General features: G+C 39.1%; 2 long non-coding RNA genes across 4 annotated transcripts; both read right to left on the bottom strand.

Annotated features, from left to right (window-relative positions):
* Window positions 1-18,396: 18,396 nt before the first annotated feature.
* On the bottom strand, window positions 18,397-59,783 carry LOC138067652 (uncharacterized). Of its 2 annotated transcripts, none has more exons than XR_011141933.1 (9): window positions 59,298-59,783; window positions 46,349-46,569; window positions 39,156-39,317; window positions 35,329-35,523; window positions 34,276-34,324; window positions 33,673-33,876; window positions 30,123-30,199; window positions 25,915-26,022; window positions 18,397-21,404 (listed from the first exon to the last, which is right to left on the bottom strand). It is a non-coding gene; the product is annotated as an uncharacterized lncRNA (long non-coding RNA). The 2 variants fall into 2 exon arrangements; XR_011141934.1 differs by lacking the exon at window positions 59,298-59,783 and adding an exon at window positions 57,411-57,550.
* Window positions 59,784-62,434: 2,651 nt separating this feature from the next.
* LOC104144928 (uncharacterized) lies at window positions 62,435-69,940 on the bottom strand. 2 transcript variants are annotated; one of them, XR_694210.2, is made up of 6 exons: window positions 69,729-69,940; window positions 68,265-68,420; window positions 68,037-68,133; window positions 65,970-66,234; window positions 65,735-65,874; window positions 62,435-62,668 (listed from the first exon to the last, which is right to left on the bottom strand). It is a non-coding gene; the product is annotated as an uncharacterized lncRNA (long non-coding RNA). The 2 variants fall into 2 exon arrangements; XR_011141935.1 differs by lacking the exons at window positions 68,037-68,133; window positions 68,265-68,420; window positions 69,729-69,940 and adding an exon at window positions 67,448-67,889 and having other exon boundaries at window positions 62,457-62,668; window positions 65,735-66,735.
* Window positions 69,941-139,670: the final 69,730 nt, after the last annotated feature.

The following is a 139,670-nucleotide window of genomic DNA, read 5'->3' as shown; positions in this document are numbered from 1 at the left end:
ACTCCTACCAAGATGCAAGAGAGGCAGGAGTGGGTTTATCAGTGTGAGGAAGCTGTCTAGGAGGTGTTCTGATACCCGTCTGCAAATGTGTTTTGCACCCGATAAAGACAATAGATCATGCAAACCCACAAGCCTGCATTTCACTTCACAAACTGTTTTGCTTTTCAGCATTGTACACTGATTGGAAACACATCGTACAATTGGTGAAATATGAGATGCTGAAGGATGTTTTCATAGATCTTTTTACATTCTCTTACAGATGATACTTTTTATTGCACATAAAGTTAGCAGTTATCAGATATGCATATGACTGGCTACACCAGATTTCTACATATAGATCAGTTCCAGATTTTCCCTGAACAATTTTGGGTTTTCTTGATTGTTTTTAAAGCTTTTTCTTATTGCGGTTATTCAAAACAACCATCCTATTCAGAAGGGCCTATAAAAGTAGCCTAAATTCACCACAATCATACGCTTAACAGAACATTCTCAAACATTGATATCTTGCATAAAACTGAACATATCTTCCAACATGATGCTACATCACTGAGAATTTGTTTCATAAATGGAATTGACTATTAGCACTGTGAAGCATCAGAAGACCAAGGCAGTAAGAGAAAAGGCAGTGAGAAATTCACCTGGGAATTCAGTCCAGGTACAGTTACAGTGTTAAAACAGTAGTGGAGAAGATGGAGGTGATGGAAAGGTGGCAGAGAAGCAAAAGTAAATTTAGCAGAAAAACATCACAAAACACAAAACCAAGCAGCTTGAAATTCTAATTTCTATTAGTCTTGGCATCAAATAAAGATGTTTAAAATGTTTTTGTTTTGCTATGGAATCAGGTAAATTGATTGATTTCTCTCGGTGTATTTTTTTGGCAGTGCTTGAGGGACAGCATGTGATTGATTGTATTTCATCTATGTGCTCTAAAAGGCATTGCCTTACTTTTGCGTGTTCATCAATATAGCACAAATAATGCAAGGACCTCATCTTCTCCATGTGAGGTGAGTGTAGTTGGAAAACAAGACAATATACTAGAACAAATAGCCAAATCTACATTACCAAGTTCATGTAAGAGTGATTTACTTGTAGTCTTTCTCCAAATAATTCTTTAAAATACTTAAGTACTTAAACTTTTGACCTTAGGTATTTTATTCACTGTATAGAACTCTGCATCAGCCTAGAAGATTATTTTTTGTTCAACAGCTTCTCTGGAAGTTGCTCGATTTTGCTTCTGTGTCAGGCATCTCTGGGTAAAATCACTGCACTTCATTGTGCAAATTAAGCTGTGACTTACATAGACAGAGTTTCAGACACGATCGGGCTGTGCCCAGGCCTAGGAATTCATACAGAGGGTTAAAAAAACAGAATCAAATGCTGGCTGTGAGTTAAAGAGAACAAGGGATAAGAGCTTAGGCTTAACCTATAGGGGGACCTAAGGAATAAAGCAAATCAGAGTCCAGTGTGGGGAAGAAAGGAGAAAAAGTAAAAAGGCTAAAAGAGATCAGGTCTAATGAGCCTTTCGAGGAAAATGGGAGACTGGAGCCTCAGAACGAAAGAGTGGCCCAGCAAAGCAAGGATAAAATGGATCAGCCACAATGTCACCAAATTGATCCAGAGTTCAAAAACCATCAAATCACTGTATACAATAAAATAAATTAAAAAAAAAGTTCAAATAGTGTCAGGCTCCTTAAAGCTCGCTTGCTGACATCAAACACAATAAGAAAAAGACCTGTTTGTAACATAATGTGACTCTTTTCTAAACAGAGCCTTTGAAATGTATGTGCTGGTCTGTCATTTTCTGTTGTACAGTTCTCACATCATATACCTATAGGTCCAGCAGAATTTGTATACTATATGAAAAAGAGAGAAATAATCACTGAAGATTGAGAGAGATGTATTTAGACTAGAGGATTTTTATCGTGCTGTGTTAAGGAGCCATGTTACCATCTAGAACGCTGGCTTGAGAAATGAGCCAGAGAAGTCAACAGAGGAAAATTCTGGAGTATAAATTAAACCAGACAAATACTACACATAAAACCTGGTAAAGAGCTGTAACAAATGCATTGTAAAGGAGCAGAAGATACTAATTCCTATTGATGGTATTTCTGATGTACCTATTACTTTAATGTGTAAGTGACAAACAAGACAAAGAAAAAACCCTGTGTGTCAAAGCCCATATATCTCTTCATGACGCAAAGAGGTGGTGCTACCCATATTTAGCAGGTTTTATTTAGACACCTACGCACCTCTGACTTGGTAGACTTATTTTTGATAAGTGGTGCTTAAAAGTGTTGGTATGAAGCATAAGTAGCTAATGCAAATATGTTACCGACCCCTACCAGAGCTAGCAATTATGTAAATTTTCAAAGCCTTCATCTTTTATAATTAGATGTGGCTGGCTTAGAGTGAAGGACTTCCACTGCTGGTCAGCTCAGTCCTTATTCTACTATTCTTACAGAAATTATATATTTGAAATCAGAGGAATGTTATATTCTTTAAAGTGATTTAAGGTATAGCTTGGACTATTTGAGAAACTCAACACAGACCTTTAGTAATTAATTTCTGGTTTGCCATGCATGAAAGATGAAAAAAAGCATGGAACCACTTGCTGAAAAACATCTTATAACTGATTATAATTAAGCGTACTTTCAGTTTCTCCTAAGTGTATGAAATGCTAATTATTATTCACTAAATCCAAAATGCAAGTTTTCTTAGCTTGGATAAAGGAGAAGGGCACAAGTTTATATACCAGGCAATGGATCTGCCTATATGTAAAGCCTCACAGTCTTCCCTATTAAAAAGATGATTCCCCTACAGGTTAATTATTGCTTGACAGCTTCAGGGACAGATCCAAAATCAACAGAAGAAAATGGAGAGATTACAATGATTTCAGTTTGCCTTGGATCAGGCCCTAAAAGGCTCCTCAGTCACAGGAATGAAAGCGCTGTGTGTTTACGTCCCTGTAATACACAGTCCCTTATCATCCAAGCGATAGATTTTCCTGAAAACTTTGTAGCTACCAGTTGTGTTGAGGCACGTGTGTCTCCTTGTATACATGTTGTCTGTATGTTTTACTACATGGAACAGAAGGTCCAGTCCGCCTGGTGTTTCTTCCTGGTGGCAGTCCAAAATGTTTAAAGTACCTTGAAATTAGTACTGGTGTAAGGCCCATTGCAGGGGTTGTAAGTACCTGAAGGCCACCTCCGATATGTCAGGCTACCGCTGGAAAAGTCAATGCCCTCTAGAGATATCCAAATTTCCTCTCAGTAAGGTGGCTTAGGGACCAGTAAATCTGCATGGAGTCAATGATTAGCCTGGACTGATTAACACTGCTCAGTGGCTGGGACGAAGCACCATCCCAGCACAGCTGCACACCCCAGATGGGAGCTGGCTCCACTGCCTCCATGCGTGCTGCAGAGCACCGTGCAGGCATGCACACTGCTCAGATGTATTTCAGAAGACCAGAACAATTCCCCTGAATTGGATACTTGAATGAGAGGAACAGAGAGGGGGGGGAAAAACCCTCTCTGATATTTCCACTACTTTGCCCTTTTATCTAGTCATTATTGCCTCTACAGAGTGTGAAATTCTGCCATTCAGGCTCAGTAGTGATTTACACCCATTTTGTAGTGGTATAAATATCTCCAGCAGGTGCAAGATGGTAAAGAATCAGGCCACTGGGATGCACTAGCCACAAGGGTGTACTTACTGCCTCATATAGCAATGGGATTTTGAAGAAGGCTGTAATGACTCTTTACATTCAATCCAAGCTGCACTTAAGTGTGTATGTGTATGAAACAGCTTTAGAAAAAGTGTAGAGCAAAGAGCCTGGAAAGCTAAGGAATAATTTAGGAAAATTCTCTAGCTTAATATGCTGAAACTTGCTAGATATATACTCACAAAAAGAAAATCCTTATTAGAAAAATTAAGTGAAATACAGGGTAGATGTGGTACAAAGTTGTTCACCTCAGACACTACAGTTAGGCGAACTAGTGTATGCTTATAGTCAAAGCAAAGGATACAGGTGCTGGCTGTACACAGGGGGTCTAGGTAACATTCTCTCCCTGAAAGTTGGTGATGGAAATAAAGTGGGGGGAAAAAAAAGCTGAATAACCATCTTTTTTCCCCCAGTTTTAGGGAAGGATGGGATACATTAAATCCTGAGGTTGATGCATGGATAGTTATGACTTGAAAATTTTTCATTACGTTCTTAAGCAATCACCAGTGCTGTTTCCATTGTTTTATTTGACTTTGGGTTTATATACCAAAGGCACCTATTTCTAACAGGTACCTTCTCTGGTCTATGCTGATCTAACTATAGGTGAGGTACTTTATGGAGTAGTTTGTTCTATTGATGCGTGTGTTGCACTCATGCTCTGGGTGAAGGGAGGGCTACAGTTTCCTGTACTATCAATCTAACACCTCACATGAACAGCATATGTGATTAAAAACAAAGCAATATAACAAAATTAGAGGTGAGCCACAGTTTCATGCTTAAAAAGGGAAAAAATTGGATTAATAGTTATGTAGTGAGACATAACTATCTCACTGATGTAGTGAGAGAGGTGAAGCATGCTTGCAGGGAGTAAAAGTAACAAATATTATAGATGGTACTATACAGTACGAATGAACATCAAAAGGCTTGGAGGCTGGGTTCAGAAGCTTATCAGAAGTTACCTCAGCCTATTTGATTGAGAATTCATGCTGGTAATTTCCGAAGACTGGATTTCTTGTGAGATCTTTAGTAGTTTCTGGTCTGGGTCAGATTAAAGGACAAGAAGAATAGCTCTGCTGGCACTACAATATTTCTACTTTCTAGCCTAGTTAAAACAAGGAAGTATACGCATACTAGAAACATATAGACATAAAATAATCAAATAAATCCAGAGTTTTTTCACTATTTGGAACAGTACTATGTATTGCACAGTGTATAATCACTTCAACCAGATAAAGAGCATCCGGACACACTCTTTTCACTTGTTTCTAAATGGGTCAGGCAGAAGCTCCTTTTCATGGAAAACTCCATGCCTTTAAAAGCATGTGGCCAAAGTCAGTTACCTATATTCAAAATAGCCAAATAAGGCCCTTGGGATTCTTATTACTATCCAGGTACTCAGTACTCTTCACAGCTGAATGCCCAATACCTTTGAAACTCAAGCAAATTAGATGAGTAACTCCTAAATCCATCAAGTTTTAAGTGATTGGCAGATGTGTGCCATTGATCTTCTTTCTGCTGTGCATGTTTTGATATATATTTCTCAGCTGTCATCTGTATTAGTTAAACAGTGGTGAGCTCTCAAATCTTGCTGTCTACGCAGCCTCAACGGACAATGAAAAGAATTCAACCAGGCAGTGACACACTGAAAGGAGTTCTACACATTCAGGTGTGTGATGTCTCCAGAGTAATTCAGTAAAAAAGAATGTTCATGTTACAGGTCATTTCATTTAAAATAAAAAAAAAAATCTTTTTGGAACCTCTAAACTTAATGATGAAGCTTCTAGGGCCATGGCAGCAGAGATGCACTTTAAATAAATTAGTCATTCTTGGACACTGAAAAGACAGAGCATGACTTTCTTTTTTCTAAAGCAGAGAAATGCAGATGCAGAACAGAAAACACCCTGCAACTGGCCTCTTTAAGCAGCAGAGAAGAATACACTCTCAACACAAGATGGCACCAGGGACCAGCCTCTCAGGGAAAACCAGGTAGGCTGCTAAACCTTTAGCCTCATGCCCCATAGTAATCACAGGTGTTACAAATCTGTTATTTTCTTTGAGTTACCAAAAATAGTTAATGAGACATATTTTCTGATAAACAAAATTTCTGTGTCAACAATATTTCCACTGCTTATTGGACTTTCAAGCACACGTTGCAGAAAAGGGTTCTTTATGTCATAATGCAGCATTATTTCTCTTCATAAAGAAACATTTTTGAGAGAAGGTCTGCATATTATAACCTCTTTGAGCTCCAATGTAAACATATTTCTTTCAGCTCTAAAATGCAAATCATTGAGTTATTGTTCTTTTATACACATTCATGGAATGTTTTCTAGCAAAAGAAACATCACTTTAGCTGCTTAAAACTGAAGCTAGGCAGTCTAATTCCCAATACATAGTTTGCAGCTAAATATTTGGGGTGGAGATGTATTCTAGTTAAATGCATATTGTGATGATACAATTACAATGTTGACAAATTTGAGAATACTGAACAGCGTATAAGACCTTCCTATGAAAATAAGTTCCATAACTTCGTGTTCCCCCTTGCAGATCCTATTTTAGCCTCCCTTCCTGTCACTGGCCTTTCAGAAATGGAATGAACTTAAAAACTGAAATTCAGACATTCTGGTATGAAATGTAGGCATATTCTTTACAAGCTCTTTTTATAATCATCCCCCCCTCTGTGGAAAAAAAAGTGTATTTATAGGCATACTTCTGTCTGGGCATGATTGAACTTTTTCCCTTGTCTCCCAAATATATGAAACCCGAAGCAACTAAGATCCTCTGTCTACATAGCAGAAGATCCAGAGCTTCAACAGAGAAGTTCTTGAGCTTGCCTAGATCAGTTGCTCCCAAACTGTGGTCAGTAGAGTCGTTACTGATGACAGATGGCTGGTCACAGGGGGCAGTTTCTCCTTTTTGCCTGTTAAAATTTGTTTGAGAAACGATATTAAAAATCCATACTATTTCCCTTATTCAGTTCCTCAGTGTGAATAATTGTTTTAGTTGCCATATTGACAAACGAATGTAAATCAGAAGGAAAGTAGTTTTAAAATGATTGCTGTGTTAATACTTGGCGTTCTGAGGGTATTTGGGGATCCCTGTTTAACTTACTTGTATTATAACCTGTTTAAGTCAGGTTGCAGATACAGAGGTGTGTGCCCAGAGCGCAGAGTGCTGTTGGGGCTCTGCACCCTATAGCTATGACACAATTAAGTAGCCTTGACTGGCAACGCTATTACTCAATTAGTCTCATATAGTGTATCAAGTTGGAAGACATTTCTCAAATAGATCTTCCAGAGAGACTTGCCTTGATGAATTCACTTTAGGCCAAGGCACCATAAAGATGTCCTTTTTTAATTGAAACACATTTTTTGTAGCATCCTGAGTATTTTTCTTGCAGCTAAAAGCAAAGGGTGAGATTCTGTGGGTTACACCAACAAACACTGGTGAAGTCAGATAAGACTGAGAGAAGCATTGAGCCCAGTCTCACAGTCAGTGTTTATAATAATCTACAGACGTGGACCATGCAAGGAGGACTATCACCCTACTAGCAGCTTGTCATGAGTTGTCATTTGAAATGATAACATAATTGTGCGCATGTACCATCAGGAGGTGGCCCACAGCCAGAGCCTGAAGCAGCCAGATGAGCTGTTAAAGGGAGGTGATGTGTTCCAAGTCTGAGCAGGTGGAAACAAGATACACATCTACTCTCTCTAGCCCATAAACATGCTACTGCTTCTCATTATGCTCTTTAGGGGTCAACACTTGGGATGAAAATGGCTTGTCTGCTCTGTCCTGAGTTTCAGACTGCTGAGAGATTGCAGGTTGCCACCATCTGAGCATGCACAAGACAAACAAATAAGCACTGGTGGGAATATAAGATACTCATGCCCTTCTGTCATTATTCTAAAGATATTCTGTGGCAGTTTCATTGAGACTAGGGTGCTCTGTGCTGTAGCGTGAGAGCAGGCATACAGACTATTGCTGCCAAGTAACAGGTATGTTTGTAGGTTGTAATCTTAGCTTACCCCAGGTATTTGGTCTGATACTTGCTTGATATCTTTTTGATTTATGTTTGAAATTTGGAGAGGTTGCAATAGCAGATTGGGAAACCAGAACTTTATTAGCTGAAACAAAGTCTGAGAGCTGACTCTCCCAATTTTCCAAGGTGTATGGGAAGTGCTTCTAGGACACTATTTTCTAGGAAAAAGTCAGTAACTGTTTCTCAATCCCCTCACTCACCTTCCAACTAGGGTGTTACAACTTTACCATGATACTTTACGACTGCAGGCGTGTTCCTCTATGGTAGACTCAAAATATATATCCTCCTGCATGCAGTCAGCCACCAGCTGACTCTTGCCTTTCACCCGCTCTGTCCTTGTTCCCCAGTATTTGCCCCATTTCCTAGGGCTGAAAGTGGATTCCTTTCTTGCACTCCCCATGTGACTAGGGCTGAGCTATTACTGCTGTAGGAGCTGCTGGAGAGAGTGGGACAGGCCCTGGCAGTAGCCTTAGGATGGTGCCTTAGCTGGCAGCCTCTCCAGTCCTTGACCTGTGGCGCTCTGTTCCGGGACCCTACAGTCTGTGGCTTGAGGATGAGCTGGGCAAGCTCTGAGCCGTATCAGTTTGTGGCTGTGTGTTTGCCTTTGCTGGTGAATAAGCCTGTCAGAGTCACTGATGTGCACTGAAACTAGCCATTCAGGTAGCACTTTGCAGGATTTGGGATGTTTCGGTTGTAGGAAACAGCGGGCCAGGCCTGGCTGCTCTTTTTTAAGAAAAATGTGCCACTTGGAAGAGTTGTCATGAGCACGTAGAGATGGCTAATGGGAAGACTGCAGCTGTGAGAAGAGCATGCTAGAATATCATGGAAGTGAAGAAAGGGAAGATTTATGTACAAAGAGGAAAAAGATGGTAGAAATTAACTGTTAAGAAGATACTTCCTAGAAGAAAGAATACAGTGTTTATTACAGATAGTGAAAGAGAAAATTTAATCAGGATGGATTATTTGATGAGAGAACTTCAGATAAATACAGCATTTGGGAAAATTAATGAGATATTAAATTAAGAGACTGTGTAACAGCAAATCAGGGCAAATATTCCCATTCTCAAGATTTCTGTTGGATAATTTCCTAATAGAAATTTTAAATCTTCCCTCAGCATATGCATCTTCTAACATGTCAATTGTACAATATACAGTCAAATGGCATCCATTTCTGTAACCTCTATAAATTATGCCTTCATATATTTGAAGACCCTTCTGTAATGTGACAGGACTCAGTTTAATCTGCAACAGGAGTCTGAACTCCAATTTGCTAACTTTGGTAAGACCGGCATTTCAATATGTTATTATGCAATATGTTATTAACCTGCTTTCATGCATATAATGCAAAAAAATATTTCATACTTAGGAAAAGAGAGGCAGAATAACTTGTTCATTGAACCTAGCAAAAATTCTCCTCGCTCATTCCTCACCCATTTTGCATGATCTGTGCTCTGTAAAGTAACAGGACAAATATAAAATCTGCATGTATATGAAAGAGAAGAATGCCTAAGTAGAATCATTTAAAGTAGGGAGTCAATTTAAGCATCTCTCTTTAAACTGCATTAAAATTGATCTTGTGCGTTAACCCAATGATAGCAGAGTACGGTCCAGCGTGCCTCATTTACCCATCTCCTTATTTTTACCAGCCTGGCCTCAAGCTGTTTTTCAAAACAAAGGAATTGAATTTGAACTCTGGCAAACAAACTCCACAAAGCTCGTGGAATGGCAGTTCATGTGCTAATTAATGTTTGCCCATTAGTCTTGATATCCTTTACCAAGGTTAACTCACCCCTTTGGGTGGGAGCTAAAAATAGCCCATGCCATATTAATAATATTCTATTTTCTAACATTACACTTCAGATCTACAGTAAATTCAATCTGTACTGGAGCCAGTGGAGTGATGGAAACATACTATAGCACTGGAAAATAAGAACGTTCACTTATGGTTTTGTCCTGAGCAGGTGTTTGTATCTATTCATAAACCCGAAACAGACTGTTTAACTGAGCCAAGTAGAGGCTATGCAGGGATCTACAGGATGGCTGAGCCAGTAGCCAAATAAGGGATGGTAGATTTGTGTCATGTGTGTTTTTCCACAATCGATTGAGCTCTGAGAACTTGATTTATCACTTTGACTTATAAACTGGACCCAAGAGAAAGTCACATGAGTTGGAGATAAATGCCACTCCTCCCCCAAGGTAGCATGCAGCAGCCCTGTCTAGCTGAGAAACTGTCCCAAAGGAGGTCAGAGTCACTTGAAAAGCCCTTAGGAATATCTGAAAATACAATGTCTAAGAATACTCTTTTTACGCTAAAAAGACAGAGAATGTCTTCTAGGTAGAAGTATGCTACTAGAAACCTGCAGCCCCATTATTGTAATGGGTGTATTTCCTTGATTGTGATAGTGAGGAGATACACCTGACCATAGTAGAACTTGAAATATTCCCATAGCTCATCCGATTAAGTGGTTTTTCCACCTTCAACTTTGCTCCACGCTTTCTTCTGACCACACTGTTTGATCCAAGATTTATAGATAAATTAACACTACCGACAGCCATTCCACTGACAGCCTTGCTGTCATTAAGTGGCAGCTACTTGTCAAGAGTTCAGGAGCAGGGACAACAGCACGATGAGACGGACAGAAAAATAAAGCCAATTCAGTGTTACAACACTAAAACTAAAGGTCTGAGGTTATAATGTGGCTGACGATAGGACGCTGGGAGTAAAAAAAGAGTGCTCAGCTGATGCCTTTGTGAGAGACATCTTTACTTGATAGGTTTGCCCAAAAAGACTCCTATAATTCATAAGAGTTTCTATTTGCCTTGCCTGTCATCTACCATGTAAAAAATCTCAGGTATGAAACAGAGGTAGCGCAGACCTGTGCTACACTACTGCGCAGGTCTGCAGTCTACAGAAATATAGGTGTTCCTTATAGTATCTTCTCAATACTTTGTCCTAACTGATTGTTGATCTTTCAGAAGTTAATTATCTTTAAATTATCTTTAGCCACCCAAAGCAGGGCTTCTCCTGCTTTCAGTGTTTACACAGTTTGTCTGATTGCAGTTGGTTACCTTAACCAGTCAGCCCACATTAGCCAACCAGCTTTTCACATACCAGTTATGCCCTTTAGCCCCCTAGGTTCAGACTGTAAGACCTAAGATGTTTTTAATCTTCACTTAACTCAGAAGAAAGCTGGAGCTCAGCTCTTAACATCTCCTCCTTTCACCGCACCAGAACAATGCCTGAAAAGTTTGAGTTATTTCATGTAACTTAGAAATGTGAATGTGTTACGAGTCAGCTTTGAATATGGCCTCGATTCCAAAAGGTGTTATCATCAAATCAAAATTATTCACACATGTCAAGTTAACATTTTATTTTTATTCCTTACTCAATTTTTGGCAAGCTTACAGGAGCTGTCAGTGTTTCAGTATTTTGAGAAGAATATTTTAATAAAACAGTGATGTGCTGAAAGGGGTTCACAAGAACTCACTAGAGGCCCTTGTTAAAATTCTGCCACCCTTCAAAAAATTATTCCCTTGCCTCTCAAGGAGTTCACCCCCTCTCTGGATACTGCTAAATCATTTCTGCCAGGGATGAGTTCCATCCCTTGGGGCTCATAAAGATACTTCTGAAGAGCAAATTGTTTGCCTTTGAAATAGACCAGATTGCATGAAATAGCAGACACTTTAAAAATAAATTCCTGGGGTAGCAACACTTCCCCGCTCCCCCCGCCCAAGCATCCGATCCGCTCTACACCACCCGTACCTCTCATTGTGTTACACTATCAAGTACTCAATCTATTTCTCGGGAACAAAGTATAAACAGTTTCAGCAAGTGCACTTAATATAACTTTTTTTGCCAAGTGGTATTGCCTCCCTGCTAGGCTGCGGTTCTAGGAAAGCATTTATGTTTGGAGGTAAAAAACCAACAGAGGCAGGTTTTCCCTGTGAGCATACAGGGCCTGAGTTTATTTCAGTTTAAAAGAGGGAATTTTCGTAGGACTCTGGTGTTAAAGTATTGCAACATATGACTGTAATAAAATAAAAGAGATATTAGGTGTAATAAAAAAATGTAGTACTTGAAATAAAAATGGGAATTCTGGTAATCTTGCCAAAACCGGTTAATTCTTTATTTCTATTACTTATTTTGATGTGTTTGAAGGTCTAAATGACCATGTGGACCTACGAGGTTAACCTGAAAGAGCTAATACCTTTGTACTGGTATATGCCAGAACTTCTTTCTAACCCTGAAGCGAAAGAAAATATCTAGGTTCAAATCTTCTTTCTCCTAAAATGGAATCTCATTGAGAACTCAGAAGCAGAGTCTTGTCTGTTCTTTAGTGCTGTATAGAATATGCATGGTCCACAGAATTAACAGAAAAATTTGTCCTAAGATGTCCTTTTTTGTTTAAAAACAGAAGTAAAACTTTGCATATGTGATCCAAGTGTAAATTAATACTGTTGTATTTCATTAGCCAAAAGACAACATAGACGCTCTGAATGGTACTTTTTCCTCATTGGCTTGTTAATCCTGGAACTCACAGATGACTGTTTAAATGTGAATATTATTAACTCCTTTCATAGCAAAACTGAAATGGCCCATCTGACACATCCTCTGGCTTCCCTTGGGCTGCTTCTGCCAATGTGACATCTGTGGCAATTGAAAGGAGAATATAGACCACCGTCTTAAATAGATTAATTTTAACATACAACTAACAAGTGTAGCAGTTATTCCACGGTTATATTGTTCGTTTTTATGCCGAAATGATTTATTGAAATCCTTCTTTCTCTCTCTCTCTCTCTCTCTCTCTGTCTCTCTCTCTCCCCTTTTTTTTGTTAATGAGCCATAAACACTAAAGCCTTTGCCAATGAACTAAACAGCTAAAATCCTGTTCAGTGGGATTTTGGTCCGGAGCAAAATTTATGTTCATCAGCTACTCATGTGTTCACTGGTTTGCTGATATTAGTCCCACTTCTAGGGCCAGTGTTGGAAAATAGCACTGATGTGCCTCATGTGATCTCTTGTGCAGTCACTTCAACAAAAATGAGCTAACCAGTCAACATGCTAATAGGACCTCTTACTTAAACATGCCTCAAGTAAGTGCTGGTTGTCTCTGAAACTATGTCTATATAGTTGTATTGGTTACTTTGCAGGGACTAAGGCATGCCTATGAACATGCAGTATTATTTGGATAGAGCATTTCAGGATGCCTAGGCCGTATTCATGCCGCTTACGCACTGAAAGATTTTAGAGAAGGTACTCAGGCTCTCTATGCTGTGATTTCTCTATCTCAAAAATAGAATAAGATGTTTACCTGCTCTATAGAGTGCTCTCACGTAATTCCTGATGAGAAGTGTTATAGGAAAGCCAGATACCAATAATATTTCAATGGACTTGCAAGATGAAAGGTAGCTGAATATCCAGGAAAATGTAGTTTACAGTCACTGTAACTTTTGCTGACTGGCAGAGGTCTAAAACCTGGAATTTCTATCTTATTCTAAAGATTTGAAATCTGTAATTACTCCCTTAGAAGAGTTAGAGTTGAAAGGAAATGTGTAATGTGTAAGCACAGATCAGAAGATGCAGCTTCATATGCAGTTTATCCTAAGAGGAAACTAACCTTTTCCTAAAGAAAGTTATTGCATGTGCTTATACCCATAAAGCCATAGGCCACATAATTCTCTGGACAAAAAATTAAAAGATAATCCTACTCTTTAAAAAGTATTTTTTCCTTGTTAAGATCATCTTCAAAGCTGCAGCTGAAAGCTTGTATCTACTACTTCTTGTATATCGAAGTCTGCATTTGTATCCAAAGCAGGATTCAGAGGGGTATGTACTGTCTTGCTGAAAAACAAAAATGACTTTTTTAAAATTTAACTAAATTAGAAAAATATTTATTAGGCAAAAAAAATTGTAAGCTTACTTTTCAGCTGAACTTTGCCTTTTCTGTTATCCATTATGATGGCTTATTGAGTGTGTGATTTTTGGAACCAAATTTATCAAGCACTGCTCAGGATCCTCAATTAATCAAGAGTTGTACTGACTTTGCAATGGCAGCGATATTACTTGAAGTGTGAAAATCCTTAACAATTCAAGTAAACACCAAAAATTCTAGAGCAGCCCTCTGAAGTGCTGAGTTCCTTGAGTTTACATAGCTGGAAATATTTGTAATGGTATAGTAGTCTGAAACAGAGCATATAGTAAAAAAAAAAAAGTGCTGCATGTCATCCTGGTGAACAAGGTATCCTTTTTGCATGGAGGGTAAAGGTAGCAGTCAAGAAGAGGAGAATATGTAGAGATGTTGAAGGCAATCCTAGTATGAAAATCAAGGCAAGTCCTGCCTGAGAATGTCTAACCATATCCATTTAAACAGAATACTTGGTTTTTCAAGGCAGAAGAAACTGATGAGAAAAAGAATTGCCCGTGAAGATGATCTCTACAGACCATTCAACTTGACGGCAGTTACAGACAAAGAGATGCTTTTTTTTTCTTCTTTTTTGACAATACAGCTATTGAATTAGCTTTATTCTTACTTTGCATGCTTCCTGTGACATAATAAACAGAATTGGAAAGCGTTAGACCTATCCTCTGCATCAACAGAGTTTTTAAGGATAATTCAAAAATTCACATGTACCATTATCTTGTATGGCTTGTATTGCGCAAAATCTCTAAAATACAAAAGAGAATATAAAAAAATTCAACGTAAAAATCATTAATTAAACTTTTCCACTGAGAATTTCATAGGCAAACTGGCCAGGGTACAGAATTTCTTTTGAAAGAACAGTTAGCTGTCAATACTAGCTAATCCAAAATATATATTTCTTCAAAATATAGGTGTGTGTGCATTGTATTCTGCCTGCACATGATTCAATTTTTTTTATTTGTGAGATGAATTTAAAATCCCTTGCAGAAATGTTAGGATGGGTTATAGTTGGTAAAAAATGCGTATGCTGTTGAACGCAGAGTGGCAGTGATTTATGTTGTGATGTAGTGTGCGTGCTATGGAGATATGTATCACGTTAGATGAAGATTATTATACTGATGATGCAGAGTATACAATCGCCAACTTTTCAGATGATAGAAAGAGAGAGTATATTACCAGGACTCTGCTGATGAGTTTATAGACAGGTTTGTTGCTTTGATATTAGAGATCACATAACAGGCTGTAGACAGCCAGAGTCTGAACACAGATATGAGAGTTCTTACATGAAGTTTGTTACTGTTTAGGTGATGTGTTGTTGAAGCATCATTTTGTACTAGCAAATTGAAGGACTGCATTGTGCTAAAAAAAGTAGAGATAGATTTATCTTGCTACTTTAATTATTGTTGTCCCACATAAGGCTTTGACCGTAGGATCCATTGGCATAGTTTCTCTACACTTCTGTGTGGCATTTATTGACTGGAGTTTGGTTCTGCAGTCACAGTGGTTTAGTAGCCTCAGGAAACTCAATCTTACACAACAATTTGTATTGCCAAAAAAAAAAAAGGGTCCTATAACCTTCAACAGATGCTGGTAAAATAGTCCTTTGTCTAATTCTAAGGAAAGTATCAAATCATAACTCATTACTGTTTGTAAAGTATGGTCATTCAAAGTGGCATAATGGAACAATTTAAATATAAGCAATCACTAACCCACAACTGAAAGGGGACATAGGAATCTCAGACTAACAAGACTTCAACTCCGGTGCAAGCAGAATATGGGACTTGTCACAGCGCAAAGAGAAAAGAGATTGATACCATATTAGGCTGAGAGTTGCATCTAAAATACCTGTCTTACTGTGCTGCATGGGGAAGGTCCTTAGGCAAAGATCATGTTTTCTTATCTGTAGTGTGATGCTTTACTCTCTTCTGCTTTCCTTTTATGCCTTGAAACTCTTTCCTTCACAGTTTTAAAGTAATTGATTTCGTGTAACTCCACTCTCTCTTTCAAAACCACTGCTTTTGAGAAATATGTTGTTTATTTTCCCCTTCCCCCTCCCCAAAAGAAGAAATCTTAGAGGGCTGTGGATTATGTTACTACCTACAGCCCAACGCTTCCAGTCATGCTTTGTTCCAAGAAGAAACAAAGTGCCTGGCGTATTTAGCTACGTTAAATGAAACAGGTGTCAGGTATGAGCTCGAGCCCAAGACTGCTGTTAGTACTGCATAAGCCTTAGCCCAGTTCCAGCACAGTTTTGGTCCATGTCAGTTTAAACTTTGCAGAGGACAGTGCCTGCACAAAGTTTGAGGGACTTCATGTGTCAGGAATCATTCCCAACAGGCAGTATAGGGAAGAATGCATCAGATCTGACTCCCTGCGCTGTATGCAGTCCTCCAGCATCTCACGGCTAGGCTTCAATGCCCTGCACCATTATGTCAGCAGTGCAACATGTATGCTCAGTTTCGTGCTGTGAAAACATCACTCCGAAAAAACACAATGTCACATTATTTGAGACACTTTAAATGGAAAAATATGCATTAAAAAGTCATGGCTTAGGCAGAAAGAAGCCCTATGTGGGTGCCCAGGACCATGTAGTGAACACAACTAGTCTGTGCCTGTGTCCACGGCACTATTTGTAGTTCAGGCATAGCCTGTGCTTGCCAGCAAAGCCAGACATGTTAGACAAAGGGAATCAAGTCTACAGCTACAAAGTTGCCTTTTCATTAGCAATAGTTTGGCTAAGGAAAATTAAACACTGATGATATGTGTAATTTTGGTAATAATTAAGTATAGCTGAAGAAAGAAATGACTAATAGTTAGCAGGCAGAGATATTACAAATGTAGCTGCAACTGACTGGGAGGAAGTGTTGGTGGGAGTAATTCGGAGTCAGGACCTGGAATCAGCATTATTCAATATATTCATTAGTGACCTTGAGGATAAAATTAATTCCATACTGATTAAAATATTCAGATAACAGACCTGAGAGGTAGAGTGAATAAAGAAGATAGATAGTAGATTAAAAACCCAAGGGGATCTGAATGCTTTGAAGCATTAGGTGGATCAAAAAGAGATTAAGTTTATATAAAGAAAAACACGGCAATATATCAGAAGAACTTGTAAGCTCTGCAAGTATGGGTAAATTTTGGGGTTTTTTTTGTTTTTGTATGGAGTAAAGTACACAAGACCATTGTTTGCCCTTCAGTTCTATCTAATAACACATATGGACCAACAGCACATGCAATGGCATCATTAAAAGGTCTGAATGCCCTAGCTGCCTTGATTATATAACATCCCGGAGTCATCCTGCCTACCTCCAAGCATCATTCCCATTTCCTAATAAGGAACAGAGGCAAGAGTGCCAATATCTCTAGTGATCCAAGAGTAGCAATCCAAATACGTAAAATCATCACAGGTTATATTGAATAAAAGCGTTAGGCAGAGCATGGTTTGAAAGAAATTAGTGTCTTGGTTTGAAAGAAATTAGTGTCTTCTTATAACTGTAAAGGGATAAAAGAACCTAAAATATCCAACTATATATAATACCTATGAAACTAAGTTGCATAATGTAATGACATGTTATGCTACCATTAACACATTATAACTATGCAATTTGGAAGGCTAATTTTTTTTGTAAAACCACTTAACTACATAAAATTGAAAATAATGACTATTGTAACTACTTCCATCTTTTGTCTTTAGAAGTTCAAAATTAAATATGCCATATACAGTTATTTTATGGCGATGTGTAATTTTATGAAATGGTCATATAACATGCACAGTAATTATTGACATAAAAATCCTAAATACATAAATCATGGTATATAAAATCTGTTATAACACATTAACTTTACCAGCAGCCAGAGTAAGTCACTCAGCATCTCATTGACATAACACCCAGAGTTGACCAAGGAATCCAGGTAGAATGACAGGAAATTGCAAATCTCAGCTAAGATATAAAATAATCATAGCAAGACAGCCTTGGATCTGAAACTTCTCCTTTCTAATGCCTTTTGACTTTCTAGCATCTATTTATTTGAAATCTTTGAAGACCGACATGGAAAACAGTAAAACCTGACAGGTCACCCAGATGGCCCTCTTAGTCTAAGTTGTAAATGTTCCTCATGGTTGGGTTCCCATCAGTTCTTTGGAGACTATTCAGCTCATTTTCAGGAATTTTTTTTTTTTTCTGATACTCAGTCTCATATTTTCTCTATCGCTCTTGCTAATATGCTTTAAAAATTTAGACTGTTATCATTCTCCCCATATGTCTTACTTATGACTGTGTGAAATTATATGTATACATGTCTTCCAGCCTCATAACCATTTCTATTAGTCTTCTCGGAACTCTCTGTAAATTGTTGCTATCAATTAAAGAGGTCTTCTGCTCTGAGTCATAAATCCATACATATTTCGGCTACTATGGGGAAACCAACCTTTCCTGTTAATGAATCAAAGTTATTAAAAGGAATATTTATTTCATGTCAGAATTACTTGAGAGGGAAAACTGAGTTGTCAAACCACCAGCAAATGTGTGAGCTCATGATAAATTAGAGCTGATCAGAAAAGTAAATGTTAATACGCACATTTTAAAATTTGCCTTTATTTCAAAGAAGTAACTAAGAAAAATTTTTTTTAATCTTTCATAAAGTTAAAAAAAAGAAAGAAGGAACTAAAGACACATTTTTGAAAGGTAATCTCTGCTAATAACATACTTGATTCTAACTTGGTAATTTTATTATGTTTTTATTTTGATATACATAAAGAAAGAATCACAATCATATCATTATAAAAATTGTACTTTTTCAACACACTTTGAAGATTTTCATTTTAAATTCTGACAAATCTGTGCATTCATAGGGAAAAATGTTCCACTGAAATTTTTTGACCAACTGTTTTTTGAGGAGATGGAGCTAGAAAAGCTACATTCTCTAGCATATCTATCTATCTCCTTCCTTGAACAGATTGAAAGAGATGATAAGCAGTTTCAAAGCTCTTCTAATTCTGTTAGATTGTTTCTTCAGAGAATAGGGCTGGTGCACTAACGGGCACAGGGAGTTTTACAGAAAAATACAGAAAGAGGGTTTATGTGAGCTCTCTCTTGTACTCTTATGAGCCAGGCTTTGCAATCTCACAAGAGGGTTAGGAATTTTTACATGTTCTTTGTAATGTAATATTCCTAGGACATGTAAAGAGTTTTGTTACATATGGGCAATTCTGGTCATCCAGGGAGTTTGGAAGAATAGAGTAGGACGTAGAGGAGTGGAAGAGTCTGAATGTCCCTCCTTCTGTGAAATTTCTTCTGAAAGCGTGTGTTTCCAAAAGCTGACTTCTACTGCCTCCTTACAATGCTAGAAACCTGCCAGAGGGGAGATGCTGCCAAACTGGTAAACTAGCAGGATGTTGGAGCATTATTCTTGTTGTATCTTCTCCACTTTCAGAGAGAGAAGAAAAGGAAATTGTCCGTGTCGAGCTGCCACTCACAACTTTGGCATCAAGACATCTCACAGAGTGGGGGAGAGGTAAAGTTGCTGTCAGTGCAGCCTATGCTCTGTGGTTGAGTAGATGATGATGAAATGATTATAGGTCTCCTGCAGGTGCCCTATAGTGGAAATTGCCTGAAAGGGTGTAGAGTGAAGCGATTTGAGCCTTTTCTTTGTGTACCCAGTTTATTTCCACTGACCCTTATTGTATTCTCTAAGCTGTATCCAACCGGAGAGCAGATCTCAGTCCCAGCCTCATCCATTTTGCATTGCTGAATGATACAACAGTGTTCAAGAGTTCACAAGCAAGCAAATAGAGCAATGGCAGAAAGCCAACATAACCAGCTCAACATAACAATGTCACCATTTCGCACTGATACAAGAGGAATTTGTGGTATGGTAAAAACATGAAGGATGACAGTGCCGTGCTGCAAGATTATTTCAGCATCCCAGAGAGTGTTTATGGGAGCACTGAGTGATCTGAGCGTTCCCTCCTTGCAGCCAATTATTTGCTACTCAGGAGTCTCCTTCAGTGAATTTTACCCTCTCCAGCCTATTCCATCCTTAGATTGCCTTACCAGGCACCATTTAGGTATTTACTGAGGCCAAGTGTCAAGAGAACAGTGAAGTATTTATAAGAGGGCTTTCACAAAATGCAGGTATTCTGAAAGGTCTGGCCCAAGCAGTTTTACCAGGATACTCACACTTTTATTTCCACTTGAATAATTTGTTTCAATACACACAAACTTTGCTCCCAACATCTATTTTCTCAAGATTGTATATCCAACATTTCCCTGTAAATTCAGCTGAAATTCTGGAAATCAGGCAAGTTTTTAAAAAGTTAAGTACTCTATTTAAACGCAGAAGAAAGAAATATTTGGAAGTATTTGAGAATCTTCTAAGACATGGAAAGCCAAGATGTTAGCTTAAAAAAATACATACATTGTTAAAATGCTAATAGAAACAGAAGTTATTGAATTGAAAATGAATGCTACTGCTTAGGTAAGACTAGCTTTCACCTGGGGCGGTGAGAGTGCGTTAATAATATTCAATGCTATTTTAATACTAGCTGTTTGTGAGTATTAGCCCTGGACATCAATGGTTTGTTTTCTTTTCCCTATGCAGTGTGCACACACAAGTCCCATTAATGTCAGTGATAATTAGTATCAAGAGGAGACTATAGATTCCTAAGATATTTTTTCATAATATTGAAGACCAGACTTTGGAAGATCAATGATGCACTGATGGCACATTTTCTTCCTAGCCGCAACTTACTACATGTTTTTTATGTCCAAACTCAGGCAGGAAACTGAGGCTACAAGAAGTGGAAATAGCAGCTCATTTGGCTGGCTCATTTGAATTGGATAGCTTTTCCAATGACAATGTGGAGGACAATACGAGTAATTATTACTGATTCCTGTTACTACATTGTTATGTTTCTTTCAGAGTAAATGGGGCATCCTACCGCTAACTGGCAATGTTATATTGTGTCTGTTCTGCAAGCCTGTCTACTTGGCTAACAAAATATTAACTGGCAGGGTAGCCTCAAGAAAAGCCCAAAGGGAGCTAGGTATCGTCATGACGCGTTATGTGAACAGCTTGGAGTTGAAAGGTATCCTGCAGGAACTATTCCATCTATACAGAATTTCTGCAAACAGAGTTAAGTAAATGTTTTATACCAGTATCCTGCTGGCTTTTGACTGTAGATAAAGATGTTAAGCAAGGCACCTTTGAAATATAGGCTCTAATTTATGCAATTTGCACTATTTTTAGTGTCAGACAGCTGTTATATTTGAATTTTTTCATTCAAATAAAGGACATTTGGTGTTATTTAAGAAGCTATAAATATTAGGTTACCTTTTTTTTGTAATACCAAGCTCAGGATGCATTATTACATTTAAAGGAGAAATAGCTCTAAATTCTGGAGAGCTATAATGTTGCATGTTTTCCTTAAATCAAATCAAATGATAATTACAAGGGGAAAGCCTCTTTTTGAAACATGCTACCCTTTTCCAAAGAGAGTCATAGTTGCTACTGAGAGTAAGGTCAATGCAAAAAAAAAAAAATAAAAGTGAAGGAAATCAATAAATATCTAAATTATTTAACGAAAAAATACAAACGGGTGTCTTACTGTCATGCACCATACCCTGCGTCTGAGAGCAGACAGGTGGATTGTCTCTAGCTGGCGTTGGGTTGGACACTCTCTCCAGCATGCTCATTAGTCGCTCCGCGCCTGGGCTCCCTGTTAGTAGAAAGGCAGGGATCACAGCAGGGAAGTTAGATCTCAGGCTTCTCACATTCCTGCTCTATCTTAGCAAAGCTTTGCAAAGCCTTTTCTGGCAGCTCATTAGTAGGTGCACTGATGCATAAGAGAAAGTCATTAGAAGTGTTTTTCAACATTGGCTTTTGATCAGGTGACTAGTAGCTTCGTAGAGACATTTACTTACATTGTTTTCTATAAGAGATTCTGTTGCTATATTGAGAATGACATACATATAAAATGTGGAAAACTAGCTTGACCTTTCTATGACAAAAGAAAAAAAAGCTCCATTAGTTCCCTGAATCTTGTCTTTATATCGGCAACTATGACGTAATAGAAGCGCAGAGTACTCACTCTTTTACCTTTAATAATCTATGCCAAGTTCAACTATATCGTTTGATTTAAGGTTATGACAAGAAGGACACTAGTGCACAAGAATATAGCTGGTATGCCTTAAGCTTTATGAGTTACCTTTAATGATAAGCATTAACTACTTTCTTTCTCCACGCAGACTGGCATTTTTAGCATTTTAAGACTAAATCTATCTATAGGGCAAAGTGAAACACACAGTAAAATTTTATTGGATCAGATAGGGTGAACTGATTAAGTGCCCTAAGCAGTATCTCCACTGGAAGGATTTCTTGTTTCATGGGAATATTTTTACTAAGCCCTGAGAAAACTATGCAAGTTTAATTGGAAATAGTATTAATACACAGACTAAACCTAATATCTGCTTTTTCTAAACCTGCATAATCAGGCTGTAGAAAATGAAATTGTACATTTGGGCACGCAAGCTGAAGAAGTGTTATGTATAAAGTTAGACACGGATAACAAACGTGATTCTTTGATTATCAGCTTTTCCTAGACACTTGATTTTTACAGAATATTCCACATTCAAGTGTGGCAACGCTGGTCAAATCCAAAACACCAGTGCTGATTGTTTACTGCTTTTGCTCACCAGAAAAAAAAGTCATGTTAAGCACATGCGATGACATGCAACCGAAACAAGAGGAGGCACAGCCGCTTTTGTAAAAGTTTACTGAAACAAAATACATCAGCTTAATCAGGCCTGCTTCTGGCTATGTAAGAACATGACATGCCAATTACATAAAGTTCCAGCTCAGCTAAGACTCCTGCTGACTAATTCAGTGTTGATTGTTTTCCGCTACATGGCTTTGAGTGCTTGTTAAGGCTAAAAAAAAAAAAAAAGAGAGAGAGAGAGAGAGGGGCAACAATTGCAGGAATTCTTTGCTTCCATCAAACTGTCTTATGATTGCCAGCAATTAGTTAAGCTCCTTGGCAGTAAAATGACAAGATGGGACTTGACCAAATACAATGTGTGGAGCACATAGGCATCTGCCCCAGCTGAAAGACATTACAATGTTTGTTAACCTTAAGGGTCATTCCTGATTCACTTCTGCAGACAGAAAACAAGATTTATATAACACAGATCAATACAGCCCTAAGACTTTCGCCATTGAGGATGCTAGATTGAGGCACTTCTCTTTATCAGTTTACCATGACACTAATGTATTTTGCCTGTTTTGCCTGGGCAGTGATGAATCTGTTGGCAAGAGAAAACAAATAAGTTCTGTTGTTGAGAGACATGTTGTCTATGATTTGTCTCAGCAGACATGCCAACTTGCTGGCCAATTCATTTCCTATTTAATTTAAGTGGCATATCTGTCTTCCCCTTTCTGGTATGTCTTTTGTCTGCTGCACACCCAGCCTGGCACAGCAAGGGGAGTCTGTAGCAGATCTTTCCAGGTAAGACTGATACAACCAAGACAAAAACAAAGCGTAGAATCGGTATCCCTAATTTTTAACGAGGGAGTTTTGGTAAATAGTTCCTTTCTCTGCACTTGCAATCTGAGGCAATCACTTCCATGATCTGTTTTAGACAGATCACAGTGATTTGTTTTATGTCCTCATAACCCAATGCCCTTTGAAAATATTTCCTGTAATGTGCTGTTCTGATGTGTGGTTTAAGATACACCAAAAGTTCACAATTATTTCTGTTTGAGAGAGCAACTTTTTAAAAATTTTGTTTACTTGGAAAATAAAATGCCTGCTTAGGGGCCAGTCTAGCCTTCCTTGGGCAGAGAGAGTTCCCCTGGGAAGCTAGGTGCTTAAGGACTTCAAAATGAGGCCTGTTAGTAGTTAGAACAAGTGTTATTTACACCATAAAGTCCTTTCTGCTACTTCAGAATGAAAAATGCAATTCTGAAGCTGTTATTTCCTGTCTGTCCCTGTCTGTTGCCATTCTTTTATTAAAGCAATTAGTTATACAGGCTGCTCATAGTTTCTGGAAATAAGATGATATATAAATTTTAAACAAAAAGAATGTATCTTCCTATAAAAAGTACTAAAGCAAATATATGTTAAATGAACATTTTCCCAAAGAGGCCCTACATCTGGAAGGTTGGAAGCTTGTGTCAGAGCCTTCCCAGTTGAACCCCCTTCAGCCCTGGAATTTTCTTACCCAGTTTGTTAACCTCTAGGGCAGGGTGCAGAGCCCATGTGCTCATTCAGGGCCAGATCCTGCCACTCTTATTTATTTTGAGTGGTAGCATACTCCAAAAGCAGTTAGATCAACTCCAATGGGACCATATGGTTCTACTCAGTGCAAGGAACGGAGGCAGAATCAGGGCCTTGGGCTTTTTCCAAAAATGCATTAGATGTAACAGATAGGCATTTTGTTTTGAGAACAATAATCTTCTTATAACTCTGTCCTTGTTATTGTTGTGATAATAGATTTTAGTATTCTGCATTCCACTGGCAACATGATCTTTTTTTGGTTCAGGCAACCATGGCTGAGGGTATCATAAATTGAATTATAAAATAAATAGAGGGAGAGAAGAGGTAGCATTCACATTGTTCAATCCTGCAAACTTTTACTCTCAGGTTTAATACATCCTACCAAGTACAGTCATATTTGCATCGCCAAGTCCATCTACCAATGCACTACCGCAAGTTTCCAGTTTTTACAGTGCCATACCCTGAATTAAGAAAAAGCTTATATAAGCCTGGAAAGCAGCATCATGTAAAATCATCAAACAGTACCACTGTTTAGTGAGGACAGAATTCAAGCAGTGGAATAGTTAACATGAACCACACTTTTCAAATGTGCCAGCTAAATCTCTGTGGCAGAACACATTAATTATAGCAGTCAGTTTACCTTTATCCTTCACAACATTTCTGATTAAAATTTCACACGTTACAATGATATGTGTCTTTTCTACAAGCTATGAAATTTACTCAGCGTCAATAAGTTCTTAGTTTGTTATTGAAAGAGTTGATGTATGTAAAAAAAAAAAAAAATCGACTTTTGATCTCTGACAGCGAAATCAAAAACTTAACTTCTTTTTTGGATGTAGTCAGGCTACCTGCATGTGTTATATGCCTGTGCAAAGCAGTCATTACCAGCACTGGATAAAAAGGAATAAAAAAAATCACTAACTTTGCTGCCAATAGAGGGTATGTGGTTTCAAATTTTATATTTGCTAAGCCTAATTAAGCCATAGATTATGTTTTGAAAGGTATGTTCAATTAACTGAATCCCTCATGAGGAATTATACACAGCAAAAGATAATCACAACATTTATCTGTTTTACAAATGTATATACTTAGGTTAAAAATGTTCTGGATTTTTATTCCATAGGGATATAAAGATTGATAGAAAAATAATGTAAACCAATAACTGCAAATACTTGCAACATTCATGTGTATAAAAAAATTTCCAATTATATTCATTATTAAGCATATAAAACTATTTTTATTGGTAGATAATTACTGATGAAAATCCTTTATTTAAAATTTTATTCATGTCTTATTCAGGAATTCGTATTTTAAATACATGTTTACAACAGGGAGATCCAGTGAGGCATGTAAAGTATCTAAATCACCCTGCAGAAGTTTACCACGGTGGAAAGGGAATGCACAGAGTATAGGCCCAGTGTAAACCTTTATAATTAAAGCATAAGCAGTGCTTAAATTTTTTCATGGATGTTCTCCAAGCCAGCTGGCTAACCCTAAAACTACATTAAGCCAATCTAATGGAAAATATGTGTTGTACATTTTGATAATCTCCTGCATCATCACGTACCAGATAAAAATGAGTGTGTAATTCCACGTACAATAAAGGAAGTAAAAATAGAAAGCTTTACAGGGGAGGAAAGTTGTGTATTATCAGAAGAAGTGTCTGGACTTTGCCTGCGCATATATTTTCTGTTAATATCCTTGATTCCAAAGTGACATTTATTTGGTGGGGCAGCACCATTCTTCCTGGACAATGGATTGACTATTTTGATTTCACTGAGAATAGTTTTGACTGTGAACATTTTCTTTTTCTTAGAACATTGTTCATTGACGTAAATGGGATCTGATAGCCAAGGCAAGTTTTCTTCTTGGCAACAGGCGATCGGGTTGATTGTTAGAAGGATAAAACAAAACGTTACAGCAGAAAGAATTCGGGAAAAAACTGTGCTCTTACCTCTGTAGGATCACTGGCAGTGAAATGCATGATTCAGGAGGAGTATGTTCCTGCATTGCACAGAATCCGTCCTTACAGGCACCCTTGCATGGGCAGCGTGTGCCCTTCCTTTCATATTTGGAGCCATGAGGAATATGAGAGAGAGAGAACAAGAAACTTGTTACTGAGCAGATGCTCTGAACCAGCCGTGCTGTGGTTCACTGTGTCCGTGAAAGCCACCTCAGACCAGGAGCCAGGGCCACGCCCAAGAGCATCCTCCTGCTGCTCAGGTGTCTCCAGGGAAGATTCTCCTCCCCTTTCTCTGACTTCCTGTGGGGCCGGGGGTGATTTCTGAATGGCATCTGAAATTGCACCTAAATCCTGTTTGCTCCTCACAGCAGACATCCTATTGACACATAGTGGCTTGCAAGTAGATTCCCTTTTGTAGCCCAATTCTTTTTCTGTCAAATGGTACCACCCAAAACATGATTCAGAGTGCCCAAGATGGGCACTTCCTTCCTGCGCAGGCTTTTTGGGGAGCACTGGGAAATGCAGCACTCAGCTTGTGTTCCTGTGTGGAGGACAGATCTAGATAAGTGACAGCGCTTCTCGCTCAGGGCTCAGTACCCAGCCTGGCCACTGGTGAAGGTGAAGATGGTGCCCATTACCAGAAGCTTGAAAGCAAAGTGATTGAAAATCACAGAAAATGGCAGTTTTAGGTTCTGGATCCTCACCACGGTGAGTGTGTTTAAGATAATGTGAATATATTTCAGGATTAATATCTAAATTACTGTATTACAGACAATTGCTGTACCTGGGCCACTGTATAATACAGAATTCAGGAGTTCTGAGACCAAAGAAATAAAGTAGAATGAGCTTGAGTTCAGGTAAAGGCAGCTTAGGGATGGGGAAGGATCATGTTCTGCTCAGGGACTGCTGATTACATTTTCCGTTCAGTTTTGTGGTCTGCAAAGTGAGGAAATAAAGGCTGAACCACTGCCAGAGCTGTTGGAGAACGCCCTGATCTAGTGATTACCAATTAACAACAGTGTCTCCATTTTAGTCTCATGGGCAACCAGAGTGTTATTCCAGCTGACAAAAATAAGCAAGGTAACTCCTGCTTTTGCAGAAAGGTAAATGTTACTGTCCTCTGTTCTAGTGTTGTCTGTACTCACTGATTGCTTTGAAACAGATGCATGGTTTTTTGAAAACGTTTTAAGATTTTTTCATTGATCATGAGCTGAAGGAGGCCAATGGGATGAACTTTCCTGCTCAAAAGATTCTTTCATAAAAATGGTTTAGATAGAGTTCTTCATTCAGATCTTCCGGGAATAATGTGTCCCAAGTAAATATCCCAAAGGCCTCCCTTCTACTAAGTTCACAGTCTGTATTATCTGCTCTCTATAAACCATTGATTTTCTAAATGCCTGAGTTTCAAATTAGAAATTTCATACTGCAAATTAATAAAGAATTTAGCTGTAGGGTAATCTCTGTCCCCCCATCTAATCAAGCTCAACCAACTGAATGGATTGCTTTAAAGTTCTAGTAGATTAACCAATGCATGTTAAACCCTATGCTTATACCCTATGCCTAAGTAACAGAATTAGAGAAAGACCTGGAAAAAGGTTGGCAGTGTCAGACCACCAAAACAAGATGAGCACTCCCTTTTTTTCTCCTCACAATAGCAGAGGATTTTCTGATGGGAAAATGTAGTTGTAGCATCACAACTTTGCCCAGGGAAAGCTGTCATAATGTGTAAGAGCATACTCCACAAAGAGATCAAAACTTCAGACAAAAAGATCAGTGTTTATTAAAATAGTACTTTTCCCACAGTAAGTGTCTCTGTACTTTCCTAAACTGACCCTTAAAGTCTTGCTTAAAGTCCCTTGCTGAAGTCCCTTCCCGAGCCCTCTGGGAAGCCCTCTGCAACAGCACCGTGCAGCCAGAGCTGAACTGCACTGTGTTCACATTTCAAATACCATTTTTATTTACTTCATCTCAGAATGTATGTATTTGTTTTTACAAGAAGAAAAGATGATCATGAAATAGAGGTGTGAAAATTTAGATAGCAGCTAATTAGTTTTAGTAAGACTGTTATAGAGTATAATGGATTTTCAGCTTTCTCTATTTTTTATCCTCTGACTTAAGGCAATTATTTAACAGTGGTGGTGGAACAAGTTATTGTTCATAATTTCACAACACAGACTGCGTGCTTAAGGCCCACATCAATTAATTGAATTTATATGAAAATGTTTATTCAATTTCAATTGGATTGAGCTATATTTTGGCTAGTATTGAATTAACTTAAGTAGTGGCTTCTCTATTTCATTGTTTTATTACAGAGTATTTGTTGCTGTATATATCCCTCACTTCTTACTGAGAGGAAAATATTCCTCTTGCTCTCAATAGCTCACACTCAATTCAAAAAAACAGATTGATTTGGTTTAATGCAAGTGATGCTGGAGGGGAATGTGGAAGTGATACTCAGGATCCTCCACACTGGGTTAAAGTTGGAGAGGGGAGAAGCAGCCTCGACATCTCTGACCCACTGCAAAATGGCTCTAACTCCAGCTCAGTTGCAGTCCTGCCCCTTTTCTTATGTTGTTCTATGTAAAGGCTTGTCCCTAGGGGACATCTCATGTCACTCTCGTCATTGCCGCCTGGCATGGGCTTGCTGTGGCAATGGTACCTAAAGCACACTTAAAGAAAGCAACTGCCTAAATGTTATAAGGAAAGCCTTATTCTAACATGGGAAAGCTCTGTGCAGGGAGGAAGTTTCAGCAGATCTAATATGTAGTTTATTTGGCACTCGGTGCCAGGGAGGATCATGGCGTAACAAGTAACAGGAGTCCAATTTGAAAATGATCTTTGCAAAAAAAATAAAATCCCCTAACCCAACTGTGTGTTCTGCCAACCCGTTTTATTCTTCTTTTGAATTTGCAGTATTGCAATATATGCTGTCCCTGTTCTTCAGCTAGTAAAAAATCAAGATCCACCTTTCTTAGCTCTTGCTTGAAGCTCTCACTTTTATGGGAAGGAGATCTACTGCAATCTGTTAAGCTCATTAGACTTAACTGTCAAGGCTACTAAAAGGCACAATTGTTTATTTGTTTGTTCATTTAGTGTAAACATAGCCTGGGTTGTCAGCTCTGTTTCTTATTAAGGTCTCCCAGCAAGTCCCTTTCTAAAACTCTGTTTCCCAAGTGTCTGCCAAATTTGAACCATCTGAGGTGCATTTTACTATGACAACATCTCAGAAGATTCAGATGTTTCCAAGAATATGGTTAGCTTCAAAAAAGAACAAAAATGTTGGTGAAATCTGGCAAATCCCTTCTTTAGCAGATCTGGTGCCCTTGGTTTTTAGAAGAGCAACTTGATATTTGGCAGGGAGGTAGCGTTTCCTAGCCCTGTGAACACCCAGCTAAACGTGGCCTTGCTAATAAACGTCTCAAAGTTGCAATTGCACACGATAAGAGACTTCTTCCATTGTAACAGCTAAAAATCCTGGAGGGTCTCTTCACGTCGAACGCGTCTGCTCTATCTGACCAGGTCCTGCATGTGCCAGCCGCGCAGCCCGGCTCAGGCCAGGGCTCCGGGAGGGAAGCGGGAGCTTCCCCGCGACGGCAGTTCCCAGCATGGGGAGCGCGGCTGCGGCTGGGGCACCGGAGCTGACAGCACCGAGCCTGTCAACGCTGTGTTCACACACCATGACATGCATTGCTTACTGGCACCCGGGCAGCAGGGAGGAGGCAGCTATCTCATTAAAATTCAAAGGTAACAAAGGCAAATCAGAGAAGGAAATAAAGTAAGAGCTTGGGACAAGGAATCTGGTGAAACTGGGAGTGACTGGGCAAGGAAATTATGTTCACTGCTGGTGATTTAGATTTAATTAGCTGATTCCCCCCCTCCAATTCCAATTCCCAGCACCTCCTGTCAGCTATAAAAACAGGTCCATTTGGTTCATTAAAAATGTGTGTTTCTGTACATTTGAGGCATTTGGGATTTCTTAGAATAAAAGAGCAGGGAGAATATTTTGAATTTTTAATAATGGGATCCCTTTCAACATGCACAGTGATGAACTGAAATTGTTTTGTAGTTGAAATTAAATGAGAAGGCAGGGGGCTATTATTTATATCTTAGTTATCATTACACTTCTGGCTGGATAGTACTTCAATTGAGAAATATCTTTCAGTGATTACAATGCTTCAGAAGCTTTGTTTTTTATTTACCTGTTTAGTGCAGGGCATGAATTGTTTTTATCTCTAAGTGCAGCTTCTGTTTCTTCTACCAATACGGAGTTTCCTGCCTTTGAATAACATGAAAAACATAGGTTTTAATTTTCTATGGGTAGCTCTGCAAAACGCGTGGGTTTTGCTCCTCAAACAGAAAGAAAGAAAGTAACTTAAAATGCCACATATTTTAGTCAGTTTAAAATCATACTACAGCATGTCACTCAGATTCACTAACTTCGGTCTGATTTAACAATGCTTGAATAACATGAATTTCACTTCAACTTAATTAAACAGAGGCAAAAGTATTTCAGGCATGATTTTGGTGCAGTCTGGACACTTGAAGCCTCATTGTAATCTTACACACAAGTGAGCATGCAAAATGTCACTTGAAAGACAGAGACTTAGATGCCTAAGTTGTAGAGGCAATTATCCATCTGTGTACGACAGTGTTGTGTTTAAGAATAGAAAATATTTGTGCCTATCCGCTAGAGACCCATTGGGAGAAAAGAGCTCTTCAAAGTAATCTTCAAGCCTTTATTTAAAATATAGAACAATGAATTTAAAACCCTGAAAGGTTGATAGCAAAAAGGAACACACTTTTTCTTTTTATTATTAATAGCTGAGAAGGAAAACAGTCTAAATAATCTGAAAACCAGAGGACAGCATTGTGTGTACGTGTGTATGACTTTTACAAGTTATTTATTCAGGCTGAAATTAAAAGGAAAAATGGCATTAGGTAAGAAACAGTACAGCATTTCATTGGAAAGAAACTTTCATCATATGATTTTCTCAGCTTGTGATGACTCTTCGGATTCATTTTGCACTTACCATTAGCGTGGCTAGCAGAGATAAAGATGGAAAAAGTTTCCATCATATGGCATGCGCCGGAGCTGTCTCTGTCAACGCAGCCCCTAACCGCACTTTCAGCCCCACCTTGGGCAGATTCACCATGATAAGGGCTGGGTCAGTGACAAACTCCACGATCTTAAAGACACTTGAAAATTACACTGGCTCTTCCCATGTATTGCCATGCAGTGCTGCCTCTATGTTATCTAGACCAGAAACGTTTCATTTCACTAGATCACAATCTTGTAAGACAGCCCTGTCATTTTAATTTGTCACTCTTTGTGTGCTATATCTCACTGAAGTCTCATCTCCCCAGCCAAGTGCCATAGGCTACTGTTCAGAAAAGAAATCTGTCACAGAGAATAGCAAAGGTAAACACCACAAAACAGAAAGTTTATGGCTGAAATCACCACTCCGGGCTCCATTCCCACAGGCTTAGCAGGTGGTATAATCACCCAAAGCTGAATTGGAAAGATCCGTAATTTCAACCATTTTACACGCACACACATCTCTCCTGCTGTTTCTTGCTACTACCTTGCCTCTGCTGTTGATCCTGTATAGCAGTGTCACTCGCAGAAGACAGCGGAAAGGGACAAGGGATGAAATGAAAGAATTGCTGGCTAAGAAGAGGAGTTGTGACTGACATGAGGCTGGGGTCTGAAAACAGCTCTGGGAAGTCTGTAGGAGAATTGATGGCAAAAGAAAAAAACCTGGAAAAAAAAATAAGACTGGAGGTTCAAACATCTCAGAATCCACCCAGTGATTCTAGATCACTGGCACCAGCTGTTTCAAGCCCTTTTTTTTTCCAAAGAAGGCAGTACCTAAACAAAGAAGACAGCATCCCAGGCCTGTCTGGCTTTTTTGCATCATTCTTAACAGTGTGACGAATCTTCCTTACCAAATGTGAGAATCACAGGGAGTGAAGACAGCAAAGGCTCATAGTTTGTTTACTTCTTAAACGCAGAGACGCATAGCACAGTTCTGCATTCCCTGACTTGGATTTTTGGCTTCCCCTTTGGTCCACCCCCACTGAAGCAATTAATCAAAATAAATGAGGCAGCAAACATATGATACTAGCTGACTTCAAATTGCAGTACATTAACTGTCTCCTGGAATTTCATTTACCATACTATGCAGAATGAACTGTAGGCTTTACTCCAATAGTTTTGCTCCTGAACATTACTTAAAGTATGCATTATTGGTAAAATACTGATTGGTATACGGGAACAGTTATCTGTTTTATAGGTTATGATATGTGGAATCTTTATATATTTATACAGCTGTGAAGAAACCAAGGGTGTTGTTATCAATTATACCAAGTATATTCCTTTACGTTGCTTTGATAGGAGAGGAGGCATTAAAGTAAGTGAGAATCAGCCTTTCATAAACAGATGTAAATCAAAGAATCGGAGAGAAAAAAATCTCCAACCTAAGCATTAGCAAATCCTTTATGGTAAAAGTTGGGAGTTTGCTGTGAAACATGAGAGACGGCAAACATCGTACATCAGGGATGCAAAAATAAGTATGTTCCAACAGATAGAACAAAGCAACTTATCAAAGGCAGTAGGTAATACAGTTCTGGAAAGACAAAACTCAGAGGAAAAAGGTTCTATTTAGTATGTGTACCAAACAACAGAGATGGGATTTTGCGTGTGAATAATGCAGAAGAGCTATCCTAGCTAGGCATGCCCATGGCATCCTAGGGTTACTGTTTTTTAATTTGATAAAATGTGCAGGTGGAGTTGCTACCTACCTCTTGTCCCACTGCCTTTTTTGTGTGTCAGGCAGTGTCCTCAGAGCAGTGCAAGCAGAGGATGGCTACCAAGTGCCTGCAACTACAGTCCCTTCAGTACTCACAGAGCCTATCCTGACCTTTGAGAAGGCCTAGGTAGTGAGTATGGGCTATTCGCTCTTGCCCTTTCCCAGGTGGTATGGCTTTGTTCAAAGTCCGTTCTAGCAAAGAATCATCAAATAAACTATAGCTTTTGTTTCTTCCCCAAAACTGATCCCTGGATTTTTGCTATAAGCTTTGTCATCCAGAAGAGCCTTCAAATCCCTAGTGCAGCTAATAAGACCTACCTGCTAATATGACTCAAAAATAATTAAAGAGCACTTCTATGCAAGGTTTAAGTGCCGGATATAAGAATGACTCACCAGTGTCCTTATGCAGATTCCTAGGATCATTGTCCTTTTACAGCAAATTATAATTGAAAAGTTTCAGAGATTGCCTGAGTGCTTAGGAGTTTTCAGTATCAATTTAGAGAGGTAATTTGGCAAGTAGTACTAGGAGGATATTCTAAGTGTAAGGAAAGGTATGAAAACTAAATAAAGCCAAGAATAGGCAAGAGGCAAGTTTGGAAAGGGAATAAGTAGGTAGGGAAGCAAGAATTGCAGTTCTAGTTTTACAAATGGGGGAACAGAAGCAAGTAATTTCAATGATTTCATCAAGGTGACAAAAGCAGTCACTGGCAGAAGAAAGCGTTGAGTTGAGGTGTTATGAGCTGGAGTGATCCAAGCATCCAAGGGGTATTTGGCACCAAATGTCATTTCATTTCTGCAGGATTTGGCTAATTAACTGCCCTTTACGCCTTTGAAAATATCCCCTTGTGCTTGAAGGAACCATGCCTCCCTCTGATTAGTTTACTTTTTGATTCCAGGAAAAGGATTTAAAAAAAAAAAAAAAAAAGAAAACTCAACTCACACTCTAACAAACTGTGGCGGACCTGTGCCCTTCTCTCAAGCTGTGGTGGTTGGAGGGGTCCAGTGCTGGAGGACTGCAGCTCCTCCACTGTGCTCTGCTTGGGAAAGTCTGCTTCTGGAGGGGTTTCCAGAGAAAGTGAGGTCCATTCAGGCTCTATCCCCTGTCCTGTTGCTTGAAATGTTGCTTCCAGAGGTAGAATAACGTCTATATTGGAAAGAAAGCAAAAGAAATGCTGCATTTTCAGTTTTGCTCCCCCTACCCAATGCCTGTTTGAAAAGCAGACCAAGATTTTGTCCTGAGCACTGAGGGCTATCGAGGCTTGAACATCTGTGTACTTCCTTCCTGGTTTGCTTCTCCCACACTTTATGCTCTATAATTATTCTGACAGGCATGCTGCCGTTTTGCAACTGAGAACTATATTGTATAAATATAATATGCTTGTTAAAATATTAAATGCTTAACTGTTTGTTTGTACACCTATGAAACATTCTGTAGCAGGATTAGGCTGGATCCCTAAAGAGTCATTAACTTGTATTATATTGAAGTATTTATTATTGTGGCATATGTAATGGATAATATTTGTTTACATTTTTAATTACTCACATTTTCAGCCAAGAAAATCTCCAAGGATAATGTCTCATTTACAAGTGTCCTGGCAAAAGACAACATAATGTAATCACACATTACCAACAATTCCATGACAACCATGCAATGCTTTAAATATGAATTTCAAATAAAGACATAATTATGGTAAACTATAAAGACATTATACACAAGATACTGCAACACTGCAAAACTGAAATGAAGGAAACTTTCCTCTAGCTGTTGTGGATATTGAGCTTGTTCCAATACCCAGTGAAGTCAAGAGAAAGATTCCCATCTCCCTCAGCAGTCTCTAAGCTGACACCAGCAATAATGTGGCAAGTAACTGGCAATGTGTACCTTCAGAATTTCCCAATATATTGAGTCCTATGATTAGGACTGGGGAACCTTTTTTCTCCCAGAACACGGATGAATAAATAAAAGCAATTTAAATTTAATTAATTGATAATCTTTTTATTTTCAAATGTGAGCAAAAAGCTTCACTTTTGCAAGCTTTTCTCCAACAGAACAGGTAGCAATGGACTGTGCTTGGATAATGATCTCTGCCCATCAGAACCAGCCAATGAGGGAGCTATACTAATGCACAGACTTAGCTCCACCATGATACGCTTTTGGCAAGATTCTCAGAAACATCCTTTGCTGAGCTTAATGTTTGCTAGGGAATGGATTCTGCAGTAATCCATAGCCCATTTTCACAGTCCATGTTCAGTATAATGCCACGTTGTGTAATTTGAGTAGGTCTGAAAACATTTTGTTGGTATTAATGTATAGAAAATAATCACTTTTGAGTATTATATTGAAGCTAATTACTTGTTGCTTTCATAGAGACCCACTAATAGTGTGACAAAGAGTTTCATCTTAAAAACGATAAACATTTATATATTTTAGTAGAAGAATCATCTTCTGATGCCAGTGAATACAGCTGCTACTTGTGAGATTAAATCAGGTTAGGAATAGGATTTTGGAAAATATCCAGAAAACTGCGCTGAGCAAGATGGAGGCTTTTGTGAACTGTTTCAAACCTCACAGTCCTTAATTTGCAAGAATGTGTACCTTGTTCTTTGCCAGGGGTACTTTTCCTTCTGCCTGTTTTTCCTCTCCTCTCTTCGTTGTGCTTCATGGGTTTTATCGGAGATTCCAGAGCACTGATACTATTCTGCCCGAGGGATGTTCCCAGCCAAAATGAGCATACGCGCCACGGTGTCGTGCAAGCAGCCAGCACGTTTGGGGTCCAGAGTCCACTGCAGCCTGGCACGGAGCAGATGCAGGGAGGAGGTAAAGCACGAGGGGTCTGGATGCCTGAGCTATGTGATATGACTAAGGCAAAAAAGTAAACTACCACACGAAAGAAATTATTCTCAAAACATTTCTATGAAGCCTGTAAAAGTCGATTCTATTCGCTGTGCTTTCATTTCACTCTATTGCTTATGTTAATTTAGAATGAAAACACAAATCCTCCATCCAGAGGGGCGGTTAAAATATTTGTTTTTCTTCTAGTTAGATAGCCATTTTTCCTTCCTGTGATATAACATATCTTCATATTAATCTGGACTACCAAGACCAGTTATTTAGCATGTTTATATTGTATTTTGATCTTTATGTTAAGAAGTGGACCTCTGCAACTAAAATATCTATGCAGGTAACACTTTCTTAGCTGACTGCAGTTACTGAAAGAAACAAGGCTAGAAGAACAAAATTCAAGACGTTCCTATCACAATTTAAACGACAAGATTTCTGTCTTAAGCTCAGATCATAGTTGCTGCAGTGGTAGGAATGTATGCCATGATACTTTCTTAACATCTTTGAAATCATACTCATCTCTTTAAGAGTGTGTAATTCTCTTATTAATTAATTCTAATAAAGTTCAGCTTGCCCACTGAGAGGAGCATAAACCTTTTAATTGTTATATTTTAGAAGTCTCTGAGTCCCCAGCCAACAGTAACATTTGATGTGTATCATCTCAAATGCAATGCTTCAAAATTAGTTTGATTAAAAATACATAAAGTTAACAAATTGTCCAAAAAACAATGTTCTTTTGAAAGCATTTTTTAAAAATGTCTATTTTAATCATTGTAATATAACTGTCTCTGGTATTTCTGTCATTTGGTAGCGCTTCCAGACGCATTCATGGTGGTCATCTTTGATCATATAAATTCAAGAGATTCCAGGGCTTTTTCTATTTGCATAAAAAACAAAGAAAGCATTGTCAGAAATTCCCAAATATGCATTTTGAATCAAGTTTCACCTAAATGCTATACAAAGACTCAGTGTCTTGATGCTAATTTATTGAAAATGCCTTGGCCTTTAGGAATTTCCCATTGGCACTTACTAGAGCTGAACTCAAAGTGGCAATGGCAAAAAGCAGCCATCGAAACTGCATTCATGCTGACATCTAAGCCCTAGTGCTCAAATTATGAGTGCCCTGAAACAAAATACTGTAGAAGGAAATGCAAAACATAAAAAATGCTTTAGGTGCCAAGATCTTGCTTGAAAGGAGTGGAGGAGAAAATAAGTTTGTTTGTTTTTTTTTCTAGTGAAATCTAGAGTGCCAAAGACTTAACACAAAGAAAGGATTTAATGAAAGAGATGTAAAAGGTTAGATGTTTAATGCACAGTACTGCAATCAGTGTTTTATATCTATAATGTGTGCATATCTTTAACCATATTTAGATTTCAACATATGGTCTGTAAATAACATATGTAAGCAGGATCGTTGAGTGAGATGATTTTTTTTCCTGCTGAATGTACGTGTTTATTTTATGAGCAGAGACGTGAAAAGTTCATTCATGTCAAAATGTGTTGCTAAGTATAAACATGCTGCTTCACTTTAGGCAGGATCAGGAAAGACCCTGGGTGTGTAATCTGTGAATTGACTCTATGCTGATGTTGCCCAGGTTTTGTATTACTAAACTATGGCTCACAACAACAACAAAAATTTAACCTTTAAATAGAGGCACCAAAATAATTTAAAACAGATTGGAGGGTTTAAAGGGCTCCAAGAGTAAGCAGCTCATATTTCAGTTCCTCCCCTCTAGGGCCTACCTATTTGGTGTTCAGAGTTCATCTCATATTGCAGCTGCTTATGTTCACATTTTCTGCGGTGTGTGGATGAAATGTCCAAGGAAAAAAAGCAACAAAAAAAGTAAAATAAATAACATTAAAAATATCTACCCTAAAACAATGGCTTGGCTGTTATTGGGCAGGGAATAGGACAAATTACCTAGAGGCTTTTAAGTAAGAGCAGGGGGAAAAAAAAAAGAATGACATGAAAGTGTGAAGATTTTAAAGGGACTTTCCGTTTCAGGGGACATTTTTTATTTAAAGTTCTTTCAGGTTATGGAGTCTATTATTTTGTTGTTCTTTTATTAAAAATTTCTTTGTAATTCATTTGGACTTCCTTGCCACCAGGCACAGACAGATAGCAACAACAAACAATTATACTCTGTATTTATCACTTTATTCTATTTTACAGTGTATCTCTGATTATGGAAACAATACATTTTTTGCACCTTGCTTTGGTTACTATTTGTCAGGAGTAGCCTTTATAAACACTATATTTTCCCATTTTAATAAAAGGCTAGAGCTGCACTAAGTGCGTACGATGTGATTTGAAACAAAAAAAATCAGACTGCCAGACTAAGGTTACAAGTCCTTCATTTACACAGCACCATCTTACAATACGAGTTAGGAAACCTTCCATCTATTATATTTTCTAGCCCTGTTATTCCAATGTAATATCTCTCTCTATATATTTAATTAATGTACTAATTTCACTCATCTTCATTTCACCAGCGTAACTCACATGCGGCCTTGTAGCCAATATGAATGCTGTTGCACACAACCTGCTCATATCAAAGGTTGTGTACTAAGTATCCATGCTCTGAGGAAATTTTCTTCCTTATAGCTATTCCATTTTTACTTAGGCTGTACTTAACGCACACGCTACGTTATTTTTTTGAAGGGCCCAGCATCCTTTGTTGGCTGGATGAAAACCTGTCTCTACTGAAGCCTATGTGAATTTTGCTTTCAGCTGTAGCAGGGACAGAATTTCACCACCCAGGGTGCTGAACACTGTCTCCGGTGAGGTAATTCGTGGGACCTTGGTCCAAAAACTTAGCGGTACCATGACCACCAGTGAACGGTACCCTCCCTTGTTACTGGAACTATATGCAAATGTCAAACTGGGAAGGTGATGGGTGCAGCTAGGGCAGATTCCCCTCTTCTGTGGTCCTTCCTCCAGTTGCCCACATGTAGCCAGCACATCCTGCTGCCTCAGAGGAGGCAGGAGAGGCGACTACAGGCTCTGGATGATCTGGAGATCATGAGCAGAAGGAGAAGCCAACCAGAGGCATCGCAGCTCACCCCTCACTCATCTCAGCGGATTGGCCCCTGCACAGCCCTGCCGCCACGTCTGCCTCCTGTCCCACCTCCCCACACTCTTCTTCTCACAATAAAGGAGAATCGTATTATTTGGGGCAGCGGTCTGTTTGCCTCCTTCCAGCGCCAGCCCTGCCGGCCGTGGCGCGCCACTCCTGCCATGCGCAGAACCAGCTGCAGAGACTGGCAGGGCTGATACCAGGCCCCCACTGCTTTCCTCTGTGGCTCTCCTACTTGTTTCTTCAGAAATCGCTTCCTTCTGACTTGCATTAATAGAGTGGAAAATATAGGCCAGGACGACTAATCTACTGTAGTAATGTTTTAATTAATAATTAGATATAGCTTGTTCTCTCAGGATGAAAATATTTCCTTTATGATTAAATCTTTATAGTAGAAAAAAGGCCAAAATATCATGAATCATGCTCTAAGCCATCACTCAAGGGAGTAACAAAAATCAGGTGTTTAACAGAGTAAATCTTCCAACAAAGCAAAAGTATACTTACAAAGCGTGTCAGTGGAAAGTGAGTGCAAATTCCCATGAATCACAATAAAGCCAATATTTCATCTTAGCTGTTCCAGCTCATCCTCTAAGGCCAGGTATCTCCAGATGAAAACAGCTTGCTTACATATTCCCCTGAAACTGGAGGATGGAGGATTACCCTCTTCTGTGTGAATAAGGAAGAAAAGGACCTTGTTTGTGTTTATTAAAAAAAAAAGAGAAAATGCCACCCAAACACAGGCAGTTTCTGTCCTTTACAGATTGATTTCTTATAAACTGGGTAGTCATGTGATTGTATGTAATCTGTTCTATTCTTTCTTTCCCAAGCCATGTGTACGCTGAAGGTTTCACCTATTAATGGCCGGCTGCAAATACAGTTGCTACCATACAAAATTGGGCTTTGCATCTGAGTTTAAATGCAATACTAGTTTGAGAAGCATATCATACGAGAGTCAGCTTATCTCACTTCCATGGTGTTTCTAGATGTCTGTCTGAAGATTAAAACCCTCTTGAAACCAACTACAGAACTTAAGTAATCAAGATACCACTAAACAAGTTTATTCCTCATCTTAAATATTATTAGAAAATTTGGAGGATTAGAGTACATTACATATGGTATGTATTTGTCTTTATTCTCTACATATTTAGCTGAAAGGTTAATGAAAATGCAGATGCAATGGTTCCTTTATATGGGGTTTACCTTCCATGAGTGCCAGTTTTCAGGCTAATTGATTATGTCAGAAGCTCTATAAATATCAATAGCATATGGAAAGGTTAAGCCGAGGTCTCCACATAACTGGATTCATACTCTTTATTGATGGTACAACCATTATCCAACCATAATGGAAGTGCTTTGAGTGTGAAATAGAGTAGAACGTTAGTTAATTTTCACCAGTGACTGACTGGAGGACTCAGACTGACTTCTGCAAACTAATGAACAAGCGTATAATGTAGAGTGTATAAATTGAAATTGGAATTTAAAAAATTAAGTATAATATATAATATAAGGTATGTCATCATTATTTTATCAATTGTAGCTTAGTATTAGTTAATTTATGACGCTCTTTAATTTCCACTGAAATAAACAGTAGCAGGCTGTGTTAGAATAACATCTTGACAATAAGAGAAATTACTACAATATCTGGCTACTTATCTTTCACTAACAGATAAAAAGATACTGTTTTCCTTAAATAATATTAGCAATCAGTTCTTCTAAAACATAATTTTATTGTGCTTTTTTGAGCATGTTAGCAGCACTATTCAAAATGATTTTTCTCTTTCAATTTTTCTCTTTTATTACCTCTTTTTAGTAGGATATGGAGGAAACAACCCAACCCCCCGAATATCATTTCCATGGTGGCGCTAGGTAGCAAAGGGAAAAATTTTCTTCGCACAAGAGTACTGTGGCAATGCCAGTGTCGCCACTCCCCAGCATATCTGGCCCGCTAGTAGCCGTGCAGGAGGGAGGCATGGCCTTGCCAACAAGGACTCTCTTGCAAGGAAACCTGGACAGTTTATTAAATGTTAGAGCAGCTACCAATATATGTTCCATGTGCTGTGGCATGGAGAGGCATATTCAGGCTGCAGCCTGGTGTCATAACTCTATTTTCATGCTCTTGACTGGACTATACTTTCTGTAGTTCCCCTGCCACTCGGGTTTTTTCGGTGTAAAATGGTCTATACTAAACAATTGTGGTAGAATGAGCAAGCCCAGGGTTTCGTTGCAGTTAAAAGTTAAAAACTATGGAGTAGTGCTTTGAAAATAAAACCACTGCAAATGTATCAAAAATTTCTAACCAGCTAGCAAGTGCAACTAAAAATCCTATATATTTTAAACTCAGGAGTCAATGTAATACTTATTTCAGTAAGCAATACGGGCCAGTGGTTTGGCTTTTTGCATTAGGGGTGAAAAAAAATTCTACTGTTTCAGTATTTAGTATGTTTTCTCTCCACACAGAAAATAAATGGAAGCAATTGCAATTCATGCTACTTTGTTTTGCTCTGGCAATGACTATGCTTAGGCCTCAAAATAGATCTGTACTTTGCCATTTAAATTTCCTTTAAATGTAGTCTGTAACAGCAATTAGAAAATGCTGCTTTCTTTTGGTTTAGAAAGATTACTAGAGGGAATTTAGGGGAAAACCAAAAATAATCAACTCCATCTCTAACATCTGTTTCTAACTGTGCTCTTGCATGAAGCTTCTTGTGAGAGTAAAATTCTAGTACTGGCAAAGTCAACAGCAAAATTCACATTGACTTTATCTCAATTGATGGGGTTGTTCCTTTAGGGCCAGACATCTCTATCCTCACTCATGTATTCCTCAAAATCTCACCCAAAATCAGTGTACAGTGAGATATACTTTACTGTGACCCTGATTCTTAAAAAAACTACTGTGTCATCCAATTGATAGAGAATTTATATCTATCTTAGACTGGTTTCTCCTACAATTGAGAAGTCATGAGTGACTTTGTGCAAAATTTGCTTTTATTATTTGCTAAGTCTTGTCTGCACCTGACTTTGAACTTTGGTGGCTACCCAAAAATGAAGTGACCCTTGTTTGTACGGGAAGGATAAACTGCTGTAAGAAGTGACACATGCCGGTGCAACTTATTCCTTTGCTTGCCTGGAGGTGACCTGCAGCCACAGGTCACCTACCTGTGAACAACTCTGGTCACACTGCTGAGTTAAAACAGTGGCTGATGGACCAGTTCCAGTAGTGGAAATGCAGGGAAATCTTGATTAAAGATGCAACAATAGATGCTTTCACATTCCTTCTATCCAGATTTTCATCCATCCTTTACATCTAAAAAGAGGAAATTTACAGTGGATATGTAGGGCAAAAGAGAAAATGAGCTGCTTTTCCTTCTACTGAGAACAGGTAAAAAATCTTTTAGCTTTTGACATAAATATAATATGATGTGGTTGATGACTGTCATCCAGACTAGTCGAAAATGAAAGGTCAAATCCTACTCATTTTAGTCATGTAAAGAACCCCACAAAGTCGGTTTGACTAATGTTCTTCAAGGAGAGAAATTTAGCTTTGAGCATTATCTGGAAAGAAAGAAAATGTAAAGCCACTGCTTTCTCAGAATTGTAGTTAAGAACACTAAAAAAAGATTTATAAATGGCTTTGAATTTCTTTGGTTAGAAAAAGTGCTAGAATTTGACTGAAGTAGCTGAATAGTTCATTAAGGCCCAGATTTATCTGGGGTACAACAGAGCTTTAGCAACATTACTAGCAACATGTACTCTCAAGGCAAATGGTGAAGTCCCATGTACACTGGGGCTTCATCCATCCCCTAAATGGAGGGAAATTTCTGGAAAGTACCTCTAAGAAAGCAGACGACTACACAAATTATCCCTAAAAATAACAGCATTAATAAAGTACTATTTTAATAAATATGTTGCTCATTTCCACTGAGACATGTGAAGGTCATGAGAAAAGTCATTGCTTTTTCGAATTTTGAAAATAACATAAAGACGTTGCTGTGGCATGAATCCCATGTTTTCTGAAACCATGCCCAAATCCTTGTAAATAGATAATACAATGCCTATCTTATTGTGAGAATGCCCCTGCTTATGAACTGTGCTTAAATAACCTTTTACCACCCTAATTAGATTCACAGCGCACCCATATTGGAAAGGGCCATTTTCTCTCTCAATTAGTTGAAAAGGATTAGGCACACCAATAGATAGTACTAAATGCTAATGGGCCAGATCCTAAAGCTGTTACACTGCTTTCTAGCTGTCATTGTGCAGGCATTGATTTCACTAGGATGCTGAGGAAGACCTGAATATGAACATCAGTATGCAGCTCAATATTTTATGGGTTTTCTTCTCTTGGCTTTTAAAAATATTCCCCCTCTGCTATTCTTTAGCCAGCAGAGCAAAAAGAGCTAGCTCCAACACTTCTGAAAAAGGCTGAGTGACAGTACAGAGGCTGGAGGAAATACCAGTTTATTTGTGGCCTTTTTTTATCATCTCTAATGGCAAAATTAAAATTAGTTCCCAATTAAAAGAGAAAAGCACAAGAACAATCTGAGAACAGCAGATAAAGAGTGGCATGAAGGGAAGATTATTAAGCAGCATAGTATAACAGGACCCCAGGTGCAGAAGGGCCTCATTATACTCACATTCTTGTGCTGCAACATACGGACGTACAGTAAACCAAAAAAAAAAAAAATATTCCAAAGGACAGTTTTACACAGCGGCTACACTTGAGATGAGTACATGTTTTTTGAAGACAGACCATAACAACTTGATTTTTACTTCCAAAATACAGTGGCACATTAATTGCTTGATCAGCCAAATGAAACTAAATGTAATTAAGACTAGTGTGGGGTTAATTTGGTCCATAATTATGTTATATAAAGTAAATGAAAATTGTTTCTTTCCTAAATTGCAATTCATTAAAATTACAGATATTAAAATAAGATACTATAAAATTACATGAAGCATGTACACATTAATAGCCATTAGTAATAGCTTGATATTTCTATCCAAGCAACAGTTTATTAGAATGCCAAAAGGTTATATTTGACAACTCACATAACTGATTTTTTTTCCTCATCCTTTCTGCTCCTCTAAGAAATCCAGTCTTACTACATATATAACATATGCCATGTCATGTTTAAGCATGTTTGGCATAGAAGTTTGAGTTTCATATTTAACAGTAATACTTACTGTTCACTGAAATGCTTAAAACAAGGTTGACAACTGTCTCTCTGGAATGAATCACAGCAACCTCAATGCTTCTAGGTGAAGCTGGTGCTGAACATTGCAGCACAATACAGTGCTTTGTTTGGGGTACAAGAAGTTCTAGGTATCCACAAAGTGCATTCTTAGATCCTCTTGACTTTAAATTAATCTTCAGCATGAAATGAAAGTTAAACCCATGCTTCAGTGTTTTGCTGCGCCTTAACAGCCTTCTGCGAGGACCTGAATTCTTTGTATAATTAGAGGCATCAGCAGCATTAGTGGACACTGGCACATACTGAAATCAAAGACAATGGTCAAGGTGTGTAGGTTCTGAGAAGAAATATCCCTACATATTGCTATAAAGGCTTGCAAACTTCAGCATACCACATTTTGACCACTCTTATGAATTCATTTCCCACTGTTTCTTTTTCTGAAAATTTTCCTTTCTAGGATAGAAAATATCCTGAAACAGCATCTCAATATGAAACATGAAGCGTTACTGAATCAGCTCTTTAGCAAGCGTAGCTTCCATGTGATTTTTTGAGCTGATAGTGAATGGTGGGCACTAGAAATATATGTGGTGTTTTCAGTTCTTGTATACATCAGATAACAAGCTGCAGGCACAATACTCATTTTTCACACACCCAGGATTCTCAGGGAAATCAATGGATGGATAGAAAATGCAGGATCAGACTTTTTATTAGGGTCCTGCTTCTTCAACTCCAGGATGACCAAGTTTATTGTCAAAGACATGAAACCTCTAGCTGCATTGCACAGCTGGGTATCATATTTAACCAGGAGGATTAGGATGTAATCCTGTGATTTCTGAGCATTCTGCATTTCCTAAATACTCAGTACTTGCAGGATCCGGATCCTGCTATGTTCTTTGAAAAGCTGCAAACAGATACATTTTATTCAAATGTTCTGTGATTGTTCTCTTATTTACATGAAATACTAAGACATCCTTTGTTAAAGGAAGGAACCGCTACTATTGCAGTATCTTGATGTATGCCTGAAAGATGGTTTTGTAGGTACTGCTTCTAGATTTGCAAGCTTAAGGTAAAATTTCTTTTCAAAATAAACCCTGTCTCTCTAATATTTGTATGAACTCTGACTGTGGATATTTAGTTGGTAGAATGATGTTGTTGTCTGGGGCAGTAAATATATTTGTGTATCAGTCTTAATCATTAATTCCAGTAATTGAGCATTTCATAAAAGCAGTTTGTAAACTGATGATAAAAGATCAGCACCCTACAGTGTTGTTTACACCTGTACAAAGCATTAATATAGTCTTATTTAATAAGCTAACCAATAATAACATTAGGTAGTATATCTTAATGATTATATCTTTCTTATGGCAAACTAAGGGATAAGTTTTGCAATATTTAATTTAGCAAATCTCCCAGTGGTTTCAGTGAAAGTTGTGCTTGATTAAGGATACAGAATTTGGTCGTAATAATATTTTATCATTTATGCATGGAAACGTAGGGTGATAACAGTTATTAGCATTCCAGGTAAAGTAGCTCATGCAAATTATTCTGCTATTAAATACTGAGTCACATTGTATTTAATACCCCCAAATAGTTATGTATATTTAACAGGGAAACGACAATAGAAAAAATGGATTTAGTTCAGATGTTGAGCTGCTATGTAAACCAATTATCTATCCTGAGGGAAACAGCTCGGTCTACAACTACTTAGGCTCTAGGGCCTATTACAAATCTTGGAGTGGGCTGTTGTTTCAGTTCTCAAGGGAATCTACCACGTCACAGTGGAAATAGTTGACAATAATTAGAAAGCCTGCTTCTGCCAGTATTGCAGACATTTTTTAATACCTTTCTAAGCGTTATGGGAGATAATATATAAGGTTTTAGAATTCCAGTCAGGCTAAGGTGAACCATGGAAAGGACAACTGCACAATAGCCCCAAACTGGACTGTGACAGGCTAATTATTGTGGCTTCATTATAAAACCTCTTTTTGCATAGGTCACCTGGGAAATGTAATTAAAAATGCATTATTGGTGTATATTTTCATTGAAGCAATTAAATTAAAAAGCCAAAAAATAATTATTTGACGAGCAAATAGTAATGTTGGTCAACAGCGTTTATCTAAGAAAGAGAGAACATGTTAGTGGTTCATTAGCAGTAAATGTGTTAACTGGAACTCTGTTTGAAAAACGAGCCATAGAACAGGTTTTAAATAGTCAGATTAAAGGATTTATAATGTCAAGTTTAACACAGAAATTATAGATAGTATTATATTGCCATGAATAATAGCACCTTTAATCTGACTTAGTAAAATGATTTACTACACATAGTGTGCTTTTCACAATTATAGGGCTATATATCTATCTAATATCTAACATCTATATCAGCCGTATGGGGGGATATGAACACACACTTATCCACACCTAGGTGGGTTTGCAAGCGTAGGTGTAGGGACATGTGTTATCCATAGTTCAGCATCTGTTACAGAAAAGTCTTTTACCAAAACCTACCTCAGCAACACTGTGCTCAGGGATTCTCCTTTAGGCTCTGTTTAAATTTCTATTGCAGAGCCTTAGGGATGTCCAAGAAGCCAGCTGATATGTGAGGTGGCACGTGCTGGGGTACCCAGGGTGACGTGGGTGGCATCGCCAGGCTGACAGCGTAGCTTTCCCGGACAGTGCTGCGTGGATGCCGCTGCCTAGCAGATTACTGCTGCACTGATGTAAAGCACCTGTACAACACATAGACAGTAAAACCAGTTTTCTTTCCAGGAACACTGCGTTGATTAAGTGCATACTTGACAATCGTTTTTCATGTAGTAAGGAAGTCTCGTGTCTCCTGAGTACATCACCTTCGCTGTGTTGCTCAAACTCTCCTTACAGGACAGATGCAATAGGATGGATGCTGCTCAGCCAGGCTCTGCTTGTAGAGAAGGTGAAGTTGACTCCCCTTGCACGAAGGACATATTTGAGAGTCTCAAAGGCAAATTCAGTCTTTCCTGTACAGAACCCATTTGGTACCCCTCATCACTATTGACCAGAGTGCGGATGCACCATGGACTTGCATAGCAGCATTAAAATGTTTTCTATTTTGTTGTCTATTCCTCTTATTGGTGACTCGGAAATTTCTCCTTGCCTTCTGACAGCAACAGTGCTGTGCTGGCATTGCCAGGGAACGCTGTGCAGCCCCCTAGCACCTCTGGCCTGAGGCAAGGCACTTGGAACCTACCCTTAAGGGGTAGGAGCCTATTCTTAAGGCTCTTTTCTCCAAGCATTAATCCCTAATTTCATCTGTTATTTTCTTGTAGAGTTGCTCATAAGACCTTTCTGTAACACTTTGTACATAGATTTAATCCTGAATATTTCTCACCACCTGTAAACTTTGCCATTCAGTTCTTAGCCCTTTTCCTGATAATTTATGAATACGTTGAACAGCACAATCCCGGCATAGATCTCTAGAGGATTCTGCCAGTAATCATCCTTCTCTGTGAAAATTGACCACTTACTGTTCCCCTTTGTTTCCCTTCTTTTCACCAGTTGTTAATCCTGAGGAATACCTCCCCTTTAGCCCATGACTAATCTTCAAGTTTTTGTTTCTCTAAGAGCCTTTGGTGAGGGATTTTGTTGAAAGTCTTTTGAAAATCCAGTCACACTGTATCAACTGATTCAGTGTTATCCACATGCGCATTGATGTGATCTAACAGCTATAAAAGATACTGGGCATGACTGCTGTACAAAAGTTAACGTTGACCCTCTTCCCATACTGCATGCACATCTATGGGCCTGCTAATTTTTTGGTGTGGTCTCTACCTGTTTACCTGATGCAGAAATGAAGATACAGATCTGCATTTACTAGGATCATTTGTGAGGACCCATTTTAAGGGTCAATGTCACATTAGCCAAATGTTGTATCTCTACCACTGTGGCTGTTTTAAACCAAACTACAGTTACTGTTTGATTTCATATATAAATTCTCAGACAGTTTGGGTGAATTCCATCCGGCCTTGGCAGCTGCTTCTTGTCCCAGCGTACTAACGGGTTCTAAAACTTTATCTATTGGTAAACTTTACCTGTTGATAAAGTTGCAGCAATTCCCCTATTCCTCACCTCTACAGATCAGCACTGCTGTAAGAGCCTTCTGACTTGTTTTTAGAGTGCAGAAATACAAATTGCTTTTTTTGTGATGGCTTTATCTTTGGGCTCTCTTTTTATGTTGTGTTTAACCCTTTTCCTCCCCCTCCCTCAATTAAACTTTCAGTCCACTATCTGCTTTCCCAGGGCCTGGTGTAACTTTGAGACCTTAGGCATTCGTGTAGCTCTCTGAATGAACACGTGGGCAACTCCATGTTTTGAGAAGAAAGTTCTGTATGTTGATTACTTCTCATCACAAAGACATGCTTATGTAACCCAGATTTCTTATTTAAAATATTTTACATGGCTCCTTCCTTACCATTGTTAATCTCTTTCCTCAGGTATATTTTATCACACCCTAAATCTTATGGTCGACTTTTCACAATAGAAGATTTACAGGTAGGTAAATAGCTACAAAAAAGGTTCCACACTATAAATACAACTGTATTATGCTGTTACCTTCAAACAGCTGGCCTGATCCTCCTCTCATTGAAGAAGGAAGTTTGCTGTTGGCTCTCCTTACAATACAACATTGTTATACCAGGGCGCTGAAGCATTCTCATCAATACAGTGACTCTTCTGTTACTGCATTTGATTTTAAGACTTTTTCAACAATAACAAAGTATATCTAATGGTTATATCTTTTCTAAAAATAGTCTCTTCCAGACATTTCTCTCCTTCTTCCTCTCTCCACATTATATTTGCATGCATGCATGCATGCATTTATGTACTAAAACCAAAGATGAGTTTCTATACTTTTTTATGACTTTCATTCCTAACAATTCCTATGCCCCAATTTGAAAAAATGCCTAAACCTGAAAACAAATTAAATACACAAACTTCTGTTGCTGGTCAGACCAAGACCCTAAGGGTTGCATTCTGTATTCAATTACACAAGTGTTACTCCCGTTGGAATCAGGACTGGAGGGCAGAATTCAGCCTGAAATGGTAAACAAGAAAAATCTGAACTGAGCTTGTGTTTTCCTTAGTGTACTAGTATGTACCAAGGTAGTGTTAAATATAAGGTCCTTATTTGGGAAAAAGGGCAAGAATAAAAAATCAGTGATCAACCAGGGGAAGATTTCTCCAGGACAGAATTTTCCATCTCTATGCTTTGGCACAAATGGGTGTGTTAAAATGCAGAAACCTTTGTTCTGAGGCTCCCAAACTGAGCTTGTTTTGACTTTCCCCTCTCCACCGTGCCAGGGGTGTGTGTCTCAGCCGCTCTTCACTGCAGCTGCACATCCCGTTCGGGTCACCAGCTCCCTCGCCCTCTTCTTATGCCGTCCCCAGACCCGCTCCTTTCTAGACACCCACAAGAAGTGGGACAGCAATCGGCAGCACTCCTCTTGCGCTCGTTTCACAGCATGGACAAAGGTTGCTTGTGCTTTCCTAGTGGAAACTGTGGCTTTTACTTCTGAAAGCTTTTTTTTTCTTTCTCACACAGCAGCGTCTTTATGCTGTAACTCCAGTCTGTCAGCTGAGCGACTAGTAGACTGCTTTACTTTTTGGTGAAGGACTTAGCACATTTTTGAGTACTGCAGAAATTTGAGCAGAGGGAGCACACAAAATACAGGTGTGCAGGGAAGATTTAAACTTTACCAGTGCACCAAGCTGTCCCTCTGCTCTCTGCATTTCTCCGCCGCTCAGGAAGTGTTCCTGATTAAAGGAGCTACGCCGGTCTACAGGAGGCATCAACTGCTCTTCCTTCTCTAGCAGCTTAATGTGGGTCACAGCTCCATGTCGGACAGAGGGGCCAAGGCTGGAGACAGAAGAATGTTATGTTTCAAAGAGTTACGTGTATAGTTAAGGTACAATTTAAAATAAAGCAGAAATTATTTGGAAAGCAGAGCCTAAGACAAGGCTGACATTCATTTCCTTGCAGCAGAGGATGCGGTACAGACAGTGACCAGTTTAGTACATGAGTGGTCTTCCTGTCTCGCAGAATAGAGCCATTGTAGTGAGCAGCAGTCGTTCACAGTTTAACAAAGAGCAGTGTGGGTGTGCAATCCCAGAAAAGGCAGTGGTAGGAAGAATGGGAGTTTACTTGAGAAGGCTGTGCAAAGCACCTACTTCATACTAGTGCCGAAAGAGTCAGTGCTTCAGAAGTAGTTTCTTATGAATTGCGGCGTAATGTATTTTTCAATCTTTTATCCTCTCATGTATGAACAGACACAACTGATGTATGATTTTCAGAAAAGAATGTGATCTGAGTGTACTGTCTGAAGCTTAGCAGGGTTGTTAACAATTTCCGAGTATGTTCATGAAAATTGTTACTCCAATTTGTCTAAGCTCACTTTCAGAGCAGCGGTACAATTTAATGCACTGTTTTTAGAAGCCACCTCCAGTAGGACCGAGATGTCCTATGGGCACAACCTGTCTCCTACAGCAGAAGTTTGGGAGACTTTGCAACACGATAGCTGGCCAGTTTATTTGGCCTCAGAGAAAATATCATCCTCTTCCTCGGTGAAACTGTGACCTACTGGCCCAAATACCTCATCTGATCTCAGCTGCTATGATATCTTAGAAATAAATACTACTTGTGTTAGCCATGCAGTGATCCTAATCTTTGAAATCTTTATACGTCCAGCTTCATTCCAACATTAGAGAAGGTCTGGTAACCATGCAAAAAATGTTAGCTATCTCTAAAATGTGATAAAACTAAAATAAATGTAGAAATTGATGAAATGAGGAGCAAATGATTATGGGCATTGTTAGGCAATGCACAGGTTCAGGGAAGATGAACTTTTCCTTTTCGAAAGTTCTGAAAGTATCTCTAAAAGTTTAACTGGCAGCAAGCATGAACAGGCTCTGGTTCTAAGAGTTTCTTCTTGGAAATAACTGGAAATAACAGTGCTTGAAACGAGAGGTAACTACTAAACTGTAAGGCAAGGGTTAATTTTTCTTTTCTTAGAAAAGCAGTAAAGGCTGACTCTTTCCATTCTGCATTATATGTGGCATTATTCATGGCAGCTGCAACCTATTTCTAATCCTAAATTCTGATAGTTTATTGCCATTGGGGGAGAAGAAGGATTTAGTCTTTGCTCTAGAATTCCAGGTGTCTGAGAGATTTGCAAGAGCTGTGAAAAAGGGAAAAGTGATGCAAAGAATATGACATTTCTGGAAATATCATTTTGATTTTGGTCATGAGGGAAGAGGAATGGATGGTTAAGGTCATCTGCTGAACTGGCATTTCAGTGCTTGGGCAAGCACAGAATTGAGCGGACAGACTTTTCAGAGTCATGGGTTAAATTACTGCTTTGAAGTGTGGCACCACCATATAACTTACAGGTCTAAGAACATGCCTAGTTCTCTCCAGTCTACCTACGCTTGCAATTTTCATTCTCAGTTATTTTGCATCACATTGCTGACCCTGGAGACAATGAACAACTTTGTCCAGTTTTAAAACTTTCTGCAATTGCTTAGGAAAGTGCAACGGGATCCAGAGTGGAAGCAGGGTTGGGGGCAGAGTCTTCAAGCTCCTGAATAAATCAGGTGGTTGGTACTATGGCAGCTGTCCGCTAGACTGTAAGGGGTGAAGTCCCAGCGTCTCATCTCCTCCTTTTCCACATAAAACAAGTCATGGAACTTCCCTGAATTAATTTCTGCTTTTAGTCTTACAGCTGTGGTTGTGCTGAATGTATCTTTTAGAGAAAGACCTGTCCTTAATATTTTCTGCTGATGAAAAGTCCAGTGCACTCCTTGCTTGCTAGTCCACAGTGCCTAATTACCCATGCTGTTTAAAGTATGAACCTATGTCTAGTCTGAATTTGTCTCACTTCTGTTTCCAGCCATTGGATCTTATAATATCTTTCTGCTGGGTTGAAGTACTGTGTGTTTTCCAAAGTACTCTTCCCCATGCAGTTAAATACAGATTTGTGAAAATCTGCTCTTTTGACCTTCTCTTTGATAAATTCGGAGTGTTACCTCTACTGCCTTGGAAGCAATGCCCAGGTTCAGATTTGATCAAGCAGCTCAAGCCAAGTTGGCAGTTCTGTACCATAGGCGTTTCCTTGCCTCCGACTCACAATGGCAGAAAAAAATGCAAGCTTGCCAGCTATCCCACTGGCCTTTCTCACACCAGGGATGTTTGCCCAGATACAGACCTTGTATATAGATGTGCTTCTGAAGGCAAGGGAGAAATATCTACCCTGCTCATTCCTAGGTATGTGCATAAAATACAGTAAATTCTAGACTCTAATTACTGAGATGAATTTATTAGCCAAGGTGACAAATTGCAACTTTTTATATGCACCTATTTATAGGCACCGTGGGCTTATTCTTTTGCAACCTTTGTCCCAGGAATTTTGAGAGGAGCTTCTTCCCTACAAGACCTGAGACCTCAAGGTCTCAGAGTGGGGCAGGAGTGTGAGCTCAGTGCATATGATCTAGGTATTGCCCAAGCCTGCTGCTCAGTCCGCAGAAAAAGAGAGAGGAAAAAGTAATGTCTTTTGGTGCATGTAGAAAAGCTTCAGTGCCTCTTTCTTGGACTGAGACAAAAAAGTTGCAATTACTTAGTCAGTAGTGGTGATGCTTAAAACATGAGCTTTTCTAAACTTCCCCAAGAAGAAGTTTTTTCCACTAGAAAAAGTAGTTGCTTCACTCCAAACTAGACACAAAGAGCAAGCCAACAGGAACATGGTGTAAAGGATCAGGATTCTGGCTTCAAATGTGAACCATCCAAGTTAATATGATAACATAGCTTTACCAGCAGCATTTTTCATTACATTCATGTTTACCAGCTGTTCAGTCTTTCTCTTAGCTCTTTTCTGAACCCACTCTCATTTTTTTCAATGGCTTCCTTAAAGTGTGGACAGCAGTGCTGGATTGCAATAGCAGGTGCTCCAATATCAAGGCAATATAACCTTCATCTATCCTCCTTTTTATATATTGAAGCTTCTCTCTACTCATAGTAACCACACTGTCAGATAAACAACTCATGTTCAGCTGAGTATCTGCCATAATCATTATTTCTTCTTTTTCAGAGATACTGCCTTAGAACTGTACAATCGGGAATTCCCTTGTTCTAAATATGGCCTGTATTTTCTTCTAGATGAACAGCCTTTCACTGTTGTCATTGAAACATATATTGTTTGATTCTGCCAGCTCACTATACAGTACAGATCACTTTATATCAATCTCCAGCTTTTATCTTTAGTTATCACTTCTCAGTTTTTCTGAAAACTTTATCAGAAATTATATGACTCTATGTTTTTACAGGTTATTGATAAAAAATATGACAATGATGTGGAAAAAAAAGTAATCCCAGTTAGATCCTTCTACAAATACACTGCTCAGTGATAATTTCCCATTTAGAATTAGACCTCAAGAAGCAACAGCTGATTTTTAACTTATATAATGTGTACCAAACTTATTTTATATTGTTCTAAATCCCTAATTAAAATGTTGTTCAACAAAGCTAATCAAATGCTCCATAGATCCTATTACATCAGTAATATTGTTTTTGTCAACCAAATTTCTGTTTTCATCAAATTAGTTTGATAAGCCCTGTTTGACAAAAACTGAAGTCGATCGGCATTCATTAAATGCTCTTGTTTAATTCTTCAGAACCTGAGGAGGTCCACTGCATTGCTACTTGATATAAGCAGGACTGTAGCTTACAGTATTTTGTGCATGACTTTGTTTTCTTCATAGTAATGGCAATGTTTATTAGCGCTTAGAAAAATCTAAGCAAGGAATTATTGGTGATTTGAGATCTGTAATCAGGTGGAGAACAAGCTTCTGTATGGTCTGATTATAAATATATATGACGCATATATGCATATATGCCATATGTGCCATTTGATATATAGAATTATATGCCATCATTGTTAAATACTTTTAAATAATCCCACATGGAGAGGACTGAGGTTTGTATGGCTCCTGCCAGTATGGAAATGTAGCATATATTTTATATACAGCAGCTTCATTCCTTATCTTTGCTGAGGTCTCCTTAATGGCTTGAAGGTTGAACTCTTAAGGTTGAAATCTTGCAGTATTTATTTAGAAACCATGGGAAATATTCAGAATTTCTATGCATTTATTTGTACATCGCTGTGCTAAGCAAATCAAACTGTGGCCTTTGTTTCCTTCAAGTAATAGCATGGTAATAAGTTAATGAAAAGCAGGTTGGAGAAGGGTGTGAGGGAATATTAATGATAGCTATGTATTTGCATGTACAGAATATTTATGTATTGCAATAATACTTGGAAGTAATGCATATTACTGGCATATGTATCACTTTCCCTATGAATCCATAATGTAAGCATATACATATGGAGAGGGCATGTGCGTATGTGTGGGAGAGAACAAGCAAACAGTAGGTGTAGCCGAAGTAGACCACAGAGCCAAGGCGAGGTCCCTGGGACCATGCAGCGTACAGCAGGACCACAGGAGCCAGCCAGCTCTGGGGTGCTGAGACTGCATTATTTTTGCTAGGGAGCTGGAAAGGTGGTAGCTCTCAGGTGAGGGTCTCAGGGCAGGCAAGGTGGTCGATGCAAAGACAGCTGCAACACTCCCTCCACATCTCCTAACCCCCCACCGTCCACGAATGCCTGACCTCAGCAGCTGACAAACACTGAGATAATGCCTTGGGGGGTGCCACTATTTCCCCTCACCCCCCACTCCCATTTTTAGCTCTTGCTGTGTATTTTCATTCTAGTTTTTAGCAGTGGTCCAACATTGGAAAGCAGCTTTTAGCAGTGGCCACAGTGTACTGCTGACTGTAGGCACCACACCTGTTTGCCCAGTCCCAGGTTTCTCCCACCACCTGCTGTGGTTTGGACTGATGAGGTAGGACAGAAACTGCACCACACTCGACAAATCATACTCCACCAACTCTGTTAGGCCCTCAGTTAGGCTATCAGAATTCAAGAATAGCTAATAAGAGCTATGCTTTCAATGACTAATTTTTCCCGTTACATGCGTCTTTCATATCTAGTCACTGAGTCAAATTTAATACAGGCTAGGAGAAGCCAATGCCATTAATGATGTATCCCTGTGTGAATATAATAGATGCATGGAGCTATGGCTAGAGGGGTCTACTGTATATCACTAACTCTGACCTTCTGGAGGAGGTCAGTATAACTTGATATACCACAGGTACATCAGAAGCCGCTGAACTCCACAGAGTTACCCCTGTAGTAAACCCAATAACTCATGCTCAGCTAAAATGTAGCTTCCTTTAAAGTATCCCATTTTGATCTGAAGAGACTGGGATCTGGCATTACTTGGAAGACAGCCATGGATGTATTTTAGATATAGTTTCTCGCTCATTGGAATGTGTCTGGCTTTAGCTTGCAGTCGTGGGGTCTTGTTCAGCCTGTCTTTGCTAAATTAAAGAGCCCTTTAGTGTCTGGTTTTCTCCCTGTAATCAAATTTGTCACCTCAACTATTGCATCCAGTGCAGAACCCATCAATAGCAGAAGGAAATGATCAACACCTTTGCTGCCAGCCTCATCAGAGAACAAAAGATGAAAATAACATGGAGATTGAAATGATAAAACTCACGCCGTGTGCAGAGCTCTGCCGCGAGGTGCGGGCTGGTGTCCTGTGCTGGGATGGCTGGCGGCCCTGTTGGCACGTTCAAAATCATGGGTGCCTAAACAAAGCACCACACTGCCCAGGGCAGGCAGCCCAGGAGCTCTTATAGGCACAAAAAACATATGGGTATTGTGTCAAATAATTCAGCTACACCTCCTATTGCTGGTATAATTATAATTGTGTGGAAAAACATGGGAGTATTTCTAGAAGCAAAAGATAGTTGGGATCACCTGCCGCCTTATGTTCAGTTAATAAATTTGTTCACTTTCAAGATGAAGTGCTTATTATGGAATCCCAGCTAACAAGTCCAAGAACGGTCTCTACAATCTAACGAACCTGTAGAGTTAATTCCTTTTAAAGATCTTTATTTTTTTTTCCAAAATTGTGCTAACTCCTAGCAGAGACATTAAAAACTACCATCCCATGTTTTCTCAGAGGAAATAGATTTCAAACCCTTTCCCAAAGGTAGCAAAGGAATCCCTGTTATTTGCCTTATTTAATCCAGACTGGACAGAGCACTTCAGAACATATTGCAGAGAATAATCCTGTCTTCCACGAGGAAGACTAGAGAATATAGCTGAGCTCTTGCTTTTATAGTTTTTGAATACCCTCCCCTGAGGTCACCCAGTTCTGCGGAAGGCCTTTCCCATTGTAAATCAGGGAAAAAACAAAATAAAACAAAACACCCCAGTGACAAAAATGCAATTTGTCATAGACTTCTTGATAAACAGGAGTTGGCCGTCACATGCAAATACCCAGCGCGGGAAACTCCTGGCGCCGAGGGCAGTCCCTGCGGCAGTGGCACCCAGGTGCACCGCGGAGCCGCAGGGACCGCGCGCGCGGCAGCACCGCGGGGACGGGGCGGCGATTCCCGCCTCGCTGCTGCTCCTGCTTCCTTTGGGCACGGCGAACGCGCAAACGCGGCCGGGAAGCAGCGGGAAGCGCCTCGCAGAGCGCCCCTGTGCCGCCCCACGCCTGGGAAGGCGAAGGGCTGAGCCGACTAGGAATTTCCTATTTTATGGCTTGTGTTTGTTCACAGCTTGGCTAGACTGGCAGTAATATCCACTGTCCCAGACACACAATAAATGCACACGTATATATATATATGTATGCACTAATATGTGTGCATACATAAAGTTTCCATGCAATATGTACCACACAAATAGTGTGATGCATGTGTTAAATGCATGTAATAATGCATCTTTTGAGCCTTGTACTTCATCGCCACAACTGTTTGGCAGATGAGCTCTCCTTCACTGGTTTCAGCATTTGGCATACTCAAACCTGGGAACTCGCACACTGCGGAGCTCAGTTTTGTTAATCAGACCGCTTGGTAAGGAAAGTAAACCGCCAGGAACTACTAAGTCACTTTTGGTCTTCGTAGAACAATACGAGCTCGTTAAAAATGAAAACTGCCTTGCTGAGAAACGCAGAGCGAAAGGCATAAAAAGAGTGCACAGCGCCTCGTCGGCACAGGCTGCTCTGAGCCTGTGCGCTGCGCGGCGCCGTGCCGCGAGCCGCTCGCTAACGCAGAGGGAGGAGTGCGCCCTCCCTCCCACGGGAGCAAATTCGGACTCGGAAACCTTCCCGGGCCCCAGAAGGCGTTTACTCTGCAGTACGAGTGCGCGTAGCACCGCTCGCCTCTCCCCGTCTTTGCAGCGATTGCACCCTGTCAGCTCCCCAGGCAGGGCCAGCTCCTGTCTTTCTCCTACCTGATGGGGTTTCAGACTCCTGCGCAAGTGTAAAACTTGCCGACACGTTAGGCAGGATCGCAGCTGGTCTGCAGAAATGTGTCTCTCAAATACAAAAATAGACATCGCAGATAGGTAGGGAAACCAACGGAGGAGAGCAAGCCGAAGGAAGAAAACCCACATACCAGCAGTAATAAATGATCGTGTACCTCTGTTCACCAACTGGGTTTACTTTTCTTCTTCTTAACAAAAAAAGCCCTGTTGAGGGTAGCTTTCAAGCCCAACTACACGGAGCCTGAAAAGCAGTAGCAGGAAGTATCATATTCAGCCTTTCTCTTGATTCCTGGGTGGGTTTCTCCTTGCTGTCTGCAGACGAGTTCGCTTTCCACGTAGTACAGCCCTTTTGGCAGTAGAGGGCAGTTAGAATATGGACAAAACATAAAGCAATTCCTTCTGAAACTTCCCTCAGAAAGCTTTTGTTTGGCTGTATGGAAGCCTCAGTGCTGTCAAATGTTCTCTAGTTTAAAATAAGGAGATTTTTAACAATATTTCCTTTTGTGGATTAGTTAATACCTCTGCTTTAAAAAGTTAGAAAGTTAATTTTGCTTTCTGTTGAGTAAGATTTTAGTATTACAAATAGTCTATTTAGGTTTATGTTTTTTGTGCAGTGTGCTATCAGCAAAGCAACAATATTTCGTTATTATGCTGACACTAGGAGGAAAGGAAATCACTTTTCCTTAGAAAATAGTGGAAATAATTTTAATAATGTTTTAGGTTATTCTGAGGTCAAGGGAACCCAGTCCAAAATAGGGAAACTCAATTATACAAGTAGTACAGAATAAAGATACTGCAATGAAAACCAAAGGAGCACAAAAATGTCCCCACTACTACATTTTGATTCCTCTAGGACAAATATGACACTTTTATGAGGATTCACAGGAGGACTGATTCTGCAGGAGGCAAAGCATGCCTGTCTCCCCTGAGGTGCCTGGAAAGATTTGGGACTTCAGGGGATGTGGGGATGTTGTCAACATCCAAACAGGAGCCTTATCGTTCTGCTCGCAGTCGGATGATGCATGTCAGTTATTCCCATTGATAAATTTTACTGTGGAGTGGACGGTACTTCACACCTGTACAAACTACACTGGTAATCCTACAAGCTTAACCTCATATGCATTTCCTTAAAAGTGGCATTGCCCGTATGAGGTTACTTATTTCAGGGTCAGGCTTGCATGGAACATTTTCTGTCATTTATTGAACCTAGTAGTTGCAACAATAATTTGCTAAATGTGAGAAAACATTGAGAGCCGGCGCAGTGAAAGAGGACTAACTAGGCAGAAATCTTCTCTTCCTGTAGCTATTTGAAGGTGTTGGATCAGCTCCATAAGTAGAATAAACTGATGTAGCTCCAGTGACTGAAATGAAACTCTGCTTATTTGGAGCAACCGAAGAACTGGTAAATTGTCTGTCAAAACACAGGAGTCGAACATTGTGGGTGGGTTCTGGTTATATTAAATTCCTGCCAGTGTTCACAGAGCTTTAAGAACAGGGCAAGGAAAGGACCTTTTTTCTAAACCTTCTTTCATATATAGTAACACAACATTTAAGTGGCTCATTATTTTTGTTTGGCCTAATTTGCAGTATTACTTGTAGCACTTCTACCACTTGTACAAAATCAACAGATTAATATTTTTGAAAAAATAAACTGGTATGGATGCACTGATTTACATGAAACATTTACACCAGCAGAGAACTTAGCAAGGCCAGACATAAAACCATCAGCTGACCCTTTTCACTCAGCTTCTGAAATTGTTCTAATGAGACATCTTTAGCAAGTTTCAGCAGTGACAGTGTCTCTATCCCCTGAAATCCTATTGTGCTCATCCTCTGCTGAAGTACCCGTAAGACTTCTGCAGAGACAGTGGTAAACAGATCTCCATCAGTTCAGCCACGTCACAGCTAACCTTTAACATACCCAGTCTGCAAGCTGATATTAGCAATATCGTTTACCTGAACGCAGGATTTGCACTCTCCTACTGTTGTAGCTGTCAAGAAAACAGACTAATAGGAGAAAGATGAAGGAAATAGTGAATTACCAGCAGGAGAAGGATCTGTCAAGAAGACCAAAGTCTTGGTTGCTCCCTGTTCAGTTTTGGTGAAAGGGGTAAGAGGTGGTGGGGAAGTCTACTTTATCTGTTGTTGCAGAAGCTGCCGCTGTTACCTGTTTACATGCTGTGTTTGCAGTTTCTTCCTACAGTGCTCTTGTATTGCATGTAACAGATGCCCCTTCCTTCTACCATACTGTTTCTACTAAAAACGTAGCAGCAGCAGCAGCAGCAGCAGCAGCAGCAGCAGCAGCTTTCTTCTCCCTTTCTGCTTCTGTACATCTTTCCAAATCAAATACACTGTGACCCTATTATTAATCCAAAAAAACCCCCAAGTGCTTGTTTTCCTCTGCATTTTCCAAGATAATGAACATGTTAATTATCAAAGAGCTTCCCATTTGAAAACTAGAATAACAACAGAAAACAACCACTGGAAAGGAAGAGACTTTCTTTAACCAACTATCAAATCGGTAAAGTGGTTAGCAAAGGTTCCCCCAGATGCTTATTCATCCTCCTCATGCTCAGAGTCTGAATGCTGCTTATCACATGGTTAAGATTCAACTCATAAAAACATGTCTCAGCAATTGGAATTTACCCTTTGACCTTGCCCACCCCCCGGGTCCCCCTGCTGTGATGCACAAGCTTTGTCTTCACCAAACAGATCACCGTTGCACTGGTGAAACTGCTTTCTTGCACAAGTTCAAAAACTCAGCAAACAGCAGGGACGAAAGCATATAACTATATATATATGTAAAATTTTCATGTTGTATCCTTACTGCACTCAGAGAAACATCAGAATTCTCTGGGTTTTGCCATTTCACATGCAAATATTTTTGTGCAATGCTGCACCCAGCCAAAACTCTGGTAGGAGCAATGAATTATTCAGTATGCTGAAATATTTTTTTCCCTTTAAACACTTTTTTTTGCACTGTGCAAAGGCATGTATATGCACATGTGGGGCTAGGAATAGGTATCACCCTGCTCCTGCTCTTTAAAGTTGTGCGTGGGGTCACTGTTGAGGAACAGCACATCTGCTTATGCTGGTTATTTGATGACATATGGTAATAGCTGCAGTGTTCTAGCTGGATGTGACACACCACAGCAAGTTAAGCAAAATAAACCTGCTAGCCTTTCTCCCCACCCCTACGTTAGAAAAAAAAGTATTTTTCTTTTGTAAAGTGAAGAGCCATTATTAGCTGTGGAAAAAGGATACAGTTGAGTGTTTCAAGTGGTAGGTTTCTGTGTGTGTGTGTATACGTGTATAAAAACTAACCAGACAGGCAGTTCTGCAATGGTAAATAGGGCACTTTATGCACACACAAAAACACATACGCATACACACACACATTCAACAACATTCAACCAGCTTTTAAGGAAAGATAATACCCTCAGACTAGAAGCTGAGCCCAGTGTTAATCTATCAGGCATACAAGCACAAGCTGTGGTGCAATCTGAGGATAACTCTACTACACAATTATGAGATTATATCCTCTTTAGAGGGTATAATTATGCCTCCTCTATATATCTTATTTAGAAGGCATAATGCCTCTCCCCTTAAAATGAAAAAACTGGTACGTAGAGATGCAGTGATTTCTGCTTCTATTGCACAAAGAATGTAGACTCCAGAAAGCTTTTGTATGCAGGATCGTTGGGCTTTGAGGAACAAGGTTGGACTCCTGATACATACTGGAAAAAATAAAAATTAGAAAGTCACAACCTTACTGGATTTTGGTGATAGGAAGCTACATCTTGTAAGATTTTCTCCAAATTCATTTTCACAGATGTCTTAGTAATGACTGTTTGACAGCTTAAATTAAACATGCCAGTCAGTAGCATCAGGATTTTTCCTTGCCATAATAAAATTGAAGGCATCTTTTAAAGCAAAACTCCTCTTTGTATTTAACACCATTAGCTACCAACAATATGTGGGTCCAGGTGTTGCAGACTCAGGAGGTACAGAAGAGGTGGTAATAAGGCAGTGGCACATTTTATCCAGAAACTGATAGATAATTTAACTTTTTGTTTCCCATTTTGTTGCGCCATTTAATCTTTTCTAGCTCAGATCAAAGGATTGCTCATTTTAGGAGATACTGCTTATTGTTACTGTCCAGTACATGTGATGTCCACTTAATAATATGTGCCATCATAAGGCATAAGGTCCTTCTTAGTTTGTTTTCAAAGATTCTAAGGAGTCTCATAGCTGTACTCTTTTTCATAGAGCTGAGGTTGCTGCAAACCTAAAGATAAATCTGCAAATCTATGTGGCTATTCTTTATCATTGTCACTAGCTTAGTGGTGGTCTGCCATTTTTCTTGAAAGCCGGGCACCAACTGCTGGCCAGAAGTATTTTTCACTGAATTCTTTGTACTTTAAATAAACTACTGCTTCAAGAACTGCCAAGTGTTCCTCATTCATCTTCAGGACACAGAGCTTCATGTATATCTTTGCAAGCCTTGACTCTGTGAAATGTTTGTCTCATCTCTCTGCCATCTATAGCAGTCTTTGAACTCACTTCAGGTTTATTGATGGCCTTGACTAAATTAATGCAGATGTAACTTTTTTTAAAAAGGTTTACACTACATCTAATCATATGCAAAATAAATCCTCGTTTAAAGAAACTCATCATATATTCTTCTTGTCTTGTTCTAAAAGGTCTTTCTGGACTCATTCAGTAAATGTTGCTGAAAGTGTAGGGAGTGGGAAATTGTTGTTTCCTTTGGCATTTCTCATCTTAAAGTGGTAGAAGAATATGCATCCGCTTTTCCCTGTGGAGGGAGAGATAATGTGATAACCTTCTGATTATACACATAAGCGGAAGCTGATCAGCTTCTCTTGTGGTTCGTTTTTAAGGGCAAGTTCCAGTTGGATTGTGCTAATGCACATATTCATGAATCTCTCCAAACAGGATTCACTGCTCTCCAGGGAACTGTTGAAGTATGCATCATTGTTTCAATGAAGTATCTTCATTATAAAACATAGGGACTATAAAAGGTGAATACCATTTGCCTCGGCATAATATAATCTCCAGTTTGACTTTCTTCCACTGTAGTGATTTTTAACAGAATCAGAGGGAATGAAATGACAGAATTTCAAATGAAATATTACATGACATTAGATACACGTGCCTTGATAAAGGAAGCATTTTATTTTCCATTGTTTTATTAAAATAGGGAAAAATTAGTGAAATAAAAAAAATCTTTAGGATCACATTTCCAATTCAGAGCAGCTCAATGGGGATTTTTGATCTCTGGAGGTCCATAGTTTATTATGTAACTGCATTAAAACAAAGTGGAACTGAGAGACTGCAATGCTGAGTAAATACCTTTAAGGTTCAGGAAAGAAGGCAGATGATGGAATCTGTACTGAAATCAATCACAAAACAAATTTTGCTCATCACAAAGAATGGGGTGACATGAATATCTCTCTAGACTTTTAATTATTAGTCAGGCTTCATATTATTTCACTCTATAATTATTTTTAAAGCATCCAACACTTTCATGTATTCTAATATGCACATTACAAACAGCAGTTAACATTACATTTAAATATAGTGGGAAACAGAGGAATGTTAGAATATTATCTGAAGAGGCTTCTTAAGGCAGGGAGCATTATGGTGAAGAAGCACAACTACTTTGCTGCAAACAATTACTTTGCTGCAAACAAAAGTTTATATACAGATATTACATATATAAAAATATGTTTATATAATAGATATTTGCTAATATATATTAATACAGAAATGTGGGCTTTTTTGAGACTACAGTGTAAGTCTCACAGCAGGAAAGTTTTTATGTAGCTTGCAGCAATAGGTAGTGTATAAACGTGGAGATAGGCATGATCCTTGCTCAAGTTGCTTGTGATCTGAGCAGAGCATAGGCAACTCTATTCAGATAGATATAATATAGTATGCAGGTTGAAGGTCCAATGTTAAAAGTATTAAAATAATATTGGACTGTTTTATTGTTTTGCTTTTTATTTGAGAAAAAAATAACATGTTATTCAAGGTAAAATACTGGTGAAGATATCCAGCTCTGGGTGGCCTTGTGACTTCAGATAGCTCCGCATTACATTAGAAAATGCTTTATATTTTAGTTTGTTTTCACAGTGTAAAATTCATGCCTGTGTATAGGAGCAAAACATGGCCTATGGCCCACTTAAATTCCACTCAAGCTGTATTTGGAAAGCTTAAGTGGGGCTTATATAGTGAATAGGACTTTTCCTGGCACTTTGATCCGTGATGGATTTCTCTTGTTGTAGCAGTGGTGACACAAGTCATGTGTTCTATAATGACACCAGATTTATGAAAAGCTGTCATGGTCAAAAGCAATCACATGCACAAAAAAAAAAATCTGGTGCTACATCATCAGCAATGTTAGAAGAATTACACATATTTCACAGTTTGGTTCAACGTCACCAGGTCTCTGACAACAGATAGCTGGCATTCGTAGTATGACTGGGAGTTTCCAGTCAACCCCCTCCTACTCCTTCAAATTCTGTTTAACTGAGTATCTTGGCAACTAGACCTCAAAATATGCTTTGCTCTCAACTGCTTCCTTTTAAAAGGCAAAGCATCAATAAGCGTTTCCATACCACATTGCTCCTCTGATTAGAGTAGTGTCTTTGGCGGCCAACTGGTGCCTGCAGAACTTAACTACACTTGCAAGATACAATAACATCCTAGAAAACCTGGCTGGGAGATATAATGAATCATTCATTATTGACTTCTTGACAGGGCAAGGGACTGCTGTCTTGTGCCTTTTCATGAATGTTCAGGATGTTTGCACCTCCTAGCTACTCCTAGGAAAGCCTCAGGATGATAATAGACCTGATGCTCCGGAGAATAAGAGCCAACATTTCCATATAGCAGCACTACTACATGAGATAAAGCATCAGCAGACAGGCATTGAGAAAAGATGCAACTGCAGCCCTTCTCTTAACGTTAATTTGTAAATGAGCAGAGTGCAACTGGCAAAGGGGCCAGTTCTACAGAAATTCACCTACAGAAATTAACCCGTTTTTCTGATGAATAACCAGCTGTTGTCTCCATGACTAAGGACAGATCTGGCCCTTTTGGGGAGGTGTACTCATGGGAAGTAGAAAGATGCTTTGTCCCAGACTTAAGCATCACAAGGTGCAAAATAGACATGAATTAAAAATCATTATGCAAATGTATGCATTATAAAATATTTGAAGTTTTTGTTTCCTGGACTGATTGTGAGAAGTTTTTCAGAAGTACTTCAAATTGACCATTCAAATATTGAGTTGTGCTCTTTCTTCTAGCTCACAGAAGTCATACTGTATTATTTTCTGTTTCTGCCAGGTGAGAGCAACTCGTACGTGAAGAAGCCTTTGTGGTTTTGAATGTCACTAAAAAGGCAACAGTTTTGGAGAATGCATCGTGCCTGAGAATATTCTAGAGCGTTCTCTGTCTTTTCTTACCGTGACCACTTAAGCATCATGTCAGTATAAAACTTGATGGCAAGGTCACATGTAGCACATGATACTGCTTCAGGAAGGGCGTGCTCAGAAGCTTGTCTTTTATAGTTTTAACTGTGCTGGATCTTAGTCTGTGAATTTTAGGAATTTCTTTCTGTAAACCTTCTAGTATTATGCCTTGTCCAATTTTAAATCTTCAACTTCTGGGGTATGTGTGTATAGGCATTTAAAATTTGATTTCAAGTGGTCTCCTATGTAAATACAATTTCTTGTATGACAGAAAAAGAAACTCATCAGAATAAGCAAAATCGGAACAGTTGTAGCGCTGGCCTAGCACTAGGATTATAAATAGCAGATGTATGTTGAGTCAGCTGCATACCGGTGTTGCACCTCCATTGCTACAGGACAGAAAAGTCTATTTCCTCCACTTTTCTAGGAGGGAATCAGGCTTATTTGGATCAACAGATAGGTAGAGAAACAGCTCTAAAGACAAAAAGAGAGCAGTTGCAAAGGCCACTGATTTTTCTCCCCCAGAAAATGGCTGGTGTTATTATAGAAATGGCACATGAAGGAATTGTGAAGGAGGAAACTAAAGCTAGTACTCAAAATTAGTTAACAAAATCCCAAGATAAGCTTTGATGAATAATATAAATGCCCATATGTTACTTGCCCATATGCCTGTAACATAAGTGCCTACTGTTGTCTTTACTCTCTGATTTTTCTGATATGTTGTATTCCTCGTGTTCATTAAAAAATAGCTTACAAATAAGTAAAGGATTTTATTACCAATGGAGTGACAGAACAATATAATTATCATGTCAGGCAACACAGCATTTTGCAGTAACTCAGTCAATAATTTATGTCATCATTGTACATTTTTAAATAATAACTACTATTTTTAAAAGCACATTAGTGTCATGAAGACATCATAGTAGCTCGCAAGGTACATTTTAAATAACGATATAATAGGAACCATGAAAGGATTCACATACCTTTGGACATAGGTAGGATCCAAACACTGCAGACTGGATTGGCCGGGTGAAGTCCAAGTTCCACTGAAAGCAATCCTCCTATTGACTTCAGTGAGGTGTGACTTTCACCCGCTGTTTTCATGTTAGGCTGTGGAACACTGCTAACATAATGCATCAAAAAATGACTTCTCGTCAGTCAGGGTTTTAGTACAGAGCTGATCATCTGAGAGATAAAGTAAATCAATGTGGATCAAACCTTTTCTAAAGGGATCTTAAAGGTCAAGTTGATGGTTCAGTCATTGTGATTGCTTAACTCTTAGACTCTGTGTAGAGACTTGCTGGCTGTAGTACTAGTTTTGGAGATGTGAGTAGAATCGGATTGAGCCCACCAGATTAATTCACAGAGGTGACCGTCCAGTTGTCAGACATTGGCTTTCTCTCAAGCAGAATCTGAACTGGAAATCTAGATGGAAGGGTTATCATATCGCAGTCTTCAACCCAGGCTTTCATCTGTTAGTAAGCTTTATTGCAAAATTAAAGATAGAATCAATTATGGTGACATATTAAATGTATTTATGACATTAAGTACAAAAAATCCTCCCTTACAATTGATGCAACTCACTACATGAGTAACATTGCTACCATTAATATCATGAGTAATATTATTATATTATAAGACAAAACTCAGATCTTGTTCAAAAGCTATCATTATTAAATAAAAATATAAAAGTAAAAATCAAGTGGAAGAGTCTTGGCTTCTTTTTCTTAACTTCTTAAGGGCAAAGGAAGCAGGCTCCAACCCAGGCCTGTAGTTTCATGCAAGTGTGACAGAAAGATTAAAACATTAGAGGACTGCAGGAACGTAATAGAGAGGGAATTATATAAATGCAGAAAAGGAATGTATAGTTTTGCTTGTTCTTTATAAAGGTTAGAGTCTTTGGAATATAGATTTTAATATGTCTCAGTAACAAAAAAAACATCCTAGGCCACCAACTGATTTTTTTCTTCCTTGAGGAGGATACCTGTGAATAAAGAAAAGGGAAGATGAAATTGAACATTGGGTTGAACAGCTTTCAAAAAAACAACACCTTTTTCATGGAAGACTACCACTTAAAAAAAAAAAAAGAGAGAGAGAGATCGAGAGAGAGAGAGAGAGAGAAATTTAGAAATAAGAGATAACAGTTTAAATAACAGTTTATTTTTCCTTTATATATATTCTCTCTCCATCCCCATCTCTCTAGAAGGCCAAAGCAAGTCATAGCTGTCGGGCTTTTATATAACTCATTCTTCGTACAAAAAAGTGACACGTATTGGTTATTTAACAAACTCCCTCTTACTTTTTTGTCTTTCTCAATACAGGCAGGATATTAGACAGTACATACAAACATGTATATCAAGGAATTTCAGATAGAGACATGCAATGCTACACTACATATTTCTGCAAAATAAGAGAGAAAGAATAACAGCAGTAAAGTCTGTAATGCAATACAGTATAATTAATAAGTGCACAGATATATAGAAATGCTTTGAAAATGTTCATAATATTGGAGGATAAACTACCATTTCATGCCTTCTTCTGTTGCAAGAGAAAGCATCAAGCAAATCCCTTAGAGTTTGAGTTGGGTATTGTACTTTACTATTTGCACATCATCTACTTGTGCTGTTAGGTCAAATAACAAGGCATAAGCTCCTAATGGCTCCCTTTCTTCTCTAGGAGCAGACTTTTCTTCTTACCTTGTCCTATTAAAAGTTGCATTGATGACAAATAAGTCACAGATATCAAAAATAAATACAGTTTGTTGATTGAAACCTCCATCTGTCTTATCTGGCACCAGTTCCATTTGATGATTATGACACAAGCTTCAGTAACATCAAAGTCGTGTGTCTTCTTTAAACTCAGTGAAGAAGAAAGCAGTATATACATCTTATATATGTAGCCACACACTGGCTGTTATATTTCCACGCAGAGTAAGTCCATTTCAATAACAAATCAGACTGTGGTAACCACAAAGTCAGAAAAAACATGAAGTAAGGAGTTCATTGAGCACTGTTTGCAAGTATCTGGTTCTATCAATTCACATGGACAGAGCTTGGAAGCTTTGGGTTTTTTTTTCAGGTTTTCAGAACTGCAGTGTACAGAAATAGCTAGGAATCTGTCAAGAAAACCCTTTCTTAAAGTGTGTTTTTAATTCTGAGGACAGTTTGGTCTGGACTCTGGAAGTCCAGAGCATTAAAAAATGATAGCGAATAAATAATAAATTAAACTTTTTGAAATCATAGGCAAGGTTAATCTCAAGTTTTGTCTTCATTACAGAGAACTTACATGTGAAAGTCTCCTCCTTTCCTGTTTTTTGTTTATCCCAGCTGCTGTCTACATCCTGTGCATAGTTTTCATCAAATGGTAGGTCAGGTTGATTTGCCTGCGAGTAAATAGAGGGAAGAAAAGGATTCTCTGACAGAACTTTCACCACCTTATTCCACTGCCATACTCTTTTATAGGGAAAAAAAAAAAAAAAACCAAAGAGGAACCTGGGAATAAGTTAACGTTTACCTTGATCCAAAGAGTTGTGGCTGAGAAGCTGTGCTCCTCCTCACGCTTCCAATACCTGCATAGCAGATTGCCCCTACAGCCTCTGCTGGAGAAGCTGCTTTCTGCTCTGCATTGCTGCAGTTGGAAGAGATACAGCTTTCAGGTCCATAAAGCGCCCTGAGAATGAAAGTGGTCAGGAAGAAAGTTTCCTATTCGGATATAAGGTCATTATTTTAGCGACTCCTAGAGCTGCGATTTCAAAACACACCGGACTCCAGTATGTTTCCATCCACTATGTCATCATCAATAGGAGTCACTAAGAACGAAGCAGTCACTTTATTAAAACAACGGAAGCAAGGAATCCTGCACTGCTGAACGTACTTTTCAGAAGCAAGCTAGATATGGATTTTTTTATACTACCAAATCGCAACTTTTACCTCAGTGAGCTTGGTAAGCGTTTCCAAACAGGGAGTCCAAGGTAAACTACATCACTTGTCTCCACTCGCCCTTGCTCTCTGCTTTTGCTTTCTCCGGGAATCCTTGTGAGCAGAAGGAATTTTGTCTGCATTAGGCAGAAGCAGCACAAAATAGGGAAAACGTGGCCCTCACTGCAGGGAGTGTGACACATGGCAGAATGAGCATGGCCAGCACAGAAATTCAGCTTTCGCAGAATCCCTTGTAGTCAGAAGCTGAATGTAAAGCTACTTCCCACAGGATAAAGCCAAAGAGAAGAGAAACAGCAGTGCTGTGTGCCATCCCCTGACGGGGGATTGTACACTTTCCTCAGTACAGTTCCCGCTGCAAGTCCTCTTATGCAGACTCCTCTCTTACATACACCCTTTGACAGAAGCTTGCTATTTTGACTGAAGGCTTCATAATTAAAAAAAAAAAAAAGGGGGCTGAAATTCAAAAGCTTTGCAGTCTTGCTTTCATTTTGCTAACAGGATGGTTATTTAAGTGTATACGAACCTCTTTGTTATGGATGGAAGGCTAGGAATGGTATAAAAATGTATTTCTCACAAGTTTTCCAGATTGAATGCCTTTAGACTGGATATAATCCTGAAGATTTTTCTAGATTCTTGCTTTCTGTTCTGAGCTTAATTATCAGGTGCTCAAACTCGTTACATTAAAGCTCAGAAAATGAAACCATCAGTGGCTAGATTTGTGTTAACCTTACCTCAGGCTCATCTTCAGTGTGGTTAGAGGAATGGATGAAGGTTCAATCCGGCTCTCATTTCATTCATGCTAGTTGGCCCATCTCTAATCATAATGCAACAAACTACCTCAGCAGCTCCTACAACCAAGCTATCAACGTGACCTTGTCATTTCAATTTTTCACACATTTTCTTTGCTTTTTCCCCCCCCTGTGCCTGTGTACCATATCGCACTAAAATCTCATCTCTCCAGCCTACTGCCATGGGCTACTAATCTGTAATACAGCTCAGTCTCAGAAATGTCAAGCAGGATGAAAAAGGTAAAACTTACAGAAGAGAAACTTCAGTTGGCCATAGCCTCTCCCATGAAATTCTCTCTCACTGGCTCTTCACTTTTCCCCAGCACTGCAGCCCAGCCTGGGGATCGCAGGGTTTGGCTTTGCTGCTTATCAGAGTGACCCGTGGAGACTAACCATCAGTATTGGCTCTAAACATGAGAGAAATAAGCATACTACAAACAAAATACTCCTTCTTTCTCTGCCAGGAAAAACAGGAGCAGTTCACAGGATTATTTTTCTAAAATTGCCTAATCTTCGTTCTCTGTTCCTTGTCTCTGCACTGTTCCCATTCCCTGAAAATATCAAAGCCCCATAGATTTCCCCGTCTTCTTATCTTCACTATGACAGCAATGCTTGTCCAAATGGGGACAAACATCCAATCAATCTAGCCTGATATTATTTGAAATTGAATCCAAATACTTGAGCAAATAATTTCTGATCATTCCCTTCTAAGGTAATAAAAAAATCATTAATCATATGTGGAGTAAATTAGAACAATTAGTGAATTAATGGAAGTAATGATTTGCTCACAGGTATTTTATATATAGGAAGAAAGAAACTAAATTTATCTAAGAAATCATTTTGAATTACTTGCTCAGTTTCAGCTATATGTACTCTGAGTCAGTGGTTAGAGCAATCTATCAGGCTTCCAGCTCTGTCTGATCCAGCTTCTCCAAACAAAATCTGCCAGAAAAGCGATGACATGTGTAGTAAATATTTTTTCTAAAGCTCACACTGTGATCCATTTAGAGAACTGAGGGTCTGGCTTATGCCCAGAGCCTCCGGTTTTCTGACCAATCTCATTTCAACCAAGGCCAGGCATTTAAGGATGATAACTCTGCATACATAGCATGCTTTATACACAACATAAACTTTATCAGTGACTTTCTATATGGTAGAAAGGGACTTCCCTTTTACCTTTGTCCATTATTCTGAAAGGCCAGAAATCTTCATCTACTGTGGGTGTAAGAAAATACAGCTTGCAAAAGCATCAGATCAGACGTGGGTTTTCATCTCTGTCCATTTTCTCTCACATGAAAGACTTCTGGAGCAAGCAAAGCATGCTTTTGTTGACCAGCAAAGATCAAAAAGGCAGATTATTTTTGTCCTTCAGCCACTAGACCGATACTCTCAGTTCTGTTAACATTCTGCCCTCATTTGAACTGGACACTTTGGAAGTATCAATAATGCAAGTTGGAGGGCTGCACTATCACTCATCCTGTATTTGCCTCTTCTTCTACAAAATTAAATCAAGTTGAAATCAAAGGAGACACAATCTCAGTCATATAGGCAGAAAATCTCCTGTAGCTTTGCAGCACTTCTCCGTGAAATATTTGAAAATATTTATGTTGGCAGCAGTGACTGATCCACATTGTGAGAGCAGAGTTAACAAAATACTTCCACCCCGTGGAGACATAAACAAAGTGTTGGAAGCCACTCATCATACCATCCACCTTCTCCCCGCTTCCCTGACAGGCGCATCTCTTGAAACAGAATGTTGTTTTACAGGAACATCAGAAAGTGCAAAAGTAACTAATAAAACAGTGACAGTCCCACTGTTACCCCAAGGACTAGGACCAATAAACTGTGCACCCCTATTATTTATGAGTGAACAGAATATATGTAGCTATCAGAGCCCTTTCTTAACATCACAGATTGGGTCAAGAATAGATTCTGTAAGAAAGCTCAGTCTATTTCTCTGTCTCAGACTATTTCCATGATGAATGTTCTTGCAGGATTCAGATGATTCAGTGGATCAAGAACAGAAATGTCAGCTGTGACCAGTTATGTCAAAAATTGTCGTTCCTTACCTTAGTTCACTGCTGTGTACTCAGAGTTCAACTACCACATTCCTGGTAGCTTTGTAATTGGCAGAAGAATTATCTTCAATGCAATGTTGTTGAGTGGTTCCCTATTTAAAATGTGAATATAGAAATATTCACAGGTGAGATGGTCACTCCTTACACGTAAAAGGATTGTGCTGAAAACACAGTAAGAAGCATTAAGTATGGCAAAGTAATTTATCCATAGCTGAGAAGTTCTCTCTGATTTTCTCTGAAACAGCAAAGAGTAACAGCATCTTCCTATTTTGAAATACATTCGATTATGGGATTTCTAAGCTGATAAGCAGCCCCACTGCACAACAGATGCCACACTGATTTTCAGCTGCTGCCCTACTTTGACATCCCAAACAGCTGTTTGTGAAGAGGGAAGCCTTCCTCCATGGCAACCTACAGAGAGGTCTGAGAGCTATTGCTGGTGAGGGGATCGGAGTGGGCTCATGGACCGGTTCCCCCGCGTACCCCATTAGCAAACCCACTCGGCAGCCCCCAGCCTCTCCCAGGCACTGACTGCGGCTGGATCTGACCTGATTCCTCCCTCCTGCAAAATCTTACCATAATCTAAATTTTAGGAGCCTGATTTGCCCAGTTAAACAAGTGTAAATGCTCGTCACTGTGGGGAAAAGATACAAGGCATTTTCATGATACTCAAGCAAAACCTGATATCAATCAAAACTGAGAAATAGGAACTTTTGAAGCCTGAACTTTAACTCTGTTTTAAGCTTTTATACACTCTTTAAATAGTGAGTTTTCTTGCTTTTTTTTTTTAATAAGGTCTGTTTCTTTCTTGCAATGATAACAGATCTAAGAACAATGAGACATTTGGTGATATTTTTAGCCCACTGTTAAAACCTTCCCTCACTCTTCCACTGTTCTCAAGTGATGCTCACATGTATTTCAGTGTCTTCTTATCCCTTGAGGTTAGTTTCAGATCTCCCTCTTTGCCTAGATCATGCGCATTCTTTCTTTCCAAACATTTTTTGCAGCCTTCAGCGGCTCTGCATGCCTCCATTTGTTTGCCTTCTTTTCAAAAGCAGTGGATGGTTCTCCATGGTGAAGATTTTATAGACAAGCAAAGTAAAACAAGCCTCTTTTCTCTTTGCCTCTCTTCACTCTAATAAGTGAATAGCTGAGATGCACGTTAAGTATTTGAAGGAATAATATAATTTAACCAATGTATGCTGTTCAGTGACCTAAATCACCTGCTTTCATAGACAGTTGACATTATTTACATTTGGGCTTCTTTGTGGAGAGGCATCCTGAATGACCCTCCAGAATGAATATGCGCAATAGCAATACTCTGCTCACTATATCTGAGCACTTACCGTACATCTCTGGTTACCATGTATTTTTTAACTAGATGGCTGCAGCTCTGCAGAAAAAAGATGTCTTTTTTTGTCAGTGCAATCACTGACTTTAAGAACATGCTCTGTACACAAACGGGACTTGATTCCTTTCACTGAAGAAACGTTTCTAGCGCACCCGAAACACGACTGTCAGCTTCCTTACAGGGAGCTAGCCTTTGACAAGGGTAAAGCCAACGGTGGGTAATTTCAAGACAGACAAGCATAAGCCTCCTTTTTGTTGCGGTATCTGATGTGGGCCACAGACATAAAACATTCAGAGACTTAGCTGGTGTTTTTTTCGGAGCATAATATTTAAAAATGAAGCTACAGTTCAGACAGCTGAGCTGACAAACAGCTTACAGAAAGTGAACGCAGTAAACAACCGTAGAAGTCTCCAGACATTGCAAGACAAGAAGAGCAAATATTTTCGTCCTCAGAAATGCAACTTGTTTTATTAATTTTTGTTTGACTGCATCCTATTTGTATCAGATAACACAGAGACAAAAACATTGTAAGAATATGGTGTGGTATCAGTATTGATTCACACTAGGAATATTATTCATTATTACATCATGACTTTTAAAATCATTATGATTTTAATATTTTTTTCTTAGTGTCACAAAATTACAGTCTGAGTATTTTTAAGTTATTTTAGCTTGTGTATATACAGTTGTGAATATTATTCTATGTCATTTGACATACCATGATATAAACTATGATATTTCAGCACCACTATTTCCTAAGTAAAAATGGACCAATTCATCTATGCTGTAAAACCATGAACTCCAAATGTTGACTCTGTACCTCTCCAAACAGAACTCTGCTATTGAACATCCTTCAATAAACCAGACTGGAGCGAAGATGACAATTCCAAAAGAAATACAGTTCCCTAAAAGAAGAGAAGCCCTGAAATGATGCATATACTACATTTCTGCCCCCAGACCTGGAGTCTGTGAGCTCTGAGCACCGAGTGCCAGAGCTGTGGGTCTGCCCAGGCGCCTCCATCTCTAAATGCCCATCTCAGGCCTGACAACTCAAGCACAAGTCAGAACCATCACACCAAGGCATGGTTAGAAAAGTGCTCTCTAACCATGGGCAATTTGAAGGTGATGACCTTGACTTACCCATAAGGATATGATAAAAGTCTATCACCTGCTATAGGCACCCAGAACATTTATGTGCCATCTTCAGTCTCTTCTACCTAAAAGGCATTTTTTGCTGTATATAACCTGGACAATAACAGGATTTCATGGAGTTTTGTTGTTTGTTTCCTCGTTTTGGTGGCCATTGCACCTTTGAAATTAGACTTCCCAGAGTAGCATTCTGATCAAGTTCACTGGGACATACTGCATGGACATAATCAACACAATACTGAGGCTTACCAACCCAATCCAGCCGCTGAGGGTTGTATGGGACTCTGAAAGTATTGACCACAAGAGTTTTATTAAGTATCTGGGAGACTGGCAGCAATATTTAGTATTTTATGGCATATCATTTTAACTCTTACATTCTGAGAAGGGAGAGCTATTGTCACTGTGACTACGTATAAAACACATGCAGTCGGGGCGGGGTGGGGGGGGGGGGGAGAAGCATTCCAATCCTATGATTTGAATAGCCTGTGTATAATGTTTTTAGGCCAAATACAGGTAACATGGGAAATTTCAAATCTAATTGACTTACCTGTAGAAACCTCATGCTGACTGCTTCCCAAGAGGTGCAATGCTCCCATGAAAAGGGAGGTTGGAATGGTGGGGTGGGGAGAGAATTTTTACGGCCTTTAAACGTGCCTTAAGCAAAGATTTACAAAACCCAACCTGATGCTGTCTGTCTTCTTAAGAGATACATCTCCCATGAAACCAGGGCTTTTAGTTTACAGATCTCAAAAGAATGTGAGAATATGATAGTCTGCATCTCTGTGGGGACCAATTATTGCTAGATGTGTTTTTTGCACAAGTAGAAATGTCTCGGTTTCAGCATGTGGAAAACCTGGGAATCTAATCTGTGTGGTGCACTGATTCTGCTCTCAAACACAAGAACACATACAGTTTCTGCATGTATTCTGTAATGATCTCCAGTAGGATGCAGAAATGTAGGGGTGGCTTTTACAAGATATCCAGCAATGCGAGGCTGCTACATATCAGAGTAGATCCAAGCCCTTGCTGCGTAACCTCCACAGCCTTAATGATGTACTTAATGGATATGTGGGCTGAAATTTATAGTTTCAACAGGAGAGCTGAGTTTTGGTTTAGTTTTTGTCTTTTTAATTTTTCAAATTAAATACAGAGAGAAGTAAGTGTCCAGAATGACTCTAGATACAGCAGATACCGTTTGTTTTTCATTTTTACAAGATTCAGGTAGTCTACCATGATTTCTCTTATAGTATTCCCTTGAAGTCCTGAATCAGATTCTGTCCTAGATAAACTAGTTTTGTTTCAGAATATGTATGTGCATGTGTGTGTGTGTGTGTGTGTGTGTGTGAGCGCGTGCGTGTCTCTGTGTCTGTGTCTGTGTGTTTATGTGTCTGTGTATAAGAGAGAGAGAAAGAAGGGGGGGGAAGAGAAAGAGAGACTGCAGAAAACTATATAATTTATTTTGAACTTCATTGTCCCATGTGGAAAATGGGAATAATGTTCCTTTACTGCAGAAGCAAGTCATGATGTACAAAATAGAAGCAGCTTTGATTACAGGCCTGAGCTATATTGTCTTTTTAAATAGGTACATTAAAAATATATATATTAATCTCTCTCTCTTTAGAGCTGCTGGATACAAATCATAAACTGCTGGATGCAGCCTGAGAATGAAGCTCAAGAGAAAGATTAAAACACCTTAAGATTAGCCTAGGTTATATATGGCCCTTGACTCTTGGTGCTTGGAATATTCTGTGAAGAAAAATGCATGTAAAGTATATTTCCTTCACCCTTTATCAAGTCTGTATTATTAAGAGTAAGCAATTATCAGATAAAACAAATCAAATAAAAATGTTTTTAAAATTCTCTAATCATTAATTAAAATTATTAACAAATAAAAATAACTCCCTGGAGCACTATGGAAAACAACTAGTTCAGTTTTTTAAAAGATCATCATGTCATCTATTTGCAACTGCTTTTGCAATTATATGTTTACTGCCAAAAACCAGATCAGAGCAGAGTATATGGCCAAATGAAAGGAAACATTTTCATTGATAGCATTTGAACTAGCTTTCAAGAGACTTTCATCAGGTGTCACAGTACATTTTATTTCATTATTTCAGATGTTTTAATTTTTTTTCAATGTCTATTTTTACAAATACTTTATATCATTTCAGTCTAATGACAGGGTTTCATTTTAACTATGGGATATACCAATTCACTACAGTTTTCCTTCTTTTTATTTTAACAACTAGAGGACTCATATTACAACTAGAATGTCTCTTTGTTCTTTCAGCCTGATTTAAAGCAAATTGCCCTATGTACTACAGTAGTTTTGAATGTATTAAAAGTTTTTAAAATTGTGAATTATGTGAAATATTCTAACAGTTTAAGTTTAAATGATGCAATTAGCCAGTTACAACTGGAACTACCAGGCCTTATTTAAAATAATGAGGTCTGACAGTTATGGAGCCTGAATTATTCATTGATAACTAGCTTTTCCTCTTTTGCAAACCATTACTAACATTAATAACAGAGGTGTAAGTGTGATAACAAAAGAGTTTGACATTGGGAATACAAATACGAAAGTGCTAAATTCTTCTTTAATTAAAATTACTGTACTAGTAATATTTTCCAAAGGAAAATCATGAGGACTAATATTTTCTAATACATTTCATCATTTGTTTCCGTAGGGAGTCACTGATTAAAGTCATAGTGCTTGATTCTTCCTCATCTAAGAGAATACTTTTAAAGTACAGTTAATTTCTTTAAGTGTATTATTTTAATAATGTTATTTTAAAAGTAAAATGCAGCACTTTCTGTTGTGATTCCAGTCTTTATCACACTTCCAAAAACATGTGGAAGCCTCCCAGTACTCAAAGGTGTGCTATTTCCTGACGATCCTGCTTCCTCCACAATCACTCCATCAACCTCAGAGATAGCAGCTATCTGCAGTGCACTTGAAACCAAACAGAATGGCATTCTTTTAATGTGCCTTCTAAGATTATTATCTAGTTTCTAATATTATTTTTACAAAAGCCTCAGTTCTCATGAGCAAGTTGCTTGCTAGAGGTCTAGAAGTTATTCATTAGAATTGGTAAAAAACAAACTAGAATCTCTACATAATACAATCTAATAATAATGAGCACATGTTTGTCTAGTGCTGATTCAAGTGTTCGTATGCATCTGGATGTCTTTTATGAAACAAAATAGAGTCTATACAAGTGCAGTAGCAACTGATTTACTGCTTTATTCTCTCTTGAAAAAGCTAAAGTGAAGCAAAATGCGTAATTTCTCTGGAAGTAGGACACGCTAAAACAGTGACTAATCTACAAGTAGGAGTGACTGATCTTTGTCTAGAACTCTTGGTTACCATAACAGATAGCATTAAATCATTTATGATATCAAAAATAGGGATCTTAAGCGAACAGAAGCCTAGACTTAATTTGGGATGACCTGTGGAGTTACTGTAATTACACAACTCATCAACAGTGCTGTTTAGAAGATAATTATGTAACTGACTTTCAGAGTGGCATGTATAGCTGGAATCTTATGCAAAGCCTAAAGGGGTTTAACCTCCAAATAGTGTTCAGTGCTGCCTTCACCTAACTTTGGAGCTTCTGAAAATCACAGCCTAAATGTGTATTATAATAAAGCATGCTTCTATCATATTGTACTGTTGTACGGTTCCCCAATGCAGGAAGATCAGAGAGGTGAAGGTCAAAATAAATGCTATATAGATATCGAAGTCTTTTCAGTGAGACTTTGAAAAGGAGAATTTGAAAGATGACTATTTTTATTAGTGCAGATGCATACAATATAACCTGATTTTTTTTTGTGCAAATGTCAATTACAGTATACATATTGTTCACTGAAGATTATGTCATTGGTCAAGAGGGAGGAGAGTCCCCAAATGAATGATTAATAATCAATGTGTCTGGGTTCTTATTTTATTCCTTAGAAAGGAAGAATGGATTACTAGTGTCTCTCCCAAAACCAGAAGAAAATCTCCCAGAAATAGGTCACACCACCTACATTTATACACAGGAGGGGCTCCTGTGTAAATGAATTTCCCTGGTTTGGCCATGGAGCCTCAACCTCTCCTATTATATCATGCTTCACCTTCCTACACTCTGATGAAATTAGAAAGAGAAAGTAATATAGATCAGGGTCCTATTAATTTTTCATACAATCATAAAAACCTCAGAAATAGGAAGTAGAAAAATCTAGGGAGAAGGTTTCTGAAGGAGGCCCAAAATAATACGGTCACTCCACAGGTGACCGTAAGTGTCCCACTGAGTCTGGGCCAACAGCAGAGCTGTGGCCCGGGAAGAAGGCAAATCCAACTGTGACCCCAGGGGAGTGAAAGCAACAGCATCTGGAGAAATACATATTCTCTGATATTCAGCTCACTCCAAGTAGGTACAATACACATTGAATGTTTCTATGTGTCTGTAAGTATTTATGTATGTTATCATGGGGTATCATTCCTTTTGGAAAAATAGCATTAATTTAGATTGATAAATATGATGTGGAATCAGTAGAAATATTCATCAGGACCATATGGTATTTTGGGTTTTTTTCCCCCAAATGGACAAGTCATGTGATAGAATGAAAGGTTTTGTAATTATTCAGTCTCTGTTAGTAGCCAAGTAGGGAATTACTTTAGCTTACTCGCAAGTTATGTTCTAGGTGCCAGTTAGATATGCCTCCAGGCAAGCTTAACTTGTGCACTCTCCTTTTTGTCAAATTCCCTGTGTCTTTCCTTAAGAAAACCTGCTCATTGCAGCAGCTGTCTCACTCGCCCTCTTTCTTTCTTTCTCCCTGGGTCTGTCTCTCCCTTCTTCTTTATCCCTCTACCGCTGCGGCTGCTTCACAGATGAAATCACACAAAAAAAAAGACAAACCTTAGACATTGAAGTACTAGTATTCCAAAGCACTGATTATTTTATGCTAATGAGTGAACCTTCTAGTAATACAATATTTCACTTGTTGTGCCCTCCTGGTGGTAGTATAAGATAAATCCAGCAGTGTCTTTAATTAACTAAAGAAAGCAGAAACATATCTCTGTGGGTTAATAATTTTTATGGACAAAAAATTAACAAACTAAAGAAAGTAGAGAAAGTAGAGAAAATAATGCAGTACATTTCAGATAAATGTAATTAAAATAAAATTCTCATGTATTTTGGAAAGTGCATCCGTTAAAGACCTGTGTAAGTAAAGCACATACCTGTGTGAGATGGAGCACAAAAATTAAGGTCATCACTGAAGATTTGGAAAATATATTTCTGTAATTAGAAAAAAGAATGAAGTCAAACTTCTCAGGAAGAAATGTTAGATCTTGTGGTCTACACAAGAATTAGGTCTTTTTTTATCCATAAAACACATAGCATCACGTGATGCCTGAACCTTAATTCAAGTAGCTCAACAACATGAATAAGAAAATGCCAGGTCCATTTAACTGTGTCCTTTGTCAAATGCCAATAGAGATGGTGACTTTTTATAAATATCCAGTAGTTAAAAATATAAAACACTCTAAGTAGATAAGGCTACATGGGTTGTATTAACACGAGGTCATTTCACCCATTTATGATTCCTATTCTTTGGCTGGAGACACACATTTTGTCCTATCCTTAAAATAGCCTGTGGGTCTGGTGATTTCTCAGAAATGAAGGCAGCACAGATCAACATCAAAGGAGATCCTAGAAAAGCGTCAGGGCTCCTTACCTCTGCGCTAGCTCCAAGGGGGCTTCGGAAATACAACTCTGTGGGATATAGAGACTGCGGCCCCAGTAGCACAGCCGCATTGCAGATTGCTTCATGTCTCTGCCACTGCAACACATACATTTTGGGGTGCATCTGAGCAAAGAATCCCCATACAGTTTGCAGCCACAGTAATGGACCACGCTGTGGAAAACACTGCTCAAACAATAAATAGCTGAGGCTGTTGTTACTGAAACCTTTACTTGGGCCTGGGAGAGTTGTTCCTTCATCAAATTACTTTAGTTTAATTGAGAAATCTATATTCACACAGGGGGCATTAGCATGCTGGGATTAAAATGACGAGAGTTTCCACAGGCCTATCTATTTGTATGATGGACTGAAGATTGAATTTTCTAGCAGTTGCGCAACTAAATATAGAACGATGACAATCAAGTGTATTTGGAATTTACCTTGACCACACACCCCCACTCTGCAAAGTGCTAAGCAGTTCCAACTTTTTGTAGCTCATTCCCTTCCTGCTCCTGAATTTTTTATGCCACCTTTAGATCGCTCTGTGTCTTGATATTACTGCAACGTCTGATTTAGGATTTACAACATTTATTGACAGCAGGAAAACACACTCCCCCTCATATCTCTATAATTCTTCAGATCCTAATGCTGACCATGATCTCATTACCCATTGCTCAATGTCTAAACCTTGCTGTTTAAGTTGAATAGACATTTCAGGATGATATGTAAAAAGATTTGTTAACATTATGAGATCGATTCACTGCAATGAATTTAAAACAGAGAATACTTACTGACATGCGTCACTACATCACACACACACTGTTGATACACACTGTTGTTTGTAAAAACTGAAGGATACTCAGGGACCATCATAAGGTATTCTCTAAACAGAAAAGCAATAAAACGTGCCTATGTAGAAAAAAAGCCCTTGTGAAAACACACAGGAATTATGAGAAGTATTATAAGTCATTGGCCCAGCTTCAAATTTTCTGACCTACCTTGCTAGTGTGCCCATTGCCTTAAATTCCCGCTATGAACTCCAGGTGCAAGAGGCAAAACTGTGCACAAGGCCACATCCCCCACTTGCCAGGTGGGAGCCAGGAGCATCTCCTTTGCCCACGCAGAGCGTGAGGGGACCACGGGGAAGGGGCGCAGTGAGCCCTGGCAGCGGCGCTGCCTCTCCCCACCGTGGCCAAGATGGCTTAGAGAGCCCCTTTGGGCTCGCAAGCTTAGCAGCGAGGTACTTGCCAGATGCTCTTCTGGTCCAGCTTTGCTTCTGAGTGCCACTACCACAACCTAGAGGCGAGCTCCCCAGCCAGTTCCAGTGTCCATGTTTGTCTCCTCTTGTGCACTCTGCAGACCAAGAGCGAAGCATAGACAAGGGGGCAAATAAACGGGGGAAAAGTTGTAAAATTAACATGCCAGATTCCTTACATACTGGTAGTCTACCAATTTACCTCTAAAGATATGTTGGCCTGGAGACGTCAGGTTCTCTCTATTTTTATCGTAGTCTGTTTAGGTTGAAAAGAACAAACTTCAGTTAAAGGCCATCATTTATCTACACGCATAACACGCATGAGACAGCACCCTAGCTTTGCTCACGTCACTGTTTATGTACCTGGAAACCTGGAACACACGCACACACACAGAAGTGGTAAACATAGATGTTCCTCTACTTTAAATGCCCCTTTGAATTTTTCCACTGCTCATGCAAAATGATTTCTGTCAATATTTTAATTTTAGTTGGGAAGGGTGGAATCAAAGAATGACATCCAGGAAGACCGTTGTCAGCAAACTGATGACTACATACTGTAATTAAGAAATAGTGTACAAGCATACACAGCTGCTGTGTATAAATGCTGTCGTATTTTTGGGAGTTTACAACTGAAGACTCAAGGATAGGAAGCTATCCTAAGAAATAAATATTACAATGTTCATCACTGTATAATACTGTAAGATGCATTATATACATAAATGATCATTTCTGTAATCATAAGAATATTAATTCAGCAGCTAATAAATAAAATAAGCACCAAAGGACATACGTATGACCTTAAAATCCTTACTCAGCTGCCCTATTAACTTTCTGAACACCACTGAAAGTGTGTGTCAGCTGCTTAAATTAAAGGGAGAGTAATTAAAATTACACAAATAGTAGGTGACTGGGGTCAGTCTCCATCACCCTATCTCCTATATTTCAGAGTATTTTACATTTTTTCCATCAATATGCAATCTTAGTTTTCCTTACACATCTCTCAGGTTCTCTGGTTTAAAAACAACTTACCGTAAGAGGCAGAGTTGTTGACTCATGGTCATAGCACAGGTTTTGCGGCTATACTCTTAAATCCCTTCCCACAGTGTACCAGGCAAGTCGATCTCTCAGTGTCTTTGAGTAGCACAGTACTTTGTCATCTTTCTTTTTAAACAAGCATTGGCCCATTTTTAGTAGGAAAAAAAAGAAAAGAAGAAAGAAAAATCAGATCTATATTTCAGATCTATATCTGAGATCTCTTTCCATGAAGATGACTTACATACAGCAAACGAGCAAAAAAGTTAGTCTATTTCTCTTATACTCTTCTCTGGGACATTAAAAGACATGGGTAGAATATAGAGAGCCGCGATAATAACCTAGACTTTTGTATTTTTACTATAATAATAGTAATAATCATCATCATAAAAGACTTGGAAAAGTGACACTGGGAATTGAACCAGATAAGACAAGAGAAACCCGAATGGCAGCAATATCTCCCCAAAGGGTCCTGACCAGAAATGTTTTTTTCCTCAGAAAAGGCTGAGAGGCTTCTCTTAATGCCAAAGCATTTTACAGTCTTTGCTGGAAGTCGTTGCACAAGTACAAATTATTTAATAATAACCATGCTGACAATTTATAGGCCTTCTAGTACTGTCCATAAAAAAGGATTCTGAGGGCACAATCTCAGCACAGCATCTAATGCACGTCTTCAGCAACCCTTTCAGAATGCAAGAAATGGGGGGACCTATTTTGTGCTGTTAGTACTATGTATCGATAAGGTAAAGGGGGCAGAGGTCTCCTGTAGGTATCTGCCTCCTTGTCAGAGGGGATTTTGCACCTGACAGGCAGGCCAAAGGCCAGCGTGAGAGAAGAGAAGGGGCTCGCACCTTCACAGAGTCCAACAAAAGCCCGCGTTTCGCTGATGCTGACCCCGGTCCTGAGCACTGCGCGCTGCAAGGATGCACTACCCACAGCATCAGGCGTGCGGCCAAGTTTCCAAGAATAACTGTGTAGGTTCAGGGGAAACATAACGAGGGAATGAATGAACACTGACATATGAAGCTGTTATTACTGTTCATCATGTAAATACATATTTAGAGCCTTTGCAGCCTCATGTATTGACTTGTTAGAGCTAACAATGGATCTTTGCCTCATTTTACTAGCATTAATCCTACTAAACCTGCTTCATAGCCCCCTCTGGGTGATGAAGTCCCTTAATGGGTTATAAAATTCAGTCTTCATTAAATAATCATAATTATTTTTTCAAAGGATTTAGCAGAATTCAAAGTATTCAGTTTTCTTGCTCTGTTGTCCCACCTGTGTGGGCTCTAGGTCAACATTTTTTTTGTTGAGGGGGTGCTATGCACTGGCTCAGATTTGTATGTGCTCATTAAGGCTCTGATTTCAGTAGCACCTCCAGAGATTTGTAGTGAAGTCCTGCTGTTATGGCTATTAGTGTCGTAGCTCTGGAGAGCCATACAGGACATTTGCTGTATTAGGCCTGAGGGTAAGCCCGACTCTCTCATCTGGAAGAGGCATTCTGATCAATGGATGACTATGAATGATTCATAAAATGAGCCCTGAATAAGTAGAAAAGGAATTCTTCCATAATGCTGGCAGGGAAGTCAGAGAAATATGGGTGAACAGAACTAGGGGTTGGCAGAACAGGCTTTAGCACTCTAATAGCTACTCTCACAGACTGCAGCTTTTTTCTTGTCTTTCTCCCTTGAGTTGCATCAGGCACGAGCTCAGCAAAACTGAACGTGTTGTTTCAGAAGTTACACAGTAGTAAATCAGGAAGTATTAAAACAAAAACAGAAAAGGCAGGTTGCCCTAGAGTGTAGCTGCTTTATACTTCAGAGTTACTAAATGATCAGAAATATCTCTAGCTCTGGTAAAATACAAGCGAAGAGGGTGTGTATATATATATATATATATATAAAAATATATATTTTATTTACGAGTATTATTTATTATGTTTCCATAGCTTCTGGCTATGGGAAATCTACCGAGACTGAAGAGCTCCAATGGAGAACAACAACTCATTTGGCACAGAATAAGATTAGATGAAACCAAATCAAATAGATCAAGCCGTTCTGCATATCCCTCTCCTCCTTTCTGGCTCTGAAATTCTCCTGTACAAGTAGCTCCATAAAAAACTTACTCTGCATGATATTCCACAGAAGTGGCTGTTTCTGAGTGTCTCCTTTCTTTCCTCAGGTGGTTAAGGGGATTTACTCAGTTTCTTCTTCAAACATAACATACTGATGGCAGCAGAGACTAAGTGAGGCAAGCCAAAAGAAGAAATATCTATCCACATATGTATGCATCTGTTTCCTGACTTTTCGTGCGTTCCTCTATTTTCCTTGTATTTTTGTCATGGCTCACTAAAACTGAAGACAGATGGGAAATGTAGTTTCGTACAAAGTCATTGCTGGTTAGAATGTCACTGAACTCCAAAGGTTTTTATTGCAGTCCTCCTAGAATTTGTCTCCTCAATGTTTTCCTAAGCACCACCTTTTTGTGATGGCTGAATTTAAGAAGGAAATTCTCATTTTAAACAGTCTATTTTTGCAGCAACTTATCAAACAGTGGCCTTTAGCTGTTGTTCTGTGACAGCCACTCTATTAAAATCCTGATGTAAACAAGTGGAGAAGGTGAACTAGAAGTGCAGATATTTGCACAGCATTACTGTCAGGTAAAATTTTAAAGATAGGTTTTATGAACCCATTATTTGCAGTCAAGGCTTTTGACTACAGCATCTGAAATCATTTAAGTAGACAAAGTGTTTTGTCAAAACATACTGCTGGGAGTCAGTATGTAGCTTCTTTTTATGTAATTCAATTTGGTACTGTTGTTTGCATGAAAGTGGGATGTCTAGCTGGGCAGCCATAGTAGTGCTGTGTATGATCACCATACAGTGACTTTCCAGTGCAATTAACGTTAAATGCCTTTTGTTTTCATTTAGTACTTAATGCATGCATAATTGCATAGAGACCTACCAAGCAAGATGCTTGAGGGGTTTTAAATACAAACATCAAAAAACAAAGATTTTTATAGCTATCTGCTAAAGAGCAGGAAATGCACGAGAATGTGTGACCATTTCAAAAGCACCAATCTTTGTGTTCATCAAGCATGGCTTGATACAGCGTGTGAGAGAAAGGGGCACTCCAGAGAGGTAGAACAATAGCGATTCTTTCAGCCCTGACCAGAGAGCGGCTCTGAACTGGGCTGCCCTGTCACCTGCTGACTTGGTAGGGTTCTCTTACAGGTTTGGCAAAGGCAGCATTGTTAGAGTTTGGCGTGTGCCAGCAAGAACAGCCCCAGAACAGCACCACCCCGAAAGTGGGCTGGGCATGAGGCACCCTCTGAGGAACATAGCCTGTATGTTCACCACATATTCACCTACTCACCTTAGATGTTTTCTGGTCTGCATATGTCCAACTCCTCTACTCTCTGAAGCAGCAACAGGCACATAAAGTAAGATGTGACCTGAGGAGCTTAATATGAAGGATCAGCAAATCTGATCCTGAATCCAGGCTGCAGCCTCTTTGCTGGGGTCATCCCAAGGTACTGAGGGTACCACGGAATGGGGTCATTTCATATGAGATTATCATTTTGGCCAAACTATACCTTACAGTGTGTTTTCATTTTCATTATGAATGAAACCAATATTTCCCAAATATACATTGGGGAAGATGTGAAAAAATGGAACTATAACCATTCTAAACATGATTCCTACTCATAATTTGCTTAGCTACTACCATCAGTAGAAACAGTGATGACTAGAGGAGGCAGAGAAGGCATTTAGCTTCTCACACGGTATTAACATACTACTTTGAGGTATCTTGTGTACTACTATGCGTGTATTACAGCCTGGGAACTTCTAAACCAAATGAAACACAAAGCAGACAGTAAGCTACAGTACTAAAGCTGCAGGACATCTTCTCCATTAGCATACTGGCAGAACAATAGTAGATAGATGAAGAAATCTGAGGAGCTATGGGAAAAAGAAAATGTTTGACCAGACACTAACAGTGATGAGTGTAAAAGAGGAGGAAGATAAGCAGAACAAAAGTTGTCAGATAAAAGGACAATAACTTGGTACAGTAAGATTATAAGTCTTTTGGTAGATCCTTTCCATCCAGCTCTTCCTTTTAGAACTTCATTTTGATCTGCTACACATCAAAGCCAGATGAATTGTGTAAAATGCTCAGGCATCCTTTGCCCAGACACAATCCTACATCTCTGCACGTAAATCAGATCATTAAAGTAGTTATTACATAAGGTAGGGATTGAGAAAGCTAATAAAAAGAAGAAAGCCACAGTCACTAAGTCACTAGTACAGGTTACTAGAAGCTTGTCTACACCGCCATTTAATACCACTGTAACTGCATCAGTTAAGAAAGTAATGAGAACAGTCTTGTACTCTGTATACAGTTTACAGCATAGCATCTCCCTGTAAAGCTGATGCTCTTATAGCGGTATACTCAGGACTAAAGCTGTGATAGGACGCAGAAACAGAAATCCAAAAACCCATTCTGTGCACCTGCTGAGCCTGCAGCTGTAATTTTCATGAATTAGCTGTACCACATTTCAGTCCAGTCCTTCCTTCTTTTCAGAATTAGTCCTGGTTGTGTCATTTTATCTACACTGCTTTCTGAGCCAATTACTTGGAGCAGTATAACCGCTGTTAGTATACCAGCCTTAAGTCCTGTTCTGCCACAGCTGCAGAAGGGCACTGAAATGACATGCTACCATTCTAGCTCTGTTTGGCCCTGATCCAGCAAAGCACTTAAACACCTGTTAAACTTAAAGCATATGAGTAATCTCAAAGAAGACAAGATTGTAAATTCTTTGCTACTTTTGCTTTTTTACCTGCTAAGATTCATAGACTGTGAAACCAGAAGAGACCATCTAAACATCTTGCCTGATCTCCTGTATACCACAGGTCACAGGATTTCCTTGAATTCATTTGTGGTTGAGTTAGATGTGTCTTTCAGGAAAAAAATCTAAGCCTGGTGTTTAAATTTTAAGTGATGGAGAAACTATCACAGTTCTACGTAAATTATTTCAATGATTAACAGTCCTCACCAGGACAAATTTATATGTTTTTCCTGGTCCAGACTTTCCAAGCTCCACTGGATTCACTGAATATTGTTGTGTTTTTATTAATCAGATTAAAGAGGCATGTATTGTCACATTTCTGTTTCATACACAGGTAGAGCTTATAGACCACAATTAAATCAGCCCTTAATTTTTACTTTGATGAATTGATAGACTGTGCTCCCTGGGTTTCATTATATTCAGCATATTATATGGTCTTTGATCACACTCCTATGTCTTCTTAGACTCCTCTTCTGTTGTTCTACTTCTCTCTTCAGGTGTGGTTTCTTGAACAAAATACAGTGTTCTAGGTCTGGTCAATGACCAATAAGCCAGTGCATAGCATCCCCTCAACAAAAGACCACAACAGAGTCAATAGAGATTTTTCTTCACCAAGGGTAAGATGGGGCCTTTTGGCTGCAGAATCACACTGAAAGTGTGACCATGCTTAACTTGCCAATCCTTTCCGGTATAATTGTCTCCTAGGTCAAGTTCATACTTCTTTAAGTGCTCATACACATTCTTTGTTGTTCCTTAATGTGTGATCTTATATTTATCTTCATTGAAATGCATACAGTTTGATTATGCCCAGCTTAATTGTGCCCAAAGTACTCTGTAACAGTTTTCATTATTCATTAACCTCTTACTTTTATGCTCTATTCACAGGCTTAGTATCTTCCACAACTCTTTTAGGGACTTTTCTTCCACATCATTATGAATTAAAATACTAAATATAGTAAGATTAACAACACACTAGAAACATGCATACCTCAGTGATGATCCACCATTTGCAACTACATTTTGAGATCAATGTCATGTTTAACCCATGTAATATGTACCATATTAATGGTACCATTTTGTGATATTCAGCTGCTGTAATAAAATGTTGGGTAATATCAAATCAAAACACTTTACATTAAAAGTATCACTTCTCTCTATGCATGTATAGCATACTTAAGTTTTCCTCAAAAGATATCAAGCAAGTCTGACAAGATCTAGATTTCATTAACCCATACTGACTGGCTTAAATTATGTCACTGTCCTTGCATAATATTGCAATCTCAATACCTCTATTATTTGCTTGTAATTTCTACACAAAATCATGCCCACAGAGTTAAAAAAATACAATACGGTAATTACTTACATGTTGTTATTTAAACAGTTTGTGATAGAAGTTTGGGGAATAAGGAAGGAGATTCACTGTTGTGAGAGCCCATGGGCTGAAGAGACAGCAGAGAAGATCCACCTTGAGAAGTTTAACTTCTCAGAGGTGAGCAAAGGTTAGGGAAAAAAGAGAAAAAAGCTACCTATAAGGGAGAAAGTAAAAGATTAAAAAAGTTGTTTTAATGAAGAAGATGGAGAAAGGGAAAGGAGAAAAAAATCATCTATCAAAGAAGTTCAGAAAAACTATAGTACAAAGAAGAGAGGCATTGCTAGAGAAGTCAGAAGAATATTCAAGGTACTCCTAATCTTAAAGGAAAGACTTGAAGGTTGAAGGGTGAGTGATAGCAAGCAGAAGACCAGAGCAAGGCTAGCATAAATGCTACTCCTGTGTAACTAAATAATAGTGCTGGGTTGACACGTGTTTACACAGGAGGAGCAGGAGCCTTAACACATACATTATCTGATCTCAAGAAATCTATGCATGTACAGAAGTAATTCCATCTAGTATTTCAGCCCGCTTTCATGCATCCTACCCAGAGACAAAATAGACAGTGATGGCACAACTTTGCCATTAACAAACAGAGGAAAGTACTGGAAGTTGGCATGGTGAACATATCGCTCAACCTGTTTTATGTTTTCCCAGGGTAGGCTACCTAAAAAAGAAAAAAATGTATTTTTTGGAGAAGGACAGTTTTAACAAGATCTTTTCTGTTTGCTCCATCCCCCTGTGAGAGTTCAGAGCACTGGATTTTCTGTAGGCCTCTATTTGAAAATAAGGGGGTAATGAAAAGGTATGCGCATGGCTTGCTACCCTAAACTAGTCCTCCTAGAATATCCTGGGATTTGCCAAAGCACTAAATGACGTTAACACAGAACACTTTAAGGGAAAAGTCATCTTTTATTCTTTGCTTTTCAGTATTTAGAAATGTAGCTTTGGTTTCTTTTGTATTTTTTGTATAAAGGAAATTCATTTTGAATAGAGATGGGTCCATTTCTTTAGGTTTGATCTCAATGGATACTGAAGCTGGACTGCTGCGCCTTCCAACTCTTGCAATTTCTGGGGGAAGAGAGGGCAGCCAGGTTTAGATGAAGAGGACAGAGGGATAGTGAAAAAAGAAATATTTAACATGGAGAATCTCAATTTCTAAGAAGAGCAGAGTTAACATAAGCCTATCTGTTTCTGTGAGGATTAGAGACAATTAGATCTTTTGCTAAAATGCTGCACTTTCAGATTCCTTTTCAAGTCAAGCAGATTCCATACTGTAAGTTTCTGCACTACCATTTTAACTCACGAGTCCATCATATGCTCCATGAAGGTCCCCCCACTGATTTAGGCGGGACATTGCAGACAAAGGGTTCTAGGTAGCATACGCTGCTCAGTGGAGGACTGGGTCCTAAGAGATCATGGATAAGCCTCAGTCTGAATACATTAGCTCTGCCTCTGGATTATTTTAATAATGTTTTTTCAAGTACTCGGTAGAAGCACAAAAAGTCACTGTTATTCAGCAAAGTCTTGTATGGGCTCTGACACCTTTTCTTTCTCGGCTTTGGACCAGTTCCTTCCCCAGTGGTAAACATAGTGGAGAATCCTTTGATACTAGAAATGGACAGTACTTCTTTAAAAACAGAGCAGTCTTTAGCTCATGTATGCCTTCAGTTCAAAAAACAACCTAAATCTGCATGTAATTTTCCCTAAAGGAACTAATACTGGCAGAAAACATTTGCAGCATGGTGCAATGTTATTCTTTCTAGCTAGACATTTGCTTGACTGTAACGAGGCTTTTTCTTCTTTCTAGTGTTGAGGGGGGAAATTTTACCATCTGTGATTTAAACTAAATGATATTTTGCTTATAATGCGAGCAACATTCCATTAGGCTTCACTATTTGGTACATTTTTACCCAAAATTAAAAAGAAAAAGGAATAACCGAAAGAAGACTTTCAGGACCAGATTCTTGGCATTGTAAATCAGCACAATCAGTTTGGGTCCTACAGTTGGCAGGACTTGGCTAATTTTTTTTGGGGCAGCTTCAGTCTAATAGGTAACTTGCTAAGAAATTGTGTGCAAATTCTGGCATCATCCCAAGTGTCCCTACAAAACATGCTCAACATTTTTTAAAATGAACAGTGTGGTTCTAGTTTTGTCTGTGCAATTGTACAAGTTTGGGACAGGGCTATTCTTTTGGACCTAATGTTGAAATTCATCTTAAATGTCTTGTATAGTTGTTACCTATTGACTGTGGTGAAGGAAAAGACAATTTAAGAAAATGCATTTCAATGACAGAGCAAAATAAACGGTAGAACATATAACTGATAACTCATTAAATAAGAAGTCCATGCTTTTATCTGGCTCTTCAAACATATTTTAGGCACTTCAACAAGATTAGAAAAACACTTTTATGCCAAAAAAGAAACTCTTTCAATCACTTCCCTTCTAAGAAGATACCTGCATGAAAAGAGGAGAATTAACCTCTCTGCTGCCACTACTCCTTTTACTGCAAAAAGTATTCGTAACATTTCTAACACATTTGGTTCTATCAGTTAGAAAGAGCTATGTTTTTCAGAAGCATTAATCATATGGGAAGATATTTTCAAGAACATAGCTTGCTGGGAAATTATAGATACACTAGACCATCATTAGCCTATGCTAATGGAACTGCGAGCATCCCAGTTTTCCCAAGTGCCAAAGATAAGGTCTTGTTGTTTATAGACAGACTACTCTTGCTTTCACAGTTTTATTTACTCTATTGCATTGGGGGAGGGGGGGGAAGAACATGCGAAAACTTCTAAACTTAACAATTTAGGGAATAAATGAAAACCAACAAGAAAGAAAGAAGTGGTCACCAAATAAGGGCCACCATCTGCTGTGCAAATCATACTGAACTAGGTACAACATAGCTGCCACACTGTAAAGACAGTAAAAGAATTAAATGATGTGTCAAAAACAGAAGCAAAACGATCTATGTTATAAACATATCCCAGCTTTGAACACAACTCCTAAGGTTGGATTATCCCCACGAGTGCATCTGCATAAATGTCTTACAGTATAATAAGGGCATGAGAAAATATGGCTCTTAGATGGCTTTGCCTGGACTCTCTTCAGCATCAGCAGGGAAAGTCTTCCAGAGGCTGGATCCGTGTCCCCTTCCCTGTCTCTTTTTCCCAGGCCTTGAGCCTGGCCAAGGCTACGCTAGTGCAGATGGAAAGTTCAGTGGTTGTGCTGCTTCCTTTCTTCCCCCAGTCAAAAAGAGGGAGAGGTGCTGATGGAGGGAGCATGTCTTAATGCTGCCTCAGAACACTAAGTACCTATATCATCTTTTTTTTTTTTGACCCTGTTTGTGTGAACAAGTGCAGATAAAAAAAAAAAAAAACGACCTCAGGATCCTAGCAAATCTTTTTTTGAAGGGCAAAGGCTCATTTAACTTTTTCTTTTCATTTTGGAGCTACCCTTGCTTTCCTTGATCCCAGATGTAGTGGGAAGTAAGACTATATTTTAGTCTGCTCAGCCCCACCAGCACTGCCTTCACATCCCAGTGAGTACCATGTTCGTTTTGGGGCACTCCAGGCAGTAGATAAACTTCTGGTTACTTGTCCAACCTATAACAGGCATGCTTTTGATGTCTGCCTACAGCAAGCTTATACTTGGGATCCTCCTATTATTATGTCTAACAAGGCAAGCTATTGCAATCAAGGGAGATGCTATTGTGGAAATGACAGAACATACAGAATATGTTCAAGGGCAGTGAGTAAGTTCCCTTTCAATAAAAGCACACATTATGTCCAAGAACAGTCAAAAGGGTTAAAATACAATCTTTCCAGATAAGTTTCTAGCCATATCAAGCTCAAAAAGTCAAAAGATTTGAAAGCTATTAGTACTTCTGTAGATCATCCTCTTCCAGACACTCTTTTTTCTTTTTTTTTTCCCTTTAACTGACAGGTTGCAGTTAAAAATTAAAGTAAAGAGAGGCCCTCTTTTTGCTACATACTTTTAATGGAACTGAAGCCAAAATAAGTCAGACTAAATTATGGGAGTAAATGACCTCCTGGGAAGTATAATACCAAATTCCAAAGAACTGTAAAGAGTTTCCTTTGATCTTTTTAGCTTCACAGCCTGAAATTCAAAATCTGTATTTAATTTTAGATTGCATATGCCAGCTTTTAAGTTTCCTTTCTAACATGATATATCATTTTAAATGATAGGACACCTTTAACTTGTATTTCTTGAAAATGCTGACTATCCTTTCTTTATTCTTTTACACTATAAAAACAGATATAAATATTACTAATTGCAAAAATAATTTGGGGTTGGGTGCTGTAATGGATAAACCATTGACCTTCACTTAAGAGACTGTGCCTTCAAGCTCAACCTGAGTTTCTAAGTGAAATGACTTTGATCTGAGACACAAGTTACTTCAGTTCAATGCCCTAGAGGATATAGATCTAGAAAAAAGGACAGGCTGAGCGCTTCACTATATATTCGTGTTACAATTTAGGAGGAAGACAAAGGATGCTATTTTTCAATTGTGGGGTATGGGGCCTAGTTTTTTCTGTGGCCAAAGAGTCACATTGCAAGAACTGTGCTCCCAAACCAGAAAACTCAGAAGGCACAACAAGCTGTATTAGCTTTTGGCTGGAGATTTCTCTGACCTATACACTGGAGACAGACTTTAGATATGGGGCAGCTGGAATAATCTCCTTCTTGAGTGGAGATGTGAGCTGCAAAACTATTTAGCCCTTATACGTTATGAAAGAAGCCACCTTTCTTGAGGAAAAGTAGATAGTAACAGGTTGGTTGGAAGCACAACATGCAAGAACAGCTTCTAACCATTGAGCTTAAACTGGAAAAGCCCTAGGAAAAGTGCTTACCCATAATCTGTTCTTCTCTGTCTGTCCGATGATTGGCCAAGAGGCATAAACAGAGACCAGAATTTTACAATATAATAACATTATGAATTGGATCCTAGGGGAACAATTTGTAATGCATAATTTATCTACTAAATTCAGTTTTTTCTTCTGCTAGCGAAATATCCACAAGCTGATCATGATTTCCTCACGCTTACTCTTTTTTCCAAGTCACTCAGTGTTGTTTTTTAAACTGAGGGACTGACTGATAAAAATTCTCTTGGATAATGTGGTGCTATTTGAACTGCACTGAACTAGTTCCAATAGACTAAGGTAAACTGTATGGTATTGTTTCATCTTCCTGATCATAAAAACCAAGCCATAAACAGCCAAGCCACCTACACTCCACAGAATTCCCTGTATGAATGTATCTGGGGGTGAACGTAGCATTTCTTTTCCATGAATACACAAACACAATAAGGTCCTTTGCATTTTGTACAGTTCTGAAAGGGTGGAGCCTTCTTTGACTGTGCAGACAAAGAAATGGCCTTGAAGCAAGAGGTTGAACTTTATGGGGTCAAGCACTGCAGATTTGAATCCAGTTCTTGCATCTTATCACAGCCCACCCAGACAGCAGTTACTTTTACCTTCCTTCTTCACAGTAAATTGCTGAGAAGTCATCTAGTTGGTCTTTAAAAAATAGAAGAGATCAAATATATACTAAATATTTTTAAAATCATATAACCTTGGAGAAAAATAGCAACTGCAACATCAGAACAGCACAATGAACTGAGTCGATGTAAAACTGGGTTGTATGTAAGCCCTTTCTCTCACTGACAAGTAAAACAGATGACTGACATATTTTGAGGCTGTAGGTGCTGATAAAAAGTACTCTTTGTAAACTTTTTTACTCATAGCTGAAGTGGAAGCAATGAAAATATTTACAAGTAGCCTTCTCCCCATCCAAGCAAGAAGCTCATCAAGGCTTCCACTGCAATAATCCCAGAGAGACAGACAGACCAGAGCCAGCACAACCCTGGAAAACCTCAGGGAGCAAAGACAGGCATTTGTACAAATTGGACAAATTTGGTGGAGAGCTAAGGAATTGTTCAGTTAGATGAATTTGGCTTCTGAAGCTGACTGTCAAGTGAATACAGTGACCATCAGGACTTGGAGCTTGCTTACCGCTTCCGCTCGTGGGGCACCTGGTAGAGTACTCAGTGTTGCATGCCAGTGAGGCATGGTGCTCGAGTCTGAAGTGAGCTAGAGCCATTTCAGCTGATCGGAAGATGTGCTGTCACTCTTCTGGGAGTTCAAAAGCAGGTAAAGTGCAAACATGGCCTTGTTGGTTCTTCCATCTTTGCTTTATTATGGACTGGACCAGTTTCGGCATTGGTCACACAGTGTGGACATGTCCTAAGTGTCTTTCATTGTGTTTTCTGCTGGTTAACAGGTATGCTGTATTACATCTTTACAAGTGGCTGGCCAACAAGTTCAGAAAAGACTATTGCTGCATTTGATTTATCTATTTATGTAGATATATCAGGTTTTCTGCTCATTGGGTGCCGCTATACTTTTTTTAAAAGTTAGATCAATGGAACCATGTTCTGTGGAACAATTATAATTTAGGAAGACATCTGAAAACAAAATTATCAATTCAGATCTGCCTGTTCTCAAGGGATCAGGGTTATTTGCATGCAATAACCACTTGTATCCCTATAGACCATCAATAAAGTTCTAAGCTTTCCAAGGTGGTATATTCAGGTCTCAGTTTTACCTTACCTTACCTTTAACGAATGTTACAATTTGTTGATTTAAGCTTTCTTGTTTCTAATATTACAATACCAATTATCTTTTACACAAATCTTATTATTTGACTCAATAGAAGTCAATTTATATTTGCGAATATTCTATCTATGCTTTTTTTAAATGTATTTCCTAAAAAAGGCAAATTTTGTACTAGATTCACATGCAAACCTTCCAATATCTGTGAGAGAAACACAAATGAGAAACTCCAGAAGAAAGGATGGTTATGTGGTCAGCTAATTATGAAAGATACAGATTTTTCTCTATTAAGCTTGCTTGTGAACGTTTCATTCCTATGTAAAAAGGGAACAAAATCATTACAAATGCAAAAGCACATCTGTCTAATATTCCTGCACATAAGCATTCTCATGAGCTTGATGGGTAGGTTTATGACCAGCTGAACAGAAGGAAACTGAGCTGAGGCTCAGAAAAGACTCCCAGTGAAAAGTGCTGGTAGTCGTTTAAAACTTAGGCAGACAAAGCATTCCAGAACACACTGCGTTCTTCAAGTATAAGTATAGAAGATAATCACATTTAAATTGCTTGAACAAGCCTCCAGCTGAGGGAAAGGCAGAGGGAGATTACATATATATAAATTTATATATATATTAGCAGATCAACAGATTTGACACTATCATGCTTCAGTTCCCCAGCACACGCAATTGTCTTACATCTGGTCCTCAGGTGGTGCCTCACACTGAGATTACACTGCTTCTCTTGGAGACAGGAGGCTCCAGGACTAACAGGGGGAGACCGTGATTTTTCTTACTTTAAATTTACGTTCTTGAATAAACAGCTACTGTGCTCTGTAACAAAAATAGAAAGATAATAACAACAATTTTTTGTCTCCTGGTCAATCTATATGTTTTTTAACATTTTTTCTTTATAGTTTATTCTCACTTATTCTTTTTGAACTGTTAAAATGATTTTTGACAAATTGGTAGAAGAAGACTCTACAGTGCTAAGCAATCTTAGGGTGTTATTGGCAGCAAAGAAGTCTATTGCTTTGTATCACAAACGCATCAAACACCACAGCTATAAAAAAACATGAAAGCATATTAACCACTATTTTCGCCCTCTACGATTTCTCTCACATCCCTCTGTTATTTTAATTTAAAGATTGGTAAATTCCTTCACTGTAAAGCATGTAGAATTTTACAGTTACATAATCTGATGCAGTGTCAGTCCACAACACTTTCATTATTCTATTTTTTCCTGACCTTGTTCTCAGTTTCATGTATGCAAATTAGGAGAAGGAACCATCTCTTCTCTGATAGTTTCTCAGTTCTTTTGGTCCTCCTCTGGGTGTGAGCATGCATGTTTGTACACACACCGGCATAACGGGGCTCCAGTCTCAGCCGCTACAGCTTTTAGGTGCTGAGATAATGCAAATAATAAAAAAAACACAGTTGATTTATGCCCTTGTATGTGCTGATGTCTAATTAGTATTCAAAATGCATTACTTCCAATTGGATGCCTGAATACATACTGTATGCCAAATATGTGATTCATACTGACTAATACAATATAAGTAATAGACTTGTTTACTTGTTTGCATTTAATTTAAAAGAAAAAGGTTTCTGACCATCCCTCTTCGAGATTGCATCTAGTTGTCATCCCAGAAAACCCCCATATAAGTGTTTATTGAAATGAGTTTGAAGATAGGGTTTGATAAGTTGGAGGGCCCATTCTCTCCTTGTGGAGCTAATGTATCTCCCATTACCATTAAATGGTGTTATATGTGCATATTAAGGGAAGAGTATTAGTGATTAATAACAACCCACATTTTCCAGTGTGCTGAACTCTTTCAGAAACCAGTAAAGGTCCTGAAAGCTGTCTAGTTTAGCTGAACTATACCTTAAATGATCGTATGTTTTATAGCAGATCTTTAAAAAAACCCAGTGGATTCAGTGATCATTTCAAGGTCATGCCAGTGTTAGCTTTTGACATACAACAATGTAGCTAAGTGTGCTTAAGAGTAAGAAACAGTAGTTATTTCAAGGCTTCCAAATAGTGGCGGTTGGTCTGTCTGCAGCTCCTAAATTAGACCATTTTAGCACTCAAAAGCACTGTGACTATTTTTTCTCTTACCAGTTAATGATATTAACTAGTCATTTGTTCTTGAGAAAAGAAGGGAAAAGATGTGTGTTAGGCTCATAGTAACTTCAATTACTTGTTAGCAAAAGATTTTATCCTGGCAGCAAAACCAGAAAAAAAAAATCTTTTAAATTAATTTGAAGATGGCTACATTTAGAGAATGGCATTGCTTTAACAGGGCTATGCAAATGAGTCCAATTTAGCATCTTGTATTCAGCTGGAAACCATTGCTAAATGATCGGGATAGCCAGTCACAGATATTAAAATGAATTATATCTAATCTGAATTTTAGTCACGCTACATTAACTAATAGAAAGTTATTAACATTTCAAGAGAAAAAAAGCTTTTGCCTGCAAAATTAACAGTGGCTGAGATGTGACCTGTGAGCCATGCAGCCTGATCACTGTAATGACAGTGTAATGGCATATTTACATTAAAATCTCTGCAGCTAATATGTGATTCAGAATTGGACGTTAAGTCGAGGATTATTTAGTCTGGCCTGTTGGCCTTTCTCTAAGTAGTTTTTTTTTACTTCAATACAAATCTGAAACTTTTCATTTCATGACTATTTATGTGACTAGTTTCTATGGCTATGTCTCTCCATCTTTATATCAGCTGCTTTATATGGCCGGCTTACTCTTTCATTTTTCCTTCCTTTTTTCAATATATTTATCATTTTTTGCGGACATGTAAAACTTCAAGGAACCCATATTAGTCGCAAGGCAGTAGGGAAAAAGGAAATGTTTTTTTACTTCATTTTTATGGCTAATTTGCTTCAAAAGGCTGCATGTTTTCATGTTTTCCTTCCTATACTTTTTAAAAATACAGCACCCTGGAATAAGTGCATAATTCAAAACAATCTTTCTCTGGAAAGAAGAAAATGTATAATTATATAGCTATTCTTATCCTTAGCAAGCAGTAACAACCTACTACAGCTTCTCCTGATAGCAGTTCATTTCTATCAAAGCAAAGGCTTGAAAGTTAGGGACCTGACAATGTGGCAATTGGATAATATATAGCATTTGTTAAATTTGTGGAATATTATGAATATATGAATTTATTTTTTCATTATTTAAAAGACTGCATCATTAAATAAAAATTGAGGAAATACAATGAAATTAAGAAGTCAACTAGATAAAACAATAACTCTGATTTGATAATCTGAACATTATTCAGAAAAATTCTATTTTAAAATGTTAACAATTAGCTTCACTGGTCTTGTGCTGGTTATTTGTACAAAAAAAGAAATTTTCATAAAGGCTCAGACACCAAATGGCACTTCAATGCCGAGAAAAAAAGCTGGATGCATTTTACAAGGCATTTTTTAATGACTTTTTTTAGTAATTTTAATATTTGATTTAATTTTTGCATTAAGTATGTGTTTTATTACCATCTTATATGAATCTGTAGGCAGATATTATTTTACTGAGGGAGACTGTTTTTTATTTTTAATGTAAACTTAGAAAAAATGCCCAAAGTGAAACGTAGTAATTAATGACCAAAGACATGTATCTTATAAATTACAAATGTGTGTATATATTTACATACAACACCAGGCAACTGTGTAAATGCCCAAATTTCACAAAATAAGCAACAGAATTGTGCCATTATTAGGTCTTCAACATGGCCAGCGTTCCTAAGAGTTTTGCTGTTGCTACTCTTTCAACTTAAAAATGAACAAGCAAAGCCTCATGTGACACAACTTTTTCAGTGGATTGTTTTGTATTTACAATGGGTATGTGTTGTGCTTCTGCTTCAGCCTAGACATATGTCAATCACATAACAGTCATGATATAAATGCCACCTCACCTCCATTTCCCAATTAGAAAGAGAGAATTAATACAGGGACATCTGCTTGACTGACAAGTATCTGTGCAGAGAGAGCTCTGTGCACACATTTGTGATAAACACAGGTGCTTCGTTTACTGCAAATGTACAGCTTCATCGTATTCCTGAAGTCTGTATTGCAATGCAGTCATACAATAAGTGTTGACTGAAGAAATGACTAGAAATTTGATCTGATATAATATGGTAATAAGTTTAGCAGTCTGAACCTCATTTGATATTTCTGAAATCATCTCCTAACAGCTGAATGTTCTGCTCAAAATGAAAGGATAATACTGAGCTGCCGGCATAAGGCGTCTGCCTCCACCGTCTGCGGTGGGACAGGGCTGCTCAGCACCTCGCGGCCGCTGGGTTCTGGCAACAGCGGGACCACAGCAGAGCCTCTGCTGCCGCAGGGCAGCCACTGAGCCTCTCCGAATGGATCTTTTTTTCTCTTATCATCCTTTGCACATAGCCAAGCCTGTGGAAAAGCTCTGCCTGTCCTGCAGCACTTTCTGCTGCCATTTGGAGACAGGCACCATTGCTGAAAATTAGACCAGCCCTCTAAAAATATGCCAGAGAATTAGCCCTGGCCACAGTTATAGGATAGAGTTGCTAGATGTCCGGTATGTGAGGCTAAATGTCTCTTTCGCCCATAGCCACGTGCGAACACTTGCACACAACATACACACACACAGGACTTGAAATGGCCTCCCAGTATTACATTTGGCTTTAAAAATCATATTTTCCCAGTCTAGTTAGAATATTTATGTTTGTAGATTGCATGTGACAATTGCTGTTAATGACATTACCAATTTGACTGTTTTGCAAGTGCCAGTACTATTTTTACACTACAAGTGCAGCACACTTTTCTTTTTACAACTGACTCAATGGTATTGTTATATTTACATTTAAAAGCCAGTTTAATTACCTGGAAATATAAAACATGTGAAAATGAAATTGCAAAATCTTTGATCTCCAGATTGACTAGCCGTATCAATGGATAGTAAGAGAGGTTAGGAAGATAAGAAAGAGAGGCATCTAAATAGGAGTTAGCTGAAAACTCAAAGATAGGTTAGATTGTTTAGCTGTGCTGACAATCTTCAGAGCTTTGAATGGGAAAATGATGTGGCTCTAACAGCAGTTTCATTATAAAATAGAATAAAATTCAGGGGTGCTGAGCTTATTTTTGAGAAAGGAGACTGGAAAGATAAAACCCTACTTAGTTAAGTCTTAAATTTTTTTAATGTTAACTGGTTCTCAAAAGGTAGCACTGGGATGTTCTCTTCTGAACCTGCCAAAGACAGTCACCAGGAGTTTAGTGGAAAAGAACAAGTATCTCTCAGTAAGCTCCAGCTCTGTTTTCAGAACTGTCCTGTGAAAGCAGAGGTTTTCAGGAGGTGCTGGTAATGATGACAAAATTTCTTTCATCACAGAGACAGGTTCGCTGATGAGGAAAGGAGTAGGTCCCTGTTACTTCTATAACCAAACATTCCCCCAAACCAAGTGCTGATCTGCTAGTTACTAGTTACTGCTGATCCCCTACTAAAGGGCTTCACTGCCAATAAACAAACTGAAACAAACTGATCAAAGGAGTTTTAGTTGAATATTTTGCTTGATATTAGACAAGACCATGCAACAGTGAATGGCTATGTGCTATTTTCCTTCGGATGCTCCATTGTTTACATACCAACAACATACCAGCAGACAGTGCTGCCCTTTGCCTTCACTGTGGGTACAGAACAGTTTCAAATTAGATTAGCTTTTGAGATGGTATTTAGGTGTGGGTATCTGCCTGCTTTGGTGACAAAATACTTCAGGAGGTTCACAGTGAAAAGAGACACATCCTGCTCTTTTCTGAAAAGCGAGGAGACCTCATCTCCTTGCTGCCACTGCCATTTGTGAAAGCTTATTACAGCGCTTACTAAATGATACCTAATTTCCCCCTGCCCTTCCCCAGGCTATGTCCTATCTGCAGGAGAGAATAGTCCACTGCTGTCTTTTTAAAATTACGTAACACTAAAAAAGCATTTCAGATCTCACTGGGATGTGCAAGTTGAAATTTAATCTCTGGCTTCCTACATTTTAGGATGGTCCTCTCAAACAGCACTGTCGGCTTGAGAAAATTTTCCAGAAGAAAACCTTTTCGAAAAATGCACTTTCCATAAATCATAAAGCATCTCCATGACTTTTCTCACATGATGCTGTACATGGAGAAGAATCACTCTGAAAAGTCAAGCAAACAACCTAAGCCAGTAAAGCAAATGATCGGCTCACCTTTTCTAAGCCTAATTCCCATTCTGAGGCCTACAAAATCTGCAATAGCCCAAAATAAAGGTTAAGCAGGCTGAAACTCTAGGTTGCAACTAGTGGTCAGAACTAAGCAGTACCCATATAATCCTGTGTACCTATGAGTGGTCAAAGTGAAATACGCACGATGAATTTTGAGCTGTCTTATGTTTTTCCTTTTGGCTAGTTCCTCAGCTGCTTTGTCCACAAATTAAGATCGTAATTTCTTTCATGTTCTTTTGCAGAACCTAGTATTGTAGGCTCTTGGCCTGATTGCTAGCTTTTGTTGTCACATCAGTAATACATAAATAAATGGTAAATAATATGTCCAGATGCTTTCCTTATCTTACATGAGTGCCTGCTATTTAGTTTTCCTGTTGGCTGTTCCTTAATTATGTTTTTCAGTACCGGCACTCAAGGGCTCGGCAAGGACATCCTAGATTGTTTGAGCTACTTAACAGGGAGGCTCTTCTCCTAAATCATGCAGCTGAGCAGATGGAAGTATCATAAGCATCTGGAAAAATAACGAAAAATTTACATGGTATAAAATGCCTTATGACCATTGTGGACTAGCCTTATGGTAAAGAAAGGGAAACATTGATTACCAAACCTGAAACTGTACATCAGCAAGCTACTCATTTAGACAAGAGCTTCTTGGCTTCCTGCGCCATCACTGCAGACAGGCAAAACATAGCTCCTGCCCACAGGAGGTTGTAATTTGTGTAGAAAACATGAGAATGCAAGGAAAAAAAGAAAAAGCTCTAACTACTTCGGGACAAAGCAGAGTTTTGCACCTATCCTGTTTATCCCAGGATCATTGCTAATCTTTTAGTCTGTTGGGGCAGAAGAGGAGAGTCAGGAAACTTGCAAGAAACAATAGTTCCTTGTTAGGAACAATAGTCGTTGTTACTGGGCATTGGCTAGAAACTATCTGTTACTGCCAAGAGTTTGACCCAATACAGCTACAGGAGAGAGGGGAGACAACTGAGCCACCAATTCCTGTAACTGTCGCATGTGACAACCTCTTCAGCCATGAAGACTCCACAGACAACTGCCCCAGCCGGCATGAACCACATCAAACCTCCACATACCATTCAACAAACTTAAGACTTGTAGGTAAAAGCCTAGGAGACCAATGAAAGTTTATGCCAAAAGATGGGAAAGACAGAAAAGCCAGCGTTAGGTGAAAGTGCATTTTTAGACCTAAATGGTTCCTGCCATATTACAGAGGAGGAAAGCCTCCACCCCGAAAGCGGGCAAATCCATCAGTCTGAACTCAGGAGAAAAAATTATTTTGCTGATAGAAACAAAGAACTTTCTTGCTTTACTTCCTGTAGTGCTCACTCTTATATTATCTCTAACATCATTTTTTTCAGAGCAAAACTCGTAAGGATAGACCCTCACAACAATTTCTGGCTCATCAGCTCAGTCATTCTTCTTTTCCTTTCTGCCTATACAAGGCGTGCTTGATAGTTATATCAAGATCTTGACTAGTCAATAAATACAGGCAAAAGTTCTTTAATCGTTTTTTTTTCCTCCTAAATGGGCACATGGAAGTGATTAAAGTTAACTTAGGACATATTGCATGCTTGAACACTACAAGCAGTAAGCTTACTGATATCATTTACTTAACCCAAAAATTGTAACACTCTTTCAGTATAAGCATAATACCTCTGACTCATAATACCTTTGACTTAGTAAGCACGAGATAAATAGTAGGTAAAATAAAATAAAATTAAAATTAAAATTAAATAAAATAGCTCCTCCTCCAGTTCTTAAATATGTTACTATGACCAGTGTGTTGGTCAAAGTAAAATTGGTCTCTGTAAAATTTACATATGCATTTGCAAATTATATTGATCAGCTATACATGTCATACCATATTTAGTTTTGCTGCTATTAAATTTATGTCCGTCATAGTGTCACTGGCCAGATAATGTTAACAAATATAAACTTTTTGAGTTAGCAAATATAAACTTTTTGAGTTTAAATTTTCTTAAAAATACAGTTTGACTTTAATCATGTTCTACAAGGACATTTCATGTAAAACTAACTCACTTACAAACATTTTAGTCCTAAAATGTTAATGCACTATGAGGTTAATTGCTCTTATTAATCCATTAAACAAGAACCGTATGCCCTTTCCTATATTAACCATTATTTACTTATTTCATTCTTATGACTAAAGTCCAAATGCTCTTATCTTTGTTACAAAAACTAACAAAATGTTAGTTAGCTAGAGCTCACAAAACATCAACTGGTTTCTATTTGTATGCCTTCCTTTGCACTGAAAGTCTTGACATAAAAAGCAAATACCTTAATATAGTCAAAAAAAATCATGTGGCAAACAGGGTGGTCAGCAGTTTTTTGAGATCACTTGCTGGAGCAGTTCAAGGCAAAGAGGCTAACATATCTCTTCTTTAGTAAAAAAAGAAAAAAATATTTCTTTTTTTTTCCCTTGTCTGTGATTTGAGAACAAGAGAGGAGATTTTTTATGTGCATATGTAGCAATGGTAAGCAGCTGTAAAAACCTCCCACCCTAAAGATTGATGAATATATGTTTCATTACCACCAGCACATCTGAAAGACATTTGACACTTTGGAAGACCAACCATGGTTCTTTAAAATGCCTCAGCTGAAATTCCTCAGATTATGGTCTTTAATAGCCATCTTACAAGCCTCTAGTGCCTTCTCCATTTGGAAATGTATAAAATCTCAGCTTCTGAAGATACCTAAATGTTTACTTTACTGGGATATCTGGAAATACTTGCTTGAGCAGATGCAAATGCAGAGATTTGCACCAGCAATATTTGGAAGGCCATTTCTGAAATCTTTTTTAATTCTTCCATCCTGTTGATACAGATTTCATTTCAAACTACCAATCAGGGAGCAAGACCTCTGATTTATGACTTCAAAGATGCATCACACTCCAAGAATATCAGATAATTGATAAGCACAGAGCAAATACTTTGTGACCATCGCACGCTGTGTTCATTGAATGGCTTTGAACAATGAGCGCATTCGTTCAACATCTACTTGTGGGTGTTGTGTAGAGAAATCCAGAAGCTGAACTTTATGGATAACCATTTTCTGAAACAGCATTCTGTCTCTGAAGCAGTCCTGGATGGAGGCCATCTACCCAGTCCTAGGAAAGAAAGAGCTCTCCTCCAACTGGGCATTTACCAATGGTGCAGCTGGAGGGCCCTATAGGATGCTTGTCTCACACCCCTGGAGAAAAGATTGGCCTCCATTAATACATGTGGTAGCACTGAGGGCAGGCAGGAAGGTTTCCATGCAGACTCAGGTAAGCTCAAAGGCTTTTGTCCATTCAGAATGAAAAGTACATTGTACTTGACAATAAACCTGCCATTTGAAACCTCAGGGGTTTTAATCTTATAAATAATAGAGTTCAGAGGAGAAGGGTTTGCAAGTCTGCATAGCTCTGCCTGGAATTCAGATTTATGTAATGCACTCATAGGAACATGATGCTGAAGTGCATGCAAGTGTTAGGCTATTTGAGATTCAAAGTCTATATTGCACAAAAATATGCAATGCAACACTAATATTTCTCTCTGTTATGCTATTTTCCCCAGCTGCTGCCAGAACATCCATCATTCAATGGCAGCTCAGAGCTATCCAGTCCACTGCATGCGCTGACATAGCTTTTTACTTTCTGTTGAAGATCCTGTTAACAAGCATGATGTCCACAGCCAAGGAAACTGTTTGAAATCTGTAAAATGAGCCCCAAAAAGTGGCACATTACTGATCACATATAATACAAACATTTTCACTTGTTAGGGCTGATAACAACTCTTCCTTGTATATGCCTACATATACGTTTTGAGAAAATTAGAAAAGCAGGGTTACCATCTTTCTTATATTCAACCAGCGTGTGAAAAGAAGAGTTTATACAGTATAGAGAAAAAGCTATGTTTCAGGCATATAATAACAAAGGCTACCAATATTGAATTTCTCTACACTGGGCATCAAGAGAAAAGTTACAGTAGTTCTGCTGCAAAAACAAACTCATACTTCAAACACATTCAGGCATCAGAAACAATTTTTACTGTTTTAGAATGAGAAAAATTGATCTGAAAAATTCAGCAGTATGAAAAAGGTTAACTATGTTAACTATGTTGTGGGATACCTTTGTCTCACAAGCACGTTTAGAAAATTAGGGGCATTTCTTTAGCACTTTCCATTTAAAAAATCCAGAATATTAAAATGGCAAGCAATGAAACTAGCTAAGCATCAGCCCATGCAGCTTCACTGTGGAGAGGTTATCACATGAAGCTTTACTGTGTTCTTCATTGCTTGCAGCCCTTCCAATCAGATAACCTTAACAAACATGGTGCTATCAATTGTCAGATGTGCTACATGCTACATAGTGTCTAGTTTCTGACGGACTAAAATGGATCTGAGAACTCTCCTCTTTATGTTATCAACCATCAGTCATCTACGAGATTCACAAGGAGTATCTGGAAGCATGCTGTCAAGTGCCAATTAGCGACGTTGCTGACCCAAAAGATAAAGAAGATTGTAGAAGAAGCAGCCTAGTATAATTCTCCACTCCAGTGTCCTTAAAGTGGACTATAGTTTATGAATATACTCCTGCAGATGAAAGGGAAATAGAAGGTCAGTGGTTCCTGTCTTCAACAATCTTCTACAATCTTCCCATAATGAATTGTAAATAGTATTACTATCAGCTTGCTCTTCTTGCACTGAAAATCAGAGTGAATGATTCAGCAAACCCAAACACTGATGATACCGTTTCTCAGGACACAGAGCTGAACATTGCACCCTGGCCTCTGTGTCCCTCACATTGTGGCAGTCCACACTGCTGAGAGTTCACTCTGAGCTACAGCGGTGCCCTTCCTGCCTCCACACGTCCTTTCACTACCCTATGGTTACGGGGTACATTCCCTCCATGTAGCCGCGGTGCAGGGAACCTGAGCTCTTCATTATTTGAAGACAATCTGAAGATTGATGAACAATCCATGGAAACGTGTTCCTCCTTCTCAGAGCAATTCTCAACACAATCTGGCAAAATGACATTATCGCTTAAAACAGTTTTATCATGAGGTGTCCCTGCTTTCAGAACTGCAAGTGATTTTTACAAGGTCAAAAGCAGAATATCATGCCCAGGTGTTCACCATCTTGAATTGCACAATAAAAATGCCTTCTTAAAAAGGAAACATCAGCCCAGTGCACAGAGAATACCTAAGAAGTTTGGATTTTGAAGGGACTAGCCTATATGCAAACCTTTCTATCTAAGGGTTACTGTATTCAGAAGTCACTGTTGATACAATGCATTATTAATTAGCATATACAAATCCCATTTATATTAAAAAAGCTTGCTTAGTGAAGGAGACATAATTCCTGTTATTACCATACCAAATAGCGGAAAACAAATATTGTATATAGAGCTTTTAAAAATACAGGATAAGACCACAACAAGTTTGGAGTATATTTGTAACTCTACACACATTTTTTTTATGCAGGACAACTATTTTTCATGGTAAATTATGTATGCTAATGGTATTTTTCTAAGTGTACCCGTGTACCTGAATGGCAACGTTCTAAAAGAGCAGAGCTGGAAAGACATGTCATATATATTTACAATATTTATGCTACACAGCCATTGTATATGCAATAGGTTTAGGACTTCTTACAATACATATGCCTAAAGGGGGACAAAATTACTTCAGAGGTGCCTGAGCAAGCGTAACAGGTTGAAATGCTCTCCTTTGCCCCAAGAAGCCCCCAAATAGTTTGCTATCAAATGAGCAGTTTATAATCACATTCCAGAGGACACTGATGATGCAACATCTCTCCACTACCATTCTGGTTCAAATACCACTTAAAGCATACACTGGGCAAATATTAAACAAAGTTGAACTAACTTTGAACTTATTCATATATTGTATTCTGTGGGTACATAATAGAAAATGGTCCAGATTGGACTGGCAAGCTCTCTTCCTGTGTCATAATTTAGCACAGGAGTAGACCCATTCCCTTGGGAGCTGCAAGACAATTAGAGGACAAGGCACAACAAAAAAAGGCATTCCAAACCAGTGTGAACATTTGTCAAGGTATGGAAACAATTTACAATGTTTTCAGAACCTTGGTTCAGGTCAGTTCATTTTTGTACTCTCCCATATGGTTCTGCTCCTTCTATTTCCAGAGTGAACCCTATTTACTTGGGTGGTTACTGTAGAAAATATATTGCTTGCAGAGAAAGTGGAAGTCATCAATAAAGAAAGCTTCTCAAGATAGGTATATTGAGATGTGTATTGGTTTGATCTGACAAGGAAAGAAAATGTCAAACAACTAGTTTTCTACTTATGGAGTACTGAGAGCACAGCACCCATCAGACTCTCTACTGTGCCTTCTGGAGGCTCAGCAATAAAAGGACAGTTTGGGAAGGAGGTTGGGGGAAGCAAATGGAAGTGTTCATTTGCACATTTTTTCACCCTTGTGAAACCGAGCCTGCCAACAAACTAAACAGTACTTAAACCGTGTTTTCACTTCTCCCTGTCCCCAAGCCTGGAAACAGTCACGATCAGTTCAACTCTCACCTGCATAACCGGCAGTGTAGACCACTTTGGGTGGTCATGGCTCAGCTATCCTCCTAACATGAGAGAAGAAAGGTCATATGCCATTAACAACAAAATCTCTATGCCACACCACTCCTTACAGTTCTGGACTTCCCTCACCACAAATGAACCCTGGAGGAAACCTCCAGCTGTTCCTTCACAGAGGCTTTCACCCCCTGAATCCCAGCAAGGCCGTGTTTCTGTGCTGCTAAGCGTAGACCTCACAAAAACCACTACAGTTCTTTTAATCACACTTGAGAAGCTAATTTCCTTCCACATTAAAGTTCAGGAAGCCTAAACACAGGGTGATGGTTGCTCCAGGTCTGTGCTAGATTAATATACCTCATTCAGAGGGCTTAGGAAAGAGCAGGATTTTTTTCCTTAATGAATCAGACATTCCACTTCCATTCTGAACTGACACATTAGGCTGGAGCTTCAAGCTTTTTGGAAGACAACCATGAAAGAGAGAAGCAAAGTTTATGATGCCAGAGTGAATTTATACTGGCTAACTCTGCTGGGCATGAAAAGCCAGGTGCTAGCCTGTGATTTCTGCAAAAAAAAGCAGGACGTTTAGGGGACAGTAGAGTTTTCATTGATAGAAACTGTAAGGGATTCATTTTAAATGGGGAACTACTGTATTGAATTAAAGATGGAAATAGATAATAGTTTAGAACTTCTTTTAGAAAAGGTAAAGTTCGATGCAAATGGAGAACGGCTTCTCCATGAGCTACACTGAAAAAATACTTTTGTATTCATGTGACATTGAGAAACAAATGACAAAGAATTTTCCATCGATAATTTAATTTGGGGGCCAGAGGGCCATCAATAGCGTATAAGCGCATAACATGGAGCCAAGTTTATCCCTGAGGTAAGCAAACACAGTAGCATTCTCTACAGCAGGTTTGAATTTGAGGCTATGGAATGCAAAATCTCAAAAAAAGCATTAATAACTGCCCACTTCAGATCATCATGTCTTTTTGCTAAATACTTTAAATACAAAAAAAGGAAGCTGTGGAACTGGGAACTGAGCATTACTGGGAGCTGCTGAGCATCTCCATCTCTATATTAAAAGAAGATACGGAAACAGCAGACTCTCATTGTCTGGAGGGATCATTATAGTATTAAAATTCAGCCCTGACGGCTAGAACCTAAAATACATTCAAGTGTCTTGCTTTCTGGAGTAAAATTTACCAATCCAAGTTGAAGATCAAGGCTCCTTGTGTGGTGCATAGAACATTTACTACCAAAATCAAGGATTTTTAGCAGATGGCATGTTGAGTGAGGTGATGTTTCAACCTGCTAGAAAAAGATGGAGAGAGGCTAATAATCCAAAAATATTTCCTGTAAGACTAAGCTGTACACCTGGAGACCTCAGTTAAACGTCTACGTGTAATTCACATTCATGCTCAGAAAAACACACCTTCTGACTCTTAGGTGTTTTATTCCCTGAGGACTGGACAGCTGGATTACTCTTTATTTTTTAAAGATGGATGGTGGTGATGATGTTGCTCATCTTTCATAGCAGTGGTTAAAGCACTCATCCAGAAACTGGTGAGCTGACTATGGTTCAGTGACCTCCTCGGTGTGAAGGGGTTCAGATCTACAGCTTCCAGCCTAGTCTCTGGCTACCAGGTTAAGCCCTGGCTACTGGTGATTTGGGAAAGGAGGGCAGAGAAGGGAAAGAAGGAGAGGGGCTAGTCTGGTTCCTGCTGAAACTGCAGGGCTGTTCCTCAAAGAATGCAAGACTTGACTTACAGGGCTAGAGACGGAGAATGAGAAAAAATGGAGCTTGACTCTAGCCTACACGAGGGCTTCATCTGGGAGAGAAAAGAGCTATCCTTTCCAATGTTTTTAATGAATTTAGTTTTAAACAATATTTTACGGTAACATTTTCACATGTATGAGACTGAAACGCTTTTTGATATGTTTATCAAACTTAATGAAGAGCCCCATTTGCAGTAAATGCCTGATCAAAGGCTGCGGTAGGACACGGAGCCACCCAACACTCTCGGTGAGCACAGTCACCCCCAGCGTCACCTGCGTAGCCACCTACACAGAGCTACAGCATTGCACGCATGCCCTGGGAGGAAGCAGGAAAGCACACGCTTTTGGACTGCAGCCCCACAGGAGCGTTTACCTACCTTCATGCCAGCTGAAGGACACAGATGGGACATGACATCGTGGCACATAGGGCCATTCAGCTGTGCTGGCACTGAACAGCCACACTGCCCCTAAATAGTGCGACAAGTCACTACAGAGAGGGCAAAAGTAGCTGGTACAAAAGAAAACTATCAATGGAGCAGGGACAAAGAGAATGAAATTGTAAGTGGGGTACTCACAGGATCAACTCAAATCAGCTGTTAACGAAGGTGGTCTTCGCTGGGAAGAAGATTCGGACTTCTCAGTGCGAGTCCCCTCTCACACTGCCACCTGCGTGAATCAGACTCCGCCGACAGCAATAGGACTGAACAAGTGCGAATGAAAGGAAAGCAAGAACCAGGCATATTGTAGGATGCCATTTGGGTGGTCTTTCAAAGGAGGATAAAACCTAATAAGACTGGTGTCTTGTATGCTTTTCAGAGCGTTAGATGTTGTTTTGTTTTGATTACTTCCAAATTCATTCACCAGTCAGGTTACAATTATTGCTGCCCTTAAAAGGACTTCCTAATTCTTCACTATTGCACAGACAGACGTTTTAGTTGCTATCTGAGGTAAGCATTAGAGATGCCACAGGTTTACTGATTTCCTCATTAATTTAATCTTTATTTCACTTAAATCAAGAGAGTATGGAGATCAGGAGGTATGCAAAGAATTGCCTCTTTGTGAAAAGTTTGCTTTGGTTCTCTGTCAGTGAGTTGTTGTAGCCACAGCAAAGGCTTTGATACACCAGGGAGAAAATCATGCTTTTACCTAATCTAACCAAACCAAGCTTGTTCAGATTGATTCAGCTTCCAGCCTTGGCTCTGACCTCACCCTTACCCTCAATCCTGCCTCACTTCCACACTGGCTATTTTATACAGCCTCTATTTTCTCTCTGCATAGCTTCCCCCCCCCGCCCCAAACCAACATCTATGTCCTACTCATCAACCATTGCTTTAGAAATCTTCAGGCTGGATGGGCAGGCATGCCGTGCTGGCAGGTGGTGTAGCTGTTAGGCAGCCTTGTGTATCACAAGAGATCTGATGCTATCAAATTTCTTTTCCCCCAAAGACTAAAGAGAGCAAGCCTTTGTAAGCATGCAGGAGGGGGATGAAAACAGTTTGTCTCCTGAGCAGCCAGCCTTTGTCATTTTACAAATGAAATCACTTTGGAAATTTAGAGAATTAATATCATAATGAAGACGGGAGTACCCATTAGGGTGGTCTAATGTTGCTCTGGAGATATATGATGGATGTCCAGTTGCTGTAAGCCCTTATTTGCAGAGAGTCACCTCTGTAGTGGCCATTATTAGGAAGATGTCTGAAGCAGAGGATCAGACACAACCATTGCAAGATGAGATAGTGTTTGACTGGTTTCCAGGGAACCGAAGGATACAGCCTTAGTTGTACCTGTCACTATGGCTCCCAGCTTTTTTCCCCCTTAATGTCTTTTTTAGCTGTAGGAAGTTTCTCTTTAAAGATTCACTGCTTCTCTAATAGCACAAAAAGCTGTAATAGGAACATAAAAAAATGTTACCTGGATTGCAAAAAAGCTTCCATTTATTGCAAAATGGTTGGTATTATTCATCACCCAAGGATTACAACATACTTCATTAGTTAGCTTTGGTAAATAAAGATAACCAGGAGCTCTAACCTGCAGTATATTACTTGCAGTAACTAGAAATATTCACCTGCTGTGTCCACTTCTGGAGATACCTATGGCTCTGTCAGAGCAGTGATGCCGTGATTGCCATTCCTGGAAGCACAGCCTCAGGAAAGTACTACTTCCAGGAATTATCTTAATGGGCAATTGAATCATCATTTCTAGCACTCCAGCATTTTTCCCAGAAGGACAATTTTCCACAGGCAATGATTCCAGTTACAAGAAAGTGTGAATATCCAAACCTGAATTCTTATCCCTTCCTAACTGGTCTGCAGAGAACAGAAGCTTTATGCAGATTTTAAAATTAGGAAAAAAAGTATCAAGGACATGTGAGGCTAGAAGGTGTCCAGTACAGTGATTTTTCCTGCACTTCTTTTTATACTAGCTATTCTACCCAGGCCATTTATTTTCTTCCAATTATCTATGTTCCTTTAATAATTCTCTACTGGTCACTAACATTGCTGCTTTGTTGTGTTATTTCCAGGGAAGCTCAATAGCTGGTGTAAATTGTCATAGCTACAATGTTCTCCATAAGAATTTACACCAGGGTAGTGTCTGTGTTTTAAGAAAATCTGATTAAATTTTGCTAATGTCTAGATCTTTTTTTCTGCTGTGGGGGTATGCAAGGCAGGTTGCTGTTCCAGCCTTTTCAGATAAATGCGACATGATGGGGCCATACTTTGGTCTATTTATAATCAGTACTGATTTGGGAGAATAATCAGTGGTAAATAAAAATGAGTGCTGTTGAAATACCCTTTGTGTGTGTTCTCATGAATTACTCATGAAACAGGGGCTGCAAATTTCTGCCCCTGATACTTGGTAACAGATCTGTGCAGGCTTTATTTTTTTTTCCTCCAAAAAACCAATGTTTTTTTGTTTGTTTGTTTTTTGCAGAAGTCCATTTCTTTCCCCTAAATCTGCAGTTCGGTGGCCAGATTCACCTTGGTAGAAGCAAATGCAACTCTATCGACAGCAATAGAATTGTGTCTGCATATGTCAGCGATGAATTTGGCCCCATATTTATTGGAAATATCTGGGCTGTTGTGATATGATGTGGTAAATCATGCTGAGAGCAAATCAAACAGACAGGCTGCGGCTGCATCACTATTTCATACAACTCAGGTCATAATGGACAGGACAATGCTGTACTGTGAAATTCAGTGCTAAGGGAAATACATTCTTCCTAACCTTTTATGAAAATACTTCTCATCCTTCAAAGGCCAATTTAGGGAACGTGACCACAACTGGACCCAGTACAGAAGCATTTAAAAGTCAGCTAGAAAAACCCTATTGCCCAGGAGGAGACTGAGCATCCAAAGCTATTCCCATGCTTTTGCGGTTCCCAAATTCCCATCAACTGTTGCATACACCCTTCAGTAATAAAGATATTCTCTCTCCCTACAGAAAATGAAAGCAATGCAATACGCCAGTCCTAAAGCCCAGCAAACTATAAATGTGATATCGGACAGCGAAGAGCTAATGAAAACAATCACATTAAACATAGCTCTTCAGTGCTTGGTGCTCAATAAGTGAGCAGCAGGCTTTCTCTGTCTAGCTTACAGAAAACAGGAGGTAGCAGTTTGCAAGGAGCAGCGTTTTAATGTGATTGGACTATAACAGACAATCTATTTACAGCATGCTCTGGGGAGCTTATAAACAAATGTTGAGTAATTTCAGCCAGCAGTAATTACCCTTGCAGCTGACAAGGATAGCATGATACTTTCTCCTTCACCTTCAGCCCAGTCCAGAAGGCACTGTACACAATGGCACTTCTAATTATTTCTGCATTTCTATGGCTAAAGACCAAAGTGTGTTATTAGAGAACATTTTAGAAGCTTTTTAAAAGCTTGTTTATTGGGACAATTAAAAGTCATCACTATGACAGCAAATAAAAGGTTCGGTTCCTAGGCACGCGCTTGCAGCCGGGGGGTTGCCTGCTTACCTTTTAAGCCTTGTCTACACCGGGCAAAATTTACAACAACTCCTTGCCATCGCACATATCAGTTCAGCTGCGTCGGTGCTAGCAAGGTGGGCAAGCCGCGAGTGTACAGAGAATTGGGCTTTATAAATATCATATCATCTAACCCTGCTTAGAGCGCCCTGAATAAACATAACACTTACAATGCTGTGCGCTCCCCGACGCTAGAGCTCCTGCCACTGCCGAAGGGAGCGGGGGAGATTCAGCAGCAGCAGCGAGGAGGTATTCTTGCAGCGTGCCGGTGCGGTGCTGCAGACAAGGCTTCACACAACATGGCTTTTTGTCTTCTGTTGAAACAAAATAACATGCAAGTTCCAAAACAGCCGTTAACACTTAATTACTGGTGAAATACCTTGGCTTGGATTTTTTAACTTGGGCATAGGACGCGCAAACGGGTTAATTCTGGGGTGGATGCAGCTGCAGCAAAGGAGTCAGCAGGAAGGCAGGGGCAGGAGGCTCTGCGGGCTGCGTCTCACCAGTGGGACCACAACGCTTACACCAGGCACTGCTCCCGGCAGCGGGAGAGGGCACGGGACCCTGCTGCCTTATCCCTCCCTGGGCCCTGTGATAAATCCCCCTCTCTTAGCCCTGGGTGCAAAGGCAACCTGAGTTCTTTTAATTTCAGAAAATTACATGACGCAACACCCAAAAAGCCCTCTCCCTGTAACTGTGGGTTTTCCCTGGAGAAGCCAGGCAATATTAGCCGTGATTGCGAACGCCCTCCTCGCAGGGCGCAGCCCGCAAGGGGCAGCAGCCGCCGCTGCGCGCCAGGACGGTGCCTCCGGCCTCGTGGCTGTGTTCTTGCGTCTCAAGCCCGGGAGCCCTCCAGCGCTGGCAAGGAAACCGCTGGCAACTTCCCCAAGAGACAAGATTTCTGGGTCTGCACCATTGCAGAATCTACGTGCTTCTGACCGACAACGTACAACGAGAGACAATACGAAGGCAAATTCCTCTTTCCCCTGAGGTTCCCTTTGGAAATGTAAACTGAGGATAACCACATCGCAAAAGGGAAAATCTCCAGCCCCGTGAAGACCTGAGGAGGTTGCGTCGCCTTAAGCAGTCTACTGTTCGGTCCAAAGCACCATTTTTTGCCCTCTTAGCGTGTCGTACACAGTGGATTTTGTGTTCGCGCTATCCGAGTTACATTTCAGCGCGTGGACACTGCAGCTATCTCCAAAGAGTAGTTTTGAAAATGTGCAAAGTGCTATTCATTGAAAGGCGAGCCATAATCACAACGATTGCTGCAAGCCATTCTAATTAACAAAATGATTTAGTCACAGAACTGTACACCACAAGAACTTTTATTTAACATTGCAATAGCCTTATATGTGCCAAACTATCCAAAAGTAATTGGGAGAGGCAGTGACCTGTGATGTGTGTTGGTTTGCAAACACCATGGACAGTTTGGCGTTTACTGAGCTTCCATCCGCCTCAGTAAATTCAGTTCAGATTCCTGCTATAGGAATTGACAGCAGATATCTAATCCCCAAAAGTGGATTATTTACATTTTTTGATACGTTACATTGCATTACATCCTGTCATGTTGCATCTCATCACAAACAGATATAATATTGCATAACGTGATGTGACATGATGACAGACATCAGAAATGTTTTTAGTTATTTTGGGTGGTTTTTTTAAGATATTATATCTAGTATCCAAAATATTTCTGAATGATTTCTAGTAAGATTGAGTCAATAAGAGAAGTATCTGCATTATACTTCCCTCTGGCAGCCACAAAGCTGCCCTTCCCGTGCATTGTTTTAAATCAAGCAGTGTCATTTCGCAGCTTCATGAAGCCTCAGTAATGCAATTTTGCACATATTTTGCAAATATTTTTGAAAGATTCATTAGAAGGTAAATCAGTTGAGCACATGTTCAATAACAACATAAAATGACAACAGCTGCTGCAAATTAGCTTGGCTGAAAGGAAACCCCAGAAATATATTGCAAACTTTAACAATGTACTCGAGCTGTTGATTGTTCACACCACTGCTAGCTACTCATTTCGGAGATGCAGTTGGTGGAGGAACATTAATTTGTCCTTGTTCTTGAGACTGGCAGGTGTCACTTTGCCCAGTGTGGGACGTGAGTGACAGATATTTTGCAGCTGATGAAATGAGAATGCAGAAATTCAAGAGTGCCTCTGGGATTTCACTGGTCATTTGTGGCCAGCACAAGGGCAGGGCCCGCTGCTTTGCTAATGCGGGACTGGCTGATGTTGCTATTGCTGCAGGCTGCCGCAGATTCACACCATTTTAAATAATATTTTTATTATGAAGCTAGCTCTTCCCCCGCCACACACACGCACACACTTGATGGTAGTGCAGGGTTTGCTTCTTTCTAGACTGATATTGTCTGGTAAACTGTGTTAATATTGTTTTTTTCTCCTGTTGTATGCTAAAGCCTTTTTCAAAAGGATTTTTACCTGCCTCTGCTATCTTTAATTCTTTTGATAACATAAATAAAATTTGATTAAAAAAAGGACATAAGCTAGCATAAGAGAAATGATCAAAAATAGGAGCAGCATTAAAAAAATGCAGTTAAGGGATACTTTGCAATACAGGAGTTTAGGAAGAAAGTGAGGAAAATTATATCAATTGAAGTATTCCTTTCACTGGCTTTATAAAAACAGAAAAACGCATTCTATGTAGAAATGCATGATGCTTGGTGCAAATAAAAAGAGATACCTGGAAAACAATAACATTGCAATGTTACAGAATTAAGAATGAGGTTTGTTGAATTTTAACACTATGCTGCAGTTTGCCTTTATCCCTCCTTTAAGTCTCAGAGTATTTTCTTTGCATGGAATGTAGTGGCTGGGACTGCTACACCAAACAAATAGTTATTTCAAAAATAAGTACAAGAGAAAGAGATTGTCTAGAGTTGATGCCTCAGATAGGTATTTTCAACCTTAGTTTAAACAATAAGGCCTTTTTTTTTTTTTACATCAAGCAATTTTATGTGAAAGGAGAGAAGGGTTTAAAATATTCTGTAGTTTCTAAAATACTTTTTACAAGAAATAGAGTTCATATGAAAAGGCAAATGTTTCTGTACATGCTATTAGCTTTTTATTTAAGCCACACATTATTTTTGAGGTGGTTATTTTCAAGAAAACCCAGACATTTCAGGACAGGGTCTCATTTTGCTAACCATGTTAAATGGTACATATAGTATAGCGTAATCCAGAGAACCACTAACAGCATTTTCAACTGTGATAAAAACTTATTAACATATTTGCCTCTTTAATGATTAACTGTCTTTGAATATTAACAGATTTTACAACATTTTATTCACACTGAGAAGTCTCCGCAAGGGCCGAGCTTTTGCTTTATTTTATAAGTGAGGCTTCTTTTGATATGCATTCTGATTTTAAAAGAACCATAATATTTTAATCGATCTCTCTGCAAAGATCATGATTATTATAAATGAGATACAGTCGTGCACATCAAGCCTGAATGGTAGCTAGGAGGTCATGAGTCAGGAATTATATGAAAAGGGGAAGTAAAAACTAGAAAATTTTCCAACATGATTGTTTAAAGGAACAATTTGTACACTGGCACATGAATTCAAGACTTCAACTACGTGTATAGAGTTATCAGCCTTCGTTTTCTATTAATTTCTCTCAAACTAGCCCTGAAAAAATATCATCTGCAAAAAAAAAAATCAAATTAAACCCACACAGTTATTATGAAAAACATGTAATTTCGTAGTGAACTCGTCACATTCATGGAATAGATAACATTAAGAACCATTGCAGAAAAAATATATCTGATGAAAATGTTGCTACAAATCTAGCCTACGAAAACACTGGTTAATGTCATTTGCCAAATGTTATTTTATTGTAGGTAGTTACTTATGTTAAATAATTTGAAACATACATAAAGATAGCATCTGATACGATAGAAACTTGCTATTTTAGTACAATTCCATTATCAGAATTGCAAAAATTCTTTTGAATAGAATTTTTTCTGTCAAAGCTCTAGTCTCCCAAAACCAATATTGCTTTGCTTACACACACACATACACACAAATATATCTACACAATTGCAATTTATATTTTTCCCCCTACTTACAAATGTAAAGATATACTGTTACCCTTTAGAAACCAAATATTTTTTTTGCGTGCTTCTTTAATTAAACTATATTCTTTATAGCGATCAAACATAATTAGCAGTAACAAGTATTTAATGAAAACAAACTGCTTTCCTTTGAAATATTTCCAACACTCTGTACTTCAAGTCCATAGCTTCTCTTAGAAGATCATTGTATCATAACAACTAAAAATAAATATATGCTTAAAAGACTGTCAGGTACTGCATCATTTCAGACAAATAAAAATAGGTAGAGTAAACACTACAGATCCTGATTCATGTCATGTACAAATCATATCATTTAAGATATTGCTTCCAATGCAGCAGTACTGTTAGTGGTTCAGTGTGTTATGGATCTGTCTTTTAACTCTCCTATTTGATATCATTATGTGCTGAGATATTACCCCAGTATCTTTGATTATTACTGAGCGAGATGGGAAGAGAGCGTGCTTACGCTGTACTCATTGACAGCGAGGTGCTATAGCAACTCTCCTGTAATTAATTGTGAGCGAAAGGGGGTTTGGTTTTTGCAGCCTCGTAAAACTTTTCCCACATGGCTGAACCCACGGTCAGGAGACGTTAGGCAACATTAACTGCCTGTACATTTCTGCAAGGCTCTGGAGGAAGCGGCTCGGCGCTGGGGCTCCAGTTCTGCAAACCCTGGGACACAAGACATCAGCGTCTACCTTTCATCTTAGCTGAGATTTGGAGAGGGTTCAGACCACAGAGGCTCCTTAATTCTCACTAATTCATTTGCTTTCCTGATTCACTTGGCTTGGGATAACCTGCGAATGATAATGAACCTGTAAGGGGAGCGCTTAGTCCCTTGCCTTTGAATGTGCTCGGCATGGATTGAGGGCTTTCTGTGAATCTTGCAAGAGGAAAAGAATCTTATTAGCACTGATTGCCAGTCATGAGGTTGCCTCTAAAAATTGCTCTTGTATTTTTAACTCTTGCTTGCTTATGACAACCCCAGCTAAGGAGAGAGATGTGTTGTTTACACATGGAACACAGCATCGTTCTCAACATTTACTCATTTCACTTTGTAATTTAGCCTAATCATAACACATTTGCTTTACGTATGTCATTACTATACCACTATGAACACTTCATCATTTTTCCCATGATTATTCTGCAAGTTCATAACTAGCCAAGTCCCCATCTCTTCACCCCCAGCTAAACATCCTCATTGCATAAATGTATGCTCTCTAGAATAAAGGGTCTAATTGTCTTTTTTCCCTTTTGTTCTTAACCATTTCAGCACAGCACAGCTAGTATGGCTTTTCCTGCTACTAGCAGCTTTCTAGCAGCTTTGCTGTTCTCTCATGTCGATTCTTATCTTTTTTTTTAATAAATACAGCATGGATGTGGACACGAGCAAGAATTCTAGCCCCTGAGGAGAATATCTGAAAATAAAACTGAAAAAAGTGGCATATTTTTGCTTCTCTTTGCCAAAGAAACATTCACCTTGGGACCGTTCCCTCCCCCCCCCCCCACCCTCAACTAATTTATGTGAATTTCAGGTCACTGTACAGAAGAAACGGGTCTAAAACCTAGAAATCTGTAAGTGTCAAAGTGGCTCAGTTTAAACCATCACATTTGTTTGATAAGTAGCCTTCCCTAATTCTACTATCCATGTTTGAGGGACTGGGGATTCAGAGCCCAGTTTCAGGCATGCGCCTGTAATGGTCAGACCAAACGCTAACGCCTGATCAAACACCGGGAGCGCTGAGCCCTCTACAACGTGCCCGACTCTGTTCATCTCATTAGAAAACAGAAGTTGCTTTTCTACCCAAATCTTGCTAGGAAGAACTTTCCAAAATTTTCAGATGGACAGCCCATCTTTTCTGGAAAAAAACATGGTATTTTGCTGTGGTTTTCAGTCTTTCAAATACAGCATAGGTGCAGTTCTAGAAAACCAGTGCTCCAGCTTTGAAGTTCCTAACCTAAAAAGGTAAATGCAAGCCTGGTGCCAGCCAAAGACAGGCTTATACAGCTTCCACATTGGGAAGGTCTATTTTGTAACTAGAAATGCAGTGAGCTGGGACAAAGATAAAATTATTTTATGTTAAATATTTTTTCCTTGTGTCAAGATGGGGGAAGTACAGCATGTAACCAAATAAAAAAATTGCTTCCAGTTTCAGCTAAAGAAATAATTTACTACATTCCTCTTGAAATATGAATTTTATGCTTTTCCTCACTAATTTGGTGTTACCTCAAAAAAAAAAAAAATCTTCTAAGTGACAAAATATTACACCCACTGTTTCTTAATAAAATCTGCCAAAAAGGATTATTATTAGAAACTACTAGAGCCCAACTTTGCATTGAAAATTCTTGTGTAGGAATATGGATTTCTGCTATATTGATAGGCTCAAATGTTCCTCAGAGGGCGTGAATTAGAGCTGATCAGAGAATGGAATTTATGTGGCGTAGGAATTCTAACAGTTTGACATTTGCTTGTCGAATCATTAAACATTTCCAGAGGACAGTTACCAAAAAAACCCCAACTTGCTTTGGAAATGTCACACAAAAATATCTACATTTTCTATCAAAATGTCAAAACAAAACATTGATTCAAGCTGCTATGTTTCAAAATGTCAGTTTTGTACTTTTTATCAGCATTTTGGCTGTATACAAAATTTAAATTTTATTTAGAAATGCTTGTAGAAAATTTCATTGAATTTTACTTTTCTGTAGTAAAATCCAAGCTCCTTCCCCCAACAAATCACATTTTCCAGCAAAAAAGCTTTTTTGTTCAAATCTTTTGCACAGGTGTAGTGAATGTATAGTGAATGGCAAAATACTTTATCATTAAAACTTCCTCACATTTAGTTTTTGCCAGTTTTTAAAAACATTACGAAGTGTATTTTACGCCATTTATTCAAACTGCCCCCCTCCCCCCCACCATACGCAATTCACTCCATTTATGGCCAGCACCATGGGCAAAGTCCTTCCTATCACCTGAAAATCCCACCTCCTTTTTCTCTGTGGACAAACCTAGTTACGGGAAGACAGTCTAGTCTGAACAAGGTGACTTAAAAACCCTCAGTTCGTCTCACTGCTGATGCCCTTCGGCGGCACCCGTGCTGTGCTGCTCCTGTTGCTGGGCCAGAAGCCTCCCTAGATGTTGGGTCTTTTGTTCTTTGATTTCTCATCCACTGTCTTTTCCCCTTTCTCACATAATTATATGCTCCACGTGGCCTGGCTGCATCTTTTATGCAGCACCTTCACAGACGGAGGGAATCGGCAGAGCCCTCCCTTCCTTCTCCGCTACCTTACCATCCAGCTCTTGGTTATTCCAGCCGTTCGTTTCTCCACTGGAGCTCTCTGCTGGGGCAACCTCCAGTTCCAGCCACCAGCTCCAATCCTGAGTCCACAAAAGCCCTTGGAAATTTTGGACTAGGGCTTGGGTTGCTCCTGCTCCTCTATTAATCAGCAACTTACACTCTGTTTTCCTCAACTCCAGGTTTTCCTCAACTCCAAGTTTTCCTCATAGCACTTCCAAACTTACTGCACAATCCTCTGCAGTTTTACAGCAATGAAATCCAGCTCTTAACTAATCTATTATCCCTCTATATCTGAAAATGTGAGTACCATTGGAAAGTAGAACTCAACCACATTTTCCAGCTCAACTTGCAAATGTGCTAGAGAAGAAATTATTTTCTCCTTTAACACTCTAGTCAAAAAGCATCAATTGGCAAGTTACACTCATTTACATACATTTTCTATTAAACTTTTGTATTATAAAAAATTGCCTTTATGATCCAGACACATAATTTATTATGCAATGCACCACCACCATCATCACACTGAACTGCATTTTACGTGTTTATACTAACAGGGAAGGTGATCAGCTTTAGCCTTCTTTTCATTATATGCATCATTCATCCTCCACCACCAAGATCTCTGGATTTTGTAGCATATCCATCATTATCTAACTGCCAACTGTTTTCAGAGGTTCCACTGCTTTAAGCTCATTATTTCCTCAGATTGGTGAATCTACAGAGAATCTTTCCACAACATACAGCAGTCAGCATGGTACATGTGTACAGATGAATGGTAGGGGTTTGTCCTTCACAGTCTCTTTGTACCTAGCTTTGCCCCAGAACTGCAGCATGTAATGAGCAGCAAATGCATACTCATATGTCTGAATATAACGAAAAGTTAAATGGTATTAAAAATAATAATCAAATAGTGGCATCTTTGTATGGATGAGCTGTTGTGAATAAATCCAGTTTACAGATTGTTTAGTAGTTTGGGATAGTAGTTACTGTCTCCTTATAAAGCGGGTTAAAGCACATAGACAAAGAGCTGTGCTAAGATAAGGAATTTCTTTCCTGTCTCCATTTACCTTGGTGCATTTAATTTAATCAATAGCAGAACGGGGAAGAGGAGGAGAATTGGATGGTTCAAGAATCTGATAATGGGATATTGAACTTTTCATCTCTATATCATTGATTCAACATAGGAATTGACACACTGGATCAGAGCAGTGGTCCATCTCCTCAGATATCCTCCCTGACAGTGGCCTGCACTAGATGTGTTTCAGGCAAAGGCATCAGAAACCTTGTAGTAAGCATTTATGAAATAATCTGTCCATATGAAAGGTTTCTTCTTACCTATCTCATTTAGAGTTTGCTTATGGTCATACTCAGGGAAGTCTATAACCCTTCAGAAATCTTTTAATTATTATGTAAGGTGACATAGATGATCTGTTTATTTAAATACATATCTAGCTGAAATTTGCGTTCTGCAGAAGTCTTGGACACCAAGTTGCAATGGAGTTCCAGAGGAGAATCGTGTACTGCAAAAAGGAATAATTTCATTGCAATCGTTCTTCTTGCCTTTCGAAATAAATAGCACCTCCTACCTATAGTGTGTTTACTCTCTCTTTACTAGTCATTCTTATTAGTCATGCTTCTTAGTCATCTTCTCTGTCAAGGAAATTTAAAATGTTTCAAGTTCCCTTGAAATGAAAGTCTTTCCATGCTTCTAATTTTTTCATTGCCCATCTCTATGCTTCATCTATTTCTGCTACGTTCTCTTTGAGATGGGACCGCCAGAACTACAATCCTCTAGGGCATACCAGTGATTTATTTAATGACATTTTAAGATTTTTGGTATTATTTCTATCCCATTCCTTTTGCACCCTAATAGTTTATCTGCTTTTTTAATCCCTGTTCCACAAAGAGCAGGGAGTTTCATTGAACCATCCAGTTTAAGGCACAGGTCTTATTTTGAGTGACAACAGCAATGTATTTGACTAGCTCAAATTATTCCTTCTCATGTTATATTTGTCAACACTGAAGCATTATCCTGACTATTCAAATAAATATGTTAATTTTTACTGAAGTTTTCCTATTGCTCTTTCCAATCTTGAATATCCTGAAATATTTGCATTTTACTATCATTTCTACTTACAAGTACCTATGCATTTTTCTTAATTAAAATCTAGGGGAAAAGAACCAATTTCTAGCCCTGCTATGAAGCCTGGAAATTGACACACACATATACACATTAACTCTCTATTGGTTCATAGTGTCTTTTTCTCTTCATTGTTCCCCTTCACTTAAACAGTTTCTAATCCTGTTTCGTGTCCTTCTCCTGTGGGTATTTACTGGCAGCATCTTTTTTTTCAGTTCAGTTAAAGTACAGATACTGATTCTCTTTCACTCGTTATTTGGTTGACATACTCAACATGTTCTAGCAGATTAGAAAATAATGGGTTTCCTTTATGTCACTATGTCACCTTACGTCATTTTGTTATGTCACTATTATAATAACATTAATATCTGTCTCATATTATTCCAATCCTAATTTTAGTTTAAAATGAGACATACTGAGTTGGAATTTCTAGGGATATTCCTAATGCCTTAAAAAACAGCTTCAGCATTTGCCACTCTATTGACAGTGACTGCACTTAATGGGACATTGCATATTTTCAAGAACATCTCAGTCACTTCCTTATTAAATATCTTTCCAAGTCTCAGATGTCCTATCTACTCCCATACCCCGATAAAAAAATGACTGAGGCCGTTTTTGTCCTTGTTGGCCTAAGTGAAATAAGCTGATGGTCTCGATTCAGATCTCAATACAAAATTCAAACTAAAAAACAAACAGATGACCTTCTTGGTAGCCTTAGCAAAGACACTAGGTACAGGCAGTACAAACAAAACGAACAATCCTTTCACCATAGGGAAGGTTGTTGTCCTTTGATTTTAGAATTAAGGAGCTTTGGCATTGTCCTATACAAAATCTTTCAGTTTTTTTGTTCTGATTTTTTTCCTACGTGAATAAGCATAGTGATAAGTCTCTCAGCCTTACAAATGTTCGTACTAAGAATTTTTATAGCCTAACACTAAAGTGTATTAACTGGGCTGCAGCTAAGGGGTTATTTAATACTACTCTATGGCTAAGACCAGCTCAAACACTTGGCTTTTGGAGGCTTTTTGTAAAACAAAACTAATGGGACTTCTCTAATCCAGCACTACCGTGAACGTTTAGTTTTGGCTCTGTGGACCTGAAGACCGCTTACAGGCAGCTACGTGAGATGTCCACATGCATCCACCTTTGTTCTCTTCTAGAAACCTCTTTACATGTGACGCATGCTATCAAGTTAAAACTGCAGGCTTTCCCTGGCCACATGCAGGGTGTCTCCTCAGTATTTGGCTGCCACGAGAACAAGTGGGCAGTACCACCCAACAGAAATATCCTGACTGACGCCTTCAGAGCAAAGCAGTCAGCTGGAAGAAAAAAGCAGCTTAGTTACATTCAAGATTTGCATCACTTCAAAGATGCTGAGGAGCCAGGAGGTCTCTGTACCTGTGCCTGGCAGAGGCGAGACGAAGGGACTGACAGCCCAGGACACGCCATGAGAGCGCACACCTCTCTCCCAGCACTAGCCCAGCATTCCCAGATCATGTGGGAAGCAAGCACCTCCGCAAGCTATGGGCGCGTGGCATTTCCTTTTTACCTCTGTGCTCACATCCCTCACAGGCACATAAGCGTAGACTGAAGAATTGCCCCATAACAAGGGAAATGTACATCATTCTCAACATTACTTGTGCCAATAGTGTTTTCAGGTCAATTTTCAAAAAAAAAAAAATTATCTGAAAACTTAAGACTGAGTTTCAAGCGAGACAGCTATTTTAAGGCTTGGTTTAATAAATCTAATTTAATAGGTGAAATAACAGAGTTCTGCAATCTACCGTGCAGCTGCATGCTTGAAGTTAGTAATTCATGCGCATAATGCTGCTAAAAGAAAACATGTTACATAATCAGGCCATAGCAGTCAGACATGGTGCCTCGACAGCAGCTACCTTTGCTGTTTTTACTAAAACACAGAAGAGCCAAGAGGGCTAGTTATCTCAGCTGTAAATATCTGAGATACAGGGGCACAGCTGGAGCGCCAGTGCTCCCTACCCTTGCACAGCCTTTCCTATAGCTATAGCAGCATGCCTCCATTGAGGGCTACAGATGAAGTTTCGTAACTTGTTACTGTCATGCTTACAATAAAGCGTACTCTCATCTTTGGCATTTCTGAGTCTTTTTGGTGGCTGTTTAAAGCCTACATGTAGCATTCCTGGATGCTAGCCTCAGTAGATAAAAGCATACAACGTTTCAATAAACAGGATAAAACACTGCAATTACACAGAACGCACAGACAATACCCAAACCAAGGACAGGTAGATGTGACTTCACCCTTCAGCTATTGGGCACACAGAAAATATTTAATTTCCATTGATTAAAGTAGAAGATTGAGAGAGAAAAAAATGAGTTCTTTAAGCAAATAGCAGTGGAGTTTTCTCCGGCACTAGGGCATAAAATGACACTCTGTGGGAGTCAAAAAGTAATTTTTCTCCTTTAGATGAGATGTTGCACAACTGGCCAAGCACATTTATGAATGATTTACTTACAGCGCGTAAGGTATGAGATACTGCTTTTAAGTTGGATGCGCTGGTCATCTCTTCTGCTGTAGCAGCTTGTGTATCTTTTAGCTCCGTATCTTACACTAATGCTGGTAGAGTGTAGTTAGGCATTTTGAAGCATTTTTAAAAAGTGGCATCAAAAACATTTTGAAATATGCTCTGATATTGCAGCCAAGCAAACAGCTAGGAGCTGGAAACAATGCAGCAAGTGTTTAGGAGGAGTTATAACTATGAATACTGTGCTTACATTTCAGCTTGGGCAAGCACTGCTGGCACAGCTGTAAGGGACGGGGAGGGTGAGCGACTACAGCAACGACCAGCCACAAAAGAAAGTAGTCAGAAACCGAAGCAAAAAAAAAGGCTCAACTTATGTTTGTGCCCCCTCCCCCAAGGGAGTGCAGTGTAACTTTAGAAACCATCTGTATTTTACAATTTATGACTGGTTCAATTGGTGGCCTGCAACAGGAAATATGAAAATAGGCGAGAATCTGTAAGCAGAAAAGGAGAGGTTTGGGAGCGCCTAGTAAATGTCCAGCTTTTCCAATGTTTTATCAAAGAAGTTTGTAAATGGAGGGGGAAGAATCTGTTGCTGAAAACATTTCAGGATCCTCCCTCGAGCTGCGCATTGGGGTTACTGCTGCGTCGTGGCATCGGCCAAAACGCGTGCTGAAGATCTTAGCTTTCCTACAAAACCCTGCAACGCTTTGGAAGAAGAAGTCGCCTTACCTCAGGCCACGGAGGGGCTGCCAAAGGCATCTTCGTTCCAGAAGTAGGCGAGCGCGCTCCTGTCCGCCGGGGCCGTCTGCGGTACACGATGCCGGGAGGCAGGCGCCTGCCCAGCGCCGGGTGCCTGACGGGCAGCTCAGCAGCACCCCGAAACGCAGCCGGAGCCGGCCGCTGCACCTGGCCTGCGGCGCGCAGCCACCGACGGAGGCGCTGAGCCGGGCACAGCGGCCGGAGTGGGACAGGGGCTCCTTAATAACGCTGCTGCTCCCACCAACTTCTCATCAGCAGCCAAAGTTTCAGGTCCATGCGGTTGTAGCCTCCTGGAAACTGCTGCAGGACTGAGGCAACTTAGCTTATTTGACGAGCTCAGGTAAATAAATGACATAACAAGGCTTGCGAAGGGATGCCAGCTCTCCGCATGCACAGCAGAGTGGCTGGTTTAGTGGACTTTCACACGAATTTCCCATTGCTTTAGCAAGTTACAATACACCTGGAGAAGCCTAGCAGGCAATAACCATTTTTTTGTTTCTTGGTTAAAAAGCCTCTGATTTCTTACGTGCTGATAGCTTCCATGACAAACAGTTGCTAATATTCAAACAACTGAAGAAATCATCTCAATTTTTCTCTATTTCATTCATAATTGAATACTGGACAATATGAAGCCTGAGCTGCACAGAAGAAAAGGACTTCTCGGCGCATTCGGTGACAGAAAATCTTTGCCTTATCCTTTGAGGTGGGAAAGTATTTGTGGCTTTTTTTCATGCTTTTAACCAAACTGCAAACCTATCAGCTGACAGCCGCTCCTCCTTTCATGAGCCATTTTCAAGAGAGGTAGCTTAAAGAAGCTATAACCTCTTAATAGCCTTAATCAATTTAATTATTATTATTATTATTATGTTTTAATTCATTATAATCCCAATAAGTCTGTGGAAGCCTAGAGTTATAATTTGTTTCTTTAATGACTTACCTTTAAAAATTAGCTACAGATGGCATTAAATTTTTATTTACCAAGAAAGAAACACATACTTTGGTAAGGCAAAATATAACCGTTTTGTATCTAGAGGTTTTATTTAGGGGAACAAAACAAAATCCATAAGGGGTTGCCCTTTCTCTTCAGTCTGAGCTCAGAAGGTAATACTGATTTGTCACTAACTCTTCAAGTTACTATTTTATAGTTACTCCAACAACACGTTTTGGCAGCGTATGAGATGTCCTGCAGCGTACAATTAATCAGTACGCTGCTTGGGCAAGGAAGTTGCACTAGCGCTCCCAGTATGTGCATTGTGGTCTCGGTGCTCTGTATTAAACCACTGGGTCAATGAGGTTGCAATGCAAGCACAGAGGGCAGTTCTCCCATATGCTTTGGGTCAAATGTATGCGATAGGAGCCCACAAGAAAAAAGCTTCTGCCAAAAAAAAAAAAAAAACCCAAAAGAAAAAGGGTCTCAGAGAGTGCCCCAAAGTAAGATTCATTTCTTGTAGATATCTAAAGGTCCAGCCAGAGTCTGAATTTCACATGTTTTTCTACAAAGTAAAAAAAAATCTATGGTAACAAATACAGACAAAGGCTACATCTTGTTCCGTAATGCAAGGTACCTGTCCTGGAGGGAATGAGGTATGTCTGGAGTTCTTGTTTTCCCAGGATCACCAAGCAATGGGAATTTTGGGGTCACAGCATAACTTCCTGGGGTCCAAAACTGAGGCAAGCAGACTTCTAGAATGCAAACAGCGTTTATAGACAGTTACCTTCTCACAGGCACCTCGTATCAGCTAGTTCATGCCCATCAGCCACAGCCAAGGGTCACGGCCTGGATATGAAAGGGACTTTGGGGAAGAGATTGTGGGTTGTTTTTTTTTTCTCTAGTTCTCGAGGTTCTCGTAGTTCTTGGCTCATCAGGCAGCACTAGGCTGATACACTCAGGAAATGTTGCATGATCTTCCCTACAAAGGGTGGATAGCAGATGTCTTCTGTATAGAGTGCAGCATTATTTGTTGGTCCTGGGTTTATTCTGTTGAAAGATTATTGACTCACCTTATTTGTGGTGGATGTTATTGTGAGATTTTGTTAGCTGCTGGTCTACAGATCGAAAATAGCAACACTGTGGGTGTATGTTGGGCATTGTAGCCACAACAGCACTCCAGGTGAGTAGAAAAATTAAAAGTCTCAAGAAATTCTCACTTTAAGAACCACTCAGTTTTTACATTCAAGACCTAGCCATTGCTAGTCCTGTGTAATTCGAACACAGCTCAAACATTCAGCAACTTCCCAGTTAAGCCCAAAATTCAGAAAACACACTAGCTCAAGAGAGAAAAGGCCACAGATATTCAAGAGGAAAGGGAAAGGGAGAAGGAAGAAGTAGGAAAAAGGCAGGATGATTTTATAGCTAGATTCTATACATTTAGAGAAAAACATGCCTACATTTAATACTCCATTTCAGTCACCCTCCTCTGAAGTACTGGCTACTGTCAGAGACAGGAAACTGAGCTAGAGGAACCCTAATCTAATATGTTTTCTCCTGTAATCCTATTTCTATGGAGATCTGTTATTTTACTGAAGGCAGCAGAACTAACAGATTCTGTTACTTGATAATTGTGGATCTGTTTTTGAGGATCTAACTGCAATAAATTGTCTACTTCCACTTTCTCAGATAACAGGCCAAATTTTGCCTACAGGTCTTCTGAGTCAATGTGAGACATAAATGTACCATCAAAGCAGAACCGTGGGCTCATGGCCACTTATTCCCTACAAGTTATTTTATTTTGTGCATTTGCGTTTTTCCAGCTGTGAATGAGTTAATATTATTTTGAGGAATATTTACTTTTAAACTCCTGAAAGTCTGTGTTTAAAACAATTCATTTTTAATGTTAAACCAGTAGTTTTATTTGTTATTTTCTGAATTCGAAGCATTTCCAAAGACACAAAACAGACTAACTGAAAGGAAAGAATTAAAAAAAAAAAAACCTCTGTGGATGTTTACTTGTAACAACAACAGATAAAAAAATTTGCAAACAATAAATACAAGTTTGCATGGTCAGCACCCCTTTAAACCTGCACTCACTGGGTTCATAAAGGAGACTCTTACTGTTTCTGCCTGGCCACATACACAAAAATAGGTACCCTTGATTAAACATATCCATGGCCATATATGAGCATGGCAAGAAGAATGTGGATGGATCTGCAGCGAGGTGAGCAGCATTGCTGCTCTGAGGAAAATGGGACTATACTGATTCACATTGCTCTTGACCTTGATGCTTCATGCATGCCATTTTCCTTTGCTTGTGCTCTTCCACCAGTGGTGTTATGAGGCAGTTAAAAAAAATAAATGTATTAGTAACTTGTTAAGCAATAAGAGCTAAAGTGAGGACATTTCCTAGTGGTTAATGATTGGCCAGAGGAGATGACTGGGGTCCTTAACACAGTCAGTCGTGAAATGTGAAGCAATACCCTTACTTTTACCCACCATTGCTATTCCTATTTTGTCCCCCTCTCTGTTTACATCTCCAATTTTCTGCGCTCTGTTGACGTGCATTTCATTTTCTTCTTTTAGATACCTAACTGTTCCCAGCCCTTAGCAACTGGCACAGCAAAACTTCATTCACAGTAGTCTATGAGATTTCCAATGAATTATGCTTGGATTGCTGATTAAATGAAGATTATTATTAAATATTAAAATCAAGACTTTACACACATTTTAGCGGTCACAGACGAAAAAACTGCACAGATCAGTATAATCCATTTATTGGTTTATGGCTGGAAAGTCCTATAGGGAGTGTCACAATTCCCCCTGCTGTCCCTGAGTGCATTTTGCATTAGGACCTCTGATTTAGCTGAAAGATATATAAAAATCACACACAGCCAGACGGATCCCTCCTGGCTACACATCTGAGAAGGCTCAGGAGCATAAGGTCGACACACAGCAACTTATGCTCACAAAATGAGCCCAAGAACCACCTGTTTCAGATGTTAGTATGCAAAGATTTTCAAGGTTTAGTGCTTTTGACCAAACCACACCACTCTTGGGGGAATCTGTTCTCTCTCTCTCTCTCTCTCTCCCTCCCTCCCCCTCTCTCCTTCCCTCCTACTACCAACCATGCACACAAAAGCAATGAAAAGCTAAAGGATAGTGAACTGCTTCATGAAAGCATGTTTTAAGCAAAGTGGCTGTTTATCTTATTCAAGGAGTTTGATGCTAAAAGGGTTCAGCCATGAAAAGCGTTTCCTTTGAGATCAGGGTAATCTCTGGTGTAACTAAGGATGATCTTGTCACTAATAGTTACCCGGTTTGAGCTATGCCTTTTTCTTTTTTTTTCTTTTCCTTCCAATTTTTCAGAGCAATATAGCTTAGTTCAAACTTGAATACAGTCACACTGCAATTTTTTATTCTACTGACTCCTTTTGCATAAAGAAAAAGCCTAGTTCTGTTTGCATCTGATGAAACAACTCTAGAGCTTATTATTGATTTATATATATATATAAAAATAGTCACTTTCCAATATTGAGAACATTGCTATTACTTTCTTACTAGGTCCCTTGCTATGCATTTGCAGCTCTGACCTAGAACAACACCAGAATATCTGAAAAGAAATAAATTCGTATATTAGTTATGGATGTGTTTATTCTTTCTCCATAACCCCATCCATTCTTATTTTTTAAAAGTCCTTCCCTTTTTAAATCAAGTTCAAGAGAAAGTTTACAGGTAGACTGTAATTGGCTCAAAACCTAGTAAAGAGGCCAGAGAGGGCTGGCAATTATGTTCCACAAGATCGCAATTTTTTAAGAACGTAAACGTAACATAAATGTGAACATACAAAGCATGGGAACGAGTGATCTAGCATTTCAGTTTCTTAGCTGAAGGCTGCTCATTTACTGAATCTCACAGATTCATTGAGGAAGCAGTTGGGTTTTTTTTGGAAGACATTTTGGCTGAACTTGGATCACACACTTGGGAGAGCAGCTGCTTACAGTGAGAAATGAGAAGGCATAAGACTAATCTCAGTGTGCTTTGGGTGCTATATTGCCTGGGATCTTCTTCCTTCTATAAGTTCAATAATGAGGCTCTATATTAAGAGAATAAAACAGAAAAAAACCTCAATATTGACCAAAAAAGCAAAAGGAAGTAGTTTTTAAAGCTATGTAAACTATACAAACACCTTCAGTGAAGAGATAAGTGGCAGAACCTTTCAGCTTCCAAGGACAAAAGCCTTAAAGAAGGAAAAATGCTATTTCTTTAGACGATCAAAGCATTGGGAGCAGGTAGAGTTTTCAGCTACTGAGCCCCTTCACTTTTATTCCTTTAGTTCAGATTGATAGTAACTACTAACAAGGAAATCAGTGAATTTCGCAGTTCTCCATGTTTATAAGCTCTCCATTAAAAAACTTTAATTTTTAAAAAGATTTTTGTTATTCAAAAAGATTTAACAAGTGTTTGACTAAACAACTGGTTCTTCACAACCTATGTTTCTGTCATTAACTATTGTCATTACCGCTGTAGGAGTCTTGTGATTTTTTTCCCGTGGTTGGACAACAGTACTAAGGGATATTTTAGGACGTTCAGAAAGTCCTGCAGGGCAACTTGACTCAGATATTGCCCAAGGTAACTACGTTGTTGGAATACTTATTGGCTAAAATCAATTTAAAAGTAAATTTCTCTGATCATAATCACATGAAGGACTTGTCTGCAGTGATTGTATGTGCAGGCTGGGGAACCTGATGACTCACCTGATGCTCCCTGGGCCAGCCAGCCCTCTCCCACTCATAAGCCCACCCTGTCAAGTGCCCATCACATCAGTAGCTTCGCTTCGCCTGCTTTCTTTTTGAGACTGAATATCTGTTTCAGTTGTGTCTATAAGGCACAAGCAGAGTCAGGACTTCATTGCGGTAGGTGCTTTTCACTGAGATTGCTCCCTGCTGCCTCAGTGAAAGGAGCTCACGTATGGGATGAGTGGGTCCACCTCCTACTCATGGCCTCTGTCCTCTCACTGACCTTCTGCTCTGCCTCTCCTTCTTTCCTATTCTGTACTCGACCTCTTTTCACAATTGCCCATCCTCCTCTGCGGATGGTCTCTCTGCTGCTCTCTCTTTCACCTAATATGGATTTTGATTTGTCACAAAAAAGACCTAAAGAAATAACGTTGACTGTGAACTCTACATTTATGCTTCCTGAATAGAAACTCTGCCTGCATGAAAATCAAATAGGGAAGGGAATAAAACATGGTGATTTTGAGACCATTTTTCCCTGATTCCCAGAGAAGCCCAGAAGTCAGGAAGTCACTGTTAGTTCCCCATTCCTGTGTTTCAGCCTTATTTTGAGCACAGGTTAGAGCTCCATGCCACCACTGTTGGCTCTTATTCCGTCTTTCCTGGAGTAGGAAGCATTTGGGAATGCATGACAGAGCTTAAGCTGCTGCAACCCTGAGATGGCGAATACTATTACAAATTAGAGCAGCCCTGAAAGCGCTCCAGCTTCCACCTAAGGACAGCCCCAGACCTCCTTACAGCCTGCCTGTGCTGTTCTCAGCACAGCTCTGCAAGACCCTAGGTTTTCTCCCAGTAGAGTCACAGGGTGTTTAAAAAAGGGCAGTGTTTGGCTAAGGACTGTCAAAGCGAGACGATCTGATGGCAAACACACCGTGAGGAACAGCGTGCTCCCCCTTAAACCTTGATCGGGCTTGTGTATCACTACAAACACATTATCATATTTGCAGAGTTACAAACTAATGATATGGTATGAAAATGCATTGTGCCAACCCGGAGTTTCTCAGTTTCTTCCTTTGGTACATTTGCCTCATAATTAAGGGATAGTTTTTGTCTGTGAATAATAAACACTTTGAGCTTGAATTAATTCAAATATTTCTTCCCTATCTCACTTGGGAAAATAATAGAGATATTCTAGGCTATCTCCTATTGCCCATTAATGCTGTGTATATAAATAAGCCAGGTTATCTTTTCCTTATGAGAAATGTTTTATCTAACAGGCTCTTGTCTAGTGGTTCAGTACTCTACCACTCTAAATTAGGACACTTTATCTTAAGGCTTCATAATCTTACGAGACTATAATTGGAAAGTTTATAAAAAAAATCCTGCTTTGTAAGCTTGGCAGCTGAGATAGAAAGAGGGAATGAGAAGGGCTACTGCAGAATTACACCATCACTGCTAGCCTGACTCCGCTTGACAGAGCCGTTTAATATTTTGACAAGACAAAATATAAAGCAGCATTTTATTCTGTAGAGACTTCACTAGACACAAGCATGGAAGTGCTTGTGATCAATAAAGTTTGCGGTGGAGAGTGATTTATTTACAGCAGGGTATTATGTAGAGAAAGAGCTGTGATATTTCCACAGGCTTTGACGGCATAATGGGCCCCTCTCAATCCTTACATGGAAGGGTTAGATTGTCATGGTTGCTCAGGCAGTATTCAAAACGTTATCTGATCAGCCTTAAAGACTTCAGAACGAGACAGATGATTAGTTACCCTAAACGATCCTCATCATGCAGAAATTGATGATTTAATATAGTCAATGACAGACGATTCCATTTGTACTAGATAAAGTGTCTGCGGTTTGTATCAATCATAATAGAGTTATTATTGAGCATAAAAGAAAAGCATGTTTAATATCATTAATTCCAGATATGTCGCTTTCCACATCTGGCATTCATCCATAGAGCAGAACCACTCCAGGCTATCATTCCTGCCTGTGTGCTGGTGACTCCAGTGTTTTTTGTAATTTCAAAATGTTTTTCAGCACCTCCAGCTAGGTGCAATAACAGTTTACAGATTACCTATGTCATCACATTTTGACAAACTTCTCAATCTGATGTGACCTTCATCTTTAGCCATCTGCTTGCCTTTGTTTCTGCCTTTTTTTTTTTTTGATAAACCTCCGCAGCTTAAAGCTGTAGTGGTTTGTTCCATATTCTTCTAAGTCAACATTTCACCTGTGTAAATCCAGAAACACAAACTGAAATGTACAGACAGCAACCTGGGTTCAAGTCTCAAGATAGCTGACACTGGGCAAACCTCCTAGGTATATGTTTTCACCACTTACATCAAATGTTTTTAATTGTTAAGGGTTAGCAACAATCCCCACAAAAAAATCAGTACTCAGAAAATACCCTTTGAAAAAAAAGTCCTTCTGCAGGACCTTTTGGACCTGCAGGATCTTTTTTTTTTTGAATCCCTAGAAAATGTGGGACAGAGCCTGGATGTTTCCATTACCAAATCATAAAAACTTAGAAATAAATCAGCAGAAAACGTTCTGAAAACGCATGTCATATCGCTGCACATGAAATTCGTTAATTTGGCCATGGAACCCAGCCGCTTACCAGAGAATCTAAATACACGTGTTACTGTTCTCTACGAGAGCGACTAAGTTCCTACAAAAATACTGCATCGATGTACAGATTTTTTTCCTCCCTATTTTCCTGAACCCCAACTAAAATTTCAATTGAGGAATGCAGTAGCCATGGGATTTTGTTTCTTTACTCATTCAGATGGATGATTGCATGGTCATAAGTGGTAAATGCTCAAAAAAGAAAATTAAAGGGTTATAAAAGACAGAGAGAGAAAGAGAGAGAGTGTTTGTTTTTAAACACTTCAGTCCAAGATTTCGTGTTATATTGTTCAAGTTAGAAAATTGGCAAGGCATTCTTTTACACGTAGGGGCCTCCTCTGCTTTTTTTTGCTGCTTGCATGGGTGTTTTATACCAGTGGGGAGAACAGTCCAAATGAGTTGGCTGCCTGCCAGTTCAAACAGCAGGAAGTTTACTGATGCTGGAAGCTTTATTTATTTTGTGTTTTATTTTGGAAGGAGGAGTAAAGAAGGCTAATAACATTTCAGGGGCAAAGAGTGAGTTGTTGTCTTGCACTTCAGGCTCTGCTATCAACCAAGCATTGCAACATCTCCTATACCGCAGAGTTCAATTTAAAGATCAAATCCACTATTACCTCCTCCTCTCCTACTGTCACTCCTCCAATGGAAAGGACAAGAAAACTAAATCATCTGAGTAACTACTAGTGTATATATACAAGTATTGTAACTAGGGGAGTGAGTGAAACAGTAACTACTGAGCGGATCCCAGTTGATCCTGTGCAAAGTATTAGGCGCCACTTCATACATTTTTCCCTATATTACACCTTTTTTTTTAGTTGAAATTACATCAAATTTCAAGAGGGCTTTGTCATTTGCAGGAAATTTTGTGATATTTTAAAAGCTGTTAAGTATCAAAGGTGTATGGATGTGACATGCTTGACAGCAGGGGTATGGAAGCACAAACATATTGATGTAAAGCTTTCATGAGCAAAGCAGCAAGAGAGAAAAGGGGGAAGCAACATCCTCTAAAACTGACATTAAGAGAAAAAGCCCAAGGAAAGTTAGGCACAGCCTCAGACAGCAAGGCCCAGATAAAGCAATTATCATGCTCATTTAATAATAGCAAAGATCCTGACCTCCGTATTTTATTTTTATTCAGTCTTTGCCTAATGATACGTTTCCTTCAGTAGCAAAGTCATTTTCTCTGGCGGCAAGGAGGTTCCCACTGCTAACCCCCAGCTGCTCACTCCTGCCCCAAGCAGTGGCTGTCTGCCCCCTTCGCCTGCGCAGATTCAGTCGCCCATGGAGCCGTGCAGGAAACCGGATCACTGAAATGGCCCAGTTAAAACCACTAAACCAGTCAGCTCTTCCACCTGGCTCATTTCAATGGTCTGGTCTAAGAGCAACCCCACAAGTTGTTCCACCAGAGTAAGCCAGGGAGTGATGAACTGCCCTGAAGGGGTGGGAACAAGCAACCAAGGGACGGCAGGAATTTCCTAGCGAGACGTTGCTGCCAGAGTACCTGCTCCAGCAGTAACGTCATCAGCAGCGACAGAGCTCAGTGACTTTAGGCAAATACCTCTAGACTTAGCTGAGATTGTCTTAATGACTAAAGCAAGCAGTTCTCCCTGAGCAACCACCCCAAGCAGTCAACCTAAGGTGATTCACCTTCGGCTCCAATTTCTACATATACGTGAAATGGGCCCAGTTTCGTGCACCCGCTTTAAAGAAAAATAACAGATATCAAGGATGGTGCAAGGCACAAACATTAGAAACATTTTCACATTAGAAACATTACCATAGTGAAAAAAGATTAAAGGGTAAGTATTCAATATAGGAAGCTATAAATTCAAAATATCAGATGCTGAATATAGCATATGGCTTAAAGGGGCAGCGATCAATCATTATAATAACTCAAGTTCACTAGACATCTGAAACTGTCAGAATACAGTAGCACGTGACTGCTTCCTCAGTATCATTAAGTGTTTTAATGCAGTTACTTCTTCCTGTATGTATGTGTATAAATATGTGGGTTTGTATGTATATGTGTGTGTATATATGGTTAAGTGAGAAGAAACAGCTACTAGTGAGCTAAAGAAATAATGGAAGAAATAATGGAAGAAATATTTTCAGTTAATCAAGAAGGCTTTAATAGATGAGAGGAAACTACTTTCTTCTAAATCTGTTTGCTGGAAACTACCTCCAAATCAGAGGACACCCACCTTTAGGCCTGTGTTTCTAGCATGAGACACGGGGTAAGATGTCTATCTGGTTTGACGGGCATCAGATGTTGTTAGTATACTCTCACGTATTCTCTAAGAGTTGTCTCTTGGCAAATCTATCCAGCATCTTTTGAAGGAAAAAAAATAAAACCTCCCAAAACCTGAAAGAAAGAATATTCAAATTATTCTTCAGGATATTAAAACATTCAGTTAAAGTAAATGACTACTGGTAAGAGAAAAGCAGAACTCTGAAGGAAGACCTAGGAAGAGATGCAAGAATGAGATACCTTGGATCACAGCAGCATATATACAGGTAGAGACTTTTAAAGAAGAGTGAATTACTATCTGAAAAAGATTTCTAGTCTTAAAAATTAAAGGGTTCAGAAAAAGTTCTTGAAATTAAAAGTATTAGAGCACAATATAAAATGTAGAAGGTGGAACTGGCTGTATTGTTTGGAGATAAGATAACTCCTCCACCATGAGTGGACATCCCCAACCATCTAAAGCGGTTTAGTTTTCTGCATCTCTTTTTGTGTTCTTTTGAGTGTTAGTTTTCTACATCATCTCCATCTTCCAAGTCCCCACAGAGTTTTGTAACCAACTCCCTAAATAAAGAGTGACAGCTCTCTTCCCTGAGGGCAGCCTTGCTTCAGGCTCATTGAAACAATGCAAAGTGGCAGTCAACCTTATTAGGGGCAGTTTCATTTCTGCCTGTGAATCCTAGTGGGAATGGTGGCTGTCTTCAGTGACTGCAGTTTAACATTAGTCTTATTAAAAGGTATGCAAAATGGCTCCCTTTCCACATGAAAGAAAATTTGTATAGTGGAAACTAAAAGTAATTAGAAGCTTAAAATAAGGGATAATAACAATTGCTATGTAATACTGGCAGAGACGGAGAGAAATGAAGAACACCTCGGGAAGGTGAAGAAAGCACGTGGCAGCTTTGCCCTCGGCCTGGTATGAGCAGGAGACTTTCTCCTGGAGCAGCTCTGGGAAACTGTGTAACGAAATACCCTGGTACAGCTGGATTCTTTTTCTTTCAGATCCTGGCCTAGCTGTCTACCCAATTTTGGAAAAAAAAATCTGTTTTCTCACTAATTTTGGAAGCCAGCTGTGATTTACATCTCCCTGTCCAACAACAGGATTTTCCCGTGAGAATCAGTCTCTTTTCAGGTTCAGTCCTGCCTCCAAAATCTCAAGATGTTTGGTTAAGGTGACATTTCAGCCACTTCCCTTCAGCAAAAGTGACATTGAACACAATAGCAGAGGAACTGAGAGAGGGCCATATGTAGACAGGCAACAAAATCAGACTTAAGAGCCAGTGTTGTGCGGAACCACTTAAAGTCAAGACATATATTTTATTTCTCACCTTTCAAGCAAATGCATGTCTTTTGTGTCCACTCTTTAGGGTCACATGGACAAGTGAAACCTTGGAGACGGGAAAGAAAGAGAAAACAGATTATAACAGACCTTGCTATACTGGCTGCTGTCCTTAGCAATTATTTCTTTCTTCCATATAATGAATTAGCTCCTTGTACAACAATTCAGTTCTGGTCTTAAAACATAGTGCGTTCCTATTCTAATTAACCAGTGTCAGTTCTATTTCAACCCACTGTTAATCACTTAGGTTTCTATGCTTTATAAAACTGAGATAGATATTTATAAATGTATGGCAGTGCACACATCGGTACATCTTGCATATTTACACATATGTGTTTGAATAAATCCATAGTTATTGAACTTCACATATCAGAAACTGTGCTTAAATTCAAATCCAACACCATCAGCAACTCACCACCATCCAGTAAATTTGTTCTGTCCTTTTTTTTTTTTTATATACAGGTCAACCATTCAGTTAAAGTTCTGTCAAAATCATGTTGCTGATCTAATTCATAGTAACACAAGTAATTACTTTCAATTCTAGATTACCACAGTAATACTGCTATAGACTTTGAATTTTTTAAATTCTTGGGTAGGTATGGCCCAAGGGGAGATTATTGCACTGCAGTACCTGAGAGCATTGATTCAAGTCCATGTGCCCTCTCCAGAGCTTTCCCGTGTCTTGCCATGTTGTTACCACCGCATCAGATAAAAAGTCTGTATTTGCACCCTTGCCGTTTAACATTTATTTTTCCTTTTCTTACTGTGATGTTTGGTGTCTCAGCATGACTGAAGGCAATGCCACCCACAACATCGTGCAAGGCTGAAGCCCTTTCCCTCATAACTTGTTTTTGCACAGCTTCCCTAAGCCCTGGGGCTTTCCTCCCTCAGATTTTCCTCCTAACAGTTCCTTTTTGCCACCTCGAGGAGAGTTTGCTGTATACATTTTCCACCACTGGATATCCCACTCTTCCCTTCTAATCTGGATACATTTCTGACAGCTTCTTTGCCCTCAAGAGCTAAAAAACTAGGATCCTCCTCCTCTTGCTCTCTCTTGCTGGCTGCTCAATATTGAATGAGTGAGCTAACCAGAAGAATCACAGGGAATAAACCTGCAGAGATGGGAAAGAAATCAGGGTGTTAAGTACAGAAGGTAGGCCTGCATGATACTATTATTTATAACACACATTTGCTTGGCTGGATCAAGCTTTCCAGATACCTTTGGAAGGACGGATTTGCACTGCAGTAGAGCTTTGAAAGGCTTTCATATTTGGTCTGACTTTCATCCTGGACTTGTTGAGCAACACCTATAATTGAAACTTAACTTGCAGAGAAATCTGCTCATGTTAAGAAAATGTAAACAAAATTCATTAATTCAGAGTCTGAATGCTCAGCTGGGAGACACTCCTACCGGGCAAATTATCTCTCTGGGAACATAGCTACAATCCTGGGCTTGTTCCAGCTTGCCAGGTGTTAT

This window comes from Struthio camelus, chromosome 6 (genome assembly GCF_040807025.1).
Source record: "Struthio camelus isolate bStrCam1 chromosome 6, bStrCam1.hap1, whole genome shotgun sequence".
NCBI classification, from domain to species: Eukaryota; Metazoa; Chordata; class Aves; order Struthioniformes; family Struthionidae; genus Struthio; species Struthio camelus.
This window is presented reverse-complemented; position numbering and strand designations above follow the sequence as displayed.